The sequence below is a fragment of the Protopterus annectens genome, chromosome 3.part1, assembly GCF_019279795.1.
Source record: "Protopterus annectens isolate FY-2018-M chromosome 3.part1, PAN1.0, whole genome shotgun sequence".
In the NCBI taxonomy this organism is placed as follows: Eukaryota; Metazoa; Chordata; order Ceratodontiformes; family Protopteridae; genus Protopterus; species Protopterus annectens.
The window spans coordinates 1,844,162,342-1,844,272,341 of NC_056732.1; the positions used below are offsets into that span (position 1 = coordinate 1,844,162,342).

The window sequence follows — 110,000 nt, forward strand, 5'->3', positions numbered from 1 at the left end:
TTTCTCCTTAGATCTGCTAGTTCTCTCCTCTCCTGCACTTTTACTAGCTTATTAGCCTAGCACTTTACCTGACTTCTTGTAGCAATTATTGTAGCATACAAAAGTACTACCAGCACTAAACGTTCTACAAGGAAACAGCTCCAGTACTTATTATTAATGCCCTCCCCTCCAGGCATGTCTAAAGGTCACTTCCTTGTGCTTTGTCCTATTAACCTGGTAAACTTGGGCATCCTGAGGCAATGTAGCAACTGCCTCATATACACTGACAACCCTCTCCTCTTACCTCTCAACACTCAGACTTGTGACAGATGCATTTATATATTCAAATTGGGAGCCATGCACTCCACAGCCAAGACCGGAATAGCTGGTCAAGAGGAGAAGGTCAACACTTGCACCACACCACATGGAACACACAGCCCTCCAGAACACTCACCAGCACTGCCTTCAAATAAAAACATAAACCACACACCCACCTTCATGGAGGCCCTCAATAAAAATCTACCCAAACAGCAGAGACCTCCAAGGCAGAAATGCACTCAACCACCACAGCACAACACTAATCACGAGGCATATAATTCTCGTAAACAGTGTGCCAGTTAACCAAAGCCACAAAGGCAAAACAGCATACCCAACACACTAGTCAAAGGTGAATCGATAGTGATGCACACTGATGTCCCACTCACTAGGCTGAATAAGGAGAAAGTAACAGTCAGGTGCCAGGATCCACTACATAACACACGCACTCAGGTCCTTCAACAACAGGTACAAATACGACTCTGTCATTGTACAAGTGGGTGTGACTGACCTGGGATGTACCTCCCTGGAATACATGAAAAGATACATGGAGGAGCTCTTGGATTATGCAGCCCAGGCAGGTATGACCCTAGCCCTGAGCAGCCTCCTACCATCACCCAGAATGATACCACAGTTGTTGTGTCTTTCGGATTTCCCGGTAAGGGGTCGCCACAGTGGAACTCCGATCTGCTAATGATTGGCAGTAGATTTTTACGTGCTGGGTTGCCGGGCCTAACGCACAACCTTCAACGAAGGAATGCCCATTCACACATGTCGCCACACAGAAGACGCTCTAACTGAAAATCAAACTGGCAACGTCTAACTGTGAGGTGACAATGCTACCACAGCACCACCACCGCAGTATGATACCACATTACAAGCAAAAAATGATTGAAGCTAAGCTTCTTGTGTCATTCTAAGGGGATCCAGTATCTGTCTGCCTGGGATGACATGATTGAGAGACCTCGATGCTTTGCCACAGATGGCCTGTATCTGTCACCCCTGAGCTTCTAGATACTGGCCAAGGCTCTTTTCACCCCTATTGTGTCTTTTTCAGGTGGTGTTCCAAAGACCAAGTTACCACCATAACAGCTGCAAACAAATGCAATCTGAGGGTCATACTGCTCAATGCTAGAAATCTAAATCTCAAAATGCACTCACTTGGAGCACTCCTTAAAATGGAGAACATCAGCATTTGTGCTGTAACAGAGACCTGCTTCAAGGCAGCAGAAATCACCCTTGCACTACCAGGCTATAACTCATTCCACACCTTTCGGTCCCAGAACTTGGACCAAACCTCCAAAGGCAGTGGTGTTTCCATATTCATAAAGGATGTGCACAACTCCATACTGGTAGGCCAACACAACGCATCAGAGATACTTCAGTTGCAGCTAACATTGGGTAAGACAGCGATTCAGGTCATAGCCTGTTATAGGTCTCCAACCATGTCCCAAGACTCACACTTCATGTTCCTAAGCACCCTGGAGAATATTAGGGTCCAACTTAACACTCTCATACTGGGCGATTTCAACTACCCCTCCATTAATTGAGAAAACTAGTTATGTACCAATACACTTGCCCAACGTTTCCAGGAATTCATTAATTCCAATACCATGGAGCAGCTCATTCTTACCCCCATTAGAGGTAGCAACATCCTTGACCTGGTCATTACTAACATGGGCGACCGTTACTCTATACCAATACTCAACTCTTCCCTGGTTAGACCCCACCACAAACTAATTACCTTGGAAATCCACATCCCTCCTACCCACCCCCCACAAAGGTAAACACCATGAAAAATGTCTCCAAAGCTAACTTCGGGCTCCTAAAAACAGAGGTGGCTAACTTCACAGCACCTAAGCAAATGGAGAATAGTTGCATGACTGCCGAATCATACACCAGTGCACTGTATGAACACGTACACAAATGCATGGATCTCGCCATACCCAAAGGAACCAAAATGCTCTCCTTCAAAAAAAGGAAGCCAATCTGGTGGGCCCCTGCCATAAATAAATTCTACAACAGAAGGAGGAAACTGATGCGGAATAAGTTGAAGTCCCAAGAATGGAAAAACTCCCTTATTAGCCTCAACAAAAAGCTGAGATCCCTCATCAAATCCTCTAAAGCTAGCTATGAATAGAGAATTGCAGCAGATAGTAAAGGCAACCACAAGGCCTTCTATAGTTATGCAAAGAATATCAACGGCAATACCCAGATTTGCTCTGAGCTACTGCACAATGGTACCTCCTAAACCAAGCAAACAGATATTTCCAATATATTGGCCAACAGAGTCAGTGCCAACTTTACCCCTCTCTCCCCCACCAAAGGAGCAGTCACAATACCAGTACATTGCCAGGCATCTAGTATTACTGCTGCACAGGATAAAACAGCATTGTCCAAGGCCAAGAATTCAGCTTCTGTGGGACCTGACAGTATCCCTGGCTGTGTTCTACATGAACTATAGAGTGAACTGGCACCTCACCTGTGTGCCCTGTTCAATCACAGCCTCACCTCAGGCTTTGTCCCTACTGAATGGTGCACTGCTACAGTCATCCCTCTCCACAAAGGACAGACCCTGGGAACTATTGCCCCATTAGCCTGATGAGTCTGGTATGCAAAGATATGGAATGCATCATCATGGACCTAATAAACAAGGATATAGGGAATCTCCAAACTCTGGATCCCACGCAGTTTGGTTTTGTGAAGGGTAGATCAAGCCTGCTCAACCTGGTCAACTTCTCTGAGTCTGTCATCAGAGCTGTGGATGAAGGCAAGGTGGTTCATATAGCTTACCCTGATCTGGCCAAGGCCTTTGATACTATTCCCCACTCAGGAATCATAGACAAACTCACTAATCTAGGCATCAACCCCTATATCACTAGGTAAGTTGCAAACTGTTTCACAGATAGAACCCACAATGTGAAAGTATCTGACTCCAAATCAGACTGCCGACCAGTCATGAGTGGAGTTCCACAGGGTTCAGTCCTGGGTCTTGTCCTGTTTGGTATCTACTTCTCTGAAGTCCAGGCCAACACGAAGGGACTCTGGCTGACAAAGTTCGCAGACGATTGCAAGTTGGGATCTATTATTAACTCGCCAAGTGATATTGACATCCTACAGAAAGGCCTCACTGAGACAAATGACTGGTGTGAGAACCATGGCCTTAAGCTCAATGCCAAAAAATGGGCCATCATCCCCTTTGGGAAAAACCTGGTTCCCATAAATTACCACATCGATGATAGTCCACTGAAAACAGAAGGCATTATAAGAGATCTGGGAACAGAGGTTGACAGCAACCTCTCTTTTGACCACCACATTGCCACTGTGGTCAGAAAGTCCTTCTGTGTGCCACATTTAATTACTAAGGATTCTACATCCAGGAAGATGTCTCACTGTCTCTCTATACTCTTCCCTCATTAGGCCAAATCATTGAGTACAATGCCTCATTAGGCATGTACCTCACTAGGCACCTGCAACAACTGAAGCGGCCTCAAAAGTACCTCACAAAGAGGATCCTAGGCCTTAAACACTTGCCCTATATGGACAGACTCAAAAAACTCCAACTATTCTCTGTCTCTTATCGGCTTCTTAGAGGCGATGTCTGCTTGGCTTTCAAAGCCATGTCTGACCCAGCTCTGTTAGAAATGCTACATCTAAAGAAATCCCAATCCCTGCACACCACACATTCCAGGGACCTCAACCTCATTACCACAATAAACAGAACAAGCTGGAGGGTCAGGTTCATAACCCAGAGACTGCCCATGCTATGGAATAGAATTACCATACATGAAGATCCAAAAAGATGCCAGAAATCCAAGTAACACGACTCCACAGTCACCAGGAACAAAAAACCAAAAGCTGAAGTAGAATGCGAAAATCCTTTATTCAAGTAGGTCCAAGAAGAAATAAACACAAGCGCTTTCGCTCAGGGTAATCCTGAGCTTTTTCAAGTGAGTACAAAAGCATTTGCTGAAGCCAAACCTTTTTATATAACCATGGGTAACACATTAATTGAAAACAAGTGTTGTCAATCAGTTGTTAGATTCCTTAAAGGGGCTTTGTATTAATTAAAACATGAGATAAAAACTTATATTGTTAAAAAATATATATATATATTTAACAGCTGGATTATGCATATATAATTACAAAACATTAAAAACGCTGTTTCAAATATAATAGAATCAAAATTAAAATAGTTTAAAATACTGCTATTGGAAACGTTGGAAATCCATAAGTTTTGATGAACCTGGGAGATAAAATTCTGTTAGAAGTGTGAGGGAGCATTTTATTTAATGTTGGTTTGTAATAGGAGTCTTGGTTCTTTTTCATAGTTCACATCAAAAAAGGCACCCTAGGACCAAGTGTCAGGTTGTCAAACCAAAGAAAAAAAGAGCGTGGGAGTTGGGGAAAAGGAAACTAGTGAATCTTGGGTCCCTAAGTCATGTGTTCTGATAAAATGCGCAAGTGCCAAGTGGTAGTGAGAGAAGGGCATAGTGTTTGTAAACATGAGACAACAAAACTAATTGGTTAGGATGGAATAACTATAATCGTGCCCTTCTAAGCTTTAATACGGGTTTAATGCTAATAGTCCTGTTCAATCCAGGTGGTCTCCCTGCCTAGCCTTAATTGCCATACTAGCTCACGGTACTCGAGGGTGGATTCCCAGTCACCACCCCTGAGATCCGGTTCCACTTGTTCTAAAACAAAGAATTTGATGATACTACCCGGGCAAAGAAGGGAATGCTTAAAAAAAGCATTGGTTTCTTTCTGTTTAGCCATGTCATGTAAGTGTTCAGAGATCCGTCTCCTGAATTCTCTTTCAGTCTTCCCACGAGAAACTCGAACACGTGGTACAAATACCCAGGTATACCACCCCTTTGCTTCCACAAGAGTAGGAACCAGTTGGTTTCATCCTAAACCTCCTGGATGGAATGTACACGGATTCGACATTCATTAAAGCATGGCATTGACTACAAGAGCCACATTTGTAAGTGCCCTTCTTAGATTGTTTCACCTTCTTTTTGTTTTCTGGTTTCCTTTCAAAAATTTCTTTGAAGTTAATGCCTCTTTTTCTAATGAAACTAGGTCTGGGGGGTAAAAGGTCCTTGAAATCTTCATAAAGGGCTAGAACCGGCCAGTAGTTTCTGACGGTTTCCTCCATTTCTTTGGAACTAGATGAATAAGTGTATATAAAACTGTTTGTAGGGTGGTTGGATACTCTGGAAGTTGATGGGATTGCCAACTCTGATCCTTTTCCCAAAATAGGTGTGTATAAGGTTTTCCTGAATACTTTGATCTCATCAACTAAACCCATAAACATTTCTAGGGGATATCCTCTTTCCAGGAAAAAGGCTCGCAAAGTTTTAACTTCAAACTCAAAGTCCTCATCAGTGCTACAGCTTCTACTCGCTCTTATGAGTTGCCCTTTAATGATTCCCCTTTTCTGATATAAGGGATGTGCACTATCAAAGTGTAACAACAATGAGTTAGAAAAGGTGGGTTTATGTAAAATTTAGAATGGAAAGTATTCTGGTTGAAATCCTTGAACAAGGTAATGTCCAAGTAATGGAGCTCCTGAGGGCTAGCAGTGTATGTGAATTGTAGAAAACCAGTCGAGATGTTGATGTATTGGAAGAATTCTTTGAACTCACATTCTGAGCCTCCCCAGAGGATGCAAATGTCGTCCAGGTAGCGTCTGTAAAAAAGGATGTGTAGCTGCCAGGGGGTATCAAGACAAAAGTGTGTTCCCATTTATGCATAACCACGTTAGCATAAAATGAGGCACAAGATGCCCCCATGGCGACCCCTTTACATTGCCTGAACAGTTCGCCATTGAAAAAAATAAAGTTGTTCATCAGGACCATCTCCATCAACTCCGTTAGTAAATTTGTAAGCTTATTGTTGAGGCTGGTTTCATTACTGAGAAATTATGTAAACCACTCTAGACCTTCTTGGTGAGGAATGCTCGAAAAGAGGTCCTTAATGTCTATGGTGATCATGATCAAATCAGGCGAAAAACAGGAAACAGGAATATCACAGAGAAAGTGCCAGGAGTCCTTGCAAACATGGCTGAGAAGGCATAAAAGCCTTGGTTAAGTGATCAATGAATTTTCCAATGGGCTCAGTGACACCTCCTGCACCTGATACTATAGGTCTGAACCTTAAAGGATGAGTTCCCTTATGGATTTTGGGAATCCCAAACATGACCGGTAGCCTGGGTTTTTCTACATGCAAATAATTATACACCCTCTCATTTATTACTTGCTGAAATAAAAGATCTTTAAGATAGTAATTGATCTGAGCAATAGCAATGTTGACTTCATTTCGGGATACCGTGTCGTATTGTTCGTTGTCCTGGAGCATGGAATAAATGTGTGCTTCATATTCACTAGTAAACATGAGCACTACCCCTCCACCCTTGTCCGGCTTCATAATCCTAACGTTCTCATTTTTGAGATAATTGATGAATTCAGTTTCTTGCATGGATAAGTTACATCCAGAAAAAGACTGTTTGCCTTTAGATAATTTTCTAAACTCATTTTCAACCAGCTTTTCAAAAAAGAGAATAATTGGGTGGAGAGGGGGGTTAATTAAACTAATGCGTGTTAACCCTGTGTCATCAATTTTTTGCCCCTTAAAGATTTGAGTAAGGTTCAGACTTCTAGTAAAAAGTTTCAATTCTACAAGTGCTTGAGTCAAGTTCATTGGTTTGTGAGAAACAAACTGTAAGCCCCGGGTGAAAACATCAAATGCACATTCTTCCAGATCTAAATCTGTGTAGTTATATATTGTAAAATTATCTTTGTTTAGTTTAGTACAGTTCCCTTCTAGCACTGCTATGTTGTTAGTGATTGTGTCAGGGTCAGGGTTAAAATTAAAATTAAAAACAACATCCTTTGCAAATCTAAAATCTTCAGTAGTGTGGATGTCATTCAACGCCTGGGGATCCATGTCCTGGGTACTTGTTTCTGCCCCCAAACCCCGGTCCTGCCGGGGTTCTGCTGAAAATCCTGTTTAGTGTTAGCCCTTCTACCTTTTTCCGCTAACCTCTCACTTCTCCTTAATGGTTCCTCTGTTTCCCCTTGAGTGTTATCACCCCTATCAATGATAGCAGTGTTGGTGTTATTAAAAGAAACCCCCCCTATTGTATCGGTTGGGGGCTGGGTATGCTACCCCGTCCCTATACTCTAGTAGATCTCTTTGCAATTTCCTTAACTTCCTATTGAGTATCTTGTCACAGAATAAATCAACATTATTAAATAAATTGTCATATTCCAGCTTAAAAGCATTAAAATCAACATCATTAGTTAATTTATTGTTTGACTTCCCATACATGTCAAACAGAGCACCTTGCTGACCCTCTTCAAGAGGAATCTTGATGAGTGGATGGGAAATAGAAAATTCACCTGGGGATCACTCCAGTGGCTATACTTGACAGAGGCACTGGGAATTAAGGTAGGGTGGCACGATGGCAGGGTAATCCTATGGGCTAGGCTTGTAAAGGCTCCAGGGCCATTAGCCTAGTACACACCTATGAACCTATGAACCTATTTCCTAAATGATTAGAAGCCTGAAACTCAAATGTTCATAGGTTCATAGGTTCATAGGTTTAAACTAGGCTATCTGCCCTAAGGCATTTATAAGCCTAGCCTAAAGTTTTGTGGCTTACGCCACCCCTTATATGAAAAAATACTGTGCCCATTAATTTGTTGTGCCTCTGTCCAGCAGTGACACAGAGATGATTCCCGGGATAAACCTACAATCTCCCATCCACAGGTCAAGATTTCTCTTGAACAGAGCCAGCGAGGTGCTCTGCCTCACATAGACCGGGATTTTATTCCACAGCATAGGGAGTCTCTGAGTGATAAATCTATCCCTCCAGCACGCCCTATTTATATCCATGCTAAGGTTTAAGTCACTTGCTCTAGTGGTTTTGGTGGATTTGGATTTTTTGAGGTGGAGCATGTCCATTAATTCCGGGTTGGACATGGCCTTGTATGTCAGGCACATGTCACCTCTGAGCAGACGGTATGCAACTGAATAGAGCTGGAGTTTCTTCAATCTGGCAGCATATGACAGATTTTGGAGTCCCTTTATCCTTTTGGTGAGGAACTTTTGGGGTCTCTCCAATTGCTGCAGATGTCGGGTGAGATACATCCCGAATGGGGCATTGTACTCGATCATTGGTCTGATAAGTGAAGAGTACAGGGGAACAATGACCTCACTAGATCTGGATGTGAATCCCTTCATGATCAGGTGGGCAATGTAGAAGGTCTTTCTAACCACTTTAGCAATGTGAGTGTCAAAAGAAAGGCCACTGTCAACCTGGGTCCCCAGGTCCCTGATAACCTCTTCTGTGCTTAGTGGATTGCCACCTATATGGTAGCTTGGGGTTACCTTGTTTTTCCCGAAGGGTATGACTATACATTTTTGGCTTTAACTTCAGGCCATGGCTCTGGCACCAGCTATCTGTTTCAGTGAGTCCCTTCTGAAGGATATCCGTGTCCGATGCACTTTCCACTATGGCGCCCAGTTTGCAGTCATCTGCAAACTTTGTCAGCCAAAGTCCTCCCATGTTGGCCTGTACTTCTGAGAAGTAGATGCCGAACAATAGGGGCCAAGGACCGAGCCCTGTGGGACACCACTTGTGGCCGGCTTGGAGTCTGACATAGCGCCAGCAACTCTAACCCTGTGGGTTCTGTCCTTAAGCCAGTTTGCAACCCATCTTGTGACATATGGGTTTACATTTAAGCTGGTAAGTTTTTCTACAATACCCGAGTGGGGTATTGTGTCAAGGCCTTTGCAAGGTCAAGGTAGGCTGTATGGACTGCCTTTCCTCATCAATGGCCTTGGTGACTGATTCGAAGAAGTCGAGCAAGTTCAAAAGGCTTGATCTGCCCTTGACGAAGTCAAACTGGGTCAGGTCCAATGTCTGCAAGTCCCCTATATCTTTGTTTATGAGCTCCATTATGATCCTCTCCATAGCTTTGCAGACTAGACTTGTTAAGCTTATAGGGCGGTAATTACCAGGGTCCGAGAGGCACCGCCTTTGTGGAGTGGGACCACAGTTACCGCACGCCACCCTTGGGCACGTGTGGTAAGGCTGAGATTAAACAGCTGCCTTATGTGCAGGTTTAATTCCTCATTTAGCTCATGTAGCACACAGCCGGGGACACCGTCTGGTCCCATTGATGCTGTGTTTTTAGCTTTAGAGAGAGCAGCTTTCACCTGTGCATTTGAGATGTCTGGGAGGCTACACTCTGCTGGGATGGTTATCTCTCCTTTAGGGGGGAGATGGGGGTGAAGTTTGCACTGAACCTGTCTGCCAGTATGTTGGCAATGTCTGTGGGTTCAGTGATTTTTGTATCATTTTGGACTAATTCTGAGCATATCTGGGAGTTTCCACCCAGGTTCCTAACATAGCTGAAAAAGGCCTTATGATTGTCCTTTGAATCCATGGCAATTTTTCTCTCAAAATTGGCCTTAGTTGATTTTATGAGTGCTCGTATTTTTACTAATAATGATCAGGGTGACTTCCCTTTTATGGATTTTGTTCTATCATGTAATAGCTTTCTCCTCTTATTGTAAAGTTTGTTAATGGCTGGGGTCCACCAGACTGGACGTTTGCCTTTGTCGAAAGAGTCTGGTTTTATTTGGGATTGCCTGATCCATGCAGTCCTGGAGGTGTTCATAGAAGGCATTTGTAAGGGCTTCCGCAGCTTGGGTTGTGGTTTCCACTGGCTCAGGGGCCTTGAAGGATACCACACCAGTCTTGGGTAGTGTGAAGTTTGCTTTAGAGAAGTTCTTCACTGTGGTCTTTTTTGTTTGGGGTGGGGGTGGGATGTGGATTTCCAGTGAGATTTGTTTATGATCAGATCTCAGCAATGAGGGATATACTTCTGGTGTGGAGCATTTTGTCCCCATGTTTGTGATAATGAGATCTAGTATATTTTCTCCTCTCGTGGGAACAGTGACTAGCTGTTCCATGGCATTTGAATTTATGAACTCCAGGAACCGTTGGGCTAGAAAGTTAGGGCTTGAGTAATGTTCCCAGTCTATATTCGGGTAGTTGAAGTCACCCAATATGATGGTGTTTGGAGATACATTTATACCCTCCAGTGTCTTCAGGAAGGCTGTGTGGGGTTCCTGAGTTTGAGGGTGGCCTGTAGCATGCTACAATTTGTAGAGCAGTTTTGCCTATGGTTAGTTGCACCTGGATGGTTTCCGCTTGCGTTGCCACCAACCTTGAGGTGTGGGTATCCTTTATGAATATGGATACACCCCCTCCTTTTGTGGTGTGGTCCGGGTTTTGGGGCCGGAACGCATGATATGAGGTAAAACCTAATAGTGCCGGGGTGCTCTCAGGAGCCTTGAACCAGGTTTCAGTTACAGCACAGACATCGATGTTCTCCATACTGAGAAGGGCCTCGAGTGCGTGCATTTTGAGATTTAGACTTCTGGCATTGAGCAGCATTACCCTCAGTTTCCTCCCATTGAGCAGCATTACCCTCAGTTTCCTCCCATTTTTGTTTTCTAGGGTGGTAGGTTTAGAATTTGAGCCTTGCCTAAAAAAGGCACTATGGGGGTGGCAAGAGCCTTAGCCAATATCCGGAATCCCAGGGGTGACAGGTGCAAGCCATCCCTTGCGAAGCAGCGTGGCTTGTCAAGCATGTCATCCCAGGCAGACAGACATTGGATCCCCTTTGAATGACACCAGACATTAAGCCAATTGTTAAAGCTGATCATCTTGTCTCTATATTGTGGCATCATTCTTGGTGAAGGAAGGATACTGCTCAGGGTCAGGGTCATACCTGCTTGGGCTACATAATCAGAGAGCTCCTCTATGTCTCTTTTCATGTAGTCCAGGGAGGTACATCTCAGGCCGTTCACACCAGCATGGACAATGACTGTGTCATATTTGTACTTGCCATGGAGTGACCAGAGTGCTTGTGTTATGTGGTGGATTCTAGCACCCGATAGGCAGCTTACTGTGACCCTCTCCTTGTTCAGCCTGGTGAGTGGGACGTCAGTGTGTCTGACTATGGAGTCACCTATGACAAGTATGTTTGGTGTTGTATTTGGACTTAAGGGCTGTGACTGCTTTGCACACTGCTTTTGTGGTTTATGTGTTGCTTGTGGGGTGTCTTGAGGTAGTAGTTGTTTGGGTGTCTGCTTTGGAGGCCTCTGCTGTTTAGGTAAATTTTACTCAGAGCCTCCGAGTATGTCTTTGTGTGTTTATGTGTTTGATTCAGTGGTGTGGTAGCATTATGTGAGGCTGGTTTTGTGGTGTGTGTAGTTGCCTTCTCCTCCTGTCTGGTCTTGCCAGTCCTGAGTTGAGAGAGCTCAGCCTCCAGTTTGGCTAAATAGCTGCATCTCTGGCAAGTATTTGTGTTATGTGGGAGGAGGAGAGGGTTGTCTGTGTACATGAGGCAGTTATAACATTGCCTCAAGATTCCCAGATTCACCAGCTGGACCAGAGAGGAGATTGACAATTGACCTTTGGACATACTAGAATAATATTGGGAATTCCTTAATAATTGAAAACAAGGGCCAGTGGGGAGTGAGGGTGTAGTGCTTTAATTTTAGTGCTGACTTATATAATTGCTTTAGTGAGCAAGTGCCAGGTAACTTGAGTGCAATGTGTTACAAGTAACTAAATGCAAAAATGACAAACAGTAACTTTCTTTCAAGTGAAACAAGGAACTAGTACAGTAAGCAATGCAGATATCACTAGTGATCCACAGAAGCGCTGAGAAGCCGTGTATTAGGTGGAATTAGCTTCCAGGAAATAACAAGCAAACAAACAACAAGCATATAAACAAAGCTAGATTCAGCAGGCCTGGATCTAGTCTATGCTAGAGCAAACAAGGTGTACCAATTTCAGTAAGATACAGTTCAAATATTCAGGCACTATAAACCTCTAACCAGAAATTCCCAGCTCAGAAGGGCAGAGTCCAGCCTCTTCTCCCACAAGAGTGCAGACCACGAACCTTCTTAATGTAAAATAACTGGCCTGAAGCCCAAGTACCTAAACCAGAACTAATACCCTTGGACACTGGGCTCTCAATCAGCAGTTCCTAACTTAGACGGATGAAAGCTACCTGTCCTGCCACCACAGTGCTTGCCACAAACCTTCCTAATGTAAAACAACTGGTCTGAAGCCCAAGTGCTTAATCCAAAAGACTTAGAATGATAGCTACACTTTAATCAAGTTACAACCAAGCAGTAATAAATACAATTGAATACTTTAGAGAATGTCTGGATTAATGCTCAAGTTACACAAACAAAGCTAGATCCAGCAGGCCCGAATCCAGTCTATGCCACAGCAAACAAGGTGCACCAATTTCGGTAAGAAGCAGTTCAGATATGCATGCACTATAAGCCTTTAACCAGAAATTCCCAGCTCAGAAGGGCAGAGTCCAGCCTCTCCTCCCACAAGAGTGCAGACCACGAACCCTCTTAATGTAAAATAACTGGCCTGAAAGCCCAAGTGCTTAAACCAGAATTAATACACTTTTAGAATAACAGACACTGAGCCCTCAATCAGCAGTTCCCAACCTAGAAGGATGTAAGCTACCTGTTCTGCCACAACAGTGCAGACCACAAACACTCTCAGTGCAAAACAACTGTTCCGAAGCCCAAGTGTTTAAACCAAAAGGCTTAGAATGAGTTACACCAAGCAGTAATAAATACAATTGAGTATTTTTAAGATGATGCAAAAGTAAAATGAAGTAGGTAGAAACACAAGTACAGTAAAAGCAGATAAAAAAAAAATTTATCTGAACAAGTGCTGAGATCAAAGAAACAGATTTGAGTGCTGAAACTAGAAAACTGGCTAGTTATAAGAAAAAAAAAAAAACAAGCTAGAAGGCTTCCCTCAAACACAGAAGGGCTTGGGGGCTCAGAAGCCTACAAATAGTCTATACCACTTAACAGGAAAGGCAGGAAATAAGTTTAATTTTTTTTTTGTCTGTTTCCCAGATGCTCTCTTTGTACACAGTAGGAGTGCCTGAAATCAGAATATGATCTCACTGCACTCAGTTGAGTGAGCAAATGAGATGGGCCCAGAGGCAGGCTGAGGGCGGGCAGTTTCAAGGCCACTAAGATTAACACCAAAACAAAAACAGGGAGGGTGGGTGGGAATAACTGAAGAGCAGAATAACTGCCGCTTGAGTTAAATATTCCTTCAACACAGTTTAAATCAAATTAAATACTGTATTTTTTTAAAAAAAGTGCAGATAAAGGTACTTAAATTCTCTTATACGTCCATTTGAATATAACCAAGTTCTTAGCCGGCCAAAGCTGAGGTTTTTAAGCAATAAAAATTTCACAATGCACCACTTAAAAAGGCAAGGACAGGAAATCAAAGAATGTGGCTACCCCCACACCTGTAATTACTAGCAAATAACACACTAGCTTCAGTTCAAGTTACTAAAGAGCAGAATAACTGCCACTTGAGTTAAATATTCCTTCAACACAGTTTAAATCAAATTAAATACTGTATTTTTTTTAAAAAAAGTGCAGATAAAGGTACTTAAATTCTCTTATACGTCCAGTTGAATATAACCAAGTTCTTAGCCGGCCAAAGCTGAGGTTTTTAAGCCATTATTCATGCCATTATTTACTGACTTCAATCCTTAGATCATTCCAATGATTTGCCAGAAAACCACAAATTTTATGAGGAACAGAGAAAAATATAAGCCAAAAGTCTGGACATTCTGCAAAAATCTGGGCAATTGAGAGGTATGTCAGGGTGTTGAGAGGTATGTTAGAGTAAATCAAGATCCATACATTTTCATTTTCTTGCATAGCGCTTCTGTGCAGGGGTGAAGTCAGTAAATTCCATTTTGTACTCACAAATGATTATTGCTGCTGCCCCAACCCTTCTGGCATTTAAAATAAATGGGCACGTCACTCATGTTGCTGTGCCCTGCCATCACTTAGTATGTAATGATTCAGCTGCTCAGCCATGATGAATGTTGTTATACAGATTGGTCAGAGAGTTGCACATGGGTGGAAGTGAACATGCATTTCCTGATGGTAACAATTACACATCTGACAAGGCTGCCATGGGGTGGGGTGGTTAGTGAATACTCCCCAGCAACAGCAGTATGACACTGCATCAGCATCCCTGATCTCCCCACTGGCACTGGGTGTGAGTTGTGTAAAGCCTGAAGGAGGGCATGGTGGGTCCAGTACACCAACTAAATGAGAAGAGCAGGGCACCCAGTAAATGTGAAGAGCAGTGCACCGACTAAATGAGAGGGGGGAGTGCACCCACTAAATGAGAACAGCAGTGCACCCACTAATTGAGAAGAGCAGTGCACCCACTAAATGAGGAGTCATGCACCCACTAAATGAGAAGAGCCGTGCACCCACTAAATGAGAAGAGCCATGCACCCACTAAATGAAAAGAGCAGTGCACCCACTAAATGAGAAGAGCCATGTACCCACTAAATGAGAAGAGTAGTGCACCCACTAAATGTGAAGAGCATTGCACCCACTAAATGAGAAGAGGAGTGCACCCACTAAAGGAGAAGAGCAGTGCACCCACTAAATGAGAAGAGCCATCCACCCACTAAATGAGAAAAGCAGTGCCCCCACTAAATGAGAAGAGCCATCCACCCACTAAATGAGAAGAGCCATGTACCCACTAAATGAGAAGAGCCATGTACCCACTAAATGAGAAGAGCAGTGCACCCACTAAATGTGAAGAGCCATGCACCCACTAAATGAGAAGAGCAGTGCACCCACTAAATGGGAATGCACTCACTAAATGAGAAGAGCCATGGACCCACTAAATGAGAAGAGCCATGCACCCACTAAATGAGAATAGCTGTGCACCCACTAAATGGGAAGAGCTGTGCACCCACGAAATGAGAAGAGCAGTACACCCACTAAATGAGAAGAGCCATGCACCCACTAAATGAGAAGAGCCGTGCACTCACTAAATGAGAAGAGCTTTGCACCCACGAAATGAGAAGAGCCATTCACCCACTAAATGAGAATAGCTGTGCACCCACTAAATGAGAAGAGCTGTACACCCACTAAATGAGAAGAGTCATGCACACACTAAATGAGAAGAGCTGTGCACCCACTAAATGAGAAGAGTCATGCACCCACTAAATGAGAAGAGCCGTGCACCCACTAAATGAGAAGAGCTGTGCACCCACTAAATGAGAAGAGCAGTGCACCCACTAAATGAGTAAAGCCATGTACCCACTAAATGAGAAGAGCAGTGCACCCACTAAATGAGAAGAGCCATGCACCTCTAAATGAGAAGAGCAGTGTCCCCACTAAATGAGAAGAGCAGTGCACCCACTAAATGAGAAGAGCCATCCACCCAGTAAATGAGAAGAGTCACATTCCTATATGAAAGATGTACAATATAAAATTCAGAAACAAACCTTCTTGTGAAACTCATCTATATTATGGCATATCTTTTTTCATTTATGCTTTCCTGTCTGGATTAGTACTACAAGGCCAGTAGTCTCTTTTCAGGGAAAAACTGAACTGGTAGTCACACTGACTCAGGAATCTGGCCAGAGTCCTGGGGAAATTCTCCTACTCTTTTTCACAGGATGCTGTGGTTTCTTTTACATCCACCTAAGCAGCAGCCAACTTATGCATATAAGACCTTGGTTTAATGTCTTATCTGAAGGATGCCACATTTAGGAATTTAACTGTAGAATAAAAGGAAAATGCTCATATCCCAAAAATTAGAACAAAAACCTCATGGTGGTATAATTAACTCCAAAGGGTTAACAAAGAGGGACCAAATGTAAATCCTGCACTGCTAAATATGAACTACCAATGGGTATGTCAACAAATGGTAACCACAAAATATTTTGTTATATAAATAACTTCAAAAAATACCCAGCATTGGAATGATCTTTTCTGTAGTGGAATCACCCACTAAAACCCTGAAGATACAGATAATATCCTTGTAGATAAATTCAACTCCAACTTCTCCCCTCTGTCATCTCCAAATTTCTCAGTAGAAAGTATTCGGTGCATGCCCCAGCAATTAACTCTGAGCATACACTCAAGTCACTCTCCACAACTGAAACACCAGTTGTATGGGTCCAGATAATGTACCAGGCTGTTTCCTGGTCAGTATGAAACACAAACTATCAGCAGACTTTGTTACACTATTCATCCAGGGGCTCTTCCCTGGATACATACCAGAAGCCTGGAGAGCAGCAGTAGTAGCTCCCCTAGACATGGGAGGCCACAGCAGAGACCCTGACACAACTACAGACCTATTGGTAGCCTCACCAGCGTCATGTGAAGGTAGTAGAACAGATTATCAGGGAATTCAAAAACAAGGACATAAGAAACCAACAGTTCCTATATCCCTCAAACCAATCTGTCTTTGTTTAAACTGGATCATGACTATCAAAACCTAACTGACATTCTCCGGCGAGTCACAGAAGTACTAGAAGAGGCCAACTTCATGTGCACAGCTTATGTCAAGGATTTTACTTTTGATAATTTCCTCACTCTGGCACCATGAATAAACCAGTAAAACTCAACATAACCCCTGAATTTTCAGCTGGCTCCTCTGATGGATGGACACCTTTATTTTAGGCTAATTTCATACTACATAACTGTTTGAAATTTGAGACCTGTTAGGTGTGAGTCTTGGAGTAGCAAAATTAATCAAAAATTCAGATTTTACACACATCAAGTCCAACATTGCTCTTTCCTCACAATATTATTCTTACTTTCTTTAAAATAATATTGATTTTTTACCCCATGAATACACACACACACACACACACACACACACACACACACACACACACACACACACACACACTACATATTTTTTTTTTGGCTAACATTAATGAAAGAACAGTCAACAAGTAATTATTTTTTCTAAGTTAGGGGATAAAATGTATCATAGAGAATCTAGGACACTCAGAACGTTTGGGATCTAGAAGCCTCCAGAACCTTGGATGCATAACATAAACTGAACACAGGCTTAACATGGAGCCCTGTCTAGTACAAAACAGGCTGTTCTCAGAGGTGTGCACTGATGGTTGTTACAGCTTGTAGGGGACTGTAGAACATTTGGTTATTATTCCTTTACATTTTCTCCCATTCAAACCTCAGGATGATTTTTAAATCGAAGTTTGCTGTAGTTTGTCTAGGGGAAGTATATTGTCTAGCAGCCACAACTTGGAATACACTGCCGGATTATCATTTTGGTTCACTTTCCTTGCTGTCAAATAACAGAAGTGTACACAGGTGGCTACTGTTTCAGAGTAAAGCATGGTTGTGCGCTTATGTCTCTGTGTTTGACACGTAAAGTTGACATATGAGTTGTAATATCTGCTCTTTCACTTCTACTCTAGTTTGATACTAGTAGAGTACTCAGAAGGTGACTGTCTTTTTTGAATCATTGAAAAGCATACATACTTTTTGTGATACATAAACACAGGGGTCAAGCCCCTGCATACCATCCTAATAATATATAACTCAAGATTACTAATCTACAGGTAAAAAGGCAAATCACACTCACCAAGACTGTTGACGGTAAAACCACAGGGGCTACTTACTTTGGCAGAGTAGCACGTGTTGTATGCTGGTCTGAAAATGTCAGTATTATGATTTATGTATTACAGCTCAAGGTGTTAGCAGCCTATTTTTGTAGTCACGCTTTTGACAGAGCATGTTATTGCACTGATGTTTACATTAGACCTGCACGCGCACACAAGCACACACACACACACATTATACATATATACACACACACACACACACACACACACACACACACACACACACACACACACACACACACGGAAACCTCGAGTTTCTAAATACTGAAATATCAAATTTCAGTATTTCGAGCCCAAGAAGTCGACCATATTAATAGCGAAAGTTTAGGAAGTTAAAATAAAACCTTGAATACCGGAGGTGTCGAATTTCGCGACTTCTAAAGTTCCGCCATGGTCAGCGTATTCAGGTAAGTGTGGTATTTGTCTATTTTTAAGAGTGGTAAGTGAGAGCGAGGGAGAGTAATACCGCAAGAAGATCTCCAGGAATTTTCCAACAGCAATAGAGAAGAGAGAATCCCAGCCTCTATTGTTAGGTTTAGAGGTATGTACAAGCAGTTTGTCTGCTGGATCTTGCTGGACCTCAGATTTTTATAGGGGTGATGAGGGTAGATAAAATTGGAGTATTGAAGGGTTATAAAAGAATGTTATACAATGGTTATTTGGTGAATTTAATCAGGTTTTTGTAGTTCAGCCATCCTAGATGCTTCAAGTTTATGTAACGGTGGGTTCTATATGGGTTACCTGTGGCAACTAATGTTATTGTATTACTCCAATTTATCAGTTATTCTTGATAGATTATGAAAATGGGTGGAGGTATAGAGGAGTGTAGAGATTAGATGAGTGAGTCATTGTAGTTTTAGCTGTAGGGGAAAGGAAAGGCGAATCCTATAGAGAGTGCCAAGTTTTTGTTGACATTGACAGTCTTTTATAGTATTGTTGATATGGATGTCATAGTTGAGATTATTATTGTCGATTGTAACCAGGAAAACACTAATGTGGAAACCAAACCAAGAAGAAAGTAGCATTGATAACTCAGGAACTCCAATTAAATATCCTGGGGTTTATTAGGGCTCCAATAAAATCCACAGCAACAAAAATACAAACAGCACAATACTTAACTCACAAGCATAAACGCCTTCAAAGTCACTGCGCTGCTTTCAGTACACACTTCATCAGATGAATAATGAACCCACTAGAACATCTTTTATATATTGTCACTAATAAATAGAATGATTGATAAATTGATGAATTAATTTATATTATGTTACAACTGAAAAAATTTTAATTAATCTAATGTGCATTTGAATAATATGGTATAGTTTTCATTGTTTGTATTAACTATTAACTGATTTTTAAACAAAGGACTAGATGTTTTAACAAGTATTAAAATTAAAATAAAACCTACTTAAACATGTTAAATAGCAATAAAAACGTCATTACAAAATATAAGCAGCATAACCCATTATATAAACTTTTGGCTTATATCTAGTGACCGTTAAAATTATTACATCACAACTTTAATAACTTCCTACCTTATTATAAATCATAACAAAAATATGTTAAAATTCTAAAATGATCTTAAGGAAATCAATTGTTGCAGACTCAGTTACTTTGTTAACAATTGATAAACTGATTTGATATTTCTTTAATGTTAATTCAATAAAAGCACAGAATTCTAAAATATTAATAAATATGAATAAAAATGAATAAATAAATAACTCACAAAAGTGGGATAAAACTGTATTGTGGCTGCACATAGACTAAAACACAGAACTATTTTGATTTGTTAGGAGTTAAGCACCCTAGTATTACAATTTAGGCTGCCCTCTAATTTGAGCAGAGGTAGAATACTAGTATGTTCATTGAGCCCCTGGTGGATTGTAGGATTCTAATGTCATTTGCCACCAGAGCCTCTGTATTCCAACTTCTCTTCCCAGGGCCCTCCTCTAACATCTTTATCTGTATGCTCAATTTATTAGAAAAAGAAAACTAGCTTGATGACATTCTTGACTATGTTTAAAACAAAGCATTAGTTTCCTTTCCATTTTTAATATCGCTTAAATGTTCAAATATACGCCTTTTTCAACTTCCTTTCTGTCTTCCTATAGAAAGACTTGGACATCAGACAACTTACAAAAATATACTAGACCCATTGACTCACAATTGTAGAAGAAAAAAAACCCCCATTTAATTTCGTGTCTGCTTTGGTGGCCTCTGCTGTTTTGGTAGATTTTTGATCAGAGCCTCCGAGTATGTCTTTGTGTGTTTATGTGTATGATTTGAGGTTGTGATGGTATCATGTGAGACTGGGTCTATAGTGTGTGTGGTTACCTTCTCCTCCTGTCTGGTCTTGCCAGTCCTATGTTGAGAGAGCTCAGCCTCCAGTTTGGCGTATAGTTGCATCTCTCGCATGTATTTGTGTTTTGTGGGAGGAGGTGAGGGTTGTCTGTGTACATGAGGCAATTGTAACATTGCCTCAATAATCCCAGGTTCACCAGCTGAGCAGGAGAGGATATTAGCAACTGATCCCTCGACATGCTAGAAGGAATAGACAGAAAAACTTAAAAAAGGTTTTGGGAATGTGGGTGACCGAGAAATGGGGTCTGCTTTTTGGGGTACTTTCTATAACAAGAGTGCTGTATCGAGGTGATAAGTACTGTAGGAGCAAGTGCTTAGCTATACGGATAGAGAATAGTCTACTTGGGAGTCAAGTAGAGATAATTTATAGTTGGAGGATACACTAAATAGAACAGTAGTACACTTTGAGGAAGGTAGTTTTAAGGGAAAATTTGAAGAGTGAACTTTAGGTAGCCCTAATAGTTTAAATCCGCTTAACCGGCACTGCCCTAGTGTACACACTTGAGTGTATTAGCCTGCAAACAAAAAGTTTTAAAAAATACTTATGATCAAGAAAGTTGCTTTTTCTGCTCTCTGCTGGCTTAGGAACTCTGCAGGGGACCACAAGGAGCTATGCCTAGTTCTCTAATGCCAGAAAAGCCTGCCAAAGTGTGCTTTATAGCAGGGGGCTGGAAAAAACAGGAAATGACCCAAAATGGCCAACAAATTACAAGTTGCTGCTTCTAACCACTCCTCTGAGGACAAACAAGCAGCTCAGTACTCCCACTCCCACTGGTGAGTAAAGAAACTACCTCTGGCCACACAAGAAAATGGAGGAACACAGAAACCAAATACAAAGCCCAGGGATCAGCAAAATCTGATCACTGGAACAACTAGCAAGTAAAGTTTAGGAAAGGAGAAATATTTTTTGTTTTTTAGTCAAACAGACAGGAAAAAATGCAGTAAATGCTTTGTTTTCGACTAAATTGCTATCAAAGGCTGGTACACTTGAGTGTATTAGCCTGTTAGTTACTTTTAAGCAATACTTTAGCCCACAAGTGCAATCAACAATATAAGCTCACAAAAACAGGAAAATAAGGCAATAAAACAGTAATACAGGCACAAACAGTAGTCGAAAAGCTTAAAAGATCGAAAAATGCAAACAAAAAGTTTTAAAAAATATTTATGATCAAGAAAGTAGGTAGTATATTTATGTAGGATTTATTAGTATTTCCTCCTTTTGTAATTCATACAGGATACACATACAGGTAGTATATTTATGTAGGATTTATTAGTATTTCCTCCTTTTGTAATTCATACAGGATACGCATACAGGTAGTATATTTATGTAGGATTTATTAGTATTTCCTCCTGTAATTCATACAGGATACGCATACAGGTAGTATATTTATGTAGGATTTATTAGTATTTCCTCCTTCTGTAATTCATACAGGATACACATACAGGTAGTATATTTATGTAGGATTTATTAGTATTTCCTCTTTCTGTAATTCATACAGGATACACATACAGGTAGTATATTTATGTAGGATTTCTTAGTATTTCCTCCTGTAATTCATACAGGATACACTTATAGGTAGTATATTTATGTAGGATTTATTAGTATTTCCTCCTTCTGTAATTCATACAGGATACAGGTAGTATATTTATGTAGGATTTATTAGTATTTCCTCCTCCTGTAATTCATATGGGATACAAATATTGGTATTTTATAACTTCCCATCTCTCTGTGTTTTATTTTTCTATATTGCCATAATTTTTCCTACATACCTTGATATTTTATAAAACTTTACAAATTTCAGTTCTTAAGATACTAGTCACAGAGTATTGCAATTTTCAGAATCAGTGCCGCCTTTATCCTTTATGCTAATTGCCAACTACATTATCTGTTTTTCTTGCTTCAAACGTCTAAGCTGTTGTTAATGGATGCATTTTTTTAGTAATTCTTTATGGTTCAGGTTTCCAATGTCCCTCAGCAACTTGCATGTTATACTGTTTGCTCAGTTTCTATTGTAATAACCTTGACACATTAAGTTTTTTAGTATACAAAATTTCAGTTATTAGTGTATCACAACTTGCAACAAGATGAGTGACTCTTTCAATTATGTACTGCAAAACCTTTATCTGTATCACCTATCCTTTCTAATGGATTTTGTGAAACATTGGGCACGTTGTCCTCTAAGTTGACCCTGCCTTATTAACATTTCATCTTCTGGTTTGTATCTGCCTTGCCTGTGTGGTTGTTCATGAATTTTCTGTATGTACACTCCGTACAATTCTGGGCTTTCCATGTTCTCATTTTTTCCTGCTTCCATTCTTTATATTCTTCCTTTTTTGGCACTTTGTACTGTGAGCTGATTTTTGTTCATTTCTCATTTCATGTCCATGCTTTCCTAATATCATTTACTAGCTGGAGGAAATATGTCATCTTGGACTTGTTTTCTTTATGGAATAGACGGTTTACTATGCTTGGCTCAGATGATGTGACTACATTTATATGCAATCCTACAAACAACAATCTATGCATGAGGTCAATTTCAAGGAGGCTCATGCCTTATCTAGACCAAGCAATATATATTCATGCCAAACAATGTTTTTTTCATATCATTTGATGATTATAAAGCAGTTTTCTTGTTTTCCTATCATACTTATCTAGTGATTTTTCGGAACCCAGTCAATCATAGGTAAGCTATAATTTAGAACAGGAAGTACAGGTTGGTTTATAACTTGAACCTTATTCGTAGATATCAAAGCAGTTCTCAATTTTAGTTTCAGTCTTCTAAAACATTTCTTACCGAGCTCTGTTCTCATCTGTTCATGTTGTATTGCTGCCCCTTCATCTATTGCTAGGTATTTATACACCCCCGTTTGTACAATTTTTTATACCTTTTTCCTTCAAGAGGTTTATATTTTCTGAGTTATTCAAATTTCCTGCTATAAATGTTGCTTCACCATATTTGTTGAGACCAAATCACATTCTTATTACATCTTTAAAGGTCTGAATGACTTGTAGCTGAACTGTTAGATGTTTGTCAGATGAGTAATTCAGTCTTAGATAATCCACAAAAGGCAGGTGACATGTCTCTTGATAAGAATATTTTCTTTCACTCATACTGAATCCATGACCTAAACTGAGTAAACAGTTTAACAGATTGACAGCAAAGCAACAAAACAGTAACAGTTACAAAAGAAAAAAACACCTTGGAGTATTCCAACCTGGATTTTTACACCCTAGATAGTAATTTATCCCATTTTAGTGGTTCAACTGCAAAGTGGTTTGCCACTTTTTCATAGTAATTGCAGCATAACGAATAAATGTATGGTGACTGTTGCACATCTGTTATTATTCTATAATCCATGAGTAAGGAATACCATTGAATGCTTTTTTTTGTAATCTATCCATGCCATACTGAGATTTCTGTTCTTTTTCAACTGTCTATTATGACTTGTTTAGCTAAAGATGATCCTTAGTTCAATAGGAATCTCTTTTATTCCCCTTTTGTTCTAATGTCATGATCTAATTTTATCTAGAAGACTATATACTTGGCCTGCATTAATTCCTGCATATGGTTTCTATGTTGTTGCTGGAAGACAAGTTGTTGAATTATAGTTCTTAGGGTAATCTACAGGTTCAGTTTTTAAGTATGAGCCTATTTTCCCCACTGTTATCCAGACTGGTGTCAGTCATTTTAAGGTGCACCTATGGGTAGTTATTTTCTGAATATTAAATAATGGTGCAAATATTGTAATACTTTTAACCACATATTGGACACAGTGAGTGCACCTTGTGTTTTTCAGTTGGGACCCTTCCTTAACTTTACTTGAGTAACAGCCTTCATTCCAATTCACATCCTCTGTAATAGAATTTGATACTATTTTTGCAGTTTTTAATTTCTCCAAGTCTTTTGGGTTTCTGATACCATGATGGGAATGGACCCCATTCCTAAGTCAAAGTATGATTAAAGTTCATGAAATTAGTACTGTTTCACTCTTTGATGTCAGCCAAAAGTGCTCTTTGCAGCACCCATAATGTGACCAGTAATGACTCCTTCTGCACTTCGTATGGATATCTAAATATCATTGTAAATTATTTTTTGTAAGACCAGTTGTTCCTACTACTGTTGGAACTGTCTGAGTATCTTTCTTCCACATGGCTCTTGTTACTGCCTGCAGATCAAGGTATTTTATGACTTTGTGTCTCTCTGTATGCAAGACACTATAGTCACTAGGTGTGGCGATTTCAATGATCAATGGTACTTTTGTCTTCTTTACTTGGACCATTATATCCAGTTTTCTAGCATCTATCTTTTGGAATGTTGGTACTGGGTGATCCCACATGATGTAAACTTCATCATTTTCTATGATTCTCTGTGGCTCATGTTTCCAGTGTTTTCAGCCACTTTGATATCATAATGTTTGCAATCTCCAGTGTAGCAATCTCGCCACATTATTATGCCTTTCAGTATACAGTCCCTCTGCCATAAGAGAGTCGCAACCAGCAATAAGGTGTGAAACTGTTTCCAATTCGGTTCCACAAAACCTACATATGTCTGTTTCTCCTACATGTTCAATGACTTGGTAAACCTGCGTTTATGTAGCCCACTATCTTGGGCTGCCAATATTAACCTTTCATTTCTTGATGTAAATTCACCTCTCCTTAACCATTCCTCGTTTGCTCTAGATCAACATGAGGCTCTTCCAGAAGTTTTCTATACTTGCAACTATATTTTCTGTTTTTTCCACATTTCTTGCCTTCTCATCTGGTCCTTCACCTTATATTCTTTCTTTTGTTTTTTAGCACATTCAGTTGCTGCCTGGTTTTATCCATTTCTGTTTTGATTTCCATTCCTGCTTGATGTTGATATGCTTCTGCTAAATTAAGCAGAGATGTCATCTTAGATTTATTCTCCTCATCTTTCAAAACTTTCACTATATATGGATCTTGTGAGGTCAGTAGATATGTGTGGAGTTCCACGATTGCAGATTTATACATGTAATCAATTTCAAAGAGGTCCATCCCTCCTTCAGAACGGGGAATACATAATCTTGGTATACACTGATTTTTATAAATCATCTGGTGAGCATGAAGCATCTTTCTTGTTTTAATATCCAATCTGTCCAACACTTTTGGGGGCCACTCAATCACTTCAAAACTATAAGTTAGGACAGGAAGAGCAAATTGATTTATAGCTTGAATCTTGTTCCTAGGTGTCAATGCTGTTTCAAGATTAATTTAAATCTTCTAAAGTACTCCTTACTAAGCTTTATTCGTATTTGTTCATGTTTTATTGCTGATCCTTCATCAATTCCAAGTATTTATACACCCCTCTCTTGCTCAAGTTTATCATCACATTCCTGTCCCAAACTGATGTTTTCCTGGTGTTGCAATTTTCCTTTTTTAAAGATTGGTTTTGCACATTTATCAAGACCAAATGACATTCCAATATCATTTGAAAAAGTTTTGACAACCTGCAGCTGTGCTTTCAGTTCCTCATCTGAGGTATACAATTTTAAATCATCGACAAAGAGAAGATGAGAAGTCATTAGACTTTGTTGTTTTCTATAAGCCAAATTATAGCCATGGCCTAAAATTGTTAAGTAAACAGGTTAATGGCAAGGCAGAATATCAAGGGTGACAGAGTCACTCTGGAATATCCCCCTTTGAATTTTTATCCCTGGGATAATAATCTGTCCTTTATCATGGCTTAATTGCAAAGTGGCCTGCCACTGTTTCATTGTTACTGTAATGTAGTCAATCAGTGTAGGGTGTGTATCTTATACATTTTTAAGCACTCTTTTATCCATGAATGTGGGATACTATCAAATGCTTTTTTATAGTCAATACATGCCATAATTAGGTTCTTCCCCTTTTTACAATTCTCCACTATAACTTTAACAACAAATGGTCTTTTGTTCCATATGACTTTCTTTTATTGCCCTTTTGTTCTACTGCCATAATTGAGTTTTCTTCTAAATGACTACAAACTCTGTTGGCGTCAATTCCCGTGTATATTTTGTACATTGTTGGTAGACAAGTTATTGGTCTATAATTTTTAGGGTAGCTTGCAGGTTTCACTCTTAAGTAATAGCATTGTTTTTCCTGTTGTTAACCAGTGTGATATATGTTCGGGTGCACATATAAATAGTTCTTACTCGTGGCTAAATCCTCATGCAAACAAGTTAATACTTTAAGCCAAAAGTTAGGTACTGCATCTGAGCCTGGGGTTTTCCAGTTAGAGGCTTTTGTCAACTTTATTTCAATATCTCTGTCTGTTATTTCATCCCATTTCATATCCTGTACCTTTAAACTTATTCTTCTTTTACTTCTTCTATCCATTTAGCTACTTTGTTATGTTCCACAGGATCTTCATACATACTTCTCCAAAATGCATCTACTTCCGCTTTTTTTGGCGATCTATCAATTCTATTTACCTTATTTCCAGATTTCTCTATAAAACTTTTTTGGGTCATCAGTAAGTTGTTTATTTTGTGCTTTTTCCTTATATTTATCTTTGTATCTTCTAAGTCTTTCCCCCCATTTTGAAATTTTTAGTTTGTTATCTCCAGTAGCGCATAATAGATCCTGGTCTATTCTAATATTGCACATTACTTTTATCACATCTATCTTTCTTAATATTTTTGTTGATCTGTTCCTTCTTCTATAATATTCTAACAATAATATTTCTTGTCTTAACTCCTTTATAGTTTTCTCTATTCGATATTTCCATGATGGTATTCGCTTTCACCCCCTCTTTTCCCTCACTACCCTATGTTCCTGTGGTAGAATTTATCAGTTATTAATTTAGCAGCACAGTAATATATTCTGTTTACTTCTGTTATATCACATGGGTCTCTATGGACAGTCCTAATTACTGTGTTCATTGTTTTATCAAGCTTCTGACTTTTGGGGTTTTAGTGACCTTCTGCAGTCTATTTCTCTCATTGATCTTGATATATCTATCTTTGTCTATTAAAGCAAGCAACTCTTCTCTTAACTCCTTTTCTTCCATACTGAGGGCACATCTCTTGTTTTCCATTTCCTGAGGGCATTCTATAGAAAGTTCTATAGCATCTGCCTGTGACACATTCTCTTCAGTTTCATCCTGTGTCATCTGTTGTTCTGTCATATGGGAACTCACTAGCCTATCACTCCTCAACATTGACTGCATCAGAGTTTCCACAGTTTCCTGTTCCTTTTCTTGTTAACTTCAAGTGAATGTTTATACTGGTTTCCTGTGGATGGCTCTAAAATATCTTGATGTGGCACCTGAGCAGTTGCTTCCTATTCCACTGATTTCCCCTTGATTTGGATATCCATTGCTGTGTCCTGTTGTGGTGCTTTCTGCATTCAGTTTTCTACACTGAATCCTTCTCTTTGCAGCTGTTCCATTACCTCAATTTCTATTTCTTTGACTTCTCCATTACTCATCTATTTTTCTACTTTTCCTCTTAGTCTTCTTATTTTTTGTATTGTAAAGTTTTCCATATCTGGATTCCTCTGCCTATATTTTTCTTCAACTATCTTTGGTGCTGCTCTTTTTGCATTAGTTAGTTTGCTTTCTCCTTTGCATAAATATTACACCATATTAAATCTCTTTTCCTTTCCCATGTCCATATTTCTTCTTCGCATCTCCTGATCTTATTGCTATTCGTTATTCTGAGGACTCACTCCATCCTGCTGTGATGTAACCTGTTTTAGGCTTTCTACATTAAATCCTTCATTTTGCAGGCACTCCATAACTTCAACTTCTATTTCTTTAACTTCTGCTTTACTAATCATCTTTTCTACATTGAATCTTTGTGCTTTTAGTCTTTTTGTTGTGAAATTTTCCACATCTGAATGCCTTTGCCTGTATTTTTCTTCGAATATCTTTGAGACTGCCTTCTCCATATTAGTTAACTTGGCTTTCTCCTTTGCATAAATATTGCACCATATCAGATTTCTCTTTCTTTCCCATGTCCATATTTCTTTTTTGTATTTTTCAAATATCTCTAGGTTTTGTTGTTTATATTTTCTCACTTTGTCAGAGGTTCCTTTTTCCAAAGAGATCAAAGTTAACTTGATCTATATACTGTTTTTCGAAAAATTTTATTTGAAGGTTGCAACAGTTTTTTTCTGTGGAAGTATTTTTCTTTCGTCTAATTTCTTTCTTAATCATTTTGTATATCTTGTGTCTGGAAATTCTGGGCTTTTTGCATAATAGTAACAATATATAAATTGTTTCTTATCCTCAATAGTCCACTCTGTCATCTTTATGGCTCTTCTTTGGCCAATCAATTTTTTGTCATTTTTGTGGACTGATACTTCCTTCTACAACAGGGGGGCCATCCTCCCCCTGAGCCTGGCCCATTATAGGAATGTTTCCATTTTTGAGGATTCTACACTGTCATTTTTTTCCAGGCCTGGCACTAGTGCACCTACCAGGATTGGGCACTTTTTTATTCTGGGTCTTGTGCACCCAGTTATCTTTTTATTTTTGATTTACTTCTCTTCATGATATATGCTATATAAATACAGTCTATATATCAGTGTCACCTTGATGAGATTTTGTGAAAAAACATGGTCCACCTCATGAAGGTATTCACCAAGACATGAGAATGGATTCAATTTCAGCACTACTACTCTCCTTTGCTTGCTGACTTTTCATCTCTCCATCTGGACCCCTTATCTACTTCTGGTTTGATTTTCATTCCTGCTTGACATTGATATGCTTCTGCTAAATTAAGCAGAGATGTCATCTTAGATTTATTCTCCACATGTTTCAAAACTTTCACTATATTTGGATCTTGCCCACTGTGGATCCTCTGATGCCTTTTCAAAATATTTGCTTGTCTGAAGGACTTGTAACACAGGGCACATTTAAAGGGTTTCTGGCCAGTGTGGGTATGTTGATGAAGCGTCATACTGCACTTCTGTGAAAAACTCTTGTCACACATGGTACATTTATAGGGCTTCAGCCCAGTGTGGGTATTCTGATGCCTATACATATTGCCCTTCTGCCTAAAACTCTTACCACATGTGTCACATTTGTAGTTTTTCTGTCCTGTGTGGGTACTCTGATGAGTTACCATGTGACTCTTCTGTACAAAACTCTTGTTACAAATGGTGCATTTATAGGGCTTCTCTCCGGTGTGTATATGTTGATGTTTTACCATGCTACTCTTCAATGTGAAACTCTTGTCACACATGGTACATTTGTAGGGTTTGTTTCCCGTGTGGATATACTGATGAAGTACCATAGTCCTTTTCCATGCAAACCTCTTGTCACACACACTGCATTTGTAGGGCTTCTGTCCACTATGGGTCCTTTGATGAGATATCATACTACTCCTCCTTGTAAACCTCTTGTCACACATGGTACACTTGTAGGGCTTCTGACCAGTATGAATTATCATATGTCTTGTTATAGCCTGTCTACTTTTAAAACTCTTGCCACATATGGCACAGTTGTAAAGCTTCTCTTTATTGCCTATCTGATCATGTGATGCCATTGTATTATTTTGTCTTTTCCCATTGTGACTTAATTGATCAGTTAAATCATTAATATTGAATGTTACACTGTTGCTGTGATTAAGCTGATTACATGCCATTTCCATGGGAATTTGTAGATGCATTTCTCGTTTGTTTTTTTTAATCAATCCATCATCACTTTCCTTGCAGTTATTTCTGGTTTCAGAATGCATTCCATTTTCCCTTGTGATTGACATCTTATCTGAGAGAGCTTTGTTAAATTCAGCATCCAGAAGTTTCTCATGGGATGGCCGAAGACTCTGGATCTCAGAGAAATCTGCATTCCTGCTAACTTAAAAGAAAAAACGTGTGTAAGAACATGTTTTCTTACAAAGAAACTTACAGTGTAACTTTATTACTGTGTCTTTGCACAAAGCCTTATTTTTATTTCAACTCTAGTAAACAAACAATGGATTGTTGTTACAAAGAATTACAATAATGAATATCACAAAACTCTACACTCTCATTATGCCTTACTGCTGCATCTAACTACATTTCATAGGTTCATAGGTTCATAGGTTTATACTAGGCTATCTGCCCTAAGGCATTTATAAGCCTTGCCCAAATTTTTGTGGCTTACGCCACCCCTTATATAAAAAAATACTGTGCCCATTAGTTTGTTGTGCCTCTGTCCAGCAGTGACACAGAGATGATTCCCGGGGTAAACCTACGATCTCCCATCCACAGGTCTAGATTTCTCTTGAACAGAGTCAGCGAGGTGCTCTGCCTCACATGGACTGGGATTTTATTCCACAGCATAGGAGTCTCTGAGTGATAAATCTATCCCTCCAGCACGTCCTATTTATATTCGTGCTAAGGTTTAAGTCGCTTGCTCTAGTGGTTTTGGTGGATTTGGATTTTTGAGGTGGAGCATGTCCATTAATTCCGGGTTGGACATGGCCTTGTATGTCAGGCACATGTCACCTCTGAGCAGACGGTATGCGACTGAATAGAGCTGGAGTTTCTTCAATCTGGCAGCATATGACAGATTTTGGAGTCCCTTTATCCTTTTGGTGAGGAACCTTTGGGGTCTCTCCAATTGCTGCAGATGTCGGGTGAGATACATCCCGAATGGGGCATTGTACTCGATCATTGGTCTGATAAGTGAAGAGTACAGGGAACAATGACCTCACTAGATCTGGATGTGAATCCTTCATGATCAGGTGGGCAATGTAGAAGGTCTTTCTAACCACTTTAGCAATGTGAGTGTCAAAAGAAAGGCCACTGTCAACCTGGGTCCCCAGGTCCCTGATAACCTCTTCTGTGCTTAGTGGATTGCCACCTATATGGTAGCTTGGGGTTACCTTGTTTTTCCCGAAGGGTATGACTATACATTTTTGGCGTTTAACTTCAGGCCATGGCTCTGGCACCAGCTCTGTTTCCGTGAGTCCCTTCTGAAGGATATCCGTGTTGATGCACTTTCCACTATGGCGCCCAGTTTGCAGTCGTCTGCAAACTTTGTCAGCCAAAGTCCTCCCATGTTGGCCTGTACTTCTGAGAAGTAGATGCCAAACAATAGGGGGCAAGGACCGAGCCCTGTGGGACACCACTTGTGACCGGCTTGGAGTCTGACATAGCGCCAGCAACTCTAACCCTGTGGGTTCTGTCCTTAAGCCAGTTTGCAACCCATCTTGTGACATATGGGTTTACATTTAAGCTGGTAAGTTTTTCTACAATACCCGAGTGGGGTATTGTGTCGAAAGCCTTTGCAAGGTCAAGGTAGGCTGTATGGACTGCCTTTCCCTCATCAATGGCCTTGGTGACTGTTTCGAAGAAGTCGACCAAGTTCAAAAGGCATGATCTTCCCTTGACAAAGCCAAACTGTGTCGGGTCCAATGTCTGCAAGTCCCCTATATCTTTGTTTATGAGCTCCATTATGATCCTCTCCATAGCTTTGCAGACTAGACTTGTTAAGCTTATGGGGCGGTAATTACCAGGGTCTGTAGAGGCGCCGCCTTTGTGGAGTGGGACCACAGTTGCCGTACGCCACTCCTTGGGCATGTATCCTGTGGTAAGGCTGAGATTAAACAGCTGCCTTATGTGCGGGTTTAATTCCTCATTTAGCTAGTGTAGCACACAGCCGGGGACACCATCCGGTCCCATTGATGCTGTGTTTTTAGCTTTAGAGAGAGCAGCTTTCACCTGCGCATTTGAGATGTCCGGGAGGCTACACTCGGCTGGGATAGTTATCTCTCCTTTAGGGGAGAGGGTGAAGTTTGCACTGAACCTGTCTGCCACTATGTTGGCAATGTCTGTGGGTTCAGTGATTTTTGTATCATTTTGGACTAATTTTGAGCACATCTGGAAGTTTCCACCCAGGTTCCTAACATAGCTGAAAAAGGCCTTATGATTGTCCTTTGAATCCATGGCAATTTTTCTCTCAAAATTGGCCTTAGTTGATTTTATGAGTGCTCGTATTTTTTTACTAATAATGATCAGGGGTGACTTCCCTTTTATGGATTTTGTTCTATCATGTAATAGCTTTCTCCTCTTATTGTAAAGTTTGTTAATGGCTGGGGTCCACCAGACTGGACGTTTGCCCTTTGTGGAAAGAGTCTTGGTTTTATTTGGGATTGCCTGATCCATGCAGTCCTGGAGGTGTTCATAGAAGGCATTTGTAAGGGCTTCCGCAGCTTGGGTTGTGGTTTCCACTGGCTCAGGGGCCTTGAAGGATACCACACCAGTCTTGAGTAGTGTGAAGTTTGCTTTAGAGAAGTTCTTCACTATGGTCTTTTGTTTGGGGTGGGGGCGGGATGTGGATTTCCAGTGAGATTAGTTTATGATCAGATCTCACCAATGAGGGATATACTTCGGTGTGGAGCATTTTGTCCCCATGTTTGTGACAATGAGATCTAGTATATTTTCTCCTCTCGTGGGAACAGTGACTAGCTGTTCCATGGCATTTGAATTTATGAACTCCAGGAACCGTTGGGCTAGAAAGTTAGGGCTTGAGTAATGTTCCCAGTCTATATTCGGGTAGTTGAAGTCACCCAATATGATGGTGTTTGGAGATACATTTATACCCTCCAGTGTCTTCAGGAAGGCTGTGTGGGGTTCCTGAGTTTGAGAGGGTGGCCTGTAGCATGCTACAATTTGTAGAGCAGTTTTGCCTATGGTTAGTTGCACCTGGATGGTTTCCGAAGCTTTGTGCATTGCCACCAACCTGGAGGTGTGTGTGTCCTTTATGAATATGGATACACGCCCTCGTTTTGTGGTGTGGTCCGGGTTTTGGGGCCGGAACGCATGATATGAGGTAAAACCTAATAGTGCCGGGATGCTCTCAGGAGCCTTGAACCAGGTTTCAGTTACAGCACAGACATTGATGTTCTCCATACTGAGAAGGGCCTCGAGTGCGTGCATTTTGAGATTTAGACTTCTGGCATTGAGCAGCATTACCCTCAGTTTCTTCCCATTTTTGTTTTCTAGGGTGGTAGGTTTAGAATTTGAGCCTTGCCTAAAAAAAAGGCACTATGGGGGTGGCAAGAGCCTTAGCCAATATCCGGAATCCCAGGGGTGACAGGTGCAAGCCGTCCCTTGCAAAGCAGCGTGGCTTGTCAAGCATGTCATCCCAGGCAGACAGACACTGGATCCCCTTTGAATGACACCAGATATTAAGCCAATTGTTAAAGCTGATCATCTTGTCTCTATATTGTGGCATCATTCTTGGTGAAGGAAGGATACTGCTCAGGGTTAGGGTCATACCTGCCTGGGCTACATAATCAGAGAGCTCCTCTATGTCTCTTTTCATGTAGTCGAGGGAGGTGCGTCTCAGGTCGTTCACACCAGCATGGACAATGACTGTGTCATATTTGTACTTGCCGTGGAGTGACCAGTGCTTGTGTTATGTGGCGGATTCTAGTGCCCGATAGGCAGCTTACTGTGACCCTCTCCTTGTTCAGCCTGGTGAGTGGGGCGTCAGTGTGTCTGACTATGGAGTCACCTATGACAAGTATGTTTGGTGTTGTATTTGGCCTTAAGGGCTGTGACTGCTTTGCACACTGCTTTTGTGGTTTATGTGTTGCTTTTGGGGTGTCTTGAGGTAGCAGTTGTTTGGGTGTCTGCTTTGGAGGCCTCTGCTGTTTAGGTAAATTTTTACTCAGAGCCTTGAGTATGTCTTTGTGTGTTTATGTGTTTGATTCAGTGGAGTGGTAGCATTATGTGAGGCTGGTTTTGTGGTGTGTGTAGTTGCCTTCTGTCTGGTCTTGCCAGTCCTGAGTTGAGAGAGCTCAGCCTCCAGTTTGGCTAAATAGCTGCATCTCTCACAAGTATTTGTGTTATGTGGGAGGAGGAGAGGGTTGTCTGTGTACATGAGGCAGTTATAACATTGCCTCAAGATTCCCAGATTCACCAGCTGGACCAGAGAGGAGATTGACAACTGACCTTTGGACATGCTAGAATAATATTGGGAAATCCTTAATTGAAAACAAGGGCCAGTGGGGAGTGAGGGTGTAGTGCTTTTAATTTTTAGTGCTGACTTATATAATTGCTTTAGTGAGCAAGTGCCAGGTAACTTGAGTGCAATGTGTTACAAGTAACTAAATGCAAAAGCGACAAACAGTAACTTTCTTTCAAGTGAAACAAGGAAATAAGTACAGTAAGCAATGCAGATATCACTAGTGATCCACAGAAGCTGAGAAGTTGCGTTAGGTGGAATTAGCTTCCAGGAAATAACAAGCAAACAAACAACAAGCATATAAACAAAGCTAGATTCAGCAGGCCTGGATCTAGTCTATGCTAGAGCAAACAAGGTGTACCAATTTCAGTAAGATACAGTTCAAATATTCAGGCACTATAAACCTCTAACCAGAAATTCCCAGCTCAGAAGGGCAGAGTCCAGCCTCTTCTCCCACAAGAGTGCAGACCACGAACCTTCTTAATGTAAAATAACTGGCCTGAAGCCCAAGTGCCTAAACCAGAACTAATACACTTGGACACTGGGCTCTCAATCTGCAGTTCCCAACTTAGAAGGATGAAAGCTACCTGTCCTGTCACCACAGTGCTTGCCACAAACCTTCCTAATGTAAAACAACTGGTCTGAAGCCCAAGTGCTTAATCCAAAAGACTTAGAATGATAGCTACACTTTAATCAAGTTACAACCAAGCAGTAATAAATACCATTGAATACTTTAGAGAATGTCTGGATTAGTGCTCAAGTTACACAAACAAAGCTAGATCCAGCAGGCCCGAATCCAGTCTATGCCACAGCAAACAAGGCACCAACTTCAGTAAGAAACAGTTCAGATATGCATGCACTATAAGCCTTTAACCAGAAATTCCCAGCTCAGAAGGGCAGAGTCCAGCCTCTCCTCCCACAAGAGTGCAGACCACAAACCCTCTTAATGTAAAATAACTGGCTTGAAAGCCCAAGTGCTTAAACCAGAATTAATACACTTTTAGAATAACAGACACTGAGCCCTCAATCAGCAGTTCTCAACCTAGAAGGATGTAAGCTACCTGTTCTGCCACAACAGTGCAGACCACAAACCCTCTCAGTGCAAAACAACTAACTGGTCCAAAGCCCAAGTGTTTAAACCAAAAGGCTTAGAATGAGTTACACCAAGCAGTAATAAATACAATTGAGTATTTTTAAGATGATGCAAAAGTAAAATGAAGTAGGTAGAAACACAAGTACAGTGAAAGCAGATGAATTTTTTTTTTTTTTTTTTTTTTTTTTTTATCTGAACAAGTGCTGAGATCAAAGAAACAGATTTGAGTGCTGAAACTAGAAAACTGGCTAGTTATAAGAAAAAAAAAACAAGATAGAAGGCTTCCCTCAAACACAGAAGGGCTTGGGGGCTCAGAAGCCTACAAATAGTCTATACCACTTAACAAGAAAGGCAGTAAATAAGCTTAATTTATTTTTTCTGTTTCCCAGATGCTCTCTTTGTACACAGTAGGAGTGCCTGAAATCAGAATATGATCTCACTGCACTCAGTTGAGTGAGCAAATGAGATGGGCCCAGAGGCAGGCTGAGGGGCGGGCAGTTTCAATGCCACTAAGATTAACACCAAAACAAAAACAGGGAGGGTGGTGGGAATAACTGAAGAGCAGAATAACTTCAGTATTCCTTCAACACTCCTTCATACACAGTTTAAATCAAATTAAATACTGTATTTTTTTTTTTAAAAAGTGCAGATAAAGGTACTTAAATTCTCTTATACGTCCAGTTAACAATGTCATATGGCTGTCTGCTTTTCTTATTTCTGCAAATGAGTTTCCAAGAGTTCATCTGGTGCACTTGCCATCTTACTGTTCCTTATAAAATAAATTCCTCCTATTTAGCCCCAACTTCATTTAAGGGCATCATGAGTGTTCATGGACATGAAAATCTACCTAGGATCTAGTGAAAAGCTAGTATAATTATAGTTATGATAAGAGAAAATAGTACATTAGATTTAAATTTCTAAAGTAATAAACCCCACTACTTTGCAATACACTGGATTTAACCATTTAAAATCCTCTATAATGCTAGAGCTAAAAACTGTTATGATGGTGTAAATCTCCTGTTGCATTTGACATATTTAGGAGCTAGTAGGTATTTAATAACTAGACCGCATGCCTTTATTTTGCTACAATATGCACTTTGCCTCTGATGGAATAGTAAGAATGCTTCTCCACAGGTTCACAGTTATATACTATGCTACTGACAACTAGGGCCTTTATAAGCCTAGCTGTGTAATCCATCATAGCTGTATCTCTACGTTCATGGGCTTTGTATTAGGAGCGGGTACGTTAGGAAGTTTAGAGAGGTTATGTGGGTGATATCATAGGTTAGACATTACTTTCTGCCTCTGCCTATCAGAAACATGTTTAATATATAAATATTTTTGAAGATAATGATTTTATGAATAAACTGTATTTTGTGGGAGACACAAAAATTTTATATATGTCAAATCTTCAATATGGACCAGAAACAATTTTAAATAATAGGACAAACACTTAACTATTTAGTCAATAAAATTAATAAAAACGAGACAAAACATCTCTAGATTTGGTAACATTTTTTAAATACAAAATACTGAAAAATAGAATGCAAAGAGGAAAGTTTAGTAAAAAAAAAAAAAAATAACCTTAAACTAACCTAATGTATTAATTCCTTAAAGTTAGATAAATTAGTTGATAGAATCAAGTTGTTAAATAGAGCAAATTACACTGAACTCAATGTATTAAATGCCCTGAAAGAAATAGAAAAGTGACCAGTATAGAAGTATTGCGAGCATTTAGAAAAAGTATAGAAAATATAACAAAATGAATACAATACAAAACACAAACTTTGCCTGTAGGCTAAAAAGCAAACAGCTGGTACGAGGCAAGAACTGCAAAAAAACAATATTAGCACTTGTATTCCTTTTTAATGGACATGGAACTTCAACAGAAAACAAATCACTAGCAAATTAATTAGTTTAAATACTTCAAAAGTCCCTCCTCCATTTATGTAATAAGTCACGTATCCATTCATAAAGACAGTAACTACATTTAAAGTGACATTACAACAAAATGTCATAAAATGTAACATCTTATGATAACATGTAAAATTCTAAATAAATCATTAAATCAAATTCATCTTAAAAATACTCTAAATTAATATTTCCATTCAGCCATTGAAAATGCTCTGACCTTAAAAATATCTGCCATTTAAATTCTTTAGCATCCAGGACATTGTTGTAACTAAAAACAAAACTTTCAGTATTAATCTGTTCTAAACCACTAAAGTAAAATTTACGAAAATACTTAGACTCCAAACTATGCCTAACCAAAGCATTAGAGATATCTTTGTCTTTAATTGCTTTAATATATTCTCTAATCCTAAAACATAGTTCTCTTACACTTTTTCCCACATATAATAGTGAACAAGTGTCACAGCTGGCCAAATAAACAATACAACAACTATGGCAGTTATATCTCCTTTTGGCTATATAGGTTCATAGGTTCATACTAGGCTATCTGCCCTAGGGCATTTATAAGCCTAGCCAGAATGTGTTTGGCTTTCGCCACCCATTTTAAATTTATTTTGCTATGCCCTTTTTCGAGGTTAGTATAGAGTGCCTCTGTCTAACAGTGACACAGAAGTGATACCCGGGGTAAACCTACTATCTCCCATCCACTCATCAAGATTCCTCTTGAAGAGAGTCAATGAGGGACTCTGCCTAACCTGGACTGGGATTTTATTCCAGAGTGAAGGGAGCCTCTGGGTTATGAATCTGTCCCTCCAGCATGTCCTATTTATTTCAGTGCTGAGGTTCAAGTCTCTCGAGCGCGTAGCTCGATGGGATTTGGATTTTCTGAGGTGCAGCATGTCCATTAATTCCGGGTTGGACATGGCTTTATACGCCAGGCACAGATTGCCTCTGAACAGGCGGTATGCCACTGAGTAGAGCTGGAGTTTCTTTAACCGGGCAGCATATGGCATCTGTTTGAGCCCTTTGATCCTCTTGGTGAGGTACTTTTGGGGTCTTTCCAGTTGCTGCAGGTGTCTGGTAAGGTACATCCCAAAAGGGGCATTGTACTCAATTATGGGTCTGATGAGGGATGAGTAAAGAGGCACAATGACCTCCCCTGATCTAGATGTGAATCCCTCTATGATTCGGGGGGCTATATAAAATGTTTTTCTAACCACTTTGGCCACGTGGTTGTCAAATGAGAGATTGCTATCAACTTGGGTCCCCAGGTCCCTAATTACTTCTTCTGTACTTAATGGATTACCACCTATGTGGTAATTTGTGGGCACTTTGTTTTGCCAAGGGATGACTATACACTTTTTGGCATTTAGCTTGAGGCCATGGCTCTGGCACCAGTTGTATGTTTCTATGAGGCCCTTTTGGAGGATGCTTGTGTTGGCTGGAGAGTCGATTATGGCGCCCAGTTTGCAGTCATCTGTGAACTTGGTCAGCCACAGTCCTTCCGTGTTGGCCTGTACCTCCGAGAAATATATACCGAACAAGAGAGGTCCCAGGACTGAGCCTTGTGGGACGCCACTTGTAACTGGTTTGGAGTCTGACATGGCTCCAGCAATTCTAACCATGTGGGTTCTATCCTTGAGCCAGTTTGCAACCCATCTAGTGACATAGGGGTTTATATTTAAGCTGGTGAGCTTATCTATAATGCCCGAGTGGGGTATTGTATCGAAGGCTTTTGCGAGGTCCAGATAGGCTGTGTGGACCACCTTCCCTTCGTCAATGGCCTTGGTGACTGTTTCAAAGAAGTCAACCAGGTTTAAGAGGCAGGATCTGCCCTTAACAAAGCCGAACCGGGTAGGATCCAGTGTCTGTAGGTCCCTAATATCTTTATTTATGAGGTCCATGATGATCCTTTCCATAGCTTTGCAGACCAAGCTAGTCAGGCTTATGGGGCGATAGTTTCCAGGGTCCGTTGAGGCACCACCTTTGTGGAGAGGGACCACTGTTGCTGTACGCCACTCTTTGGGTACATATCCTGTAGTAAGGCAGAGATTGAACAGTAGTTTTATGTTTGGGTTTAGCTCTTCTTGGAGTTCATGTAGGACGCAGCCTGGGACACCGTCTGGTCCCATTGATGCTGTGTTTTTTGCTTTGAGGAGGGTGGCTCCCACCTGAGCATCTGAGATGTCAGGGGAGCAGCAGTCTGCTGGGATAGATATTTTCCCTTTTGGTGGGGAGGGGGGGAGAAGTTTGTGCTGAACCTGTCAGCTAGGATGTTGGCAATGTCTGTGGGTTCGGTGTATTTTTTGTCATTTTGGACTAATTCTGAGCATATCTGGTAATGCCCACCCAGGTTCCTAACATAACTAAAAGCCTTGTGATTATCCTTAGTGTCCTGAGCAATTTTTCTCTCGAAGCTGGCCTATGACGATTTTATGAGTGCCCTTAGTTTTTTGCTAATACTGATCAGAGATGCCTTCCCTTTTTGGGATTTTGCTCTATCATGTAGTAGCTTCCTCCTTCTATTGTATAGTTTGTTTATGGCTGGGGTCCACCAGACAGGTCGTCTGCCTTTGGAGGATTGGGTCTTGGTTTTATTTGGGATTGCATGATCCATGCATTCCTGAAGGTGTTCATAAATGCATTTATAAAGGATTCTGCGGTCTGGGCCGTATTTTCCACAGGCCCGGGGGCTTTGGAGGATTCCACCTCGGTTTTGAGGAGTGTGAAATTTGCTTTAGAGAAGTTTTTCACTGTGGTTTTCTGGGCAGGGGGTGGGGTCGGGATGTGAATATCCAGTGAGATCAGTTTATGGTCTGATCTTACCAGTGAGGGATACACTTCTGGTCTGGAGCATAGAGTCCCCATGTTGGTGATGATCAGGTCCAGTATGTTTTCCCCTCTTGTGGGAGTGCTAACAGGTTGTTCCATAGCATTTGAGTTTATGAATTCTAGGAACCTTTGGGCAAGGGTGTTGGAGCTACAGTAATGCTCCCAATCTATGTTTGGGTATTTGAAGTCGCCCAATATAATGGTGTTCGGAGAGACCTTCATATTTTCCAGTGTTCTCAGGAAGGCCGAGTGGGATTCCTGGATTTGGGAGGGTGGTCTGTAGCAGGCTATAAACTGGAAGGCAGTTTTACCCACTGTTAGTTGCACATGGATAGTCTCTGATGCTTCGTGCTTTGCCACCAACCTGGAGGTGTGGGTATCTTTGATGAATATCAATATTCCCCCTCCTTTTGTGGTTCGGTCCAAGTTTTGGGGCCGAAAAGCATTGTATGAGGTATAACCTGGTAGTGCTGGGGTGCTCTCGGGAGTCCTGAACCAGGTTTCTGTTACTGCACAGATATCGATGTTCTCCATGCTAAGGAGAGTTTCGAGTGCGTGCATCTTGAGGTTTAGACTTCTGGCGTTGAGTAGCATTACTCTTAGTTTCTTATCCCTTGTGATACCTATGGAGGTGGGTTTGTCTTTTGAGCCTTGCCTAAAAAAGGCACTATGGGGGTAGCAAGAGCCTTTGCCAATATCCGAAAGCCCAGGGGTGACAGGTGCAAGCCGTCCCTAGCAAAACATCGTGGCTTGTCGTGCATATCATCCCAAGCTGACAGGCATTGGATCCCCTTTGAATGACACCAATACTTAAGCCAATTGTTGAAATTGATCATCTTGTCTTCATATTGTGGCATCATTCTTGGTGAGGGTAAGATGCTACTCAAGGTCAGGGTCATACATGCCTGGGCTACATGCTCAGAGAGCTCCTCTATGTCTCTTTTCATGTAGTCCAGGGAGGTACGTCTCAGGTCATTCACACCAGCATGGACAATGACTGAGTCATATTTGTACTTGCCTTGGAGTGAGCTGAGTGCTTGTGTTATGTGGTGGATCCTAGCGCCCGACAGGCTGCTCACCGTGACCCTCTCCTTGTTCAGCCTGGTGAGTGGGATGTCAGTGTGCCTGACGATAGAGTCACCTATTACAAGTATATCAGGTGTGTTATTTAGTCTTAAGGGCTGTGACTGTTTGGCACACTGGCTTTGTGAGATATGTGTTGCACGTGTTTTGTTTTGTTTTGTTTTATGTCTGTGTAGTAGCCCTAGTTTTTTATGTTTTATTGATATTACTTTGTATGTGGAGATCAAACCTAAGGTTTTCATCAGTTATAACTCCTAACAATTTGGTACTGGTTAGTAGCTCAATTTTAATAGAGTTAAGTGAAAGTATGTTGAAATCTGTTTTGTTGATAGGTGCTCAGGATCAAGGGTGAGAGTGTGGAGACGGTTAAGAGTATGAAATTCCTGAGTACACACATATCAGAAGATGTCTTGTGGTCAGGAAACACCAGTCAACTAGTTAAGAAACTGCAGCAATGCTTCCACTTTTTAAGAAGGCTGAAAAAAGCTAAGCTTCATCCTCATATTCTCCCCACCTTCTATAGAGGTGCAATAGAATGTATCCTCACCTGCAACTTCACAGTGTGGTTTGGAAGCTGCACAGTTACAGAAAGGAAGGCGCTACAAAGAGTAGTGAGTGTTGCAGAGAAGGTAACCGGTTCCAGTCTTCCATCAGTACAACATCTTTATTCTGCAAGAAGCATCCAAAAGGCCACCAAAATAATACATGACAACACGCATCCTGCGCATGGACTGTTTAACCATCTTGCAGGTTAATTTGGAAGGGGATATTGCAGTATTCACTACAGGACTACAAGATTAAGTAACAGTTTCTACCCTACAGTGATTAGCCTTCTGAGCTCGGGCACTAGTCTCAGGGGTCTGGAAGCATACATAAGTCAATTTTTATTTATTTGTGCAACATATATTTACATATATTCCAAGTACGTGCAATATTTATTTATTATAGCCATTGTTAGTATTGTTTAACTTCCTGAAGTGCAATATTGGACAAATAACATATGCATTTCAATATGTGGTGTGTTTTGTATTACTTTAAATAGTGTCTATATTATATACTCAAAGCTTCAAAACTTCAAACCTTATATGATCAACAGCATATGAGCTAAGTTTGACACATCAAATATATAATAAAAGAATAAAAAAAAAAAAGAAAAACTTGCCTAAATGCTCTGAGCAGGGGGGTAAGCCCCATGCACACCCCACACTTTGAGCGAAACATAAATTGAAAGATGAACCTTTAATACAGATCACAGTGATTGCAACTGTAGACTCATTTAAGGTCCTGCGTATATGGGTAGATCCAGCTATGAGTTTTCTAATTATATCAACCAATTGGTTAATGATAGTTATAGAACTATAGGTTGTATAAAATGATTTATAAGGTCTAGGAAATCAGAAATGATGCCGTCATTGTTTTTTAGTTATACAAGACCTAAACTTGAGTATGGAGTAACAATATGGAAACCTTATAAGAAAACAAGAAATGAGTAAACTGGAAAGAGTACAGCAGAAATATACCAAGGGGATCTATGGATGTGAATATTTAAGTTATTATGAAAGACTAAAATATTTGAACTTGTATAGTGTCTCCCAGATATATAAGAGGAGATCTTATTCTGGTATATAGGGCATTTAGAGACAACTACCTCTGGGAATGTTTTGGGGTTATCAAAAAGTAGTGGAGAATCATCAGGCAACCTATGCAGAAGATTCCATAGGAAAGAGAAGTGTACTAACTGGTTCCCTGAGAGAGCAGCTGATGCATGGAACAGACTACCAAATTATGTTAAAACAAGTACTAGTTTAGAAATTTTTCAGAACAGTCTGTACACTTATTATGGGGACAAGTGTTTTGGTATATTGGCAAGCTAGAAGGGCATTAATGCCTGTGCTTGAAATACTTCTATATGTATGTATGTATATATCCACAGACCTCCATAACTATAGGCCTATAGCAATCCTCTCCCCCGTCAAAAACACTATAAAAGCTTAAGTCATACAAGGCCTAAACACAAATAACCTCCTGTCCAAAACACAGCACAGTTTTAGGAACCACCATAGTATAGCTACTACCCTCCCTCATTTCACCGAAACTAAATATCAGCACAGAAATAACAATAAATCAGTATCAACCACATTCCTAGATTTATCTAAAGCTTTTGAGACAATATCTCTCCAGCAACTATTTCACAAACTCACATCCACAGGTCTCCCACAATCCTCCCTTACATGGTTCTTTAGTTATTTATCACAAACAACAGTTAAATGGAAACAGGAATTCTCATCCTCTCTGCCAGTCACAATAGGCCTTCCACAAGACTCCATACTAGGGCCTCTTCTCTTTAATATCTTCATTAGCAAACTCAGAACCAAAGCTAAAATGGAGCAACTAGCATAACAGAGCAAACAGCAGATACACAATGTTAGAGCACCGAGTCAACAACCAGAATAAACTACAAAGGTATGACAGTCACAATAGGCCTTCCACAAGACTCCATACTAGGGCCTCTTCTCTTTAATATCTTCATTAGCAAACTCAGAACCAAAGCAAAAATGGAGCAACTAGCGTAAAAGAACAAAGAGCCAATACACAATGTTAGGGCACTGAGTCAACAACCAGAATAAATTACAAAGGTATAACAGTCACAATAGGCCTTCCACAAGACTCCATACTAGGGCCTCTTCTCTTTAATATCTTCATTAGCAAACTCAGAACCAAAGCTAAAATGGAGCAACTAGCATAACAGAGCAAAGAGCAGATACACAATGTTAGAGCACCGAGTCAACAACCAGAATAAACTACAAAGGTATGACAGTCACAATAGGCCTTCCACAAGACTCCATACTAGGGCCTCTTCTCTTTAATATCTTCATTAGCAAACTCAGAACCAAAGCAAAAATGGAGCAACTAGCGTAAAAGAACAAAGAGCCAATACACAATGTTAGGGCACTGAGTCAACAACCAGAATAAAGTACAAAGGTATAACAGTCACAATAGGCCTTCCACAAGACTCCATACTAGGGCCTCTTCTCTTTAATATCTTCATTAGCAAACTCAGAACCAAAGCTAAAATGGAGCAACTAGCATAACAGAGCAAAGAGCAGATACACAATGTTAGAGCACCGAGTCAACAACCAGAATAAACTACAAAGGTATGACAGTCACAATAGGCCTTCCACAAGACTCCATACTAGGGCCTCTTCTCTTTAATATCTTCATTAGCAAACTCAGAACCAAAGCTAAAATGGAGCAACTAGCATAACAGAGCAAAGAGCAGATACACAATGTTAGAGCACCGAGTCAACAACCAGAATAAATTACAAAGGTATAACAGTCACAATAGGCATTCCACAAGACTCCATACTAGGGCCTCTTCTCTTTAATATCTTCATTAGCAAACTCAGAACCAAAGCAAAAATGGAGCAACTAGCATAACAGAACAAAGAGCAGATACACAATGTTAGAGCACTAAGTCAACAAATAGAATAAACTAAAAAGATGTAATAGTCACAAATTTAATAAAAAGATGTTTAGTACTTTCACCTCTGTTGAATAAGGACTTCATCAGAAAAGCAAGATAACAGCCATATTCAGTCTTTTACAATCACAGCTGCTTACTACATTAGAATTGAACTAGTAACCCATAATAAAGGACAACGTATTCAAATAAACAACAACCTTAAATTTGCTGTACATATACATCAGACTATTGAAAACAACAAAAACTAGGTTCCCTGTACAAGGTCAAACACTACCAAAATGGTACAGCAAGAAACACTCTAGCCTCAACCTACTTACTCCTGTCCTTTTTTATGCTTCTTATATCCTTGCTAACACAAGTGCCACACTGAAGACCAAATGGGTCTATGTCATATCACCGAATAGCCACATTGTCAAATGTATCATCTCATCAACAATGAAGGCTACTGAACGGTTTTGACTGAGACTGTGTTATGGCATGGATCAGGAAAGTTGCCCTTTTCTATGCTGTAGTGTGACCTTGCAATTGTGTATATAATTAACAGGAGGTGTGGGGGCACAGCCCCCCACATGGGGGTCTTGAAGGCCTGCATTGTTGACGAGATGATGTTCAACAATGTGGCTCTTTGATATGACATAGACACAGACCAGTCTCGTTACAATAATGATGCAAAATTTGCTACCAGTCATACAACGCGAGTCCTTAAAACTACTAAACTGTACAGAATGAAATAGCTTCCTCAGAATCTCTGGTAATTATCGCATATAAACTCATACATTATCCCAAAAAATGCCCAGCATTAAATCAGTACACCACTGCCTCACACTCCTACATGGAATCTCTAGTCAGATGAAAAATTACTCCTAAGTTGTACTAAATTTAACAACTCATCACTGAATTTTGGTTTGGAGTTATTCATTTAAGGTTTGTTTACGTCTATTTTTTTGTATCTTTTTCTTATATTGCATTTTGTTTTTCTGTAAATTTTTTTGTTCTTTTTGGAGTTTTAAGAAGTCTTGGCTATGATCAGTTACAAAATAATTATTTTGCAGACTGAATAACATCCAGTTAATTAGTGTGCGGAGTTGGGAAATAGCATTCCTCGTTTAGCTACACATATTTAGTGACATCTTTATTTAGCTGTAGTCCTTGTTTGGCTTGCTCTTCTCTGCCTGACTATTGCTGATCTCTGCACTTGATTTTGGTTAAGACTTACTAATTTAAGGTTTTTATCCTTTTTTATATTGCATTTTCTTTTGTTTTTAAGTTTGTTTGTTATTTTGGAGTTATAAGGTTTGTCTAGGATCAGTTAGAAATTAATTCTTTTCCAGACAGCGAATAACATCCATCAAATTAGTAGAAGCAGCATTCTTCATTTAAGTACCAATATTTAGTGGCATCTTTTTTAGCCATAGTGCTTGTTTGACCTGCTGTTCTCTTCCTGACTGTTGCTGACCTCTATCTGCATTTATTTTTATTTAACTTGGCTTTTGAGTTGCCTGCCCCTACTACAAATCTGATTTTGGACACTCCTCCCAGTTTCATCTCATCAGCCCATTCTACTGAAAACTGAGAGATCAGCTGAGAAGCACCTCCCAATTAGCCTCTTAAACATGAATTATGTTCTATTTTTTGCCTTCCCACTTAATGAAAAAATTGCACTTTATTCAGCTGCCTTTACTGTTTTCGTGTTCATAAAGTGTTCAATTGCATTTAAGCTGCTGCATTTATTACAAGCAGTAGCCTGATTACATTGTAACTGTTATTGTAGGCTTCTTAATTCAGATTTAAGCACTTGGGGTCCAAACCAGTTATCTTACAAAAGGAAGATTTGTGATCTACATAATTGTAGCAGGAGAGGTATCTGACACCCTTCTGAGTTGGGAATTGCTGGTTGAAGATTTATTCTGTCTGTTATTTTAAAACTGCCTTAGTTCTGGTTTAAGCACTTGGGCTCTTAACCAGTTATTTTACATTAAGAAGGCTTGTGGTCTACACTCTTGTGGCAGGAGTGGATAGCCTATGCCCTTCTGAGCTGGGAATTGCTGGCTGAAGACATGTTATGTTCATTATTCTAAATGTGTCTTTGTTCTTTTAATCTGTGTAGACACTGATCTCTCGCAGTATAGGTTTCCCTTAAAATACCACTACTGTCTAGGCAGACTTTTTTTTAATTACTATGCATAGCTGAGTGTTGTTTATAAAGTTTCTTGTGTTACTGAACTATTCAATATTTAAATTTCCCTTACTCCTCCCTAGGAGATCAGTAGCCATGGATGTGCACTTCCCGACTCTCTCTCTCTCTGTGTGGCCAGTCTGGTGGAGATGGGTATTCTGATGCATTGTAGCAATTGCCTTATGTATATTGGCAACCCATTTATTCTTAATATAACTGATAGTGTATGTGAGAGGTGTAAATACACTTTAATGCTAGAGGCAAAACTCTGACAGAACCAAAACTAATCCTACAGAGGTTGTCAGTGACACTTGTGCCACACCTACTGCACAGATTAAAAGATCCTACACATAAAACTATTTATGCTGAGGAACTTACAGGCAACTTTCCTAAAATACAAAGACCTCCTGCACAGCACAATCAAAAAATGGGTCCTCGGCCATCACATAAACATTCTAGACTACAGTTTTCAGTCAAGAGGCCACTGGTTAATTTTGCCAAAAAATCCTAGGAGTCCTTTAAATTTTTGGAAGATGCATTTACACAAGAGGTTATTTTTGGAAGATGCACTGCACAAGCGGTTATTAACTTTGAAACTAAGGAATTTATTTTGAAGAAATAGCCCTTGGTTCCTGTGGTGTTTGGCATTATGAAAACACACAAGAACACACAGGACACCCCTTACAGGATAATTGCTTCTGCCCAAGACTCCAAGACTTACCCCCTGGCAGTATATATTGACAGCAAACTCTAGAATAAGTTGGAAAGTACCAAACATATTTTAAAGGACCCTTGGAATTTTGAGGGGGGGGGGTTAATAAATGATCTTTTGATGAAACTGTAGTTCGTTACCACTGATGTCACTGATCTTTTTACGAGTACCCCTATGATGGAGGGGGGGCTTTCCTTTTTCCAACATGCCCTTTTAGAAACAGAACCCTTGGAACACAGGGAAGTAAGATTCTTATCTGAAATCATGTAATTAGTTTTACTGAATAATTTACTATACTTTGAAGGGGAGTTTTACAGGCAGGTAAAAGGAGTAGCCATGGGGAAGGTTTGTGCCCCCATTTTTTGCTAACCTAGTTATGCTCACCTGAGAAAGATGTTTTGTGCTTCAAACTCCATTTCCCTCCTACTGGACATTTTACAGTAGATTTCTGGGTGACATTTTTATTATTTGGCAGGCAAAGGACAAAGAACTGGAGACATTTTTAAAATACATTTCTGGTACTACTTCATTTGTTAGATTTACACACAAGTGCTCATTCCATACCTGACGTTACCTTGATGGCCATTTAAGAGTGAAAAAGAAATGTTTCATTTCCTCTTACAGAGACAGCACTTTTTCAAGCTCATAGCTTTTCTATAACACTCCACACTGGTCACAATGTAAAATGCACCCAATATAAGGCCAATTTATAAGAGCAGCCAGGATGGTATTCAATGACAACTTGCTTCTTGAAGAAATAGAAATAATGAAAAAATATGTTTTTAAGACAGGATACCCACAAGACTTATCTAATGTTTGTGATAAGGTTGTTAAGGGAAGGGAGGGAGGTTAAATATATACCCCTCCTCAGAAAATGCTAACACATGTTCAGCTTTTTGTATTTTGCACAATAGTAATAGCATTGATTTAACACAACTCGATGTCAGATCAAATATAATGGCATATGTTCATTTGTAAAAGACATTAAGACCTGGTCTATATTGAAAACTTGCAGTTTTAAAAGTACTGTATTTTCTTTTTTTCTGTTTCCTAATTGGGTGTTTCTCAACAGTGTGCTCTGTGTCTCTCTGCAGTTAGTTTTCCACCCTCCCTCCCTGTTCTTGTGTTGGTATTAGTGTCTCTGGAATTGCCCGCCCCTCCTGTAAGTCTGTATTAGAATACTCCTCCTGGGTCCATCTCATTTGCTCACTTAGCCAAGTACAGTGAGATGATATTCTGAGTCTAGTCTTCACTCTACTTACTACAGAGAGTTGATTTGAGAAGGCCCAAAAAAAAAAAAAACAAAAAAAAAATTTAATTGGTTTTTACTGTATCAGTCTTTCCTCCCACTTTATTTTGCTTTTCTTAAAAGTACTCAATTTTATTTATTCTGCTGCATTTATTACTGCTTGGTAGTAGCCTGATTAAATTTTAACTGTTATTCTAAGTCTTTTGGTTTAAGCACTTGGGCTTAATACAGGCTGTTTTACATTAAGAATGTTTGTGGTCTGCACTGTTGTGGCAGGACAGGTAACTTACATCGTTCTAAGCTGGGAATTGCTGATTGAAGGCCCAGTGTCTGCTATTCTAAAAGTGCATTAGTTCTGGCTTAAGCACGTGGGCTTCAGGCCAGTAATTCTACATTAAGAAGGTTTGTGGTCTGCACTATTGTGGGAGGAGAGGCTGGATTCTACCCTTCTGAGCTGGGAATATCTGGTCACAGGCTTATTGTGCCTGCTTATTTGAACTGTTTCTTTCTGAAATTGGTGCAGCTTGTTGCTGTAGCATAGACCAGATTCAGGCCTGCTGAATCTAGCTTTGTTTGTATAACTTGAGCACTGATCCAGGCCATCTTTTTTGGAGAAGGTTCCCCTGCTCCCTAATAAGCAGGGATGTGCAGTTAGAACTTGTCTGACTGAAGACTGCTGGAACAGGGCTTAGTTTTGAGCTTTTTTTCTGGTTAATTGGGTAACTTGTTTAAATCAGTTTGTTTTCTATTGTTTTTACATATATATATATATATATATATATATATATGTGTGTGTGTGTGTGTGTGTGTGTGTGTGTGTGTATATACGTACTTTATTCATCTGCTTTTACTGTATTTGTGTTTCTTCCTACTTTATTACTAGGGGCATTGACTATAAATCTGATTTGCGATATATAACAATAAGTATCCTTTTCTGTGCATTTAAAGTGTTTTTTGAGTGTATCTGCTTTATTTTCTAAAAAAAAAAAAATATATATATATATATATATATACTTGTGTCCCACCTTTCTAAAGCTAGTATAGACCAGTTTTCAGGTTAGTGCTGAATTCAGGGCTGTGTTACAAGTCTCTGTGTTTGCCCATACCTTACTTTGATAGAAAGAAGTTCTCTGTTTACCTGTGAGAGAGGGGAGCTTTGAGCAGCCTGTCTGTCCCTGGAGGAGTGGATTCAGCCCAGAAATTAGTAGTTTATTGGCCATTTTGGGCTAATTTCTATCTCTTTCATTTCCCTGCTATAAATACTGTATTTGCCCGGTTTTGCACGCCGGTTAGCTAGGGTAAAACTATTCCCGGCTCCACAAAGTCTCCTCTTCAATTTTTCCATTGGAACTAGACAAACTTTCAACTTAAGCATTCAAGCCACTCATTTCTCGGCCTGGAACTTACTCAAAACGTATAGCACTTATAAACCCTAGTACTAGACCCTCCTGTACTGTACAGAAGGACAAGGCTCTCTATTCGACCTTACCAGCCATCCAGTAAAACAGTTCACTGTACCTATCCAGGCATGTCCAAAGGGCAGCTTCCGGTGTACTCTCCAGTCCAACTGGTGAATCTGGGCATTTTCAGGCAATGTTACAACTGCCTCATGTACACAGACAACCCCCTCCTCCTACCACCAAACACTAATACATGCGAGAGATGCAATTATACAACCAAACTGGAGGCTAAGCTCTCTCAACCCAAGACTGGATCAAACAGTCAGGAGGAGAAGGGAAATACTTGCATTACACCACCAGTATCACATAAACCCATTAAAGCAGCACTGGAAAAAAAACACGCATAAATACATGAAAACATACTCGGAGGCTCTAAATAAAAATCTGCAAAACCAACAGAGACCTCCAAAGCAAACATCCAAGCAACCTCCACTCCCAACACAAACCAAGAAACACATACTTCACAAAACCAGTGTGCCATGCAATCACAGCCCTTAAGGCAAAATAACATACCCAACATACTAGTAATAGGTGACTCTATAGTCAGGCACACTAACGTCCCACTCACTAGGTTGAATAAGGAGAAGGTTACTGTTAGCCGTCTGTCAGGCGCCAGGATCTGCCACATAACACAAGCACTCAGGTCACTACAGAGCAAGTACAAATATGACTCTGTCATTGTCCATGTTGGTGTGAATGACCTGAGCCGTACCTCTCTGGACTACATAAAAAGAGACATGGAAGAGCTCTCTGATCACGTAGCCATGGCCGGTATGACCCTGACCCTGAGTAGCATCTTGCCCTCACCAAGAATGATACCACGATATAAAGAAAAAATTCTCAATTTCAACAATTGGCTAAGTTTCTGGTGTCATTCAAAGGGGATCCAGTGTCTGTCCACCTGGAATGACATGCTTGACAAGCCACGCTGCTTTGCTAGAGACAGCTTGCACCTTTCACCCTTAGGCTTTCAAATACTGGCCAAGGATCTTGCCACCCCCATAGTGCCTTTTTTTAGGCAAGGCTCAAAAGACAAACCTACCACTGTAAATAGCACAAGTAACAAAAAACTGAGGATAGTGCTACTCAATGCCAGAAGTCTGAACCTCAAAATGCATGCACTCGAGGCACTCCTCAGTATGGAGAAAATCGATATATGTGCAGTAACAGAAACCTGGTTTAAAGCTCCAGAGAGCACCCCAGCACCACCAGGCTACAACTCATACCATACATTTCAGCCACAGAACCCAAACCGAAATACAAAAGGCGGGGGTGTATCCATATTCATCAAGGATACCCACACCTCCAGGTTAGTGGCACAGCACAATGCTTCAGAGATCATCCACGTACAATTAACAATGGGCAAAACTGCAATTCAAATTGCAGCTTGCTACAAATCACCCATCATGTCCCAGGAACCCCATTCCACGTTCCTGGAAACACTGGGAAACATAAAGGTCCTACCAAACACCCTAATATTGTGTGATTTCAATTTTCCAAACAGTAACTTGGAGAACTACTCAAGTACTAACTCCCTTGCCCAACATTTCCTAGAATTTATAAACTTAAACACTCTGGTTTAACTGGTCAACACTCCCACCAGAGGTGACAACATATTGGACCTGGTCATCACCAACATGGAACTCATGAATGTAAATATTATTTGGTATGTATAATTGTGCTTAAAACAATGTGGTTTTTAAAAATAAAACTGTTAATTACAAGTTTATGCAATGCAGCTTTTTTCTCCAGGCTTCTGCTGAAAATGGGTATACCCACTCAGACATCCTGGCCAAAGAAGACAATAAATAAATAAATATAATACAGTATGTACAATTTAAACTAACATGCATAAGAGAGTAACTAAACTGGATTATATACAAGGAAAACATACTATTTGGAACATACAGTCATGTAAAAAAAAAGATTACTATAATAACAAACTAAATTGACGGCAGGTAAGTTTCTAACAGTTTTTACGTTGCAAAAGTTTGACTGGACAATAAATAGGGGTCCATAGATATGTAGGCTGAGATAGACGATAGATGTACCTTCACTGAGGTATAAAACAATCCTATTTTAAATTCAGGTACACACTGCAAATCCATTGTTACTCCTACAAAGCTGTGGTCTCAATTCCTCCTTTGGCACAATAGGGAACATTTCTTCCATTTATTCAAGTAGGACTGCCTAGAACTACAGAGGCCTCTCAGCTTCTCTCATGGTTTTAAGGAAATATTTAGAGAGCAGGTACCTAAAAGGTAACAAGGTCACATTGTCTATTCAGTGAAACGAAATGTTTTCAGGTTTAGATGCACTATAAAAACCTTGAGCTGCATCAGGAGTTTCAAGTACTGAGACATAAAGCTTCTCCCTCGCCATATCCTCAATATCTGAGTGGTTAAGTACAAACTTGCAGTTTTAAAGATAGCACTGTATTTTATTTTTCTGCGTGTTTAACTGTTTAACTTAATTTTGCCATATTTTCTGGCATTGCTTTCTGTTCTCATCTGTCCTGAAATGATTTTCCTCCCTCCCTCCCACCCTATTCTTGTGCTGTTGTTATAGCTGATGGCTTTGCAGTTGCCTGCCCCTACTATAAATTTGATCTGGGACTCCCCTCCCAGTCTAGTGTTCACTCTATTTTGAGAAGGCCAACCCACTTCCTGTCTCCTTGCACTTTACTAAAAGAAAAAAAAATGCACTTTATTCATCTGCTTTTACTGTATTTGTGTTTCTTCCTATTTTATTACCTTAGTTTGCTTTTGCCTCGTCTTCAAAGTACTCAGTTGTATTTATTCTGCTGCATTTATTACAGCTTGGTAGTAGCCTGACTAAATTGAAACTGTTATTCTAAGCCTGTTGGTTTAAGCACTTGGGCTTCAGACCAGTTGTTTTACATTAAGAAGGTCTGTAGTCTACACTGTTGTGGCAGGACAGGTAGCTCTGGTTTGAGCATTTGAGCTTCAGACCAGTTATTTTACCTTAAGAAGGTTTGTGGTCTGTAGTCTTGTTCATAGGTTCATACTAGGCTATCTGCCCTAGGGCATTTATAAGCCTAGCCAGAATGCGTTTGGCTTTCACCACCCATTTTAAATTTATTTTGCTATGCCCTTTTTCGAGGTTAGTATACTGTGCCTCTGTCTAACAGTGACACAGAAGTGATACCCGGGGTAAACCTATGATCTCCCATCCACTCATTAAGATTCCTCTTGAAGAGAGTCAATGAGGGACTCTGCCTAACCTGGACTGGGATTTTATTCCAGAGTGAAGGGAGCCTTTGGGCTATGAATCTGTCCCTCCAGCATGTCCTATTTATTTCAATGCTGAGGTTCAAGTCTCTTCAGCGCGTAGCTCGATGGGATTTGGATTTTCTGAGGTGCAGCATGTCCATTAATTCCGGGTTGGACATGGCTTTACACGTCAGGCACAGATCGCCTCTGAACAGGCGGTATGCCACTGAGTAGAGCTGGAGTTTCTTTAACCGGGCAGCATATGGCATCTGTTTGAGCCCTTTGATCCTTCTGAGCTGGGAATTTCTTTTTTTTTTCAAAACAGGTTTATTGTTTTAACATATAAGAGAAATATCATAACAATTTTATACAAGTAATTAAAATAGGTATTATTATAATATTCAACAAAACAACTAAAGTATTTACAAAGACATCCACTACAATCAGATCAATTAATTAAACTAAAATACCATGCTATTGAAATTAAATTTTTTTTAACAAATTTTGTAAATTATCCCATACAATATAATAAGATGTTTTTCTATTTGTTCTTGTCCTAATTGTGTTTATTTCCATATGGCACACTATATTCATAACATTTTTAAATTCATTGAGCGAAGGAGGTGTAACTGAAATCCAATTTCTAGTTATTATTTTCCTAGCCACTGCTAGAATAGACCATAACAAGGGAAGCTTAACATTTTAACACTTTGAGGTACAGGTGTGTTGAATAATATAAGAGATTTAGAAATAATGAAATTATCTGTAAAAAGAGCCTGCAAAAATTCATTAATTGACTTCCAGTATTCTTTCAATTTTATACAGTCAAAAAACATATGAGCCCAGTCAGCATTAATTTCTACATTACATCTCTTACATAAATTATCTTTATTATTTATTTTATTCATCATCAAAGGTGTATAAAAAGATCTGTGTAAAAATTTCCATGTATAAAGTCTCCAGACAATGGAAGACGTAGTTCTATAAGCAGATTCCAATATATATTGTTTATCTTGTTGATTTGGTGAGTCCCCATTAATAGAAATGAAATAATTCCAGTATGAATCTACACTGTAAAAAGTTTCTTGTCTGATAATTTTATGTATGTATGAAAGTTTACCTTTATCAGAAATTTTATGTTGTAAATTTAATATCAAGTAATCAATCAGTGTTGGAATAGATTATTTAACTGTTATAGACATTAGATCTATTTTATCAATGAGATGTTGACTAAAGGTCTGAACCTCTAACCAGCAAGTTTCTCTTAGATCAAATTCTTGTTTTAAGAAATCTAGATTTTTAACTTTATCATCAGATATCAACTGATACCAGTACTTTAGATCATTATCTATAGCTAAATGAGTTCCTTCAGAAGTAGATGACAAAAGCATACCCTGAGTATACATTATAGGGAATACAATAAAATTCCATTCCCTATACTTAGGGTGCATGAATATAAAGTTACGATAACTAATAATAATATTTAATGGGTAACAAACCATATGTTTAGGTGTAATAGGTGAAGTACAAAATTCCTTTAGTAACCATAACATGGAGTTATTTACAATCATATTTTTATGTGTTAAGGATATTTTCATGAAGTGCATACTAATTAGCTCCCAATAATCTTTCCATTTTGTGACATATGACTGGTCTATTAATAAAGTAATAACTTTTACAATAGAAGAGATAGTATATAAATTAAAGTCTGGAAAAGAAATACCCCCTTGAGACCAGCTATTAGTATGTTTCTTTAGTGCAATCCTAGGTCTATTAGGTGCCCATAGGAAATTTAACATTAGTGTATTCAGTTTCTTGATAATTATTTTTGTAGGTGGAAGTATTATTGATTGTATTAAGTATAAAATCTTGGGGAATATTATCATTTTAATAATTGTAAGTCTCTCCTCCATAGTAAAAAACATATTATTCCAGGTATTAAAAAAATTTGTATATTAAGAAAACAGGTATTATAATTATTATATATAATAGATTTAATATCTTTAGATAGTATTATACCTAAATAAGTTATCTGACCTGAATTGGGTACATATTTAGTAAAATCACTAATGAGAATATTTTTCGTGTATATATAGGTAGTATTTTAGTTTTTCTTCATTGAATATTAAACCAGAAATACTTTTAAAATTCATCATGTTATCAAATAGTGACTGCATAGAAGAATTAGATCCTGCTGATGTAATTAGAACATCAGCTGCAAAAGTTGAATTTTGGATGTTGTATTTTCATCTATTTCAAAACCCTCTATGTCAGTACTGTTTCTGATCAAATTAGCCCAAGGCTCCATTACTAAAGTGAATAATAGTGGAGAAAGTGGACATCCTTGTTTTGTACCTTTAAGAATGGGTATTTTTGTGAAACATATGTTCCTACCTTAATATAAGCCAACGTTCCTTTGTATAAATGCTCAATTAGATTTACAAATGCATCTGAGAAGTTTGTGCACTTCATTAAGGTAAACAGATAGTCCCAACTTACTGAATCAAATGCTGAACTTATATCAAGACTAATAAGTGTTAAATCTTTCTTTTTCCTATTTGCAAAATCTATTAATGTTAAAGTTCTTCTTATATTATCAAAAGTATTTCTATTTATGAGCTGGGAATTTCTGGTTAAAGGCTTATTGTGCCTGCATATTTAAACTGTTTCTTTCTGAGATTGGTGCACCTTGTTTGCTGTAGCATAGACTAAATTCAGGCTTGCTGAATCTAGTTTTTTTTTTGTATAACTTGAGCACTAATCCAGGCCATCTTTTTTGGAGAAGTTTCCCCTGCACCCTAGTGGCAGGAGTCTGCAGTTAGAACTTGTCTCATTGAAGACTGCTGAAACAGGGCTCAGTTTTGAGCTTTTTTAACTGGTTAATTGGGTAATTTGTTTAAATCAGTTTGCTCCTTTTCTATTGTTATAAAAAAATTGCACTTTATTCATCTGCTTTTACTGTGTTTGTGTTTCTTCCTACTTTATTTTGCTTTTGCTGCCTGTTCTTAAATGTACCATAATTGCATTTATTCTGCTGCATTTATTACTGCTTGTTAGTAGCCTGATTAAATTGTAACTGTTATTCTAAGCCTTTGGTTTAAGCACTTGGGCTTTAGACCAGCTGTTTTACATTAAGAAGGTTTGTGGTCTGTACTGTTGTGGCAGAACAGGTAGCTTACATCCTTCTAGTTGGAAATTGCTGATTGAAGGCTTAGTGTCTGTTATTCTAAAAGTGTATTAGTTCTGGTTTAAGCACTTGTGCTTAGGGCCAGTTATTTTACATCAAGAAGGTGTGGTCTGCACTCTTGTGGGAGGAGAGGGTAGATTCTGCCCTTCAAAGATGGCAGTTTCTGGTTAGAGGCTTATTGTGCCTGCTTATTTGAGCGGTTTCTTTCCAGAATTGTTATGCCTTGTTTGCTGTAGCACAAGACTCAATTTAGACCTGCTGAATCTACCTTTGGTTGTATAACTTGAGCACTAATCCAGACCATATTTTTCTGGAGAAACAATTTGGGAGGGTGGCCTAATGGTTAAGGTGCTTGCCTTACAAACACAAGGTGCAGGGTTTGAATCTCACAAGGGATAACTGGCTAGGCTTACAATGGATCACAATGGCAGTTAGCCTAGTATGAACCTATTAGGGAAGGGAGCCTAATGGTTAAGGTGTTTGCCTTGCAAGAACATGGTGCAGGGTTTGAGTCTCACAAGGGATAATTGGCTAGGCTTAAAATGGCTCGCAAGGGCAGTTAGCTTAGTACTAATCTATGAACCTATGAGAAAGTTCCCCTGCATCCTAGTGGCAGGAGTGTGCAGTTAGAAGTTGTCTAAACGAAGACTGCTGGAACGGGGCTCAGTTTTTAGCTTTTTATTGGTTAATTGGTTAATTTGTGTAAATCACTTTGCTCATTTGCTACTGTTATATTAATTAATAAATAAATAAATACATACATACACACAATTTATGCATCACCACTTAGCTAGGGTTAAAATATTCCCAGCGCCATAAAGTCTGCTCTTCAAATTTTCCCTTAGAACTAGCCAGTTTTTTAGTTTTAGCACTCAAATCTGTTTCTTTGAGCTCAGCACTTGTTCAGAACTCACTGTAAGCAATAAATAAGCTACAAATTACTACAGCACGCAACTTTCCTCACTTGTCTAGAGGAAAACAGTTTTTATTACTTAATAAATAAGCACCTATCCAGGCATGTCTATGGGTCAGCACCCGGTGTTTTCACCTGTCTATGTGATGAACCTGGGAATCTTGGGGCAATGCAGCAATTGCCTCATGTACACAGACAACCCTCTCCTCCTACCACCTAACACTAAAACCTGAGAGTGATGCACTTATATAGCCAAACTGGAAGCAAAGCTCTCTTCACCCAAGATTGGACTAGACAGTCAAGAGGAGAAGGTAAACACCTGCACCACACCACACTCATCACATATTCCCTCAAAACTTACACCACCAAAACACACACATAGAAACACAAAACACACACCTACATTCATGGAGGCTCTCAATAAAAATCTGCCCAAGCAACAGAGACCTCCAAAGCAGAAATGCAAGAAACCTCCACCCCCCAGCACAACCCAAATGTCACATAGCCCACAAACTCAGTGTGCCACCCAACCACAGCCCATAAGGCATAACAATGTACCCAACACTCTAGTCACAGGTGACTCTATAGTCAGGCACACTGATGTTCCACTCATCAGGCTAAACAAGGAGAAAGTTACGGTCAGCTGCCTGTCAGGTGCATAATCCACGCACTCAGGTCACTCCACAACAAGTACAAATATGACCCTGACATTGTCCATGTTGGTGTGAAGGACCTGAGACGTACCTCCCTGGACTACATGAAAAGAGACTTGGAGGAGCTCTCCGATCTTGTAGCCCAGGCAGGTATGACTCCAGCCCTGAGTAATCACCCAGAATTATACTACAGCACAAGGACAAAATCATTGACTTCAATAATTGGCCAAGCTTCTGGTGTCATTCTAAGGGGATCCAGAATCTGTCTGCCTGGGATGACATGATCGACAGACGAGAATGCTTTGCCAGAATTGGCCTGTACCTGTCGCCCTTGGGATTCCAGATACTGGCTCAGGCTATTTCCACCACTATAGTGCCTTTTTTAGGCAAGGTTCAAATGACAAATTCACCACCATAACAGGTACAAGCAAGCAATATCTGAGGGTAATGCTACTCAATGCTAGACGTCTAAACCTCAAAGTGCACTCACTCGAGGCACTCCTTAAAATGGAGAACATCGACATCTGTGCAGTGACAGAGACCTGGTTCAAGGCTCCAGAGAGCACCCCTGCATTACCAGGCTATAATTCATACCACACCTTTCTGCCACCTAACCTGGACCAAAACACTAAAGGTGGAGGCGTGTCCATATTCATTAAGTATATCCACACCTCCAGGCTAGTTGCTCAGCATAATGCATCCGGGATTATTCAAGTGCAACTAACTCTGGGCAATACCACAATCCAAATTGTAGAATGCTACAGATCCCCCACCATGCCCGAGGATTCCAACTCCTCATTTCCTGATATACTGGAAAATATTAGGGTACAACCTAACACCCTAATAATGGGCGATTTCAACTACCCCAACTTTAACTGAAAAAACTACTCGTGTACCAACTCTTTTGCTCAATGTTTTCTGGAATTCATAAATTCCAATGCCTTGGATCAACTTATCCACACCCCCACCAGGGGCAGCAATATCCTACACCTGGTCATTATCAACATGGGCGACCGGTGCTTCACACAAGAGGTCAATTCCTCATTGGGCAGATCTGACACAAGCTAATCACCCTAGACAGCCATATCCCGCCCACCCACCCCCCATTAGGGAAACCACCATAAAAAATTTCTCCAAAGCCAACTTCACGCTTAAGACAGAGGTGGAAAACTTCACGACACCCTTGCAGACGTGCAATAGAGGTACGACTTCTGAATCCTACACAAATGCACTTTATAAGCACTTACATGAGTGCATGGATCGAGCTATCCCTAACAGAATCAAGATGCTATCCTCCAAAATAACGAAGCCAATCTGGTGGTCCCCTGCCATAAACAAACTCTACAGCAGAAGAAAGAAACTGCTGCTGCTGCTGCAAAAAAAGTAAAATCCCATGATTGGAGGAACCCCCTGGTCAGCCTCAGTAAGAAGCTGAGATCCTTTATAAAATCTTCCAAAGCTAGTTACGAAAACAAAATCACCACCGTTTCTAAAGACAACCACAAAGCATTCTATACCTATGTCAAGAATCTCAATGGCAACACTCAGATCTGCTCTGAGTTACAGCACAATGGCACTAAATATACAGAAGCAAATGATATTGTCAACATCCTGGCAGATATGTTCAGTGCTAACTTTACCCCCACTCACCCCCTAAAGGGCCCATCTCTATACCGGAAAAATGCAAAGTTCCTGTAATCATGGCTGCACAGGTAAAAACCACACTTTTCAAAGCCAAGAAAACAGCATCCATGGGACTTGACAACATCCCAGGCTGCGTTCTACATGAACAACAGAACGAGCTGGCACCCCACTAAGTACCTTGTTCAATCATTGCCTCACCTCAGGCTTTGTGCCCACTGAATAGAGCACAGCGACAGTTATCCCACTCCACAAAGGGGGATCCACCATGGACACCAGCAACTACTGTCCCATTAGCCTGACGAGCTTGGTCTGCAAGGCCATGGACTATATCATCATAGAACTTATAAACAAAGACATTGGTAATCTCCAAACTCTGGACCCCACCCAGTTTGGGTTTGTAAAAGGCACATCATGGCTCCTAAACCTGATAGACTTCTTTGAAGCAGTCAACAAAGCCGTAGATGAGGGCAAGGTGGTTCACACAGCCTAGCTAGATCTCGCCAAGGCTTTCAACACTATCCCCCACTCTGGAATTATAGATAAACTCACTAAACTAGATATACATCCCTATATCACAAGATGAGTTGCCAACAGAACCCACACCATGAAAGTAGTAGACTCCAAATCCAACTTCAGACCAGTGACAAGTGGAGTACCACAGGGTTCAGCCCTGGGTCCTCTCCTGTTTGGTATCTTCTCTGAAGTACAGGCTAACACAGAAGATCTTTGGCTAACAAAGTTCTCAAATGACTGCAAACTAGGAGCCATAATCAAAACTCCTAATGATGTGGACATCCTACAAAAGGGCCTCACTGTGACAGATGCCTGGTGTCAAAGCCATGGTCTCAAGCTCAGTGCCAAAAAGTGCATCGTCATCCCTTTTGGTAAAAACTCTGTACCCATGAACTACCACATAGGCAGTAGTCTACTTAACACCGAAAGTGTGATAAGAGACCTTGGGACACAGGTGGACAGTAGTCTGTCCTTTGATACTCACATCGCCAGAGCAGTCAAGAAATCCTTCTACATGGCACACCTCATCACAAAAGGTTTCTCATCTAGGAAAAAAAAGAGGTCACTGTTCCCCTCTACTCGTCAGTCATTACACCCATTATAGAGTACACCACCCGTTTTGGTATGTACGTACCTCACAAGCCATCTATAACAACTGGAAAGGCCGCAGAAATACCTCACAAAGAGGATTACCAGCCTCAAACAGATGCCCTACGCAGACCATCTCAAAAAACTCCAGCTTTACTCCATCGCATATCGCCTACTCAGAGGTGATCTCTGCCTAACATACAAAGCTATATCAAACCCAGAGCTACTGGACATGCTCCACTTAAAGAAATTCCAATCCCTCCAAGCTACATGCTCTAGGGACCTAAACCTTGTCATCACAATAAATAGAACATCCTGTCCCAGAGACTTCCCATACTCTGGAACAAACTACCTATCTATATCAAACAAAGCTCCTCATTAGCACTCTTCAAGAAAAATCTTGATGACTGGATGGAAAACAGGAAATTCACCCTGGGGATCACTTTTGTGGCTCTGCTCAACAGTGACACAGGAAAACAATTTTCTTGGGTGGTGAAAGCCAGGGTACCTTTTTGGCTAGGCTTATATAGGCCCTAGGGCCAAAGGCCTAGTACCTACCTTTGAACCTATGAATATCAGCCAAATGGATATTATCAGTATCATCTTTTGCCTTTAAAACAGTGTAAATCCTTCATTACCACATTTTGTCACATACTTTACAAACCTCATGTACAGTGCACTTGTTATTTACACAACGCTAGTACACTAGGCCCGCCATACAATCAGAGCTTACAATGAACAATCAAAAACTTGCCATTGTTAAACACGTACATCCAAGTATCACTTTGGTCTTAATCTCAAGCTTGATTTAATATTGTTCCTTAAACAAAAATAATTAAACACACAAATGATTTATTTATATTTATTTGTCTTTGTTGAAGTTTAAATTCTGACTGGGCAAAGGTCATTTTCACCAAGGGCCCAAGGAGAAAGTGTCCTGCAGATTAAGATACTCAGGATAAAAAGTTTTTCTTTTTCTTACAAAAAAAATACGTTACAAAGATTGCATCTAGATGTCTTAAGAATTAAGAACTAACATGTAATTGTTCTTTAATTATACTATACAAAGGTATTTCTTATGTGGTGACATTATACATGAACATAATGTTAAATTCAAAGTACAAAACATTTAGTCTACAAACAGTTCATGTGTAAAATATGTGACAAGCAGACATTAGACATGAGTTATAATGGGTCTACTTCACTTCACCTAAATTTCATTTGACTGAGAACTCATTTGACTGACTCCCATTTCACCAACAGCTTACAATGTTGAATTTCAACATACTAAATCTTAAACCATAGACAAGCACACTTAGAACACCAATAACTAACCCTTTCCAGAACTTAAAAACTACTTGCTTACCCTCTTAACAGAAATGGGACAACGTACAACCAAACAAGTGGGGGGCCCATGCTTGCCACAACCTCCCAATGTGGGGTGCTGTACCCCCTCACCACCCCCCCCATTATATATACTAACTCCAAGATCACACTACAGTGCAGAAAAGGACATATACCTTTAACTTGCCTTACAGTACTGTACACGCTGCCACTCGTGCATGAACCGTGCCAGCCCAAATAGAACCAAGATGCTCTCCTCCAAAAAAAGGAAGCCAATCTGGTGGTCCCCTGCCATAAACGAACTATACAAGAGAAGAAAGAAACTGCTTCAGAAAAGGGGAAAATCTCAGGATGCAAAAAACTCCCTTACCAGCCTCAGTAAGAAGCTGAGATCCCTCATAAAATTCTCCAAAGCTAGTTACGAAAATAAAATTGCCAAATATTCCAAAGACAACCACAAGGCATTCTACAGTTATGTCAATAATTTAAATGGCAATGCTCAGATCGGCTCCAAGCTACAACAGAATGGCATTAAGATCCCTAGGATATTGCCAATATCCTGGCAGATCGATTTAGTGCCAACTTCACCCCTCTCTCACCCCCTAAAGGGCCCATCTCAATACCAAAAGATTTCCAAATTCCAGTAATCACGGCCACACAGGTAGAAACTGCACTCTCCAAAGCTAAGAATACAGCATCCATGGGACCAGATGACATCCATGGCTGTGTACTACATGAACTACAAAATGAACTGGTACCTCACCTAAGTGTCATGTTTAATCATAGCCTCACCTCAGGCTTCGTGTCCACTGAGTGGCGGACAGCTACAGTTATCCCACTCCACAAGGGGGGATCCACCATGGATCCCGGGAACTACCATCCCATCAGTCTGACGAGCCTGATCTGCAAGGGCATGGAACGCATTATCATGGAACTTATAAACAAAGACATTGGCAACCTTCAAACACTGGACCTCACCCAGTTTGGGTTCGTGAAGGGCTGATCTTGTCTCCTGAACCTGACTGATTTCTTCAAATTAGTCTCCAGAGCTGTGTTTGAGGGTAAAACGGTCCACACAGCCTATCTGGACCTTACCAAGGCCTTCAACACTATCCCCCACTCTGGAATCACAGATAAACTTACTAAGCTGGGCATAAATCCCTATGTCACTCGATGAGCTGCCAACCAGCTTACTGACAGAACCCAGACTGTAAAAGTAGCCGACTCCAAATCCAGCTCCAGACAAGTGGAGTACCTCAGGGTTCAGTCCTGGGACCGCTCTTGTTTGGCATCTACTTCTCTGGCGTACAGGCCAACACTAAGGGACTCTGGCTAACAAAGTTTGCAGATGACTGCAAACTCGGAGCCATTATTGAATCCCAAAATGATGTGGACATTCTACAAAAGGGCCTTACAGAAACAGATGCTTGGTGCCAGAGCCATGGGCTCAAGCTTAATGCCAAGAAATGTATAGTTATCCCCTTTGGGAAAAACATGTACCCATAAATTACCACATAGGTGGCAGTACAATAAACACCGAAAGTGTGATGAGAGACTTAGGGACACAGGTGGACAGTGGTCTCACCTTTGATAACCACATCGCCACAACAGTTAGGAAATCCTTCTATGTGGCACACCTCATCACTAAAGGCTTTTCATTCAGAAAAAAGGAGGTAATTGTCCCACTGTACTCATCCCTCATTAGACCCATTATAGAGTACAATGCACGTTTGGTATGTACCTCACAAGACATCTGCAACAGCTGGAAAGGTCGCAGAAATACCTCACTAAAAGAATCACAGGCCTAAAACAGATGCCCTATGCTGACCATCTAAAAAAACTCCAGCTATACTCTGTGGCATATCGTCTACTCAGAGGCAATCTCTGCTTAACATACAAGGCCATGTCAAACCCAGAGCTGCTGGACATGCTCCACTTAAAGAAATCCCAATCTCTCAGAGCCACACGCTCAGGGGATCTAAACCTTGTTATCACAATGAACAAAACATGCTGGAGGGAAAGGTTCCTGACCCAGAGACTCTCCATACTCTGGAATAGACTGCCCATATGTCAAGCAGAGTGCCTCCTTGGCCCTCTTCAAAAGGAACCTTGAAGATTGGATGGGAGATAGGAAATTCACCCCAGGGATCATGTCAGTCGCCCTGCTATACAGGGGTCCAGGGAATTAAATATTGTGGGAAGAAATATCCAGGGAATTCTTATGGCTAGGCTTGTATAGGCCCTAGGGCCAATAGTCTAGTACCAACCTATGAACCTATTACTGCTGGGAACGCACAAAACATTCGCCAAATTACATCAGATACTTCCCATAAAAATGTAAGAGACAAACCCACATTTAGAAACACTACAACACTACTTTCTACATGAGTATTGGAATTCTAACAGTCGGCACTGTAAGTTATAGTAATTATTTTTATCACAAGCAAGTCACAGGTGAAGGAATACCCACAAAAAGTCTATGTCTTGCAAGTCGGTGAAATGGGAGTCAGTCAAATGAGTTTTCAGTCAAATGAAATTAGGATCAATTGGGTTTTGGTCAAATAGTTGTCAATCAAATGAGTTTTAGGTCAAGTGAAGTAGACCCATTATAACACATAAGTAAAGAGGCTTACAGTACAGATGTCAGGAATAAATAAAACTGAGGTAAGGAATCTGAAACATTAGATGGTAGGTAGAGAGTACTTAAAGCTAGAAGAGGTAGAGAGGCATTGCACAGCTGATGATTTAATGATAGTGGGGTAAGAATACTGACACAGAACCTGGTTATACGAGAGGGGAGTAAGAATACTAGGGCACTTACTGATGCAGATCCTGGTTATATAACAGTGTGGGTAAGAATACTAGGGTACTTAGTGACACAGAACCTGGTTATAAGAGAGTTGGGGTATGTAATGGAAAGAGATGGCTAAAATGGGAAGGTTAGAAAGAAATTGAAATGTAAGGTGGGGACTAAGATTGGAAGATAACTGAGGAGGAATTGCATAAAGATTTGTTGTATAGTAGAGGTGGAGGTTAAAAAGGGATAGTGGGTATGAGCTGTCATAGGAAAACTGAGTTCCTTTGGTGAGGAGCATGTGCATGACCACCTGTGGTTTAAGTATTTTATCATCTATTTAATTTGAGATGAAGGATTAAAGTAGTAACCACCCTGTTTTATTTTCACTTCATTACACATCTAATAACTAACCAGAGCACTGGTTTCTTCCTTTGTACTGCAGCCTACTTTATTAAACAGATAAACATCTTAGCCATTTTGTGCATGTCAATGCCCTCTTCAAGTCAGTTTCTTTTGCTGAATCCAGTACAGCCCATTTTTTTAACGGTTTCCGATTTCGAAATGATTTCAGTTCTATATTTTTAAACACTGTAATCACATTTACACCTCTCTTATTGATAGCTTGTCTTTAATTTTCTAGTTCTGTTCTTACTAGTTCTGTCTTTCTTAGTCACTACTGACACTAAGGTTAGCAATGCCTTCACCTCTTTAATGCATGCTCTTTTACACAAACTCAGCAAAATCATCTCTATACTTGTGGTATTGGTCCTTTCATGACCTTTCTAGACCTTACAGGGAAACCATCCACCTTCTTGCCTTTTATTTATGTTATCAGTTTTTACTGCCTTTGAACTGCACACTGGTGTTCCTGGTTGATCTCTATGCTAAGGTTAGCTTATCTTCAAAGTATAAGAACAACAGTATTGTTCAAATCATTTTGTAGCAAAGTAACTCCACAGATTCCAAAAATATATATCCCCTAGAACCTCCTTCTTGACCATGACATCTCTAACCTATGGCTTTTCTGCAGGAATATTTGTTCAAGTCTCATAGGGGTGTAGAAATACTAGTCCATACATTTCCATGCAAAAATTCTATGAATTCTTAATTTAAATGCATACCTGGGATTAAGACATACTTCTCCTCATTCACTCCATGCTCTTTTTACCCTTGTATCGTACTGTTTTCTCAACTCTAACATTGCCTTATATGCCCCATTTATTACTCTTTTCTGTTGTTCCATTCCTGCTCTGGCCTAAGTTATAAAATTTACTACTCCTGGCTTAACCAAATTATCATCTAACCTCAATACATCTTCCTTGAGCTCTAACATTAGATCTGTATATGCAAGCTGATTTAAGTTCAATAACCCCAAATATTTGTAGAGCTTTATCCCATGATGTTGCCTGATCTCCTTTTATCACCTGTTCCCAATATCAAAGTTCTTTGTTCTATGTTCTCCAAATGCTCATTACATATTCTTCTTGTGATACACAGCGTTATCTAGGGGTGTTGGTCTGTTTTTTCCAAGGTCTAACTTCTTTTAATGTAAAAACTTGCTTAACACTTTTATGAATATAAGTCTGTACAGAATACTCCCTCCTATACTTCCTCCAGACTCTTAATTTACACTTAATTGAAAGTTTTAACAAATGGAATATATTTCATGTACTTACTGCTAATTCTGTTAACAGGAAGCTGATTTTGCTGTAAATTCCTTCCACTGTCACCGATACCAGATGGAAGCATCTTATCTTTCAAAATAAGCGACCAAAGTTGGTCCACTGGGATGTTATAACCTACAAATTAAAATGAGACAAATTTTAAAGATAAACTGTATTCTTCCAGGAATACTTAGGTTTACAAAGGGTTGTTCTCAAAATACAGCTAAAGGAAAATAATAAAGCAAGAACAGAGACATTTCATCAAAAACCTTGCATGAATACAAGTCACCTCAAGAAATTTCCATATTGTTAAACTGTTATTGTGTGTGTGTGTGTGTGTGTGTGTGTGTGTGTGTGTGTGTGTGTGTGTGTGTGTGTGTGTGTGTGTGTGTGTATACGTGAATTTTTATAGTATTTATTTTTGTAGCATTCAGTCAAACACATACAGCTCCACCAGTATTTATTACTTATTTATTACATTTTGGTAATTCAACAAATATAATGATGTAAATAACCACTTCAGTCTGACCCAAAGTCAGCTACATAAAGAAAATAAAAAAAGTGCTGTATAGTACAGAAATATACAGTGAAAACCACGGGAAAAGAAAATCTCAACCTAATAAGGGATCAATGTACTCGTTAAAGTACACTAGATAAAGAAACACACACAAAACAAAAACATTTTGACACTGTGCCAATGTTCAACCAAACTTCTGTCCTGAACCAACACCCTGATGTCAGTGAAACTGTAATCTGCAATGAGACATGAAGGACATAACTATTTCAGAGTGGTGTAAGAGTTCCTTAAGTAGCACCGGGTTCAATACTTACCATTCTCAGTAAAGTGTGCTGCATGAAGTTTGTGTCAGAAAGAAATAACACCTGGAACAGACCGGATATCTGCAGGAAGAGTATTCCAGACCAAGAGGCAGGAGTGGAGAAAGCCCCATAACCTCCATTAGTTTGGGCTCACAGAACAGCTAGGAGGAAGACAGGAGATTCATGTCTAACTACAGAAGGATGAAGAAAGGTAGTTGTCCTAAGATGAATCATGGGCTCAAGTGGTCAGCATATATCACAGGTGACCGATCTGTAAAATAGGAAGCATGGGGCACATTTTGTTAACTTCTCAACAGGTAGACAGACAGTCTTATAAAGAAAAGAATCCCTCTACTCACTTCTGGGAGACACGAGAAATGCATTTTGTTGAAAAGATTATCCAGTGCAGTTCATCAAACACCTGGTAGGAAAAGCCTACATAAAGCATTGCTGACACCCATTGGTTTCAATGGCTTTAGGTTCCAAGGTCTCTTTGCATTCTAACATACTCCAAAGTCTTGTTGAACACCAAATCAACTAGGACTTCATTTAAAGAATTTGGTTAAGCCAAATACAGCCTCCTCTATGCAGCTTTGAATGTGGTTGTACAGGTGTTTTTCTGTACGGCTCAGGAGTAGGCATCTGTTGTCATCCGGGTTTGGAGAGACTTGGAAGTTCAATAAGCTGTCGTTTAGGTTGAGGTAATTGGCCTTAACAAAGTTAATAATGGGTTTGGAGTTTGATGGGGTTCTAGGTTAGGTTTATTACTAAAGGAGATTATTTTGTGGTCAGATCTTACCAGGGAGTTAATGCACAGGAGGGAGCAGCATCTCCCCATATTCATGAGTACTAGGTCTGGGATATTTGTACTTCTAGTTGGGGAGCTAACTAGTTGTTCCAAAATGTTTATGCTGATGAAGTCCAAAAACATCTGAGCAAATTAATTATGGGTCATATGAGTCTCCCAGTTTATGGAGGGGAAGTTGAAATCACCAAAAAATATGGCATTAGGCTGAATGTTAAGAGATTTCTGTAGGTTTAGGTAGGAGGTATGGTTACCAGACTCATTTTAGGGGATATGTAGCTAGCAAGGATATGATAGGGGTCATACCAATAGGCAGTTGAGCATGGAGCAGCTTAAGGGAGTCATGTTGTTGGTCCAGTCTAGCAGTGTACTTGTCCTTTATTAACACTGTGACACACCTTCCCTTTGTTTTATCCTGAGCTGAGGGGGATTGAAGTGTATGAAAGGCATTGCAGCCTTTGATAGTCAGGGTGTTTTCTATGGTTCTGAACCATGTCTCCATGGCTGCACATATGTCTTCATTCTCCACAGTAAGGAGTGCTTCCAAGGAGTGCATTTTTATTTAAACTCCTAGCACTGAGCAGCAGTGCATTTAGGTAGTGGTGAGTAATGTTTGTTACGTTGGAGTGTTTCACAACTTGGCATGGCCTAAAAAGGCACTATGAGGATAGCTGTCTTTACACACAGTGCAGACTGGAAAAGTTGTTGACCTCAACTGAGCTCAGAATATAAGTATCTTGATTTTTTTTGATTATTTTTCAGATTACTGTTTTAAAATTTAATATATATAAAGCACTTTGTCTATTCAGTATCTTCACAAATCCTTATCTGTTTAAAAACTTTCATTTGTCTCTCTAGTGCTTGCTGTCTGTAGGCTATTTTGTCCCACCCTCCCTCCCTGTTCTTGCTCTTATACTTGGTGGCTTTGCAGTTGCCCGCCCCTAATGTGACACACCTCCCAGTCTAGTGTCATTAGCTTATTCTGCCTAATACAGAGAGAACATTTGATAAGGCCTTCTGTTCCTCCTTTTTCCCTTACAAAAAGTAAAACAAAACTTTTTTTTTTTTTTTTTTTTTTTCTCTTTCGCCTGAACCTTCTTGTGTTCTGACTGTCCTTCTCAAACATTTTGGAAACATACAGTATATTTCAGAGCATTTGTTATAACTGTATTTGCTATAACTGATTTAAGTATTTTTTTCTGGCTTTTTGATTATTTACTGCTTAGCGACTGCATTTTCGCCTGTTTATATAGCCCTGCATTCTATTTAAACTGTTTTTGTGTTGATTAACTGTTTTGCACTTTTAAAAAGTTATTTGTTGCTTAATTTTACCTGTAGGCTAACAAACTCAAGTGCGCTAGCCATTTAAAAGCATTTGTAGCATTTACTGTCTGTTTTTCCTCTGTTTTCTGCAAAAAAGACAAAACAAAAACAAAAATCTTGTTTTCCCGCCTTACTGAACTAGAATAGTCCAGTCTTCAGAGTTTGCTGATCTCTGGGCTTTGTCTTGGTTCCTGTGCTATTCCATATCCTTATTTGGATAAAAGGAAGCTTCTTTGTTCACCAGTGGGAGTGGGGAGCACTGAGCAGCCTATTTGTCCCTAGAGGAGTGGTACCAGCCAGAAACTTGTAGTCTATTGGCCATTTTGGGTCAATTCCTAGCTCTTTTCAACCCCCTGCTATAAAGCCCACTTTAGCACACTTTTTCGCTTGTATTCAACTCAGCACAGCTCCTCGTGGTGTCCTGCAGAGTTCTACAAGCATCAGAGAGCAAAAGAGTGACTTTTTCCTGATTTAAGTATTTTTTCTGGCTTTTAATTATTTACTGCTTAGCGACTGAATTTTCGACTGTTTATAGAGTTCTGCATTCTATTTAAACTGTTTTGTGTTGATTAACTGTTTTGCACCTTTAAAAGTTATTTGTTGCTTAATTTTACATGTAGGCTAACACACTCAAGTCGCTAGCTGTTTAAAAGCATTTATAGCATTTACTGTCTGTTTTTCCTCTGTTTTCTGCAAAAAAATATCTTGTTTTCCCACCTTACTGAACTAGAATAGTTCAGTCTTCAGAGTTTGCTGATCTCTGGGCTTTGGCTTGGTTCCTGTGCTATTCCGTATCCTTATTTGGATAAAGGGAAGCTTCTTTGTTCACCAGGGGGAGTGGGGAGCACTGAGCAGCCTATTTGTCCCTAGAGCAGTGGTTCCAGCCAGAAAATTGTAGTCTATTGGCCATTTTGGGTCAGTTCCTAGCTCTTTTCAACCTCCTGCTATAAAGCCCGCTTTAGCGCGCTTTTGCGTGATTTAGCGCGGAGTTGCCCATAGAGCACCATCGGGCAGCGCCGGTTAAACAAGGTTAAACTATTTCTGGCTTCGTAAAGTCTGCTCTTCAATTTTTCCCTTAGAACTTCTCTACTTGCAATCTAAACAGTCTATTCTCTATCTCAAAAGCTCAGCACTTGCTCCTAAAGCATTTTTACATAGGTAAAGTACTTATATACTAAACAAAGTACTACATTAGCCTAGAATCCTTAGTACCCATTTCCCTATAGGTCCCTTCTGTCTCAGTTACACAGCAAACTTTTCACTTTTTCTAGCATGTCGAAGGGTCAGTTGCTAGCGTCCTCTCCTGTTCAGCTGGTGAATCTTGGCATCTTGAGGCAATGTTACAATTGCCTCATGTACCTGAACAACCCACTCCTTCTCCCACAAAACACAAATACATGTGAGAGATGCAACTATATAGCCAAACTGGAGGCTGAGCTCTCTCAACTCAGGACTGGCAAGACCAGACAGGAGGAGAAGGAAACCACGCACACCACAAGCCCAGTTTCACATAGAACTATCACAACTGCAAAACAAACACATAAACACACAAAAACATACTCGGAGGCACTGATCAAAAATCTACCAAAACTACAGAGGCCTCCAAAGCAGACACTCAAGCAACTGCCACCTCAAGACATAAGACATGCAACACATAGTTCTCAAAGTCAGTGTGCTAAACAGTCACAGCCCTTAAGGCCAAACACAATGCCAGACACACTTGTTATAGGTGACTCCATAGTCAGACACACTGACATCCCACTCACCAGACTGAACAAAGAAAAGATCACAGTAAGCTGCCTGTCGGGCGCTAGAATCCACCACATAACACAAGCACTCAGGTCACTCCACAGCAAGTACAAGTATGACTCAGTCATTGTCCATGCCGGTGTGAACAACCTGAGACGTACCTCCCTGGACTACATGAAAGAGACATAGAGGGCTCTCAGATTATGCAGCCCAGGCCGGTATGACGCTGACCCTGAGCAGTATCCTACCCTCACCAAGAATGATGCCACAATACAGAGACAAAATGATCAGCTTTAATAATTGGCTTAATTACTGGTGTCATTCTAAGGGGATCAATGTCTGTCTGCCTGGGATGACATGTTTGACAAGCCACGCTGCTTGAGGGACGGCTTGCACCTGTCACCCTGGGCTTCCGGATATTGGCAAAGGCTCTTGCCACCCCATAGTGCCTTTTAGGCAAGGCTCAAATGATAAACCTACAGCCCTAGAAAACAAAATGGAAAAAAACTAAGGGTAATGCTGCTCAATGCCAGAAGTCTAAACCTCAAGATGCATGCCCTCTAAGCCCTCCTCAGTATGGAGAACATTGATGTCAAGCACCCCAGCACTATCAGGTTATACCTCATATCATGCGTTCGGCCCCAAAATCCGGACCGAACCACAAAAGGAGGAGTATCCATATTCATAAAGGATATCCACACCTCCAGGTTAGTGGCAACGCACGAAGCATCGGAGACCATCCAGGTGCAATTAACAATAGGTAAAACTGCCCTACAGTTTGTAGCATGCTACAGACCACCCTCTCAAACTCAGGAAACCCACACAGCCTTCCTGAAGACACTGAAGAGTATGAATGTCTCAAACACCATCATATTGGGTGACTTCAACTACCCAAACATAGACTGGGAACATTACTCAAGCCCCAACACCCTAGCCCAAAAGTTCCTGGAGTTCATAAACTCAAATGCTATGGAACAACTAGTCACCATTCCCACAACAGGAGAAAATATACTAGACCTGATCATCACAAACATGGGGACAAATTGCTCCACACGGAAGTATATCCCTCATTGGTGAGATCAGACCATAAATTAATCTCACTGGAGATCCACATCCCGCCCAACCCCAGCAAAAAGACCACAGTGAAGAACTTCTCAAAAGCAAACTTCACACTTCTTAAGACTGGAGTGGTATCCTTCAAGGCCCCCGAGCCAGTGGAAACCTCAACCCACGCTGCTGAAACCCTTACAAATGCCTTCTATGAGCACCTCCAGGAATGTATGGATCAAGCAATCCCTAATAAAATCAAGACCCTTTCCACCAAAGGCAGGCGCCCAGTCTGGTGGACCCCAGCCATAAACAAACTCTACAACAAGAGGAGAAAGCTACTACATGACAGAGCAAAATCCTAAAAGGGAAGGCATCTCTGATCAATACTAGCAAAAAACTACGATCACTCATAAAATCATCCAAGGCCAACTTTGAGAGAAAAATCGCTAAAGACACAAAAGACAATCATAAGGCCTTCTTTAGCTATGTTAGAAACCTGGGTGGAAACTCCCAGATATGCTCAGAATTAGTCCAAAATGATACAAAAATCACTGAACCCACAGACATTGCCAACATACTGGCAGACAGGTTCAGTGCAAATTTCTCCCCTCCCTCCCCCCAAAAGGAGAAATATCTATCCTACGATAGTCTAGCCTCCCAAACATCTCAGATGCCCAGGTGAGAGCTGCTCTCTCTAAAGCAAAAAACACAGCATCAATGGGACCGGACGGTGTCCCCGGCTGTGTGCTACGCAAACTCAATGAGGAACTAAACCCACACATAAGGCTGCTGTTTAATCTTAGCCTTACTACAGGATCGTGCCCAAAGAATGGCGTACGGCAACTGTGGTCCCACTCCACAAAGGCGGTGCTTCTACGGACCCTGGAAATTACCGCCCCATAAGCTTTACGAGCCTTGTCTGCGAAGCGATGGAGAGGATCATAATGGGACTCATAAATAAAGACATTGGGGACCTACAGACACTGGATCCTACAATTTGGCTTTGTCAAGGGCAGATCCTGCCTCTTGAACTTGGTTGACTTTTTTGAAACAGTCACTAAGGCCATTGATGAGGGTAAGGCAGTTCACACAGCCTACCTTGACCTAGCAAAGCGTTCGACACAATACCCCACTCGGGCATCATAGAAAAGCTCACCAGCTTAGATGTAAACCCATATGTCACAAGATGGGTTGCAAACTGGCTCAAGGACAGAACCCACAGGGTTAGAGTTGCTGGTGCCATGTCAGACTCTAAGCTGGTCACAAGTGGTGTCCCACAGGGCTCAGTCCTGGGCCCCCTCTTGTTCGGCATTTATTTTTCTGAAGTGCAGGCAAACATAGGGGGATTGTGGCTGACAAAATTTGCAGATGACTGCAAACTGGACACCATAATTGACACTCCATCAGACACAGACATCCTCAAGGTCTCATAGAAATGGATAACTGGTGCCAGAGCCATGACCTTAAGCTAAATGCCAAAATGTATAGTCATACCCTTTGGGAAAAACAAGGTAACCCTAATTACCACATAGGTGGTAATCCATTAAACTCTGGAAGAAATTATCAGGGACCTGGGGACCCAAGTTGACAGTAACCTCTCTTTTGACACTCACATTGCCAAAGTGGTTAGGAAGACCTTCTACATTGCCCACCTGATCATGAAGGGATTCACATCCAGATCAGGAGAGGTCATTGTACCCCTGTACTCTTCACTTATCAGACCAACGATTGAGTACAACGCCCCATTCGGAATGTACCTTACCCGACACCTGCAGCAGTTGGAAAGACCCCAAAGGTTCCTCACCAAAAGGATAAAGGGGCTCAAACATATGTCATCGCTGCCCGACTGAAGAAACTCCAGCTCTATTCAGTCGCATACCGTCTGCTCAGAGGCGATCTGTGCCTGACATACAAGGCCATGTCCATCCCAGAATTAATGGACATGCTCTACCTCAAAAATCCAAATCCACCAGAGCCACGAGAGCAAGAGACTTAAACCTCAACACGGATATAAATAGGACGTGCTGGAGGGACAGATTCATCACCCAGGGACTCCCTACACTATGGAACAGAATCCCAGTCCATGTGAGGCAGAGCCCCTCACTGACTCTGTTCAAGAGAAATCTTGATGAGTGGATGGGAGATCGTAGGTTTACCCGGGTGATCATCTCTGTGTCACTGCTGGACAGAGACACAGCAAACTAATGGGTATAGTATTCTCATCCTAAGGGGTGGTGAAAGCCACACACACTCTGGCTAGGCTTATAAATGCCCTAGGGCAGATAGCCTAGTATGAACCTATGAACCTATAATGTTTTTGGCATTAGTGGTGACAAGTGCAAACCATCTCTGGCAAAGCATCATGGCTTGTCAATCGTGCCTCCCCAGTCTGACAGGTATTGGATCCCCATGTTGTGACACCAGAAACTAAGCCTATTGTTGAAGTCAATTATTTTTTGCTGGTAATGTGGCATCATTATTGGTGAAGATAAGATGATATTCAGGGCTAGATTCATACCCACCTAGGACACATATTCAGAGAGCTCCATCATGTCTGACTTCATATAGTCCAGTGAGGTATGTCTTAGGTCATTTACGTCTACATGCACTATGACCACATCACACTGGTACTTGTGGTTTAAAGACCTAAGTGCATGTGTAATCTAGCAGATCCTGGCTTCAGACAGACCTCAAACTGTGATCTTTTCCTTGTTTAGCCTGGAAAGGAAAGGGGGGACATCAATATGTCTTACAATAGAATCCCCGATAACTAGAATGTGTTGCCTTAAGGGCTTGGAAGCGGAGCTACTATGATTTTCAGAGTTATGTGTTGTGTGAGGTGCTGTCTTTTTTGAATGTGTGCAGGGCTGCTGAGACATGCTTTTAGGAGGCCTTGGAAGTTTGGGTAGATTACAAGTAAGTACCTCTGCATATGTGGGTCTGTGTGTTTGTTACTTAATGTTGGTAGTGAGCATTTTGGGTGTAATGCTAACAACCTGGTTTGTACTTTTCATGTGTATATGTGAGAGCTTTGCCTCCAATGACATTGTGTATCTACATATCTCACACACTGAGCTTGTCTGTTGTAAAATGAAATGGTTGTCAGTGAACATAAGGCAGTTACTACACTGTTTCAGGATGCCCATATCCACCAGGCCAGAAACAGAGATAACAGGGAAGCACCTATCCATTATTTTTGATCCTTAGCAGATGGGAAGGAATAAAGAAGAGGCACATAAAGGTCTAAGTGAGAATGTTTAACTGCATAATATTACATGACCTGTATACTATTAGATGACCTGTAGTGGTGCTGCCCTCTGCACAGACTGGCTGCTCTTTGAGTAGCTGTGGACAGAAAGTCTTTCTCTACAGGATTTTAAACTGGAGAGATTTGCTTATATACAAGGCACTGGTAACAGTATTTGTGCAACGCTCAAATGTGAGGCCTTTATACCGGCAGGATGAAAGACTTTTACACAGTTAAACCCTCATGCCAATCAGCTAAACACACAATAAGCCTTCCATCAGCAGTTCCCAACTTGGATGGGTTGAATCATCCCTCTGCTCCCACCAGTGTGAAAAAAAAAACTCAATGCAAATGAACTGGTTTTCAGCTCAAGTGCAATAACAAATATTTTACAACAAAAGGCAGAACTCCTTCACTATCAGGAATCCTTGGAAATAAGTTCACAAACCCTGTGAAATGTTCACAAATTCAGAAAAAAATTCCTGGCTAGGAAAGAACTGTGTATTTTTATATTAGATAAGCAATAGCTGAGACAATATTATAGAAAAAGTGGCACAAAAACAGAATACAAAAGACCAGTTTATAAAAATAACAAGGATACAAGTTAAGTTGAATAAAATGTTATGCTCATTAAAAGTAAACCTTTCTCAAAAACTGAAAAAAACATGTTTTTCATCAAATCTTGAACTTTTTCTGCATTACTAATGCCTCTGTATCAAAGTAAATGGTTACTGTTATTTTCTAAGTGGTCATACCCCAAAAATGACCTGAAGGAGGCTGCCATGGCTAGCATGACCATGTTTTACAGTCAATGTCTTTGCATTCCTGATGTCATGTTAAGGGGAAGAGAAAGACATCCTTATGATGAGGGGATCATTTCCAGTGGGTTTCTCTCTCATCAGTTTACAACATTGCCTTGACTGCCTACTTTGCACTGTCAGAATCAACTTGCATTTTAATTACTTTGGTTCCTTTGATTATTATTAGTTAATTATTATTTTCAAATTAACAACTGTAGTTCAGTATTCAAGCGTACAAAATCTGACCCCTGTGATTAATGGGTGTTACTTGGGCTGAGATGGTTTGTGCTGCATTTGCAGTTTTAAATATTACAGGTAGAATTAGAGTCTTTGATGTTAATATTCTTGTTCAAACTCACTGACTTGTCTCAACAAAACAGTCTACAATGCAAAAATGCTGGATAACAGATAAGCAAACATAATTACTAAATTATGTTGTTCTGTATATAAAGCATTTGGTGTTGGATTACAGAGAAGACTTTTTGGAAAGAAAAAACTTGACTTTTGGGTGGAGTTATCCTTTCAGACACAGTTTGAGTTATTAAGGCACAGTTTGAGTTATTGGTTTGGAATATAAATGGGCATGTTGGAAAAAAAACAGGAAAAGGTTCTTCGACACTAGAATTAGAATTAGACACATTGTTTTTTAATGTTATGCCTGTGTGTTTTTATTTTGCTTTCACTTCATCCAGATTTACTGTGCGGAGACACTGAGGGGTAGGGGCTGTGAGACGTCTGCAGAATGTACTGATGTCTTAATGTGTGCCAGTGCAAACACTGTTCTACTATTGAAGTTGATCATAGCAAAGTTTCAAGCTATCCCTGATGTTACACCTTTGTTCTGCCATTTTTTTTGGGGGAAGCTTTGTCTCTAATTGTTACACCGAGAGGTTAGGAGAGGGGTAGGGGCTGTGAGAATGTTACACAATGTTTAGCTGTTTGATCTGTGTTTTTACTCATCAAAAATGTGGATTCACACAATGCATGCTACCAGAAAAAATCTGTTATTCTTTATTAGTTCGTAAGCCCAGTGTTTTAAATCCCTAATGCTATGTCCTTGTCTTTTTAAAATTTTTTTGATTTTGTTTTTACCTGTTCTAAAACTGTACTAAGACTTTTGGGGGGGCGACTATGAGAGTTCTGCAGAAAGTACTGATCATTTTAATGAATTCTAATACAATCCCTTGTTGTCCACATGTTTGCAGATGATATTCTGATCTGTAGAGAGAGGAGACCCTGGAGAGGTGGAGATATGTTCTAGAGAGTAGAGGAATGAAGGTCAGCAGGACTAAGACAGAATATATTTGTGTGTAAATGTGAGGGAGGGTAGAGGAATGGTGAGGATGCAGGGAGTAGAGGTGGCGAAGGTGGATGAGCGTACATACTTGGGATCAACAGTTCAGACTAATGGTGAGTGTGGAAGAGAGGTGAAGCAGAGAGTACAGGCAGGGTGGAGTGGGTGGAGAAGAGTGTCAGGAGTGTTTTGTGACAGACTGGTACCAGTCAGAGTGAAAAGGAAGGTCTACAAGAGGGCAGTGAGACCAGCTATGTTGTATGGGTTGCAGACGGTAGCATTGACAAAAAGGCAAGAGTCAGAGCTGGACGTGGTAGAGTTAAAGATGTTAAGATTTGCAATGGGTGTGATGAGGGTAGACAGGATTTGGAATAAGTACATTAGAGGATCAGCCCAGGTTGGACGGTTTGGAGACAAAGCCAGAGAGGTGAGATTGCATTGGTTTGGATGTGTGCTGAGGAGGGATGCTGGGTATATTGGGAAAAGGATGCTAAGGACGGAGCTGCCAGGTAAGAGGAAAGGAGGAAGGCCTAAGATGAGGTTTATGGATGTGGTGAGAGAGGACATGTAGGTGGTTGGTGTGACGGAGCAAGATGCACAGGACAGGAAGAAATGGAAAAAGATGATCTGCTTTGACAACCCCTAATGGGACAAGCCCAAAGAAAAAGAAGACAATCCATGTTATTCTAATATCTTTCTAAGTTTATCATAGCAATGTTTGCAACTATCCTTGATGTTACACCTTTGTTCTGCAGTTATTTTTGGCTTTGGAATTATGCTGAGAGGTTAGGAGGTTGGTAGAGGCTGTGAGAATGTTACACAATGTCCAGATGTTTGTTAGTTTTGGTCTGTTCATCAAAAATGTGGGGTCACACAGTGCATGCTTATTCTATCATCATCATTAGTTCATAATCCCAGTATTTTAAATTCTTAATGGTCAGTCTTACTGTAGTGCTGTCTTCGTCATGTGTGGGTGTCTATGTCTTGTGTGCAAGTCTGTGTAGCTGCCTGTCCAGCAGGTGATCATTTTGCATCTGCACATGGGGGTTGTTCTAAGAGTTTATTTTTTAGTGTTCTAGCACGTCCATTTATGGAATATGGAGGTAGTTTTAAAAATGCGTTGGATAAGTTGGAATGTGGATTCATTATTAACTATAGATCACTTCAACCACATGGTATGAATATTGATAGTAATTTAATCTTATAAAATAACTCACTTGGGTTAGACAGGCATTATGCATTTAGTGTTAAAATTGTTTAAAGTACAAGATCATTTAAATGCTTAAATGTTAAAAACATTTAATAAGGTAAATGTTGTTTACATTTGATTAATTGTTTATAATGTTTCTATGGATCTCTAAATTTGAATGTTTTAAAATGATACTTTAAACAAAATAATTATTTTTGAGTACTCAGTACTACAGAATTTATGGAAAAAAATATATTTATTGGAGAATTAATTTATTGGATAATGAATTTATTGTTTAATTAAGTGTGTTTGAATGGTATATAAGGTGGGGTTTTTGTGGAGTTAATTTATTCCTTTGAAGGCGAAAAGCCGAGGTACCAGAGAAGAATAAATGATGGAAAATTTACCCTGCCTGCTGTTATTTTTGGAAGCTGTGCTGAGGAGTGTTGTGTTGATGTTATTTTTTGTCCTTTGTTGGACGCTTGTGGTTCGTTGCTGTATTCACTGTGTCTTGTGTCTCTGTCCTGTGTGAGAGAGCCTGTGTGGGTGTTTTTGTGTACCTCTGAGGGACTGGCTACCTTGATGCAGTACAGAGGCTTGCCATAATGTAAGAACATTACTACTAAATGCCAGTCAGTGTGTGTGTATGTGTGTGTGTGTGTGTGTGTGTGTGTGTGTGTGTGTGTGTGTGTGTGTGTGTGTGTGTATACATCTGTGAGTGGCTACCTTGCAGTGGTACAGGGGCTTGTAATGTAACATTGGTACTAAAGGCCAGTCAGTGTGTGAACCTCTGTGTGTCGCTACCTTGCTGTGTTACAGGGGCTTTTCATACTTTATTGGTACTAAATTTTATTTATTTAACATTTGTTTTCTGGGAAAGTCTGACTAGGACAGAGCCAACTTTCAGCCGAGGCCCAGGGAGAAATGTTGCACAAGCATGTCTTTGGAATGTGGGAGGAAACCCATGTGAGTGTAGGAGGACATGCAAACTCTACACAGAATGCACCCCAGCTGAGAATCGAACCAGAGAACCTCTTGCTAAGGGGCGACAGTCTTAACAGCTGCACCACTGCGCAGTCCTAGTCAGTGTGTGTGTGTGTGTACCATTATGAGTGGCTACCTTGCTGTGGTACAGGGGCTTGCCATAATACAACATTGGTACTAAATACCAGTCAGTGTGTACCCTGACATTTCAAGTCTTTTTAATGGTCTGAATGTAGTAACACTACACAATGATTGTTAAGTGGTGCTGCATAGGCTTTATAGGGAAGGGGGCATGACGGCAATATGGTCACACTTTTTGTATCCTCCTGGGTAGGGCCCCCAACTTGAAACTTGCTGGGGGCCCTCAAAATGTTAGCACCGGCCCTGGATCGAAACCATGTAGTCGAACTTGCAGAAGTTCGAACACGTAGAAAGAAAAAAAAAGTAAAATAAAGGCTTGCAAGCAGGGGGGCAAGCTACCCTGCGTCTCCCACGTGGGGGATGCAGGGGGGCTTGCCACCCTGCTTGAAACAGTCAGTTTACTGTTGCATACTTTTTTTTTGTCCATGTTCGAAATTTTGAAACTTCGAACAGACAAGTTCGATATTGTCGTAAGTTTCATTCCTGCAAGCAACACCTCAAAAAGGATCCAGTCAGAAGAGGAACAGGGCTCCGTCTGACCTCACCCAGGAATCTTATGAACAGGGCAGTTTGGGAGACCATGTCCTCCTTATCCCTTACTCCAGTGTAGCCCTCCCTTTTGTGTAAATGACCTCTCCCGTTTGTTGCCTAATCCTCCCCATTAGCAGTTTTCCTGTTTTTTTTTTTTTTTGTCTGATGTCTCTATGTCTACTGTCCTCTCCTTCCCTCAGTGTGCCAATATCTCCCAATCAGTCATTTGCTTTTGTGTTTGTTTGCCCTTGTTACATATCTTCACTGTAGTACCTACATATTCCTTTACATCTCTACCCAGATCTACCTCATCTGAGAAGAAGAAAAAATAGCTCACTTCTGACAAAAAATTCCTACCCTTCTGCCTCCTCCCCATTCCACTCATAACTTACCAGTTTTCTTTGTGTGATTTTTCTCTGCTTGAGTCTCCCTTTTGCTACTGTCCAATACTCACATTTACACCACCGTATTTGGTTAAGAAAACAGATTTCAGCGCTGCTGTAGCCTCTTTAACGTGGCAGGCTCTTCCATTTTAAACACATGAGAACACGTGGCAGTGCATTCCTGCACAGGCTACACTTGGAACTTTTGTTTGCCCCTTGGCCAATATTGCTGCATCTTCTCCCACTTTGCAGGTCCTACTGTTGGCATGAACAGGATTAGTGATTGGGTGCAGCTTGAGATGCAAGTCCTCACACTGATAATAAACTCAGACCTATCTCAATGTAGTTGAGTCCCACAACATTCAACCCAATATGATATTCATGGGGGATCTCAACTAGCCATCTACAGATTAGGAATCCTACACCACTTCTAATGCACAAGCCTGGTGATTCCTAAACTTTGTAATACCAACATCCAAAAGTTGGTCCATTCTCCTACCAGGAGTACAAACATCCTTGACCTTGAATTCACGAATGTCGGGGGGGGGGGGGCAATGTTCCTCAGTTAATGTAATATCTTCACTCATCAGATGTGATCATAAGGAATTATTACTTGAAATAACAATTTAATCCAGAGATCCAGCAAAACCAAAAACCTTCAAGAACTATTCCAAGGCTAACTTCTCTCTGCTAAGCAACACCTTAGCTAAATTCCAAGCACTCCCAAACCCAGTAAACACTATAGCATATGCTGAGCTATTTACAAAAGCTCTGTACAGCCATATTGATACCTGTATACAGTGAGCTGTGCCCATATTGATAGCTGTATACAGTGAGCTGTGCCCATATTGATAGCTGTATAGCGTGAGTTGTGCCCATATTGATAGCTGTATACAGTGAGCCGTGCCCATATTGATAGCTGTATACAGTGAGCTGTGCCCATATTGATAGCTGTATAGCGTGAGCTTTGCCCATATTGATAGCTGTATACAGTGAGCTGTGCCCATATTGATAGCTGTATACAATGAGCTGTGCCCATATTGATAGCTGTATACAGTGAGCTGTGCCCATATTGATAGCTGTATACAGTGAGCTGTGCCCATTTGTATTAAGAATAAGACAAACTTAAAAGACAAGCCATCCTGGTGGAATCACAACATCAATCGGTTATACAATAAAAGAAAAAATCTTGGCCAAGTGCAGAAGAAACAAAGCTATACCTACTAAACCCCCCCTGACCAATTTAAACAGGCAGCTAAGAGGGTTAGTCAATACTTTAAAGGCTAAACTTGAAGAAAACATAGCTTCTTAGGCAAAGGACAATGACAAAGCTTTCTAAAGCTATGTCCATAATCTCAGAGGAAATATACAACAACGGTCAAAACTAATTGTAAATGGCATCACCCATACTGAACTAGATGGCATTGCCAAACTTTTGGATGACAGGCTCAGAACAAATTAAATACTACATGACGCAATCCCCCCAACCATTACTAGGAAACAGTTCATTAATGGGTCTGAATGGAGAAATGATAAATCAGCAGGCAAAGGAGAGTTTTATTGCTGGAATTGAATTCCTCCTCAAGTCTTGGTGAATACCCTCACAAGATGTACCCTGTCTTTCACAAAATCTCAACAAGATGACACTGATATATAGACTGTATTTTATATAACATATACCATGGACAGAAGTAGGTTAAAAAAATAACATACAGCTGGGTGTATGAGACCCAGGATAAAAAAGTGCCTAATCCTGGTAAGCGGACTAGTGCCAGATCTGGAAAAATTTACAGTGTAGAACCCTCTTCCTACAATGGGGAGAGGCCAGGCCCATGGAGAGGATGCCACCCCTCCCCCATTGCAGAAGGAAGTAGCAGTCCACGAAAATCATAAAAAGTGATAAGCCACAAAAGGGCCATAAAGATGATAGAGTGGAATGTTGAGAATAAGAAAGAAATTATGCATTGTTACTATTATGCAAGAAGCCCGAATTTCAAGACAGAAGACAGATGAAGAGAGAGGGTCCCATTCACATAGTCGAATTTTTACAAGTTCGAACCTCATATGGTCAAGACTATATGTTCAAATTAGTAAAAGTTTGAGAATTTCAATGGAAATCTTCGTAAGGGGAGGTTTCCATTTTCTTCAATGTGGTGCGATCTTGGAGTTGGTATATTTAAGTAGCGAGGGGTGCGGGGGGGGGGCTTCCCCCCTGCTTAAAACCTTCAGTAAGTTTTTTTGTTTTTTTATTTTTTGGTTCCATTGTTGAACTTTTAAAGTTTGAACATATGGTGTTCAAACTTTTAAAAGTTCGACAACGTGATATAGACACGAAGAGAGAAATTAGAAGAAAGAAAAATACTTGCACAAGAAAAAGTCAGAAGCTTCAAACAAAAATTTGTGTTCATTAATACAACAGAGTTATGAAAAACATACAGACCAAGAAACCTTGGGCTGTTTGGAAAAAGAAGTGACTGTGGAAGTGCAAAAATATAAAGAAAAAAATCTAGAGATCTTTGAAAGGTATAAAAACAAATAAGGACATGGAGAAAGAAAGAGATATCTGATATGGTGCAATACTTATGCAAAGGAGAAAGCCAAATTAAATCAATACAAAAAAAAAAAAAAGGCAGCTCCAAAGATATTTGAAGATAAATACAGGCAAAGGCATCCAGACATGGAAAATTTCACAATACAAAAAATAACATTATAGGTTCATAGGTAGGTACTAAGCTTTCGGCCCTGGGGCCTATATAAGCCTAGCCAAAAGGATTCCCTGGCTTTCGCCACCCAAGAAAATTATTTTCCTGTGCCCCTGTCAAGCAGTGCCACAGAAGTGATCCCTGGGGTGAATTTTCTATTTCCCATCCAGTGTCAAGATTTGTCTTAAAGAGGGCCAATGAGCTTTGCTTAACATGAATAGGTAGTTAGTTCCAGAGTTTTGGAAGTCTCTGGGACAGGAATCTATCCCTCCAGCATGTTCTGTTTATTGTGGTGACAAGGTTTAGGTCCCAGGAGCGTGTGGTTCAGAGAGATTGGGAATTCTTTAAGTGTAGCATGTCCAACAGCTCTGGGTTTGACATGGCTTTGTATGTTAGGCAGAGACTGCCCTCGAGTAGGCGATACGTGATGGAGTAGAGCTGGAGTTTTTTGAGATGGTCAGCATATGGCATCTGTTTGAGGCCGGTAATCTTCTTAGTGAGGTACTTCTGTGGCCTTTCCAATTGTTGTAGGTGTCTTGTGAGATACATGCCAAATGGGGCACTGTACTCTATAATGGGTCTGATGAGGGATGAGTAGAGAGGAACAATGACCTCCTCTTTTCTAGAGGAGAACCCTTTTGTGTGCCATGTAGAAGGATTTCCTGACTACTGTGGCGATGTGGTTATCAAAGGAGAGAGTACGGTCCACCTGTGTCCCGAGGTTGCTTATCACACTATCAGTGTTTAGTAAGCTACCGCCTATGTGGTAGTTCATGGGTACCGAGTTTTTCCCAAAGGGGATGACAGTGCACTTCTTGGCATTGAGTTTGAGGTCATGACTTTGACACCAAGCATCTGTCTCTGTGAGGCCCTTTTGTAGAATGTCTACATCATTAGGTGATTCTATTATGGCTCCCAGTTTGCAGTCATCTGCGAACTTTGTTAACCAAAGACCTTCTGTGTTGGCCTGCATTTCACAGAAGTAGATGCCGAACAGGAGAAGACCCAGGACCGAACCCTGTGGTACTTCAATCGTCACTGATCTGAAGTCGGACATGAATTATAGACTTGAAGTTATTTGTACGCAAGTTAAATTTGGCTTTTAGTCTAGGTAATACACCTACACTGCTTAACACCTATAAAGTATCGAGCATTTTTAATCCCCCAGTATATGGGGTGCTGAGTATCTTTGAAAAACTATGTGAGATAGACTTAAGGGCAACGTTGAATTCCCACATGTCTTCTAGTTTAACGAAATGTAATGTTTCTAAAAATGAGTTGGAATTCATTTCCCTCCTTAATGAATGTAAAATAAGGGTTATGATGCCCGATAAGGGAGGGGGGTCTTGTTTTCATGGATGAATATTTTTATGATAGTAAAATGTTTGAACATCTACAGTCAGAAACCTATTTGAAGTCGAGTCTTAATGAAGTACATTCAGCTTATAAGAAAATTAGAGGAGTGTTAGAGGATTTGTTCCTGGAAGGTAGTATTGATTGTGATATTTTTCACTATTTAACCATGCCAGCCCCAAGGATCCCCACTTTATTTGGCACACCGAAAATCCATAAGGATTTGGTGGATCCTCCTTTCAGACCAATTGTGGATGGAAGGGGATCTATAACCTACGTGTGTGCCAAATATGTTGATGGCATTCTTAAACCCTTATTAAAGGATGAGCCACAAATTTGTAAAGACTCCTGGGATTTTTTAATACACATCAACAAAATTTAGTACGATTCTAATTATATCTTTTTAGTGGTGGATGTGAAAGATTTGTACACTGTAATTCCCCACCAGTTAGGTATAGAGTGGACAAAAAATGTTATGTTGCTTAAAAAGGCAACCAATGACCAAATGTATTTGGTAGAAACCCTTTTGGATCTGGTATTATCAAATAATTTTTTGGTGTTTAAAGATCAGTTTTTCCTCCAAAAAACAGGGATAGCTATAGGGTCTCCTTGTGGGTGTAGTTTTGCAAACAGCGTTTTGGCATACTGGGAACGACAATGGTTGTTTAATGTACCAACAGCATGTCACTTGGTATATTCGATACCAAGATGACATGTGTTTTCTATGGAAAGGGCAACTAAATCAGGTACCTGACTTTATTGATAGCATCTCAAGGATGACCAATTTTATTCAATTTACCTACACTATTGGGGTAGATGAGATCATCTTTTTGGATGTAAAATTAAGTAAGGATAGGATTAATAATAAATTTAAATCCATGATTTACAGAAAACCCACCCACTCAAATTCTTATCTCCATTTTACTAGCAGCCACCCCTTTCACCAAAAAAGAGGTGTGGTGAAGGGGCAGTTTGTCAGAGCGGCAAGGATGATCTCTGAAAAACAGGAGTTCATTAGTGAATGTGAAAATATAAGTGAAATGTTTTCTAGGAGTTGATACCCTGATACGCTAATTAAAGACATAATGAATGAAGTACAGGCTAAAAGAGAAACAGGACATTTTAGGCCCCTCTTGGATGGTGGAACACTACAAGTAATACAGAAGGATAGCACGAACAAGGCGCCCCCTATTAATTTTCTTTTTACATATTGTTTGGATTATAGGGGTATCATTGCTAAAAATTAGAACATTCTATTGGAAGATCAAGCATTGGTTAAAGTAGTAGGACAACATCCAACATTTACATATAGAAGAGGGATGAACCTTAAGAACCTTGTGGAAAGGTAGTAGGACAACATCCAACATTTACATATAGAAGAGGGATGAACCTTAAGAACCTTGTGGAAAGGACCACAGTTAAAAGTAGAGTTAATGGTGTGGGCATGTTTAAATGTGGTATGTGCCCCCACTGTAAAAACATTTTACCTGGGAGTAAAATAAACATTAATGATAAAACTTATTCTATCAATGGTAAATACAACTGTGAAACTAAGGGGGTAGTGTATGTTGCCTTGTGCAAGAAATGCCCCTCCTTCTACATTGGCAAAACAGAGAGGTCATTAAAGAAAAGAATTTATGAACATCTGTATGCCACAGGGAGAAAGGACTTAACCAATGCACTTGCAAGGCACACTTTTGAACATCCTGAACATTCCTTTTTGTTCACGGTGATTCACCAGGTAAAAAGTGACATTAGGGGTGGCCCATGGCAGTTACGGTTGGAAAACAAGAGGTGTTCTGGCAGATCAGAACATTTGCACATTTACCCCCAGGTTTAAATGAGTATGCATCTATAAAATGTATTCTCAAATTAAAAGCACTAAGGAGATGAGTTCTTTCATCACACAGCATCAGTAATGGATATACGTAGATATACATTCGCTTTTATATTACAGAATGGTAGTATTAAGATGTTAATTAAGCTATCATTGTATTCTTGTTTCTTAGTATTTATTTAACTATTTGATTGATTCATTTAATTGATTGGTTCAATGAAGTTTGTTAAAGCACTGTAATTTAGGGCATTCTTATGTATTGTTAGGAGTTCTGTAGAATAGATATGTTTTTTATAATATGTTTTTATAACATTTTTAACTTTTAAAAATGTTTTAATAATTAATAGGAAATGTGAGTTATGGTATGGTAAGGTACTAGCCCTTTAAAATCTGGGCTTGAAGTCAATTAATTTACCTTAATTGCCTTAATTTTTCATGTTTAAAAGTGCAGCTGTGAGTACTTTTGTATAAGTCTGAAGAAGGCTGAGCGATCTCCTTGGCCGGAAGCGCTTACTTAAATAAACAGTCCGTGCCCGGGCTGTACTTGTCCGGTTTCACTTTTTTGGCGTTTCTGTTGGTTCTGACCTTTGCCAGTTATCGGGACTTTTTGTTTGCTAGATGTGAGAAAACTAGATGAGAAAGTATATCACTTTTTTAAATCTTGTGTGAAAATTCAGCCCAGAATATGAAATAGAAAAGTAAACACAAGAAATCTGCCATGTTTGTAAAATGTTAAGGTTTTATTCGTGTGTTTGCACACTGTTTTATAAAAATGGTAATATTACTAACTTTACAATGTAGCCCCCCCTCAAAAAAATAAGGCAAGTACTTACCTATACCTGTAACTGTGAGTATTATCTTCATGTGCAAAACATTAATTTAACAATGTTCAAAGGTAGGTACTAGGCTATCGGCCCAAGGGCCTACTTAAGCCTAGCCAACAAGGTTCCCCTGGCTTACGCCACCCAAGAAACTTATTTTCCTGTGCCCCTGTCGAGCAGAGACACAGAAGTGATCCCCGGGGTGTATTTCCTATTTCCCATCCACTCATCAAGATTTTTCTTGAAGAGTGCTAATGAAGAACTTTGCTTGACATAGATGGGTAGCCTGTTCCAGAGTATGGCAAGTCTCTGGGACAGGAATCTATCCCTCCGGCATGTTCTGTTTATTGTGGTGACAAGGTTTAGGTCCCTACAGCATGTAGCTTGGAGGTATTGGGATTTCTTTAGGTGTAGCATGTCCAACAGCTCTGGGTATGACATAGCTTTATATGTTAGGCAGAGATCACCTCAGAGTAGGCGATATGCTACGGAGAAAAGCTGGAGTTTTTTGAGGCGGTCAGTGTAGGGCATTTGTTTGAGGCCATTAATCCTCTTTGTGAGGTACTTCTGTGGCCTTTCCAGCTGCTGCAGATGTCTTGTGAGGTACATTCCAAAAGGGGCGTTGTACTATATAATGGGTTTAATGAGTGCCGAGTAGATGGGAACAATGACCTCTTTTTTCCTGGATGAGAACCCTTTTATGATGAGGTGTGCCTTGTAGGACTTCCTGACTACTGTGGCGATGTGACTATCAAAGGAGAGACTACTATCCACCTGTGTCCCGAGGTCTCTTATCACACTTTCAATGTTTAGTAAGCTACCGCCTGTGTGGTAGTTCGTGGGTACCGAGTGTTTCCCAAAGGGGATGACAGTGCACTTCTTGGCATTGAGCTAGAGGCCATGACTTTGACACCAAGCATCTGTCTCGGTGAGGCCCTTTTGTAGAATGTCTACATCATTAGGTGATTCTATTATGGCTCCCAATTTGCAGTCATCTGCGAACTTTGTTAACCAAAGACCTTCTGTGTTGGCCTGCACTTCACAGAAGTAGATGCCGAACAGGAGAGGACCCAGGACCAAACCCTGTGGTACTCTATCGTCACTGATCTGAAGTCGGACATGGAGTCAGCTACTTTTATTGTGTGGGGTCTGTCAGTGAGCCAGTTGGCCACCCATCTTGTGACATAAGAGATTTATGCCCAGTTTAGTGAGTTTATCTATAATTCCATAATGGCAGATGGTATTGAAAGCCTTGGCGAGGTCAAGATAGGCTGTGTGCATTACCTTGCCCTCATCTTCAGCTCTAGTGACTGCTTCAAAGAAGTCAATCAGGTTTAGTAGACATGATCTACCTTTTACAAACCCAAACTGAGTGGGGTCCAGGATTTGGAGGTTACCTATGTCTTTGTTTATAAGCTCCAAGAAGATATGTTCCATAGCCTTGCAGACCAGACTCATCAGGCTAATGGGGCGGTAGTTTCCAGGGTTCATGGCGGCACCACCTTTGTGGAGTGGGATAACTGTCGCTGTGCACCATTCAACAGGCACATAGCCTGAGGTGAGGCTATGATTGAACATGGTACGTAGGTGGGGTACCAGTTCATTCTGTCGTTCGTGCAGTACGCAGCCTGGGATGTTGTCTGGTCCCATGGATGCTGTGTGCTTGGCTTTGGAGAGTGTGGTCTTTACTTATTCAAATGTGATTACAGGGTCTTTGTATTCTTCTGGTATTAAGAAGGGCCCTTTGGAGGGATATCACAAAGAATGAATGTAAAACAGAAGATTAGTAAAGCAGAAGTTAAGTTGAAGTTAAGGAATGCCTGCACAGTGAAGGATTTAGTGTATAAAGTCTAACACAGTTTATATCACAGTATGATGGAACAACAAGTCTCCCAAGTAAGGAGACACAGGAGGAGCAGGAGACATCTGAAGAAGAAATATGGACATGGGAAAGAAAATATATTTAATATGGTGCAACATTTATGCAAAGGAGAATGCACAAGTAATAAATACAAAAAGCGCAGTAGCACATATATTTGAACAGAAACACAAGCAAAGGCATCCAGATATGGAAAATTTTGCAAAATAAATAATAAGAAAACTAAGAGGAAAAATAGAAAAGAGGATTAGCAATGGAGAAGTTAAAGAAATAGACACTGAGGTTATGGATTACCTGCAAAGTAAAGGATTTAACATAGAAAATTTAACTTTGACAACATCACAGCAGGATAGAGCAATGAATCACCAAATTAAGGAGAAACCAATGGAGCGGGAAACATCTGATCAGTTGCCATATGAAGATACTTTGGTACCTTCCATAGGAAACCAGTACAAAAGTTCAGCTAGAGTTGCACAGCAAAGGGAGGAACAGGAAACTGCAGCAATTCTGACACATTCAGTGTTGTGCAGTGATAGGCCAGTGAGTTACCATATGAAAGATCAAAGGATGACACAGAATGAAACTGAAGAGAATGTGGCACAGGAAGATGCTCTGGAATGTTATACAGAATACCCACAGGAAATGGAGATCAAAGAATGTGCCCTCAGTTTAGAAGAACATGACCTAAGAGAAGAGATGATTGGTTTAATAAAGACAGACATATTAGGATCGATGAAAGAAACAGCCTACAGAAAGTCAAAGAAACTCAAAAAGTTAGAAGTTTGGTAAAACAAATGAACACAGTTATTAAAACTGTTCATGGAAATTGCTGTGATATAACAGAAGTAAATAAGATACATTACTGTGCAGCTAAATTAATAACAGATACAGTCTTACCACAAAAACACAGGACAGTAAGGGAAGGGGAGAAATCAAATGCCATCATGGAAGTATCAAACAGAGAAAACTATAAAGCAACAAAGACAAGATGTGTCACTGTTAGAAGAGGATAGAAAAAGGGAACAGATCAACAAAAATACTGAGAAAGATAGACACGATAAAAGCAATGCACAGTATCAGAACAGATCAGGCTGTATTGGGCACGTCACAAATAATAAGCTAAAAATATCAGCACAGGCAGAAAAGCCTAGAAGATATGCTGATAACTATAAAGGAAAAGGAAAAAGTAAGCAATTTATTGATGAACCAAAAAGTTTTATAGAGAAGTGAGAAACAAGGCAAAATGAATTGAAACACCACCAAAAAAAGAACAAATAGAGACATTTTGGAGAAATATCTATGAAGATTCTGTGGAACATAACAAAGATGCTAAATGGATAGAAGAAGTAAAAGAAAGAATAAGAAGTTTAAAGGTACAGGATATGAAATGGGATGAAGTAACAGCCAGAAAGATTGAAACAAATTGGAAAACCCCAGGCCCAGATGCAGTACCTAACTTCTGGTTAAAAGTATTAATATCTTTACATAAAGATTTAGCAAAGAATAAGAACTACTTATATCCACACCCCAAACAGACACTAGTCTTGTCTTGTGAAAAACAGGAAAAATAATATTCCTAACTTAACAGCAAACCTGCAAGCTATCATAAAAACTATAGACCAATAACTTGCCTTCTGAAGATGTATAAACTATACACTAGAATTAATCCTGACAGAGTTTATAAATATTTAGAAGTCAACACAATCATCATGGCAATACATCAAAAGCATACAAGGATCATTAGTTGCTAAAGTCATAATAGAGAGCTGTAAAAAGGGGGAAAATCTAAGTATGTCATGGAAACACTACAAAAAGGCATTTGAAAGTATCCCGCATTCATGGATAAAAGAGTGCTTAAAATGTACAAGATATACCCAACACTGATCAATTACATTACAGCAATCATGAAATAGTGGCAAACCACTTTACAGTTTAGCCGTGATAAAGGACAAATTTTTATTCCAGGGATAAAAGGTCAAATGGAAATATTCCAAGGTGACTGTGTCACCAGTTATCCTTTGTCTTGCTCTTAACCCATTAAGTTGTCTACTTAACAGATTACATCATGGCTACAGTTTGGCTCTCAGAAAACAACAATATGTAAAGACTTCTTTTTGTAGATGATTTAGAACTGTACAGTTCATCAGATCAAAATGTCTTTAAATGATATAAGAATGTCATTTGGTCTTGATAAATGTCCAAAAGCAACCTTTAAAGCAGGAAAGCTGCAACACCAAGAAAACATCAGTTTGGGACAGGAATGTGATATAAAAGAGCTTGAGCAAGAGGGAGTGTATAAATATTTGAAAACTGATGAATGATCAACAATAAAACATGAATAAATGTGAATAAAGCTTAGTAAGGGATATTTTAGAAGACTAAAATTAATACTAAACATTCTGTAGCATTTCTTCCCAAGCCTCCGCTGAAAATAGGCTCTGTGCTAGTCAGACTTTCCAGGTCAACAAATGATAAATAAATAAAAACAGCATTGACATCTAGGAACAAAGTCCAAGCTATAGACCAATTTCCTCTTGCTATCCTAACTTACAGTGTTAGAGTGATTGACTGGCCCCAAAAGGTTTTAGATTGGTTTACAAAAATCAGTGTATAGTAAGGCTACATATTCCCCATTCTGAAGAAGGTATGGGCCTCCTCGAAATTGATTACATGTATAATTCTGAAATCGTGGGACTGCATACATATCTGCTGACCTCACAAGACCCAAGTGTAGTTAAAGTTGTGAAACATGAGGAGAATAAGTCTAAGATGACTTCCCTGCTTCCTTTAGCAGAAGCATATCGGTGTCAAGCGGGAATGGAAATCAGACCAGAAGGAGATAAAAATTAGGGAGCAACTGAATGAATTTTATTTTCCAGCCTAGATTTTATGCTGATTGCGCTAGTGAGAATGTAATATATTTAGCTACATGTAAATGCTGCTAAGGTTTCTATGTTGGCAAGAACAACAGGAAACTGAAGGACAGGATTTTTAACTATTTATATGATATTAGAACAGGTAATGACTAAAATGCCCTTGCTAAACATATTACAGACAATACAGGACACAGTTTTGTCTTTAGGATACTTCAATGCATATGCAGCAATGTTGGGGGGGGGGGGGTTGAAAATTCTTACTGAAATGGCTGAACTCAAATGGATCTTGAAACTAGATGCAGATAGGTATCCCGGTCTTAATGGGCATGTTCCTTTAAAGCCAGCTCTAAGGAATAAGAAATTGTATTAAACCCTTGATTGGTTATGTTTATTGGCGCATGTTTTTTATTGGATGCTTTTAATTTAAATAACATTGTTTCACTGTGTTTTATGTGATTTGAAGGAGTGCTGGTTGTTACAACGCTTATCTGTCTTCAATAAATTATTATTACTTTTTATCTGCCATAAAGCTGTGGTGGCCTGACCATATTTTTATGTTTGGACTTGTACTATTTTTGGTTCTGACCTTTGCCAGTTATTGGGACTTTTTGTTTGCCAGATGTGAGAAAACTAGATGAGAAAGTATATTACTTTTTTAAATCTTGTGTGAAAATTCAGCCCAGAATATGAAATAGTAGATAAGTAAACACAAGATATCTGCCAGCCCCCCCCCCCCCATGTTTGTAAAATGTTAAGGTTTTATTCCTGTGTTTTCACACTGTTAGTTTTATATAAATGGTAATATTACTAACTTTACAATATAGCCCCCCTGCCTCAAAATATAGGGCAAGTACTTACCTATATCTGTAACTGTGAATATTATCTTCATGTACAAAACATTAATTTAACAATGTTCATAGGTAGGTACTAGGCTATCGGCCCAAGGGCCTAGGTAAGCATAGCCAACAAGGTTTCCTGGCTTATGCCACCCAAGGAAGTTATTTTCCTCTGCCACTGTCAAGCAGAGACACAGAAGTGATCCCCGGGGTGTATTTCTTATTTCCCATCCACTCATCAAGATTTTTTTTGAAGAGTGCTAATGAAGAACTTTGCTTGACATAGATGGATAGCCTGTTCCAGAGTATGGGACGTCTCTGGGACAGGAATCTATCCCTCCAGCATGTCCTGTTTATTGTGGTGACAAGGTTTAGGTCCCTAGAGCATGTAGCTCGGTGGGATTAGGATTTCTTTAGGTGTAGCATGTCCAACAGCTCTACGTTTGACATAGCTTTATATGTTAGGCAGAGATCACCTCGGAGTAGGCGATATGCTACGGAGTAAAGCTGGAGTTTTTTGAGGCGGTCAGTGTAGGGCATTTATTTGAGGCCAGTAATACTCTTTGTGAGGTACTTCTGTGGCCCAGCTGCTGAAAATGTCTTGTGAGGTACATTCCAAAAGGCGTTGTACTCTATAATGGGTCTAATGAGTGCCGCGTAGAGGGGAACAATGACCTCTTTTTTCCTGGATGAAAACCCTTTTATGATGAGGTGTGTCATGTAGAAAGACTTCCTGACTACTGTGGCGATGTGACTATCAAAGGAGAGACTACTGTCCACCTGGGTCCCAAGGTCTCTTATCACGCATTCAATGTTAAGCAGATTGCTGCCTATGTGGTAGTTCATGGGTACAGAGTTTTTACCAAAGGGGATGACACTGCACTTTTTGGCATTGAGCTTGAGGCCAGGCATCTGTCTCAGTGAGGCCCTTCTGTAGGATGTCCACATCAGTTGGGGACTAGACTATGGTGCCTAGTTTGCAGTCATTGTGAACTTCGTTAGCCAGAGGCCTTCTGTGTTAGCCTGTACTTCAGAGAAGTAGATACCAAACTTGAGAGGTCCCAGGACTGAACCCTGTGGTACTCCACTTGTCACTGGTTTGAAGTCAGGTTTGGAGTCTGCGACGTTTACAGTGTGGGTTCTGTCAGTGTGCCAGTTGGCAACCCATCTTGTGACAAGGATTTATACCTAGTTTAGTGAATTTAGCTATAATTCCAGAATGGGGGATGGTATTGAAAACCTTGCCGTGGTCAAGATAGGCTGTGTGAACCACCATACCCTCTTCTACGGCTTTGGTGACTGCTTCAAAGAAGTCGATCAGGTTCAGAAGGCATGATCTGCCTTTCACAAACCTGAACTAGGTGGGGTCCAGAGTTTGGAGGTTACCAATGTCTTTGTTTATGAGTTCCATGATGATACGTTCCATGGCCTTGCAGAACAGGCTCATTAGGCTAATAGGGTGATAGTTCCCAGGATCAGTGGTGACTCCCCCTTTGTGGAGTGGGATACGTGTTGCTGAGTGCCATTGAGTGGGCACAAATCCTGACGTGAGACTATGATTGAACATGGTGCTTAGGATGGGAGCCAGTTCATTCTGAAGTTCATGTAAAACTCAGCCTGGGATGTTGTCCGGTCCCATGGATGCTGGGTTTTGCTTTTACCTGTGTAGATGTGATTACAGGGGACTCTGCATTCTTGCTGTATAGTTTTGGGTCCTTTAGGGTGTGACAGGGGGCTAAAGTTAGCACTGAACCTATCTGCCTAGATGTTGGCAATATCAGTTGGGTCTGTAATTTTCGTGCTGTTGTGCTGTAACTCAGAGCAGATCTGGCTGTTGCCATTGAGATTCTTGACATAGCTATAGAATGCTTTGTGGTTCCCTTAGAATCAGTGGCGATTTTTTTTTCATAGCTAGTTTTGGAGAATATTATAAGGGATCCCAACTTCTTAGTGAGGCTGACCAGGGAGCTCCTCTACTCATGGGATTTTACTCTCTTTTGCAACAGTTTCTTCCTTCTGTTGTAGAGTTTGTTTATGGCAGGGGACCACCAGATTGGCTTCCTTTTTTTGGAGGATAGTGTCTTGGTTCTGTTTGGTTTAGCATGATCCATGCACTCATGTAAGTGATTATAGAGTGCACTTGTGTAGGATTCAGCAGTCGTAACTGTATTGTCCATCTGCATGGATGTCATGAAGTTCGCCACTTCTGTCTTAAGAAGCATGAAGTTGGCTTTTCCTTAATGGTGGGTGGGAACAGGATGCAGATATCTAGGGTGATTAGCTTATGGTCGGATCTGACCAACGAGGAGTTGACTTCAGGTGTGGAACACCGGTCACTCATGTTGGTAATGATTAGGTCTAGGATATTGTTGCCCCTTGTGGGGGTGTGGATAAGCTGATCCAGGGAACTGGAATTTATGAATTCCAGAAAGCACTGAGCGAAGGAGTTGGTACATGAGTAGTTTTCCCAGTTAATGGGGTAGATTCATAGATTATAGATTCATGGATTAGTACTAGGCTAACTGCCTTTGTGGGCCATTTTAAGCCTAGCCAATTACCCTATGTGAGAATCAAACCCTGCACCTTGTTTCTCGAAGGTAAACACCTTAACCATTATGCCATCCTCCCACCCCTGAATCGCCCATTATTAGGGTGTTTGGTTGAAACCTAATATTTTTCAATGTATCAAGAAAAGAGGAGTGGGAATTCTGGGTCATGGTGGGGGATCTGTAGCAAGCTACAATTTGGATTACAGTTTTGCCCAGAGTTAGTTGCATTTGGATAACCTTGGATGCATTATGCTGCGCAACTAGCCTGGAGGTGTGGATATCCTTAATGAATATGGGCACACCTCCACCTTTGGTGTTCTGATCCAGGTTAGATGGCCAAAAAGTGTGGTATGAGTTATAGCCTGGTAATGCAGAGGTGCTCTCTAGAGCCTTGAACCAGGTCTCAATCACTGCACAGAAATCGATGTTCTCCATTTTAAGGAGTGCCTCGAGTGAGTGAATTTTGAGATTTAGACTTCTAGCTTTGAGTAACATTACCCTCAGTTTTTGCTTGCCTGTTCCTGTTATGGTGGTGAATTTGTCATTTGAAACTTGCCTAAAAAAGGCACTAAAGGGGCGGCAAGAGCATTACTGTTGTTAGCCAGGTTGGCGTCTGTTCAGGGTGCGCACATAAATGGTTCTTACTCATGGCTAAAGCTTTGTGCAAAGATGTTAATACTTGTAACCAGAAGTTAGGTACTGCATCTGGGCCTGGTGGTTTCCAGTTAGAGGCTCTTCTTAACTTTGTTTCAGTCTCTCTGTTACTTCATCCCATTTCATATCCTGTACATTTGAACTTATTTTACTTTCTTTTACTTCTTCTATCCATTTAGGAGCTTTGTTATGTTCTACAGGCTCTTCATAAATACTTCTCCAAAATGTATCTATTTGTTCTTTTTTTGGGTGGTCTTTCGGTTCCTTTTACCTTGTTTCCCAATTCTCTGTAAAACTTTTTGAGGTCATCAATAAATTGCTTATTTTGCACTTTTTCTTTATATTTATCTGTGTATTTTCTAAGTTGTTCTGCCTGTGCTGATATCTTTAGTTTATTATTTGCGATAATGCAAGATAGATCCTGATTCATTATAATATTGCGTATTACTTTTATCTCGTCTATTTTTCTGAGTATTTTTGTAGATCTGTTCCCTCTTCTATACTCCCCTGACAGTGACACACTTCTTGTCTTAGCTGCTTTATAGTTTTCTCTGTTCGATACTTTCATGATGGCATTCGATTTCTCCCCTTCCTTTCCCTTACAACCGTGTTTTTGTGGTAGTATTTTATGTCATTAGTTTAGCTGCACAGTAATACAGCCTGTTTACTTCTGTTATATAGCATGGATCTCTATGGACAGTCCTAATTACTGTGTTCATTTGCTTTACTAAACATCTGACTTTTTGGGCTTTATTGACTTTCTTCACTATTTCTTTCTTTGATTTTAATATATCGATCTCCACTAAATTAAGCAATTCTTCTCATAGCTCTTTTTCTTCTAAACTGAGGGCACATTTTTTGTTCTCCATTTTTTGCAGTTTCTATAGCATCTTCCTGTAACACATTCTCTTTAAGTCCATCCTGCGTCATCCATTACTCTGTCATAGGGGGACTCACCGACCTATCACTCCTGAACATTGGCATCTTCAGAGTTGCCCCAGTTTCCTGTTCCTTCCCTTGCTGTCCAGCTTCAAGTGAACATTTATACTGGTTTCCTCTGAAAGTCTCCAAAATATCTTCATATGACAACTAACCCATTGCTTCCCATTCTACTGGTTTCTCCTTAATTTGGATGTCTATTGCTCTATCCTGCTATGGTGCTTTCTGAGTTAGAAATCTACACTGAATCCTTCACTTCCCAGGTACTCCATAACTATAACTCCAGTTTCGATTTCTTTAACTTCTCCATAATTAATCTTCTTTTCTACTTTTCCTCTTTATCTTTTTATTTTTTGTGTTGTAAAGTTTTCCATATCCAGATTCCTTTGCCTGTATTTCTCCTGAAATGTCTTTGGTGCTGCTCTTTTTGTATTGGTTAGTTTTGCATAAATATTACACCATATTAAATATCTTTTTCTTTCCCATTTCCATATTTCTTGTTGAGATGTCTCCTGCTCTTCCAGTTTCTCCTTACTTTGGGCACTCGCTCCATCATGCTGTGATGTCACCTGTGTTAGACCTTCTACACCAAATTCTTCACTTCGCAGGCTCTCCATAACTTCAGCTTTTGTTTTTTTAACTTCTACTTTACTGATCTTTTCCGCATTCCCTCTTTGTGATAGTTTCTTTTGTGAAATTTTCCATATCTGCATGCCTTTGCATATATTTTCTATGAATATCTTTGGTGCTGCCTTTTTTGTATTGATTAATTTGGCTTTCAATTTTGCATAAATATTGCAGCATATCAAATCTCTCTTTCTTTCCCATGTCCATATTTCTTTTTTGTACTTATCAAAAATGTCTAGGTTTTGTTGTTTATATTTTCGGACTTCCTCAGATGCCTTTTTTCCAAACAGATCAAAGTTTTTTCCTCTTTATAATGTTTTTCACAAATCTGTTGTATTTATGCACACAATTTTTTTTTTATTTGAGGCTTCTGACAGTTTTTCTTGTGTTTTTTTTTCCTCTAATTTGTCTCTTAATCTTTTTGTATATCCTGTATCTGGACATTCTGGGATTTTTACATAATAGTAACAATACATCATTTATTTCTTATCCTCAATAGTCCACTCTATCATCTTTATGGCTCTTCTTTGGCCCATCAGTTTTTGTGATTTTTGAGGATGGCTATTTCCTTCTACAATAGGTGGGGTCATCCTCCCCCTGAGCCTGACCTGACCCTGTTGTAGGAATGTTTCCATACTTTGGGAATTCTGCACTGTCGTTTTTTTCCAGTCCTGGTACCAGTGCTTTCCAGTCCTGGCACCATTTCATTTGTTATTAAATACAACTTCACTACAGTTCATAGCTTCATAGTTATATACTAGGCTAAAGACCACCAGGGTCTTTTTAAGCCTGGATGTGCAATCCAATCCAATTTTGTCCCTATGCATCATGGGCATTTATTAAGAGTGTGCATTTTTGTTAGGAAGTTTCTAGAGCTTATGTGAGGTGGTATGTTAGACAGAGGCAGACAGCAATGCCCAAACTATCAGAGACATGGCAGCCAATCCCAGGGGGAATTTCCAATTTCCCATCTATTGGTCAAGGTTACACTTAAATAAGAATTGCATAAATGGCCTCTCAGTAACCTATAGGACACTGAGTACAGTGATAGGACTTTAAGGTGGTCCATACAGAATAATGTGTTTGTACCCTGCATTCTCCTGATAAGAAACCTTTGTGGGTGTTCCAACTGTTGTAAATGTTTGGTCCAGTACATGCTGGTGGGGGCATTATACTCAATGACGGGTCTGATAAGGGCCGTATAAAGTGGCACTATGACTTCTTTGGACCTAGATACCATGCTCTTACTTATAAGTTGGGAAAAAAAATGATTTTCTTACTACCTTGGTCACATGTTGATCAGAGGCTGTGCTGTGTTTCAACAGTTCTGTGTTCAAGTACAACAGATGGACTGTAAAGACTTTGTATTCGAATGTGATTTGTTTTCTGAAGGAGCTTGTTGAAGAAAGTGTATTAAAAGTGTTGGATGCTAAAGCTGCTGTTTAGTTCATTATTTTCCATTTGCCTTGTGGCAACTGTAGTTTTTTTTTTGGTTGGTATTTAAGAGTTATAGGTTTATTAGATGTTTTCTATATGAGCTATTGATCAACGGGAATATAAATTTAGGCTCATATGAATTTCTTAACACTGAAGAACTGATGATAGGTGTCCTTTTTGGTATTTTGTTTTTTTGGTTGGAGTTTTATTTATTACCACTTTAGTGTATCTTGGTTTGTGTTTTTAGTATGAAAAAAAAAACATATAAGATTTAAGAAGCACACAGAATTTGAATGCTCAGAAACAAACCAACATTTTGTCAAATCATTGTACTGATTTTAGGATTTCAACATGTACAACATTCTTACGTGTGTGTGTGTGTGTGTGTGTGTGTGTGTGTGTGTGTGTGTGTGTGTGTGCCTCGTCAAGAAAGGGTACAGCTCTAAGAAAGGTGTCCTGCCTGTGTAATGTTGAAAAATGGTTCATTGCATTATCATGCTACTAAATCAATCCCTTGGAAAGTATACAGGTTTATCATTTATGACAATACTATACAAATAATAATACAAAGAAATATCTAAATGCTGCACTGCAGAGATATATGAATAATATCTGAATCTGTATAGATAAAGATACGACTCTGAGAATTCCTTACCAACATCTATCATGTGATCGAAGTTCTGCACCATCACTTCCTGGTGTAGCTCTTTCTCCTCTTTACTCAGCATCTCCCACTCCTCCCTTGAAAATTCAACAGCAACATCTTCAAAACTTTCTGGCACCTGAAAACACAAATCATTTATTTGCTCAGCTGATGATGTTACTTTGTTTCATCAAGCATTTTAACAACAGTGTCAAACCTCATTAAGATGCCCTGGTCACTAAAATTAATTAATTTCCTTTCTTCCTATTCAGTGATGGTTTTGTGAAAATGCAGACTGAGGAGTGCGTTTACAACAAGAATGGTCAGATAGTCTCATTCACTCGCAGTATAAGAATTTTATTGCAAGTATAAAAATCAGTACAAGACATACTGACATTTCTATAACAAATGTGCATTTATAAAATGGATAAGGGACAGTGACAATAAGACTGTTATCCCCAGTGGCCTAATAGATGAGGCATTGGCCTCCTAAGTCAGGGATTATGGGTTTGAGTCCCATCTGGGGTGATATAATCTTGATTCAAGTGAAACTTTTAAGTAACTGGTTGGCCTAATGGTTAAGGTGTTTGCCTTGCAAACACAAAGTGCAGGGTTTGAGTCTCACAATGGATAATTGGCTATGCTTAAAATGGCTCACAAGGGCAGTTAGCCTAGTACTAATCTATGAATCTATGAATTTACCCGTGCATCAATTCTGTTCTACTGCATAACAGTTAATTAGTACAAGCTATACAGACTACAAATTTAGTCATAAGATGCCATCTTCCTCACAGCCTTCAAAATCTCAATATCAACCATTTTTATCCATCACTAACAACGACCTGCATTTGAAGAAGACTGTAATTAACTTCAACATAACTTTAATAGAAAAAGATAGAAAAACCCTTCAAAATGGGGAAAAGAAGCACACAAGAGCCAGTAAAACACGTGTGTGTGTGTGTGTGTGTGTGTGTGTGTGTGTGTGTGTGTGTGTGTGTGTGTGTGTTAGTAAATAATGACTGAGCCATGGAAATGCACAGAGGAGTGTGTGTCAGAGAGTCTGAGGTAGGATGGCAGTCTGGAACAGGCAGGTAAACCATTTCCATAGCAATTAATAAGTAACACTTGCCTCTAGAGCTATATTAGGGCAGCTAGTCCTTGAAGAAGTAGATTTCCCATCATCCAGGTCAACAGAGGATAAGATGGAGAGTTCAGAATAAAGGATTAAGGCAGACCTGAGAGGAGGCAGAGAGACTGCCTAAGCCTTGGAGTCTGAAAGTAAAAGAGAGGTCTGTAATGCATGTAAGAGTTCTAAGGTGAAGGGGCTCACACTGTGTCAGCACTGCAAACACACTAAAAGTTGCTTGGATTTGTTATAGTGCAAGAAAAGAGAGAAGGATATAACCTCAATACCCTAGTAGACTAACTGCTATATAAAGTATTGTTTTATTTAATAACGGTTATCATTTGGCTGAAGAGTTAATGATAACATTTGATTATGTCTGGTTTATCAAATAACATTTTGCATTGGCTGAAAGAAGCAAACTTTAATTGGCTTCAAACAAATAAATTGGACGGCACAGTGGTGCAGTGGTTGCGTTGTCACATCACAGCAAGAGGTTCTCTGGTTCGATTCTCGGCCAGGGTGTGGAGTCAGCATGTCCTCCCTGCGCCTATGTGGGCTTCCACCAATGTTACAAAGGTATGAATTTTGAGCATTTCTCCCCGGGCCTCCGCTGAAAATTGGCTTTGTTCCAAGTAGAATTTTACCAGTAAACAAATGTTAAATAAAAGTTAAATAAATAAAAAACAAAACTATATGTACTGAGGTAACAGATAAAGCCTCTTACGTACAGGCTTGATTGCTGAGCTAATTTCATATTTGAAAAAAAGAATAGCTTTTTAATACTGCAATGTCTGAAATTTGGTATTCTAAAGGAATCCAATTTGGTTTTCCCCATAATAGAAAGGAATTCTATCCTTAAAGTTGCAGATAACATGTTCCAACCTGAGTACTGAAATTATAAAACAGTGGAACTGTTAAACAGTGTGTCCATATAGAGATTTGTACTGGCCAAACAAATCATTCCTGCAGTAAAAAGGGTTGCTTTCAAGAACATTTACACATTTGTGCCCATACAGGGATTTTTTTCTGGGAAAATAATCTGTGTGGCAGTGAGAAGGGTTGACTTGAAGAAAGTGAAACTATTTTTCTGCCTATTTACTTAACTTTTCCTGGGCAGCAAAACTTGGATGTACCTGCTTTTTCTGTTGGCGAAGGTTTTGCTATTAGTATTATTGGCATGGAGAAATTACCTAAGTTTTTTTTAATCTCTTAATAAAATTTTGTACTTTTGTGCATTTTCAAGGATACCTAATTTTGTTAAGTTATTCTGTGTCAGCCTGATTTGTAATTGCAGTTAAAGCAGAAATTAGGAATGTAGATGCACATAACACGCTACTGTCCAGTGCTGTCCACCAACATAAAGCACATTTTGAAACTGTAGCTCGACCCTTGACCCTTAAGCAAATAATGCAAGTGAATGTCTGTACATTCTCTCTAGAGGCAATTGTAAAAGGGCAATCCCTATCATCAATAGAAAGTAATTTTTCCAGAGTGACCATATGTCTATTGCCTGGCTAGCGGTTTTAAAAGAATGTCTGTTGTTAACTGAAACAACAAATTATAAGTCAGACATGCATGTACCTAGGGTTAGTAATAAGCCTTCACTGAGTATGTTTCTTTGACTGCAAACAAATAGTAAATATTAGCATCTGAAATGGTTTGTTCTAAATGTTGTAGAAAAAGGCACATAATAAGGGTTCCTATTAGATGAATAAACTTTTCAAAGTTGGAATGTCATATGGTCGGCACCATATGATCGAACTTTGAAAAGTTCGCAGGTTAAACGTAACGGTACCATATGGTGCAGAATGGGAGAATTTCCCTTCCTTTACTGCACTGAAGTGTGATCTCAGAGTTGATATATTTAAGTAGGGGGGTGTGGGGGGTGCAGGGGGGGCTTGCCCCCCTGCTCGGAACATTAAGGTTTAAGCTTTTTTGTGTGTGTGTGTGTGTGTGCTTTATTATGTTGTCGAACATATGGGGTTCAAAGTTTTGAAACTTCGAATATATAATATAGATCCCATAATAATGTACTGCATAGATATAGACAACAATACTGAAGCTGTAAAAAAACAAAAAAACAGTTTATGCTAACCAAAAACTATATCTGAGAGAATTCTTATGGCATATGATAATGAAACTAAAACAGGTACCCAGCCAAAAGACCCAGGGCCAGCCTGAATTGTGGTACCCAAAGTTTTCACACTTCTCCTCCAGTATATCCATGGTGATACTGCAAGATTTTACACATTCCCATTTAGTCAGTGCATGGCAGTACCCAAGAGTTTACACACTCCCCTTTGGTGTGTGCATGGTGATGCCGAGGATTTTACACACTCCCCTTTGGAGTGTTCATGGTGGTACCCCAGGTTTTTACAAAACCCAACATTTCATACTTCCCATTTAGTCCGTGTGCATTACTTATGGGATTCTACAACAACCTCCCACCTGAGCACCCGTTCAGTCTGTGGGTATCACTGCTACATGTTTGAACTATAACTCCCTAAATACCATGCATATGGTTTCCCCAGGACTGATGGAACAATAACTCTCAAAACATGCTCCCATTCATTCTGTACATATTACTGACCAAGGACTGATTTAACAGTAACCCCCAACACATACTCTCCTCTGGTTTGTGTATATCACTACCACAGGTTCCTATAATAACCTTCCTAACCAAATTCTCTCTTCATCAATGTGTCTTGTTGTATGTATGTTTGTGTGTCCATATGCCCGTGGTGAAAGACATATTTATCCATGTGACCATCTTAGCTGTCTAAAAATAATCACATACCCATAGTCCCCTTTAGTTTCTATGTCATAACCAATATTTACACAAAGATCTCCCTATTCATATGCCCCTTCATTACCAGCACATGCATGTAGGTAGGTATGGCCATCCCACATTTTTAAATTAACTCCCCATCTGTACTGCCCTTTACCCTGATATGTACACTCCACTTTAGCCTGAATAACTGAACTGTGTAAGGTACTCTGTGCTGCTGATGTACAGTTCAGTGCTGAGGCCTGACTTAACAATTCCCAGTAACAATGTAACACTATGCGTGTCCCAGAACTGTGGAAGGTACTCTGTGCTGCTGATGTACAGTTCACTGATGAGGCCTGACTTAACAATCCCCAGTAACAATGTAACACTATGTGTGCCCCAGAACTGTGTAAGGTACTCTGTGCTGCTGATGTACAGTTCACTGCTGAGGCCTGACAATCTTCACCCAGTAACAGTGTAACATTATGTGTGCCCCAGAACTGTGTAAGGTACTCTGTGCTGCTGATGTACAGTCCACTGATGAGGCCTGACTTAATCTTCACCCAGTAACAATGTAACACTATGTGTGTCCCAGAACTGTGTAAGGTACTCTGCGTTGCTGATGTACAGTTCGCTGATGAGGCCTGACTTAACAATCCCCAGTAGCAATATAACACTATGTGTGTCCCAGAACTGTGTAAGGTACTCTGTGCTGCTGATGTACAGTTCACTGCTGAAGCCTGACTTAACAATCCCCAGTAACAATGTAACACTATGTGTGTCCCAGAACTGTGTAAGGTACTCTGTGGTGCTGATGTACAGTTCACTGATGAGGCCTGACTTAACAATCCCCAGTAACAATGTAACACTGTGTGTGTCCCAGAACTGTGTAAGGTACTCTGTGCTGCTGATGTACAGTTCACTGCTGAGGCCTGACTTAACAATCCCCAGTAACAATGTAACACTATGTGTGTCCAGAACTGTGTAAAGTGCTCTGTGCTGCTGATGTACAGTTCACTGATGAGGCCTGACAATCTTCACCCAGTAACAATGTAACACTATGTGTGTCCCAGAACTGTGTAAGGTACTCTGTGCTGCTGATGTGCAGTTCACTGCTGAGGCCCGACTTAACAATCCCCAATAACAATGTAACACTATGTGTGTCTCAGAACTGTGTAAGGTACTCTGTGCAGCTGATGTACAGTTCACTGATGAGGCCTGACTTAATCTTCACCCAGTAACAATGTAACACTTTATGTACCCCAGAACTGTGTAAGGTACTCTGTGCAGCTGATGTACAGTTCACTGATGAGGCCTGACTTAATCTTCACCCAGTAACAATGTAACACTATGTGTGCCCCAGAACTGTCAGGTACTCTGTGCTGCTGATGTACAGTTCACTGATGAGGCCTGACTTAACAATCCCCAGTAACAATGTAACACTGTATGTGTCCCAGAACTGTGTAAGGTACTCTGTGCTGCTGATGTACAGTTCACTGATGAGGCCTGACTTAATCTTCACCCAGTAACAATGTAACACTATGTGTGTCCCAGAACTGTGTAAGGTACTCTGTGCTGCTGATGTACAGTTCACTGCTGAGGCCTGACTTAATCCCCAATAACAATGTAACACTATGTGTGTCCCAGACCTTTGTAAGGTACTCTGTGCTGCTGATGTACAGTTCACTGATGAGGCCTGACTTAACAATCCCCAATAACAATGTAACACTATGTGTGTCCCAGAACTGTGTAAAGTGCTCTGTGCTGCTGATGTACAGTTCACTGCTTAGGCCTGACTTAACAATCCCCAATAACAATGTAACATTATGTGTGTCCCAGAACTGTGTAAGGTACTCTGTGCTGCTGATGTACAGTTCACTGCTGAGGCCTGACTTAATCTTCCTCCAGTAACAATGTAACACTTTATACAGTTTTGGGGCATGCATAAAGTACTTTGAGTAAGACGGTCAGGCGTTTTCAGTGAAATATACAGCAGCTGTATCTCCCCATTTCCTGTCATGAAAGCACAAGCGCATTCCCCATCCTGTTTTCATGAGCTGTAGCCTCCCCCTATTCTCCCATTATTGTGTCACTTCCTGTGTCAGCTGAAGCCTGGCTCCCCCAGGACTGTGTGTTCTGTCACCGAGTCCAAGCTCAGTATGCATGGCTTTCCCTGGTCACTCCTTCTCCATACTCTATCACACAATACTGATTCCATGTTCACAGTCTGTGCAGAGGACATGACCCATGCTGTGATTGGCACCCATTTCCATACAGACCTATCCTCTGTAATACAGCAGAGTAATTCACTACCATCTCTGTGCTGTTACTCCATCCTACCTGGCAACCTTAGAGTGACAATCTACAGGAATTGTACACTGCCCTATCAGAATCCACTCTTCAAATGTTCCTAAAATTAATGGAAGTTTTTCTGCCTGATAACTGCAGGATTCTCCCCACCCCTTGCTGCACAGAAACACTATTCAAGTTCAAGTCTTGTGATAGCTAAACCATTTATGGGGAGGTGTTAAAGCATTAGCTAATGGATGTCTCAGTATCTCCACCAAACTGCCAAGAACCAGAAAGTGGAAACATACAGCTCTGGTGCTTCGCACATGTCCTCTGCCTTCAGACAGTCTACATGTACACCGTTGGATATTCTCCCACACTTCCTACTCACAATTACAACGCCACTCCCCACCATGCAATGGCAAAACCAAAAATAAATGATATCTGTATAAAGAAATTCATGGCACACTGCAGCTCTCCTGTGTGCCTACATCCCTAGTTGTAAATTATGACATTTACCTCATGTTAATTTATTATGTGAAGAAGACTGAGTAAAGGCTTGCAGACAGACTATACTAATACATCTACGCTAAGAGAAAAAACTACAGTAGCAATACTCTGTCTAAACATGGTCCTGTTTGTCTAAATTTCAGTAAGTTTCTCTTTTTGTTTTAGAGAAGGTCCTATATCAGGATCAGATACCTCTCAACTGTCCAGATTTTCACAGAATGCCCAGGATTTTTTGCTACATATTTTTGATCTGTTCGTCATACAATCTGCATGTTTCCGGCCAACCACTTGGGGCTAAAGTCACTAAATAATGACAGACATTTAAATTTCATAGCCTTCAGAAAATGCATGCTAACACAAAACCTGTTATTCTAGCAGCTTTCTACAAGAGCAATATTTAAAATCTGCCCTTATTTTGGGGAGTTTTTCTCCACATTATTTTTGGATTTGTCCAGATTTCTTGCTCTAAGAGGTTGAGAGGTATGTAGGGCAGTGACTGGTAAAATAATTTTCTCAAATACAAAATATTTTGGCAACTGGAATTAGCTGCTGATAGACCACCAGGGTTCAATGATCATTAGTCCATCATCTGTGTTTTGAAAGAGAAACACAATAAGGGGGAAATAATATTTACTGGTGGCTTTTGATCACATGGCTTTGTGTGTATTCTATAAATGTTTCACTTCCTGTGTGTAGTGTTATTTTGATTAAGTATTTTCAGTTAGGTAAGAGCACTCGTACAAATGTTATGGTACATTAGACCTGCTTGGTCCTGCTTTTTCACTCTGATTGCCTGCATTTCAATTTTTGTTTTATTCTTTCTTTATTTTATTTTTACTTCTTTTACTACTATTTTTTACAAAACACGTCAGCACTGTACATGACTCACTAAATGTTAAGCACATTAGCGGTATCTTGGTGTAACCAAGTAATCTGATCCAGAAGCTTCAGTCTCAGTGTTGTTAATTTTAACTATCAAAAGCTTGACTTTTAACAGTCATACCAGATGTTCATATATTATTTACTGTATGAATCTATAAAGTCATAAAAATAGTTTCTCCCTTCCCATGTTATAATCACTATTTTATACCATCTGCTTTAAGCTAAACAGTGTCTACCGTAGCCTGTGTAAATGAGAAAATTATATAAAAAAGGCAGAACTATGATTTAAAAATATAGGTGAGAAAACCTAAAAAAGAAGTACAGTTCAGGTGTTAAGCCTAGCATTAAGGCACACATCTGTAATAGTAGGTTTCCTGAGTAAATGTGTCAGGGGTGCTGACCAAAAATATAGTACGTCCTATAAGTGTCACAATGTGTTGCTGAATTCGGACACTCTCAGCAATACAAAGCATGGTCCATGCCGTTAAGTAATTTATTCGCCAGATTTTCTAGCACAATAAAAGCATATATTCATCAATAAATATATAATCAATTGGAGGTGTTAAGACTGCCAAATAAAAACTCTTCTGGTACAATAGGGGGCAGAGTTATGTTCTGGTTTTATTTTTAGTGATCCTTTGCAGTGCTGCTTTAAACCAAACAAATAATTATTCTCAACAAAACAATTTCCAGTGACGCTTTTAGTGCTCTCTGCATGCTTTATCTCCAACTTTAACAGCCTGGCTCTGTCCCCACCAACACAAACTGCTGAGATCATAATCGAAAGTATGCTATCCTTTACAAATCAGGATCAGATGCACAGCAGAACAGATCTTTATTTTACAAAAGTTCCCTCTGCAGCTCCCTTCAGAAGAAAAGCCCCAAGAACACAAACTATGTCATTCATAGACAAAAGGCCAACTGTCACAAAAAGCAGGTTTTCTCATTAGCTCAGTTCTTACCTCCAATTTCATGATGCAGTACACTATTCAGGAAGTGAAGCAGATACTGGTTGCAAGAGATACAAACCAGAAGAGTGATAAACAGATACACAATTCAAAGTATTTCTGTAATGTCTGCACAAGAAACAAAATTCTGTAACTCAACTTTCTGTAGTTACTCACTTCCTGTTCTCCTGTGAAATATATCCCCACACTGTGCAGACAGTCTGATTAATATTCATGACATAAAGCTGTGAGAACATGGAAAAAGGGAGGGGATTGTATAAATATTTAATGAGATGGGCTGGCTCATTCAGCTTTGACTTCACATTCCTAGTTGCTAGGAGTGACAAGTTTACTATGTGAATATCTGCTGCAGGCAGAATAAACCAAGTTCCATACATTTTCCTTTTCTTGCATAGTGCTTCTGTTTATCTTATTTTATGGGTGAGCTGCTCTGTCAGATGGCATTTAATTTGATAATGTACCAAAAGTCAGAATGTAGCTCAAGAATATATAAGAATGTGCAGCTGGTTCTTCAGTCACTGTTAATCACAGCAACAAAGTTTCTGCTGACAGATAAAGAGTGTTTGGGTGATCTATTTCCTAATTCTCCTGTATTATAAATAAGATGCATGTATTACTTAACCACCAGCATATTTTTATTTTATTCCAGAAAACATATGAATTGTCTTGACTTTGCCCAGTGCATTCTTCAGTTCTGCTTTTGTTTTTGTTGCTCTCACTTCTTCAAGAAGGCTGTTTTGCTGATGTACTACCTTTTCTGTGAAAAATACATCCTGATATCTCCCTTGAGTCTTACTCGTGTTACATTCAGATCATAAATTCTTGTTGTTGCATGTACTCTGAAGCTTCCCTTGTGGTACTTAAATTGTTGTATCTTATGTCTTTTCTGTCTCTTTTCTTCAACTTTGCTCATCTTCTAGTCTTTCTTTATGTGGGTTATGGTGAAGACTGCACTTGCTGCTATGTTCCATACCATATGTTTGAAGGTTCATAGACTTTTACCATACATTCAGCCCCAAATGAGAAATTTGATCCCACAATTACCTAGTCTGGTCATGACGTTTAAAAAGGAATTTCTTTGTTTGACATGTAAGGGGAGTCTATTCCACACCGCCTGTACCTTGTCTATGTTCAAGTGCCTCTTTAGTGCATTGTCTTATTTCTTATTTACCTAACACATCATCTGGTATGAATACCTTAAGTGTCCTTTACTACCATTCTACTGTTCTCTCTTCATTTGCAAAGTTGTTTTGCAGGTGTATTGTTTTTCATTCCTGTAATAAATTTAATGTGTCTTGTTTTAGAACATTCCTCTAGCCTTTCCATTA

At 40.0% G+C, this 110,000-nt stretch overlaps 1 protein-coding gene across 1 annotated transcript; it reads right to left on the reverse strand.

Annotated features, from left to right (window-relative positions):
• Positions 1-5,113: 5,113 nt before the first annotated feature.
• On the reverse strand, positions 5,114-93,331 carry LOC122797913 (zinc finger protein 79-like). The gene is made up of 4 exons (XM_044066431.1): positions 93,301-93,331; positions 66,672-66,794; positions 28,933-30,022; positions 5,114-5,756 (listed from the first exon to the last, which is right to left on the reverse strand). Exons 1-4 carry the CDS (start codon positions 93,329-93,331, stop codon positions 5,114-5,116), a joined length of 1,887 nt encoding a protein of 628 aa, XP_043922366.1.
• Positions 93,332-110,000: the final 16,669 nt, after the last annotated feature.

Coding starts and splice junctions, on each gene's coding strand:
- LOC122797913 (XM_044066431.1), bottom strand. CDS start 93,331: ATGAAGATAATATTCACAGTTACAGATATAG. Junction 66,795..93,300: donor ATTCACAGTTACAGATATAG/GTAAGTACTTGC, acceptor TTTAATTTGTAG/GTTATAACATCCCAGTGGAC. Junction 30,023..66,671: donor TCCTGTTAACAGAATTAGCA/GTAAGTACATGA, acceptor TTTTCTTTTAAG/TTAGCAGGAATGCAGATTTC.